At 43.3% G+C, this 144,179-nt stretch overlaps 1 protein-coding gene and 2 long non-coding RNA genes across 3 annotated transcripts in view; 1 reads left to right on the top strand and 2 right to left on the bottom strand.

The window, feature by feature from the left end:
- LOC123992676 overlaps positions 1 to 974 on the bottom strand; it is a 3,536-nt gene extending 2,562 nt beyond the window's left edge. The window contains exon 1 of the long non-coding RNA XR_006831289.1: positions 1 to 974. This exon is cut by the window's left edge and continues 1,562 nt beyond it. This is a non-coding gene — a long non-coding RNA (uncharacterized LOC123992676).
- A 28,413-nt stretch (positions 975 to 29,387) lies between these two features.
- On the top strand, positions 29,388 to 60,320 carry LOC123992674. The gene is made up of 3 exons (XR_006831288.1): positions 29,388 to 29,507; positions 59,896 to 60,062; positions 60,205 to 60,320. It is a non-coding gene; the product is annotated as an uncharacterized LOC123992674 (long non-coding RNA).
- Positions 60,321 to 66,457: 6,137 nt separating this feature from the next.
- Positions 66,458 to 116,216, bottom strand: LOC124001786 (C-Jun-amino-terminal kinase-interacting protein 2-like). The gene is made up of 13 exons (XM_046308864.1): positions 115,576 to 116,216; positions 90,879 to 90,984; positions 81,312 to 81,618; positions 81,014 to 81,115; positions 78,267 to 80,568; positions 77,817 to 78,025; positions 77,102 to 77,177; positions 76,094 to 76,266; positions 75,795 to 75,904; positions 75,553 to 75,675; positions 75,035 to 75,105; positions 74,824 to 74,922; positions 66,458 to 73,053 (listed from the first exon to the last, which is right to left on the bottom strand). Exons 1-13 carry the CDS (start codon positions 115,638 to 115,640, stop codon positions 72,981 to 72,983), a joined length of 3,816 nt encoding a protein of 1,271 aa, XP_046164820.1. The 5' UTR covers positions 115,641 to 116,216; the 3' UTR covers positions 66,458 to 72,980.
- Positions 116,217 to 144,179: the final 27,963 nt, after the last annotated feature.

Genomic DNA, 144,179 nt, shown 5'->3' with positions numbered 1-144,179 from the left:
ACCAACAAATAGAAGATTCAAAGCCTGCAGCCACTTGGTCCACGAGTTTATACTCATCTGGTACCCCTCTGGGAACCCCAATGGGATCAATATAGGTGGGATCCCCTGTCATCGGTCCCTCTGCGCGCTTGGGCCTGGACAACAGCCTGTCAGGACCTGGAGAGTTAATACGAGAAAGCAGGTCCTGGACGCCTATTGGGTAAACAGAGATTGGCAGCAAAAGGTTAACAAGCCCACAAACTCCAGTGGTGATCCAGGGGAGTTTGTCAAACAGCCCAGTCCCCCCACACCACCACCATACATCAGCTCTGGACACCGGTTGAAAAGAACTAGTAATAACATGAGTGTGAGTGCACCAATTGTCAGGGATTTGTCCCAAAGACCGTCCAACACCTGTCATGTTGATGCATGTGAAATTAGCCTTAGCCACCTTAGAGGGAAATGTGGGTTTCATAGCAATAGCGGAGACTACTGGATAAACCGTGTCCCATTGTGAGCAATTGGCGGGTGGGTTGTCTTTATTCATAAGAGGCAGTAGGCACTCATCAGTCAGTACTGCCGGCACTATGCGAAGCAGAGGCCTAGCTCCCATACACACCACACAGCTTTGCAAGGTTGTGTTGGCTGCTCGTTCAGTCAATAAGAGGTTTTCCCTTTTGTCATGTACCAGTCATACCTGGTGTATGAAAGAGCCGTCAGTCCCCTCCCATTCCTCTTGTCTCCCCATGTACCCAAGGTAGTGCAATGGTGGTGGTTGCATTCGTGGGTATACATAAGGTGGTGCTTCTAACCTTGTCTGGTGTGCATGGTGGGTCTGTAGGTGCAGTACTACGCTTGGGATGGGAGTGATTGTAGGGAGTGATGTCAGAGACGGTGTTAGGGATGAGCGTTGGGGTGAGTGTACGTGATGTTTTAGGGTGTGATAGATAATCTATTAACCATGTGAAAGTGCCAAGGGTTACTCCAAATATCAGTAGGAATATCACACATAAGGGGCCAGATATCCCCAGCCTCACCCAGGGAGGGAGAAATGTCCCTCTAACTGGGCGAGGTTCCTTTTTCAGGGGAGGCGGAGTTTGATGCCGCATCACCTGAGGAAGGAGTGTCTTCATTTGGAATCTAATTAAGGCCGCTCAAATCAGCTCTGATCTCTGTCAGTGTCCTGGAAGGGATTGGTGCTGGAGTGCAATGTGTGAGGTGGTGCCAAGGTGCGCCTGATTTACCTTTGACCTGGACTGAGTGTGAAGTAACCTCCTTCACTTCGTGCGGTCCAGTCCACCTGGGTTCCAGCCACTTTCTCTTGTGGACTTTAACCCTCACCCAGTCACCAACTTTTACCTTCAGTGGTGGCGTGTCTCCAGGCAGCTCCCCCTCTTGGACCTTGCGAACCTGGGTAGAGAGAGCTGCAGAGAGAACCGTCAGTTTTTTCACATAATCAGACATTACAATTTGTTGTACATCAAGAGCGGGCATATGACCTCCCTCCCTTGGTGGACCAGGCATGACTCTTCCAGTCATTATCTCATGAGGAGAGAGATGGGTGCCTGCTCCTGGTGAGGCTCTCATGGCCATCAACGCCAGGGGCAGGGCTTCAACCCATGTCAACTTCGAACCTGCACATGCTTTAGCTATCTTAGCTTTCAGCGTTTGGTTTGGCGTTCCACCAGACCTTGGGACCGGGGGGGTGGTACACAGAACCGAATCTGTGTGTTATGCCAAATCTTTCTTCCACCTGTCTTGGGTGTTTGTTAGTGAAATGTGAGCCATTTTCAGATCTGATTTGTCTTTAGATGCCATACCTGGGTATTAGTTTGGTTTGTAGCCACTTAACGACTGACCTAGCATCCCCCATCGCTGTTGGTATTGCTTCTACCCATTTGGAGAACCTATCTACCATAACCAGGAGATAGAGTTTACCTTTAGATACATTGTCGGGGCCCATGTCGGTGTAGTCTATACTAATGTGTCATGTTTTGTCTTATATTGTCTTGTCATTTTGCTTTTCCTTCTGTTCGTTTTCCCCCTGCTGGTCTTTTTAGGTTCGTTCCCTTTTTTCTCTCTCCCTCTCTCTCTCTCTTCTCTCTATCGTTCCGTTCCTGCTCCCAGCTGTTCCTATTCCCCTAATCAATCATTTAGTCTTCCCACACCTGTTCCCTATCTTTTCCCCTGATTAGAGTCCCTATTTCTCCCCTTGTTTTCCGTTTCTGTCCTGTCGGATCCTTGTATACTGTTCACCGTGCTGTGTCTTTGTATCGCCCTGTCGTGTCGTGTTTCCCTCAGATGCTGCGTGGTGAGCAGGTGTCTGAGTCTGCTACGGTCAAGTGCCTTCCCGAGGCAACCTGCAGTTCATTATCGAGTCTCCAGTCAGTTCTCGTGATTACGAGTGAAATTGTTTCTTATGCTTTATTTACCGCTCCGATTTGTCTAGGAGTATTGCTATTTCCTTAAACTGGATTAAAGACTCTGTTTTCGCCAAGTCGCTTTTGGGTCCTCATTCACCTGCATAACAGAAGGATCCGACCAAAGAATGGACCCAGCGACTACAGACGCTCGTAACACTGCCGTCGAGATCCAAGGAGCCATGCTCGGCAGACACGAGCAGGAATTGTCTGCTGCTCGTCATGCCATGGAGAACCTGGCCGCTCAGGTTTCCGACCTCTCTGGACAGTTCCAGAGTCTTCGTCTCGTGCCACCTGTTACTTCCTGGTCTGCCGAGCCTCCGGAACCTAGGGTTAATAACCCACCTTGCTACTCCGGGCAGCCCAAGGAGTGCCGCTCCTTTCTCACCCAGTGTGATATTGTGTTCTCTCTCAACCCAACACATACTCTAGAGAGAGAGCTCGGGTTGCTTACGTCATTTCACTCCTTACTGGCCGGGCTCGAGAGTGGGGCACAGCTATCTGGGAGGCAAGGGCTGATTGTTCAAACAATTACCAGAACTTTAAAGAGGAAATGATTCGGGTTTTTGACCGTTCAGTTTTTGGTAGGGAGGCTTCTAGGGCCCTGGCTTCCCTATGCCAAGGTGATCGATCCATAACGGATTACTCTATAGAGTTTCGCACTCTTGCTGCCTCTAGTGACTGGAACGAGCCGGCGCTGCTCGCTCGTTTTCTGGAGGGACTCCACGCAGTGGTTAAAGATGAGATTCTCTCCCGGGAGGTTCCTTCCAGTGTGGACTCTTTGATTGCTCTCGCCATCCGCATAGAACGACGGGTAGATCTTCGTCACCAAGCTCGTGGAAGAGAGCTCGTGTCAACGGTGTTTCCCTGCTCCGCATCGCAACCATCTCCCTCCTCTGGCTCAGAGACTGAGCCCATGCAGCTGGGAGGTATTCGCATCTCGACTAAGGAGAGGGAACGGAGGATCACCAACCGCCTGTGCCTCTATTGCGGATTTGATGGACATTTTGTCAATTCATGTCCAGTAAAAGCCAGAGCTCATCAGTAAGCGGAGGGCTACTGGTGAGCGCTACTACTCAGGTCTCTCCATCTAGATCCTGTACTACTATGTCGGTCCATCTACGCTGGACCGGTTCGGGTGCTACATGCAGTGCCTTGATAGACTCTGGGGCTGAGGGTTGTTTCATGGACGAAGCATGGGCTCGGAAACATGACATTCCTTTCAGACAGTTAGACAAGCCTACGCCCATGTTCGCCTTAGATGGTAGTCATCTTCCCAGTATCAGATTTGAGACACTACCTTTAACCCTCACAGTATCTGGTAACCACAGTGAGACTATTTCTTTTTTGATTTTTCGTTCACCTTTTACACCTGTTGTTTTGGGTCATCCCTGGCTAGTATGTCATAATCCTTCTATTAATTGGTCTAGTAATTCTATCCTATCCTGGAACGTTTCTTGTCATGTGAAGTGTTTAATGTCTGCCATCCCTCCCATTTCTTCTGTCCCCACTTCTCAGGAGGAACCTGGCGATTTGACAGGAGTGCCGGAGGAATATCATGATCTGCGCACGGTCTTCAGTCGGTCCCGAGCCAACTCCCTTCCTCCTCACCGGTCATATGATTGTAGTATTGATCTCCTTCCGGGGACCACTCCTCCTCGGGGTAGACTATACTCTCTGTCGGCTCCCGAACGTAAGGCTCTCGAGGATTATTTGTCTGTGTCTCTTGACGCCGGTACCATAGTGCCTTCTTCCTCTCCGGCCGGGGCGGGGTTTTTTTTTGTTAAGAAAAAGGACGGTACTCTACGCCCCTGCGTGGATTATCGAGGGCTGAATGACATAACGGTTAAGAATCGTTATCCGCTTCCCCTTATGTCATCAGCCTTCGAGATTCTGCAGGGAGCCAGGTGCTTTACTAAGTTGGACCTTCGTAACGCTTACCATCTCGTGCGCATCAGAGAGGGGGACGAGTGGAAAACGGCGTTTAACACTCCGTTAGGGCATTTTGAGTACCGGGTTCTGCCGTTTGGTCTCGCCAATGCGCCAGCTGTTTTTCAGGCATTAGTTAATGATGTTCTGAGAGACATGCTGAACATCTTTGTTTTTGTCTACCTTGACGATATCCTGATTTTTTCACCGTCACTCGAGATTCATGTTCAGCACGTTCGACGTGTTCTCCAGCGCCTTTTAGAGAATTGTCTCTACGTGAAGGCTGAGAAGTGCTCTTTTCATGTCTCCTCCGTTACTTTTCTCGGTTCCGTTATTTCCGCTGAAGGCATTCAGATGGATTCCGCTAAGGTCCAAGCTGTCAGTGAGTGGCCCGTTCCAAGGTCACGTGTCGAGTTGCAGCGCTTTCTAGGTTTCGCTAATTTCTATCGGCGTTTCATTCGTAATTTCGGTCAAGTTGCTGCCCCTCTCACAGCTCTTACTTCTGTCAAGACGTGTTTTAAGTGGTCCAGTTCCGCCCAGGGAGCTTTTGATCTTCTAAAAGAACGTTTTATGTCCGCTCCTATCCTCGTTACTCCTGACGTCACTAGACAATTCATTGTCGAGGTTGACGCTTCAGAGGTAGGCGTGGGAGCCATTCTATCCCAGCGCTTCCAGTCTGACGATAAGGTTCATCCTTGCGCTTATTTTTCTCATCGCCTGTCGCCATCTGAACGCAACTATGATGTGGGTAACCGCGAACTGCTCGCCATCCGCTTAGCCCTAGGCGAATGGCGACAGTGGTTGGAGGGGGGCGACCGTTCCTTTTGTCGTTTGGACAGACCATAAGAACCTTGAGTACATCCGTTCTGCCAAACGACTTAATGCTCGTCAAGCTCGTTGGGCGTTATTTTCGCTCGTTTCGAGTTTGTGATTTCTTACCGTCCGGGTAGCAAGAACACCAAGCCTGATGCCTTATCCCGTCTTTTTAGTTCTTCTGTGGCTTCTACTGATCCCGAGGGGATTCTTCCTTATGGGCGTGTTGTCGGGTTGACAGTCTGGGGAATTGAAAGACAGGTTAAGCAAGCACTCACGCACACTGCGTCGCCGCGCTTGTCCTAGTAACCTTCTTTTCGTTCCTGTTTCCACTCGTCTGGCTGTTCTTCAGTGGGCTCACTCTGCCAAGTTAGCTGGTCATCCCGGTGTTCGAGGCACTCTTGCTTCTATTCGCCAGCGCTTTTGGTGGCCGACTCAGGAGCGTGACACGCGCCGTTTCGTGGCTGCTTGTTCGGACTGCTCGCAGACTAAGTCAGGTAACTCTCCTCCTGCCGGTCGTCTCAGACCGCTCCCCATTCCTTCTCGACCATGGTCTCACATCGCCCTAGACTTCATTACCGGTCTGCCTTTGTCTGCGGGGAAGACTGTGATTCTTACGGTTGTCGATAGGTTCTCTAAGGCGGCACATTTCATTCCTCTCGCTAAACTTCCTTCCGCTAAGGAGACGGCACAAATCATCATCGAGAATGTGTTCAGAATTCATGGCCTCCCGTTAGACGCCGTTTCAGACAGAGGTCCGCAATTCACGTCACAGTTTTGGAGGGAGTTCTGTCGTTTGATTGGTGCGTCCGTCAGTCTCTCTTCCGGGTTTCATCCCCAGTCTAACGGTCAAGCAGAGAGGGCCAATCAGACGATTGGTCGCATACTACGCAGCCTTTCTTTCAGAAACCCTGCGTCTTGGGCAGAACAGCTCCCCTGGGCAGAATACGCTCACAACTCGCTTCCTTCGTCTGCTACCGGGTTATCTCCGTTTCAGAGTAGTCTGGGTTACCAGCCTCCTCTGTTCTCATCCCAGCTTGCCGAGTCCAGCGTTCCCTCCGCTCAAGCGTTTGTCCAACGTTGTGAGCGCACCTGGAGGAGGGTGAGGTCTGCACTTTGCCGTTACAGGGCACAGACTGTGAGAGCCGCCAATAAACGTAGGATTAAGAGTCCAAGGTATTGTTGCGGCCAGAGAGTGTGGCTTTCCACTCGCAACCTTCCTCTTACGACAGCTTCTCGTAAGTTGACTCCGCGGTTCATTGGTCCGTTCCGTGTCTCCCAGGTCGTCAATCCTGTCGCTGTGCGACTGCTTCTTCCGCGACATCTTCGTCGCGTCCATCCTGTCTTCCATGTCTCCTGTGTCAAGCCCTTTCTTCGCACCCCCGTTCGTCTTCCCTCCCCCCTCCCGTCCTTGTCGAGAGCGCACCTATTTACAAGGTACGTAGGATCATGGACATGCGTTCTCGGGGACGGGGTCACCAATACTTAGTGGATTGGGAGGGTTACGGTCCTGAGGAGAGGAGTTGGGTTCCGTCTCGGGACGTGCTGGACCGTTCACTGATTGATGATTTCCTCCGTTGCCGCCAGGATTCCTCCTCGAGTGCGCCAGGAGGCGCTCGGTGAGTGGGGGGTACTGTCATGTTTTGTCTTATATTGTCTTGTCATTTTGCTTTTCCTTCTGTTCGTTTTCCCCCTGCTGGTCTTTTAGGTTCGTTCCCTTTTTCTCTCTCCCTCTCTCTCTCTCTTCTCTCTATCGTTCCGTTCCTGCTCCCAGCTGTTCCTATTCCCCTAATCAATCATTTAGTCTTCCCACACCTGTTCCCTATCTTTTCCCCTGATTATAGTCCCTATTTCTCCCCTTGTTTTCCGTTTCTGTCCTGTCGGATCCTTGTATACTGTTCACCGTGCTGTGTCTTTGTATCGCCCTGTCGTGTCGTGTTTCCCTCAGATGCTGCGTGGTGAGCAGGTGTCTGAGTCTGCTACGGTCAAGTGCCTTCCCGAGGCAACCTGCAGTTCATTATCGAGTCTCCAGTCAGTTCTCGTGATTACGAGTGAAATTGTTTCTTATGCTTTATTTACCGCTCCGATTTGTCTAGGAGTATTGCTATTTCCTTAAACTGGATTAAAGACTCTGTTTTCGCCAAGTCGCTTTTGGGTCCTCATTCACCTGCATAACACTAATGTCCTGAAAACATGCATTAGGTACTGGGTATGAGCCCATTGGTGTTTGATATGGTTTCTTTGGGTTGTGGCTTCCACATATGTTGCATTCGTCACAGAATAAATCAGTCATTTCTTTCATGTGAGGGTGCCACCAGATGTGTGAGACCTTTTGAAGGGTCTTTAGTTTGCCTTCGTATGTGGGCCCATGTGCTTCTTGTAAAAGTTCTGGGTCCATCAGTGTGGACTGCTCCATGGGCATAGGCTGAGTCTGTATAGATATTCACAGTCTTTCCTTTTCCTCTGATGAGGGCCTGCATCAATCCGATGATTTCAGCTAATTGGGCAGATGCTGGTTGAGGGATGATGGCTGATTCAAGGGTGACGTGTGAGCCGTCTAGGAGTTGCTGCACCACCGCATAGGCTGCTATGTTTCCTTCTTCTCCTTTGTAGCAGCAGCCATCAGTGTACAGCCATTGGTCGGGATTGGTCAGTGGTTCATTCTTTTGCTACTGCAGCAACGTATCTGGAACATGTTGTCTGTCCTACCTCCATCAATACCTTTCTCTCCCGATCTTGTTTCTGGAAAAGAACGGATGAGGTGAATCCCTCATTTTCAGAAACATCCAAATGGAAATTGTTGTTGTAGTCAGGTGCAATCAGAGCTGCTGCCGCTGATAGATCTGTTTTCAGGAGTGCAATGGCTGTTGATGCTTCAGCCGTCCAGGCCAGGGGTGCATGGAGGTTCCTTGGTCGTAGGATGACCGGTGCTGCCACCCCCTCTGGGCCACACACAATGGTACAACACCTGATAGGTGGGGTCAGGTGCATCATGTCTTCGTCCCAGTCTTCAGTGTAGGGGCAGTCATCAGTGTCTCAGCTTGGGGAGTCTTATATGGGTGCAGAGTGTAGATTTGAGCTTTCAGTTGGTTGAACTTAAACTGGATGTGAGGGGTGGCAGGCCCTGTGGGTAGGCATTTTAGCCAGTACACTTCTTGGGTTTCACACAGCGTGGGCGTCGGCAGGAGTGGCATCATCATAATTCTTACTGGGCGTTCAGGTGTTGAAGAGGGAGGGTTGGTGAATACTTCCACTCCACTTTCAGTAAGATATATGGTGCACCCCATTTTGCATAAGAATTCCCATCCTAGTAGGTTGATCGGGCATTTTGGACAGTACAGGAACTGGTGTTTCAACTGAGATTTCTCCCAGGAGAATGTTAAAGGGATAGTGCGGCTTTGAGCCTCAGGTGATCCCGTGACCCCTACCACCGATATGGAATCAGATGACAGCATTTGAGGGAACTTGATAGCAGAATAGGTGCATCCTGTGTCTACCAGGAACTGATGGGGGACACCCTCAACTTCGCACATCATTGTTGGTTCAGTGTGCAGTTGAAAGTGTTGCCTCCCTTCTCCTGCCGTGGGTGGTGGGCATCTTCATGGCCAGGGCATGGCATTCCCTGCCATACCTTGGAACTGTGGTTGGTTGTAATCTTGATGTTCCTGCTGCATGTGGCTAGATCCTGGGTGGTTGTATGCTGGTGCTGACTGAGGTCCTGGGTGGTAGTAGTGAAGAGGAGGGGGTCCTCCTCTTCCTCTCCCTCTAACTGGTGCTCCTCCACATCCTCTTCCTCTCCATTGCTGTTGCTGTGAGGAGTGTGGTTTCAGGCAATATCTGGCATAGTGACCAGGAATTCCGCAGTTATAACACTGGTAGTTTCCCCCTCTGGGTGGTCCAGTGTAGGGGCCCCGTTGAGCCCATTGTGGCTGTTGCTGTTGCAGGATATACTGCTGTGGGGGAGGGTATTGGGGTGGTGGGGAGTTGCTCACACACAATCTGCTCTCCTGTTATTCCGAAGCTCATAGCCCCATTCAGCTGGCCCGCCTATACACTTAAAAGAGGGGCCTGTATTGCGGGCTGGGTCCCGGTGAGGAAAGGGTTACCATTGAATGGGTTGTGAGACGGGCCTCGTTGATTATGCCCCATTGAGTATGGTGGAGGTTGGGCCACCTCTATTGGTATTACTGGATATAGTGTGGGAGGAGCAGACACCATGTTGGTGTTGTCAGCTTGGGGAACTGTGGGTAAACTCTCGAGTGGAGTTTTGGTCTCTGCTGGTCCCACACACACATCATGTCCCGTTTGTTTTTTGGCAGCACCCTCCTACTCTCTCCTAGCGCCCATGTCCCTATTTTCAACTCTGCTTCGGTTGGTTCTCTCTCTTTGGTCCCTTCCTTTTTGAACAAATTAGTCTTGTTCCCCTCTGTTTCACTTGCTCTCGTCCCCTCTGTTTCACTTGCTCTTGCTTTCTCTTCTGCGTCCTCTAGCGCTTTCTGCATATCTTGGAGTTTCCCCCCTGTAGGGGGTCCCCTGCTAAAATAACCTGCTTGTGTCCATTTTAGCCTTATCTCCTTTCACACTTTCTTGACTTTCCCATACTGTTCTTTCCCTCCCGCTCTATCAATCATACTCTGATCTAAAAAATCACCGAATTTAAGTTTGGACGTGGTTGTTGCAGACATTTTATCACAAAATAATTAAGTAAACTACTAAGGTAATAATTAACGCGGTGTAGGCAAGATAACTAAGCAGTAATTATCTGAAAAAGGTCTTTATTCGGCTTCTGTCTGTTAGTCCGCCCTCTACTATGTCCTGTGTATATGTGTTTATTTCTATCTTTGTATACTTAGCCCGTCCTTGGTCGAGACCAGGGATGTATTCACGGTGCCGGCACAGACTTACCTCTTGTACCCCACCCTCGTATTCAAAGGTTATGTCGATGTGTGATGATAATTACGTGTGTGTGTTTAATGTTCAGTGAATTAGTTAAGTATTTTCTAGAAATGATTCGGCGATTTCCTTTTGGAACAATGTATCAGTGAAATTAGGCGATTCTATAACAAATAATTCCATCTCTGTAGGAAACATAGATATAAATTTGGAAAACCAAGAGTTGTTCAGCAAATTATTTAAATACTTTCTAAAAACAATTCAGCAATCACCTCTTGGGACAATACATGAGCAAATTCATGTGATTCTATCACAATTGTCAGAATAAGTTGATCTCCTGGGGAATACCAACAGCGGAAAGAGGGAAAAAAGAAACAGTCAATATTTCAGCGCGGCGGCTCGGTTAATTCACAGCTCGGCGACTGAACAGTATTTGGCTCGGCGGCCGTCAATATTACACTGTTTATGTATTCAGTGTATGGCAATCATGCCCCAACAAATGTTTTCTCTGAATTGGGCACAACAAAATCGCGGAACTTCAAAACTAGTTATATTATGCTATAATTAGATGTCCAATGGTCACATCATTCCCTATCCTGGTCTAGTGGAACGCCAAACTTTCATGTATATAATCGACTACACCTCTAGCGCAACCAATTAAACAAGTATTTAATTTATTCAATGTGGTCTTTTACATGCAGATTCACTCAATCTAATCCCACTTTCAACATAACCAATTAAACAGTATATCACTCATTTAACAGGATCTTTTACATTCAAATTCAATTAATTTATCTGTTGACTACACCTCTAACATAACCAATTAAACAGTATATCACTTATTTAACCGGATCTTTTACATGCAGATTCAGTCAATCTAACCACACCTCCACAAGACCTATTCGATAGTACACAACGTATCAATAGGACATTTTACATGCAGATTCGGTTCATTTATAAATTAACTACACCTCTTACAAGACCTATTCGATAGTACACAACTTATCAATAGGACATTTTACATGCAGATTCAGTTACCTGTTACTCCTACCCCCTACTTTTTTCGAACATTCTGTTAAAAATCGCGCAACATTTCAGCACCCTGCTGCTCATGCCATGAATATAGTATATGCATATGATTAGTGTGTGGATAGAAAACACTCAGACGTTTATAAAACTGGTTAAATCACGGCTGTGACTATAACAGAACGTGCGTTTCACCGAAAAGCGAAGGAAAATCTGATCACTGAAAATTGGAAAATATATCAATGCACCACTTGCATGTATTGTCTATGGGAAAGCAAATTACCTGGAGCTGAGATTGCAATTCCTACTGCTTCCACACGATGTCAACAGTCTTGTCATTTGCCTAGGCTTTGTTTCTTGGTCAAACGAAGAAGAGACAGCCCATTTCTTCAGGTCTCCGACCGGATATTTTGGTTGAGATTACCCGGACATTATTTCCAGACGTACCCCTATAGAATATACATCGCCTCGTGATCAATTTGATCGTTATTAACGTTTACTAATACCTAAAGTTGCATTACAAAAGTATTTCGAAGTGTTTTGTGAAAGTTTATCGTCAACTTTTTTAATTAAAAAAAAATGACGTTACGTTATAAGACGCTATTTTTTTCCGTTTATCACACAGTCTTCATAGATCGATATCTAGATTATATATGGACCGATTTAATCGAAAAAAAGACCCAATAGTGATTATGGGACATCTAGGAGTGCCAACAAAGAAGAAGGTCAAAGGTAATGAATGTTTTATATTTTATTTGTGTGGTTTGTGTAGCGCCGACTATGCTAATTATTTTGTTTACGTCCCCTGCGGGTCTTTTGGGGTGTTACATGCTATCAGATAATAGCTTCTCATGCTTTCGCCGAAAAGCATTTTAAAAATCTGACTTGTTGCCTGGATTCACAACGAGTGTAGCTTTAATTCAATACCCTGCATGTGTATTTTAATGAATGTTTGAGTTTTAACTAGTACTATTAGCATTTAGCGTAGCGCATTTGCATTTCCAGATGTCTAGATGGGACGCCTGCGTGTCAGGTAGGAGCAAGAGGTTAACCAGTCTCTATTATGCAAGATATCTTTTAACCATGCCTTAATTTCTTAAATGTAATTTAACAGCAATTCATACTCACTCAGTACTACTGATCAAAATTTGTCAATTGACTAAAATATAATATGCAGATTTTTGATTTAACAAGCTCTGCTTACCTTTTATGTCGAGCTCTGTGATCAGTTTCCTGAGGCAAGTTGAATGGCCGATGTCTCCTGGCGACAGGTCACTCTTCCGTCTGGTTTGCACCCAATGATTCGTCTCCCCTCACATCAACTTGTCATAGATCGAATTTAGATGTTTAAACCATCCTCTGCTACCAGGTTTTGTTGATGAATAACTATCAGAGAGGGAGACCAAAACACGGACGCTGGACAGAGTGGAGTCAAGTTGTAACAAAAGGCAGTTTATTAAAGTCAAAGATATCTAGCTAAGCGTGCACTGACCAATTAATTTAGCTCAGAGGGAGATAGCTGAAAAGGGTTCCTAAACAGAGTGTGCAATGGATTTTGTACATAGAATGACGTAGTTTGATTGTTTTAGTTCTATCTTCTGACTGGTTGGTGAAGGTTGGAGGCAGGTCCTGTCCGACCTTGTGCCGGTGCCTCATTGGTGCTCATTGAAGTCGTCCGATCCCGGCTCCTGCCCAGTTGAATGGGGTGTGGGGCGTGTGTGCGTTGAAATGTCTGTGTGTCTGTGTGTGTCCAGGAGTTGAGATAAGGGGAACTGGAACTGACAGTAGCGCAAGAAGGGGTTTGTGTGTCAAGGGATGTCAGTTGAATAGGGTGTGGGGTGTGTGTGTGTGTTCGTGCGCTGAAATGTATGTGCGTGTCAATGTGTGTGTCAAGAAGTGTGACGACCCTCCCACTCTGTCTGCCGTATTCTGTCTTTGTTCTTGTTTCCTTATTAGGATGCCGGTGGGCGGAGTTGAGAGGGTCGTCAGCTACATGGGAAACACCTGGGCCAGGTGTCTCCCAGGATAAATAGACCTCTTCCACATTCATGGAGGAGACTCTCTCCATGCAGACACCCGTTGTAGATTGTGTTGTGGTTCTTGGTGGCCGTTTGTTTGTTTGCTTTGGCACCTTTCATCACCCTGCATTATCACATTCATGCATGCAAAACACTCACTTACACTACTGATTACTGATTACACACACCATTGTATATTATACTTAGTTACTTCTTTAATAAATATAGATTTTGCTACTCCTTATCTCCACGTTGTCTCCCTTTGTTACGGGCTTTGAGCCGGTTCGTGACAAGTGGGGGCTCATCCAGGATCTTTGAACTATTGGTTTGGGAGACCGTGGAGGTACGTGTTTGGTTTGAATATGGTGTTTGAGTGTGATCGGCCCAGTATTGGTTGCCTTTGTTGTTTGGTTTGTGTGCTATGTTGGAGAGAGTATAATGGTTAGTTTCCAGGCCCTGCCTAGCCTGAACTCTTGTTCTACTTTCTGTTGGGACGTCAGTCTGAAGTGAGTAATCTGCTGTGTACCTCGGTGGGAGATTTGGGTAGGGTAGTGGAACTTGCTACCCGGAGCTATAGCCTTTTTCCCCTGATAGGTTTAGCGACGTGTTTCATTTTGGAATATGTTGGGCATGGTTAATGTTTGTTATTTTTGTGTGGTGTCTGTGGACTGAGCAGTTGTCTCGGGGGCACATCCGTGGCTTGGTGGAATTTGCCAGCATGCTGGGGAGTTCTATTTCCTTGCCAGCGGGCTACAGTGCGTAAATTCCCACCGCAAATCTGCACGAAGACTAGGGTTGAGTTATTGTAGGTTTTGGGGAAGCTCCATATCTCATCTCTCTTCTGTGGTGCTCAGGGTGATTGTCAATTCTCGGGTTGTGTTCTGGTGTGCTCAGCAGAAGGGAAAAGCGATATAAAAAAAAAAAAAAATTGTGTGATTATGGCGTCTTATGTAGATAAGTTCATTCGCTCTCCATCAGAGGAATTGTTAGATTTAGGTACTAAAGAACAGCTGTTGAAGGTCGCGGAACACTACAAGGTTGAGATTAGTGCTAAACGTCTAAAGAATTCTATTAGGTTGATATTGAAAGCCAATCTGATGGAGAGTGGTATTCTTGAAGTTACCACCGGGCCAGCCTCTGCTGAGGATTTGTTGTCTCCCATAACGTTACAATGGCCATTCCATCGGTTAGTCCTAGTTGCCTTCTTTTTGAACAGCAGAAAGAACTGCTTTTGTTACAGCTAGAGCATGATCGTGAGAAGCTAGAGCATGATCGTGAGAAGCTAGAGCATGATCGTGTGAAATATGAAAAGGAATTGGCATTTAAACAAGATATGGAGCGTGCTAAAATCAAGTTGCAACAAGAACGTATAGAGTTGGTTAGGGAAGGAAAGATCTCAGGGGAGAGTTTGTTTTGGGAAGGTGACCCAGATTTACCTAGGGGTAGTTCCGCTTTTGGTCATGCCCCAGAGACATTTGATATTGTTGGGAACTTGCGGTTATTGCCTCGGTTTAATGAAAGGGACCCCGAGACATTCTTTTCGTTGTTTGAGCGGGTTGCTGACAGGAGTTGGCCTGATTCTGACCGCACTTTAATGTTGCAGTGTGTGCTGACTGGTAAAGCGCAGGAAGCATATTCAGCTCTTAGTGTACACGACAGTGCCAGTTATGATAAAGTTAAAACAGCTGTGTTACAGATTTATGAATTGGTCCCTGAGGCTTACCGTCAACGATTTAGAACTTTAAAAAGGGACGATAACCAGACTCATGTTGAGTTTGCGCGACAGTTATCTTTACAGTTTAATCGCTGGTGTTCCGCCTCTGCAGTTGTGACTTTCCAAGGGCTGTGTGATCTGATTATGTTAGAGCAATTTAAGGACACAATTCCTGATCGTATTGCCACTTATATTAATGAACAGAAAGTAAAGAATGTTGCTGAAGCTGCGGTTTTGGCGGACGAGTATGTGTTGACTCACAAAAGTGTCTTTGCAAAACCCCGTATTCGGAAAGAGTGGGGGCATTCGGATAGATTTGGGCTTCGCTCACCGAGATACTTTGGTTCTCGGGCAGAGTTCTATTCAACTAGGGTTGAACCTGACTCCCATGGTAAGGCTGACTTTGGGCAGGAGTGTCACTACTGTCAAGGTTCAGGTCATTGGAAAAACGAATGTCCACTTCTCAGGTCAAAGGGTGCTTACGCTAAATCTAAGCCTGCTGCGTTAGCTGCACCTGTTCCACATCAGTTCATTCTTGACTCATTTCCTCAGGCCCAGGAGAATGTGAAAGTCCATATTGATCCAGACTATTTACCTTTCATTACAGAAGGTTTTGTGTCTATGTTAGGAAGTAAAGACCTAGTGCCAGTGAAGATCCTGAGAGACACAGGTGCCTCTGAATCATTTGTGTTGGAGTCTGTGTTACCCTTTTCTGCTGAGACTGATTCGGGGAATAGTGTTCTAATTAGGGGAATAGGTTTGAACACTCTGTCAGTTCCATTGCATAAACTGATGTTGGATTGTGGGCTGGTGAAGGGTGAAGTTGTTGTGGGGGTGCGTCCTTCGTTGCCTATTGAGGGTATCGACGTTATCCTTGGGAATAACTTGGCAGGTGAGCGTGTATGGCCAGTCGTGTTTCCATCTCTAGTGGTTTCCACTAAGCCGTCATTTGTTGGGATTCCTGATGAGAGTGTACAGAGTTTCCCAGAGGTGTTCTCTGCGTGTGCAGTGACACGTTCTATGAGCCGTGGCGAACTAGTCACTGCGCCGACTAATGATAATAATACAAAGTATGTCACTGTCTTCCCTGTTATCCCGTTATCTGTAACCCGCTCAGATCTAATCAATGCTCAACGGGATGACCCCACGTTGGAAGAGTTGCGTGATCAAATTGTGCCTATAGAACAGTTGGGAGATGTCGCCCATGGCTATTTTCTCCAAGAGGATGTCCTGATGAGAAAGTGGGTGTCTCATGATAGTGTTTTTCTGGGGGAGGCAATTAGTCAAGTTGTTGTACCAGTTAAGCTTCGTGAGTTGGTGTTGGAAACTTCTCACAGCGACGTTGCTGGACATATGGGGGTGAGGAAAACCTACAATCGCATATTAAGACATTTCTTTTGGCCTAGATTAAAGAGGATGTTTCTGATTTTATCAAAACTTGTCACACATGTCAATTAACTGGTAAGCCTAATCAAGTTATTAAACCAGTACCATTGTTTCCTATTCCTGTACTCAGCCAACCTTTTGAGTATCTGATTATTGACTGTGTGGGTCCTCTGCCTCGTTCTAAAAAGGGTAGCAGTTACCTGTTCACTGTGATGTGTCAGACCACTAGGTTTCCTGCTCCGGTGTTAAAAGCTTTGACTCAGTTTCTCTCATTGTTTGGAATCCCTAAGGTCATTCAGAGTGATCAAGGATCTAATTTTACCTCTAATCTGTTTGGTCAGGTTCTTCAACAGCTCCATATTAAACACAAGGTGTCTCGCGCCTATCACGCGCAAAGTCAAGGAGCACTGGAACGTTTCCATCAAACACTTAAGTCTTTGTTGAGAGCTTATTGTACTGAGATGGATAAGGATTGGGAGGAGTGCCTTGGTTACTGTTAGCACTAGGGAAGTTTCACAGGAGAGCACAGGTTTCAGTCCAAATGACCTTGTGTTTGGACATAGGGTGCGTGGACTTTTATCTGTTCTCCAGGATGACTGGAAGTCTCCCGTCCTCAGTCCCTGTGTTCGTATGTGTGTGATGGCTCCAGTGAAATGGCTGAATCATCTTCACAGGAGAGGATGAAGGGCATATTTGATCGCAAACTGAGCCTCGTCACTTTAGTCCAGGTGACCAGGTTCTTGCTCTGCTGCCAATTGTTGGTTCTCCTTTTCAAGCCAAATTTCAAGGTCCATATACAGTGGTGCGCCAGTACACTGAGCAAAATTATCTAGTTGCCACTCCAGAACGGAGGAAAGCACACCAGCTGTGCCATGTAAATCTGTTAAAACCCTATTATGCACGTTCCTCTGAGACTGAACAGTGGGATTCTACAGAGGACGGTAAACCTGTTCTTTTGGCTGATACCGTTGTTTCCTTGGGTTCTTGTCGTGCTAGACCTGTGCATGAGGAGGAAGATGTTCCTGGTCCTGACGATTGTGCAGGGTAGATTGAAAAATTCAGAAACACTGGATATTTTAGTCTTCTCACTCACCTACCTGTTGATGAGCGGAAAGAGATGGTTGGTCTGATTCAGAGATTTCCAGGTTTATTTTCTGATACACCTACACGTACAAACTTAATAGAACATGATATTGACATTGGAGGTGCTGACCCCATTCGTCAGCGGTTCTATAGAGTTTCTTCAGAGAAACTACGTTGTCTGGATGCTGAGGTCAAGTACATGCTGGAGAGTAAGATAGCAGAGCCTTCTTTCTCCAGTTGGGCTTCTCCCTGTATCTTGGTCAGTAAACCGGATGGAACAAACCGTTTTTGTACGGACTACCGTAAGGTAAACAGTGTCACAGAGCCAGATTCATTTCCTCTTCCTCGGACGGAGGCCTGTGTCAATTTGGGACGCGGAGGCCTGTGTCAATTTGGGACGCGGAGGCCGATGTCAATTTGGAACGCGATAGGGGGAACTGCGATAGGGGGAACTGGAACTGACAGTTGGCGCTTCAGGCTAGGCCATTTTCTGTTTTGACAGGGACGCATGTGATAGCTTCAGTCAGACAGATGAGTTTGGTATTCTACAGTTGCTTATGCGGTTAGAATCTGCTGAGGACAGAATGTGTTTGTGTTAATGCAGAAGTATGTTTTGAGCAATACCCACCCTAAGTCTCAGTCATGGGGTGTGTTTAATTATAGGGTTGCAGACCAACTCTGCTAGGCTATGAGTGATTAATATATTAGGGATATACTACAAAAGGCAAAATGTAGGAACTTCAGAATTGTCATTACCGCAAAATCGGACTAGCCCAGTGGTTCCCAAACTTGTATTTGTGGTTCCCAAACTTGTATTGTATTTGTCACATGTGCCGAATACAACCATGAAATGCTTACTGTCACAGATCCCCCTGGTACTGCTGCTCATTCTGTTCACCAGTTCCGGAGGTCAACGTCACCGGCCTTCTAGGCTTCATTGAACTGGAATCTTTATCATCAATCCCGGACTGTCTTCTCTGATTACGCACACCTAGTTCCCATTTCCCCTGATTAGTATGTTATATATGTGCCCCCTGTTCCCCAAAATCTAAATTACACCTGGGCTGGAATAATACATTATGGCTTTTCGCTTGCATTTCAAAGATGATGGTACAAAAATTACAAAAGTACTGCTGTTTTGTGTTACACTATTGTGTTATATTCTATACTTTCCTTTCACATTTCCACAAACTTCAAAGTGTTTCCTTAAAAATGGTACCAAGAATATGCTTATCCTTGCTTCATGGCCTGAGCTACAGGCAGTTCGATTTGGGTATGTCATTTTAGGCGAAAATTGAAAAAAACGGTCCGATCCTTGAGTGGAAAATATTCACTAAATAAACTAAAGTAAATAGTAACACAAGACAAGTACATAACAATAATGAGGCAATATAAAGGGGGGTACTGGTACCGAGTCAATGTGCGGGAGTACAGTTTAGTATAAGTCATTTGTACATGTCCTGTATACTACCTTTAAAAAATGTAAGAACACCTACTCATTCAAGGGATTTTGTTTGTTTGAAGTGAAGACATCAACACTATGAAAAATCAAATATGGAATCATGTAGTAACCAAAAAACTGTTAAACAACCTGGCTTCCTCCCTGTCAGCACTCACCTCGCCCAAGGCTCCATTCACGTGGTCTCCAGCTGCTGACCGGGTGTTCCAGGACCTCAAACAACGCTTCACAACAGCTTCCATCCTGGTTCATCCTGACCCATCTTGTCAGTTCGTGGTGGAGGCCGATGTTTCGGATGTTGGAGTGGGGGCTGTCCTGTCCCAGAATTCTGCCCTTGACTTGAAGCTACAACCCTGCGCCTTCTTCTCCCTTTGCCTCAACGCCACAGAAAGGAACTATGATGTAGGGAATCATGAGCTTCTCGCTGTGAAGATGGTTTTGGAGGAATGGAGGCACTGGCTGGAAGGAGGCGGAACATCCGTTCATCATGTGGACTGACCAGAAGAACCTGGAGTATCTACATAGCGCCTCAACTCCAAGCAAGCCAGATGGGTCCTGCTGTTCACACGGTTCAACTTCTCCCTCTCATACTGGCCTGGATTCAAGAATGTCAAGCCGGATGCATTGTCCCGCCGCTATAGCCCCACAACTACAACCCCAGAACCTGAGACCATCGGCGGCACACAGCTGGGGAATAGGGAAGTAGGTCCATGAGGCGCAACATTCCCAGCCGAACCCCGGAGGGGCCCTGATAACCAGATGTTCATTCCTGACGCCGTCCGCTCCTCGGTCCTGGAGTGGGCCCACTCCTCCAGGCTTGCCTGCCACCCGGGCGCCTGTCGGATGCTGGTCTTTGTGCGACAGTGCTTTTGGTGGCCTGCTATGGTCCCTGATGTGTCTGCATTTGTCGCCACTTAAACAGTGTGTGCACAGAACAAGACTCCTCGGCAAGATCCAGCTGGTCTCCTCCAACCTCTGCATGTCCCCCACCGTCTCTGGTCTCACATCTCCCTGGACTTTGTCATGGGTCTTCCACCGTCTGATGGCAACACCGCCATCCTGACCATAATGGATCGGTTTTCCAAAGTTGCCCACTTCATTCCTGTCCCCAAACTACCCTGTGCCAAATAGACGGCCCAGATCATGGTGCAGCATGTCTTCCGGCTCCATGGTCTGCCCGTGGACATGGTCCTCAGTTCTCATCCCAGTTCTGGAAGGCATTCTGCACCCTCATTGGTTCTTCTGCCAGCCTGTCCTCCGGGTTCTACCCCCAATCCAACGGCAAGTCGGAGCCAGCCAACCAGGACCTCAAAACTACTCTGCACTACCTGATCTCCACCAACCCCACCACCTGGAGCCAGCAGCTTGTGTGGGTCGAATACACCCGAAACACCCTTCCCTGCTCTGCCACGGGCCTATTTATTTATTTTTTCACCTTTATTTAACCAGGTAAGCCAGTTGAGAACAAGTTCTCATTTACAACTGCGACCTGGCCAAGATAAAGCAAAGCAGTGTGACACAAACAACACAGTTACACATGGAATAAACAAGCGTACAGTCAATAACACAATAGAAAAAAAGAAAGTCTATATACAGCATGTGCAAATGGCTTGAGGAGGTAAGGCAATATATAGGCCAGAGTAGCAAAGTAATTATAATTTAGCAAATGAACACTCGAGTGATATATGAGCAGATGGTGATGTGGAAGTAGAAATACTGGTGTGCAAAAGAGCAGAAAAGTATATAATAACAAAATGGGAATGAGGTAGGTACGTAGACTGAGTGGGCAATTTACAGATGGGCTATGTACAGCTGCAGTGATCGGTTAGATCTCAATTTGAGTGTTTCCTGGGGTATCAGCCTCCTCTCTTCCCTGAGCAGGAAGAGGTCAGCATACCTTCTACCCAGATGTTTGTCCACCACTGTCGTCGTACCTGGTGAAAAGCCCGGTTGGCCCTCCTCAAGACCACTTCCAGGTATCGACGACAAGCGGATTGCCATCGGACCCCGGCTCCCCGGTTTTGTCTAGCGCAGAAGGTATGGCTGTCCACTTGGGATTTTGCCCCTGCTGGTGGAGTCTTGCTAACTGTCCCCCTGTTTATAGGCCCTTTCCCCATAGCCAAGATCATTAGCCTTACTTCTGTCTGCCTTCTGTTGCCCTGTACCCTTTGTATTCATCCTACAGTACATTCCATGTGTCTAGATGAAAGCCTGTGTCTTACTGCCTTTTGTCTTCTATCCAGGCCCACCCCTCCCCCCGTGCCGTTGATGGCCATCCGGCGTACATGGTGAGACGCCTCCTGAGGGTTTCCAATACCTGGTTGACTGGGAGGGTTATGGCCCGGAGGAGAGGTGCTGGGTCCCCGCTAGAAACATCCTGAACTCAGCCCTAATTGCCGGCTTCCACCGTTTGCACCCCGGTCAACCATGCATGCTCCCAGGTAGGACACCAGGTGGTGCCCTTAGAGGGTTGTACTGTCACACCCTGATCTGTTTCACCTGTCTTTGTGATTGTCTTCACCTCCTCCAGGTGTCGCCAATCTTCCCCATTATCCCCTGTGTATTTATACCTGTGTTCTCTGTTTATCTGTTGCCAGTTCGTCTTGTTTGTCAATGTCAACCCCTCCCTACTTTCAGACTATGCTCAAACCCTACACCCCAACCCGACCGAGTACACCGTTCTGCCACCTCAGATCTCTTGGCGCTCCTACCCCTATGGGTGTGCAGTTCCCGCTCAGCCCAGTCAATGCTCTTCTCTGTTATGGCACCCCAATGGTGGAACCAGCTTCCCTCTGATAATAGGACAGCAGAATTCCTGTTCATCTTTACTAAACATCTGAAACCCTACCTTTTCAAATAGAATCTTACATTTTCCTCCTCCTCTCCTCGTGATGTGGATGCCAAGAAACGTAAAACTCGTCACTCTCTCAACTGTAATCCCGTTGATGTGGATCTGGGCATGTTCCCTCCTCTACTTCCTGAAGTGAACAATCAACTCCTTTGTTTTTCTGATGTTGTGGGAGAGGTTGTAATTACACCACAATGCCAGTTTGCTTAAATCCTCCCTATAGGCTGATTCATCATTGTTGGTTATCAGGCCAACAACCGGGGTGTCGTCAGCAAAGTTGATGATGGAGTTGATGTCCTGCAAAGCCATACAGTCATTAGTGAACTGGGAGTACAGCAGAGGGCTGAGGACACACCTCTGGGGGCTGTGTTAGAAGAGCTCAGTGTGGAAGAGGTGTTGTTGCCAATCCTCACAGCCTGAGGCTGGTCATCAGGAAGACCAAGATTCAGCTGCAGAGGGTGGTGTCCAAACCCAGGGCTCTAAGCTTGGTGTAGAGCTTGGAGGAAACAATAGTGTTGACTGCAGAATTGTTGTCAATAAACAGCATTCTAACATAGGTGTTTCTCTTGTCTGTGTTACAACCATGTGAATAGCGATGGAAATGGAATCTTCCGTGGATCTCCTGGAGTGGTAGGCAAATTAGAGTTGGGGGGCGGGTGCGTACCTGTGCGTCAGCCAGATTAATCTGCCAGCCAGATTAGTGGAGGCTTCCTGTCAGCAACAGGGGGGTTGTGCGTACCTGTGTGTCTGGTGTTTTGTTAAACTCTCTTTTATTGGAGTTAGTGTAAAATGGTGCCAGAAGAAATGGCAGCAGTTGTACGTACACCCAACCAATTGTGCTATTATGTGTTTTTTTTCACGTTATTTGTAACTTATTTTGAACATAATGTTGCTGCCACCATATCTTATGGCAAAACAATAGCTTCTGGATATCAGGACAGCGATCACTCACCTCGGAATAGACAAAGATTTTTTTCTTCAACAAGCAGGACCCACAGGACATACTCCGATCACCCTACAAGGCCAACATCCCAGTTATTGGCAAGTGGAAGAGACGCAGGTACAAAGGCCACCGAGCGGGGTGCCTCGTAAGGATCCGCAGAAGGTGAGTGGGAAAGCTGCCGTTACCGCTAATTTTACTCGCAAACATGCAAACATTGGACAATAAATTAGACGAGGTACGATCACGAATATCCCACCAATGGGACATCAAAAACTGTAACATCTTATGTTTCACAGAATCGTGGCTAAATGATGACATGGATATTCAGCTAGCAGGGTATACGCTGCACTGGCTAGATAGAACAGCACACTCCGGTAAGACAAGGGGGGGGTCTGTGCATATTTGTAAACAACAGCTGGTGCACGAAATCTAAGTAAGTCTCAAGATTTTGCTCACCTGAAGTAGAGTATCTTATGATAAACTGACCACACTATTTGCCAAGAGAGTTTCAGAGAGTTTTCATCTATACGTTTCGTGGCTGTTTATTTACCACCACAGGCGGATGCTGGCACTAAGAGCGCACTCTGTCAGCTGTATAAGGAAATAAGCAAATAGGAAACCTCTCACCCAGAGGCGGCGCTCATAGTGGCCGGAGACTTTAATGCAGGGAAATTGAAATCAGTTATACCTAATTTCTATCAACATGTGTGCAACCAGAGGAGAAAATAATTCTAGATTATTCCGCGTAAACACGTACAAAGCCCTCCCTTGCCCTCCATTTGGTAAATCTGACCACAATTCTATCCTCCTGATTCCTGCTTACAAGCAAAAATGAAAGCAGGAAGCACCAGTTACTCGGTCTATAAAAAAGTGGTCAGATGAAGCAGATGCTAAACTACAGGACTGTGTTGCTATCACAGACTGGAACATGTTCCGGAATTCTTCCGATGACATTGAGGAGTACACCACATCAGTTTTATCAATAAGTGCATCGAGGACGCCGTCCCCACAGTGACTGTACGTACATACCCCAACAGGAAGCCATGGATTACGGGCAACATTAACACTGAGCTAAATGGTAGAGCTGCAGCTTTCAAGGTGTGGGACTCTAACCCGGAAGCTTATAACAAATCCTGTTAGGTGGGGCGGCAGGGTAGCCTAGTGGTTAGAGCATTGGGCTCGTAACCGGAAGGTTGCAAGTTCAAATCCCCGAGCTGACAAGGTACAATTATGTCGTTCTGCCCCTGAACAGGCAGTTAACCCACTGTTCCTAGGCCGTCATTGAAAATAATAATTTGTTCCTAATTGACTTGCCTAGTTAAATAAAGGTAAAATACATTTAAAAAAAGATCTCCGACAAACCATCAAACAGGCAAAGCATCAATAAAGGGCTAAGATTGAATCGTAAAACACCTGCTCCGAAGCTCGTTTTATGTGGCAGGTCTTTCAAACTATTACAAACTACAAAGGGAAGCACAGCCGCGAGCTGCCCAGTGACACGAGCCTACCAGACGCGCTAAATAACTTCTATTCTCGCTTCTAAGCAAACAACACTGAGGTATGCATAAGGCATGCATAAGAGCATCAGATGTTCTGGACAACTGTGTGATCACACTCTTCGTAGCCGACGTGAGTAAGACCTTTAAACAGGTCAACATTCACAAGGCTACGGGGCCAGACGGATTAACAGTCGTGTGCTCCCGGCACGTGCTGACCGACTGGCAGGTGTTTCAAGCAGACCACCATAGTCCCTATGCCCAAGAACACTAAGGCAACCGGCCTAAATGAATACAGACCCGTAACACTCACGTTCCTAGCCATGAAGGGCTTTGAAAGGCTGGTCATGGCTCACAACACCATTATCTCAGAAACCCCAGACCTACTCCAATTTGCAGACCGCCCAAACAGATTCACAGATGATGCAATCTCTATTGCACGCCACACTGCCCTTTCCCACCTGGACAAAAGGAACACCTACATGAGAATGCTATTCGTTGACTACAGCTCAGCGTTCAATACCATAGTACTCTCAAAGCTCATCAATAAGCTAAAGATCCTGGGACTGAACACCTCCCTCTGCAACTGGATCCTGGACTTCCTGACGGGCCGCACCCAGGTGGTGAGGGTAGGTAGCAACACATCTGCAACACTGATCCTCAACACTGGAGGCCCTCAGGGGTGTGTGCTCAGTCCCCTCCTGTACTCCCTGTTCACCCAAGACTGTGTGGCCCGGCACGACTCCAACACCATCATTAAGTTTGAAGACGACACAACAGTGCTAGGCCTGATCACCGACAACGACTAGACAGCCTATAGAGAGGAGGTCAGAGACCTGGCTGGGTGGTGCCAGAATAACAACCTATCCCTCAACATAACCAAGACTAAGGAGATGATTGTGGATTACAGGAAAAGGAGGACAGAGCACGCCCCCATTCTCATCGACAGGGCTGTAGTGGAGCAGGTTGAGAGCATCACCAACAAATTAGAATGGTCCAAACACACCAAGACAGTCGTGAAGAGGGCACGACAAAGCCTATTCCCCCTCAGGAAACTAAAAAGATTTGGCATGGGTCCTCAGATCCTCAAAATGTTTTACAGCTGCAACATCGAGAGCATCCTGACTGGTTGCATCACTGTTCGGCCTCAAGGGGTAGTGCGTATGGCCCAGTACATCACTGGGGCAAAGCTGGCTGCCATCCAGGACCTCTACACCAGGCGGTGTCAGAGGAAGGCCCTAAAAATTGCCAAAGAACCCAGCCACCCCAGTCATAGACTGTTCGCATGGCAAGCGGTACTGGAGCACCAAGTCTCGGACCAAAAGGCTTCCCAACAGTTTTTACCCCCAAGCCATAAGACTCCTGAAGAGTTAATCAAATGGCTACCCAGACTATTTGCATGAAGTTCCCCCCCAACCCCTCTTTTACTCTGCTGCTACTCTCTTTTTATCATATATGCATAGTCACTTTAGCTCTACATTCATGTACATACTACCTCAATTAGCTCGACTAACCGGTGAACCCGCACATTGGTAACCCGGACTATCTGCATTGTGTTACACCACCCACCAACCCCTCTTTTACGCCACTGCTACTCTCTGTTTATCATATATGCATAGTCACTTTAAGCATACCTACATGTACATACTACCTCAATTAGCCCAACTAACCGGTGCCTGTGTGTAGCCTCAATACTGTTGTAGCCTCGCTACTGTACATAGCCTCGCTACTGTTATTTTTCACTGTATTTTTTACTGTTGTTTTTATTTCTTATCTATTGTTCACCTAATACTTTTATTTTACTTAAACATTGCACTGTTGGTTAGAGCTTGTAAATAAGCATTTCACTCTAAGTTCTACACCCGTTGTATTTGGCGCACGTGACAAATCAAATTTGATTTGAATTGATAATCCACAACAGTATTTGTAATAGACAATCTACAGATCATAACATTCTACGCTGAGCTATTCTTCTCACATCCCTTCTGCTATAGAAAGGACAGTGTGTCTCTGGGTATTTAGCAGTCAGCATGTCAAACCTCTCAATCTTCAAACTGATCTCATCCCAAATTGAGGCAAAAATTGCCATTTAACATATTAATGGCGGCTGAGGACAAACCTGGTGCAATCTACTGGCGGTCACCTCTGCTAAGAAGAGTAGATCCTCCTGGATCTTCATAGGAATACTTCTTCAAGTAGGATTCTCAACTTTCCCCCAGGTTTTGATACATCAGTGCTAGGAATTTTTGCACCTCGATTGTTTCAGCATGTAATATGTACCATTAAAGATCTAGAAAGATTAAGGAAAGGAGATGAGGGGAGGAAGTGCTTAATTTTTTATATAGATGTAGCCCATATTTAGACTATTGAGATTCACCCCATGGTGCCCAATTACCAGTCATGTCTGACTGAATGCCTTTGTCTGCTTGTGTTGTAGTCAATGGGACACCATCAACTTGCCTCTGTTTCCAAGGGACTGTATTGTGTTTGGGTGTCTAACAGAATCCCCCAGTCAATGAAACCCACTGTATTTCCAACACAATCTGTTTTACAAATTCACAACTTAATCCCTAGCCAAGTAGTTTACTATTTCGTTGACGACAAAGGCATAAATATGAGTTTCGCCTCCCTCCATTTCACCAGGGAACGAAAGGCTCAGTGTTATCAGCATGCTGCATGTAGATGTTAGCTACGTTTTCTTAAAGAAAAACACACCTCGTTCCTCAATCCTGCAAAGCTACAGCGGTGGATCTGATACCATGCCTACTTCTGTCAGCCCAGTGTGTGTGTGTGTGTGTGTGTGTGTGTGTGCGTGCGTGCGTGCGTGCGTGCGTGTCTGGTTATGCTGCTTTTTGATCTCCCCTTTATAAAGAAGTGACTGACAGTCTTACACCAGCAAGCATTAACAGTAAGGTTGTGTTATAAAGTAAAGACTACTCACCAGTACACAGAATCAGTCTTTAATGATGCACAATACTCAAAGCTGTGAAAGGAGGACAGACATCTTAAAACACACACACTGAGTCCTGTGCCACTTGGGACTCTGCTAAAATAATGAATACAGAATCTCTATGTAAACATTAATGAGAATATACTCACTTTGATCAGAGCCACTGTTGCTTCTGTGGCTTCTGTGTAAAGTGTAACAGAAGAAGGTCTGGCGTTGAAGCTGACGTAGCCTTGACATCACAATCCCCTGAAAATTGTGATGTACTCTAGTGTGGAGCTTTTTTCACATTCTAAAGCCAACCAACAACCCTACAAGACTTGATAACACCCAGATACTGAAATCCAGTGAAGATGACAGTTACTTCAACTCTCAGGGGATTGTGATGTCAAGGCTACGTCAGCTTCAACTAGCCTTCTTCTGCTACACTTTACACAGAAGCCACAGAAGCAACAGTGGCTCTGATCAAAGTCTTCTTGATGCATAGATGAACCAATGTTTAAGCCTTCTACAGGGTTCAGAATGTGGGAATACCATTTGGGAGGATGGTATCACATCCAAGCTCAGATTAATACACGTTAGATAGGTGCTATGACCCTCATCTTACAGTTGATGACAATCAGCTGCTGGGGCTGTTGTGGAGAGCAGGTCAGAGGAAGGTGGGTGTAACAGGTGGTCTCTCATATAGTAAGATTTAGTCAGCTGATGGCTCTGAGCAATACGCTTCTTGCTCTAGTGGCATGGTTATGTGTTGGTGCAGTACATACAACATCCTACACAGATATGGGGCAAATTGAGATTAAGCTAGATAGAGAGCACAGAGGGTCAGTGGAGAGAGAGAAAGAGAGCGAGAGAGGGGGAATAGCTTTTATTGAGCGTGACATAGAGAAATGGGATGCGGGGTTGTGGTTACTGGGGTGGTAATTGATTAGAGGATTCTGCTCCACTGGGAGGCAAGACATAGCCTGATATCTTGAACACTGACAGAGGGAGGGTTGGAGGGAGGACAGGGTCCAGGTCTATGCAGAGTCAGGGGTCTGGATGAGGCCCATCCCAGAAGGGTAATAGCTTGCCTGGCAGACTCACTGAGAGGTAGTTAATGAGACAGTTGGCATTGCTGTACTTTAGTTATTAATTCATTCGTAGTCCGCACACTTCCGCACAAAATCAGTTTCATCAGATTGAGCCAGCACTGGTGCTGTGATCAGGGAAGATGAGACGTTTCCTGTAGATATGAAGCAAAGGAATGGACACTTCTCATATCTGTTATCAATCACCATATTGATTGTCATCTAGCAAGGCAAAACTGAAGCAGGAGAAAGTCCATTGAATGTAGCGGCTATGCTAATATACCATGGGTTTCTACTTCTGATATTTCTAATCACATTTAGAAATTCAATTTTGATGAAGCAATGTCTTTTGGGAGAGAATCTTATGATTTAGTATGGTAACTTTTAGGCTCAAATCTATTTCTTAATACAATGGGCACTATTCCTATATTGTAGGGTCACAGCAGTAGAAAGTTTGAGACTCAGGCTTGTAGAGGACACCTAAAGAGACGTTCCACCTCACTAACCTTAATGAGCTTTGGTCTGAGCTCCTAGGCAGTAATGTTGTGCTACACAGAACAGCTCAGATCACACATTCTTAATCAATGACATTTATCCACACCACATTACCAATGGAGCAATGGGAGGGCATGAGAGAAATGCATTATTCAGCTAAATCTGATTTATCTCCGTTCATTAAGTCCTACCAAGTAGATCTTCACATTAACGTCTTCATAACACATTATAATGCATTAGGAGCTTAGCATTTAGGAGCTAAGTTCCTATAAACATCTACAGCCACAGTCATAGAGCATTTTGAGCAGGCTAGTTGTGTTATTCAAGACATTCGATTTCACTACCAAATTATGATTTTACAAACATACTCATTGATGTTATTGGACCATCATATCCATTGCCTCTAATCTGTATTGCCATTCCATCTCAGCCAGAGATAATCTAATAAACCTGATATACTGATGAATTACAGGTAATGAGTTTCCTCATTGCTGTCATCGAGCTATATCACAACACATTAATTGGAAATGGAAAAATACATTTCTGGACAATGTATTGCCTTGGCTACTGGTACTGTTCCTCTGACACATCCAATGCTACTTTGACAGTTTTAACTTCAGACACCCAGAGAGAGGGAAGCAATTTGCATAAATATGGGAATTGCCCAATGAGCTGTGGTTATACTCATGGATTGTAAGAAAGACAAAATAATAATTTATTCTGATTTTTTTTTACAGTCTTAACACTGAAATCTGATCACGGAAAGGGAAGAGAGATACGTAGTCAGTTGCACAACTGAATGCATTCCACTGAAATGTGTCTTACGCATATAACCCAGGTGTGTGTCTTCTGCATTTAACCCAATCCCTCAGAATCAGAGAGGTGCGGGGAGGTGGCTTAATCATTGAGATCAGAGCAGGTCTCATATGGAAGTGGATCTACAGTGTCTGCACTGGAAATCTAATGGAACTCACTGAATGAAACTATGGTAAGATTTGGCTTCCACATTTAGGATCACTTCCTGGTATTTTGTATTACATCACAGATAGCTCACTCTAGTCTTGTCTTGGCAAAGAAAAGTCAAATTATCTAAACTCTGTAGAGTATATGAATTGCTCTGGTTTATCTCATCTCCAAATGATAATATAGCATGCTAACGTGACACAATGTACAATAGCTCAATGTACAATAGCAATAACTCAGTGTACAATAGTTCAATGTACAATAGCTCAATGTACAATAGCTCAATGTACAATAGCTCAATGTACAATAGCAATAACTCAGTGTACAATAGTTCAATGTACAATAGCTATAGCTCAAAGTACAATAGCTCAATGTACAATAGCAATAGCTCAAAGTACAATAGCTCAATGTACAATATCTCAATGTACAATAGCAATAGCTCAATGTACAATAGCTCAATGTACAATAGCAATAGCTCGATGTACAATAGCAATAGCTCAATGTACAATAGCTCAATGTAAAATAGCTCAATGTACAATAGCTCAATGTACAATAGCAATAGTTCAATGTACAATAGCTCAATGTACAATAGCTCAATGTACAATAGCAATAGCTCAATGTACAATAGCTCAATGTACAATAGGTCAATGTACAATAGGCCAATATACAATAGGTCAATGTACAATAGCTCAATGTACAATAGGTCAATGTACAATAGGTCAATGTACAATAGGTCAATGTACAATAGCTCAATGTACAATAGGTCAATGTACAATAGCTCAATGTACAATAGCTCAATGTACAATAGCTCAATGTACAATAGCTCAATGTACAATAGCTCAATGTACAATAGGGCAATGTACAATAGGTCAATGTACAATAGCTCAATGTACAATAGCTCAATGTACAATAGGTCAATGTACAATAGGTCAATGTACAATAGGTCAATGTACAATAGCTCAATGTACAATAGGTCAATGTACAATAGGTCAATGTACAATAGCTCAGTGTACAATAGCTCAATGTACAATAGGTCAATGTACAATAGCTCAATGTACAATAGGTCAATGTACAATAGGTCAATGTACAATAGCTCAATGTACAATAGGGCAATGTACAATAGGTCAATGTACAATAGCTCAATGTACAATAGGTCAATGTACAATAGGTCAATGTACAATAGGTCAATGTACAATAGCTCAATGTACAATAGGTCAATGTACAATAGGTCAATGTACAATAGGTCAATGTACAATAGCTCAATGTACAATAGGTCAATGTACAATAGGTCAATGTACAATAGGTCAATGTACAATAGGTCAATGTACAATAGCATAGAACATATATAGTGGCAATAAAAAGTATGTGAACCCTTTGGAAATACCTGTATTTCTGCATAAATTTGTCAGAAATTTGATCTAATCTTCATCTAGGTCACAACAATAGACAAACACAGTCTCCTTAAACTAATAACAGACAAACAATTTTATGTTTTCATGTCTTTATTGACACACCGTGTAAACATTCTCAGTGCAGGGTGGCACTGTGATAGACTGCATCCAATTTGCTGAGTAGAGCATTGGAGGCTATTTTGTAAATGACATTGCCGAAGTCAAGGATCGGTAGGATAGTCAGTTTTATGAGGTTACGTTTGGCAGCATTAGAAAAAGAGGCTTTGTTGTGAAATAGGACGGCAATTCTAGATGTAACTTTGGATTGGAGATGCTTAATGTGAGACTGGAAGGAGAGTTTACAGTATAACCAGACACCTAGGTATTTATAGTTGTACACATATTCTAAGTCAGAAAGGGCGGGTGTGGGCAGCAATCTTTTGAAGAGCATGCATTTTTTTTTACTAGCATTTAAGAGCAGTTGGAGTCGACGGAAGGAGTGTTGTTTAGCATTGAAGCTCGTTTGGAGGTTTGTTAAAACAATGTCCAAAGAAAAATAGTGACACAAATAGTGTTGTCTGCACAGAAGTGGATCAAAGAATCACCCGCAGCAAGAGTGACATCATTGATATATACAGAGAAAAGAGTCGGCCCGAGAATTGAACCCTGTGGCACCCCCATAGAGACTGCCAGAGGTCCAGACAACAGGCCCTCCGATTTGACACACTGAACTCTATCTGAGAAGTAGTTAGTGAACCAGGCGAGGCAGTCATTAGAGAAACCAAGGCTGTTGAGTCTGCAGATAAGAATGTGGTGAATGACAGAGTCGAAAGCCTTGGCCAGGTTGATGAAGACAGCTGCATAGTACTGTCTTTTATCGATGGCAGTTATGATATCGTTTAGGACCTTGAGTGTGGCTGAGGTGCAACCGTGACCAGCTCGGAAACCAGATTGCATATCGGTGAAGTTATGGTGGGATTAGAAATGGTCGGTGATCTGTTTGTTCACTTGGCTTTCGAAGACTTTAGAAAGACAGGGCAAGATGGATATAGGTCTGTAACAGTTTGGGTCTAGAGTGTCTCCCCCTTTGAAGTGGGGGGAAGACCAAGGCCACTTTCCAATCTTTAGGAATCTCAGAGGTTGAACAGACTAGTAATAGGGGTTGCAACAATGGTGGTGGATAATTTTAGGAAGAGAGGGTCCAGATTGTCTAGCCCAGCTGATTTGTAGTGATCCAGATTTTGCATCTCTTTCAGAACATCAGCTGTCTGGATTTGGGTGGAGGAGAAGCGGGGGGGGGGCCTTGGGCCAGTTTCTGTGGGGGGGTGCAGAGCTGTTGGCCGGGGTTGGGGTAGCCAGGTGGAAAGCATGGCCAGCCGTAGAGAAATGTTTATTGAAATTCTCAATTATCGTGTATTTATCAGTGGTGACAATGTTTCCTAGTCTCAGTGCTGTGGGCAGCTGGGAGGGGGTACTCTTATTCTCCGTGGACTTTACAGTGTCCCAAATCCTTTTGGAATTAGTGCTGCAGGATGCAAATTTCTGTTTGAAAAAGCTAGTCTTTGCTTTCCTAACTGACTGTGTGTATTGGTTCCTGACTTCCCTGAAAAGTTGCATATCGAGGGGTGCTAGTGAAGTACGCCACAGAGTGTTTTTCTGCTGGTCAAGCGCAGTCAAGTCTGAAGTGAACCAAGGGCTATATCTGTTCTTTGTTCTACATTTTCTGAAAGGGGCATGCTTATTTAAGATGGTGAGGAAAGCACTTTTGAAGAACAACCAGACTTCCTCTACTGACGTAATTGAGGTCAATATCCTTCCAGGATACCAGGATAGGTTGATTAGAAAGGCCTGCTCGCAGAAGTGTTTTAGGGAGCGTTTGACAGTGATGAGGGGTAGTCGTTTGACAGCGGACCCATAACGGACACAGGCAGAGGCAGTGATCGCTGAGATCCTGTTTGAAAACAGCAGAGGTGTATTTAGAGGGCAAGTTGTTTAGGATGATAACTATGAGAGTGCCCATATTTACAGATTTGGGGTTGTACCTGGTAGGTTCCTTGATCATTTGTGTGAGATTGAGGGCATCTAGCATAGATTGTAGGACCACCGGGGTGCTTAAGCAATTTAGGTCACATAAATGTAGGTCACCTAAAGATAGCTTCACATTCTCCTGCAAAATGTCTTGATAAACTTGGGAATTAATTTTTCCGTTGGTGATAGCAAGCTGTTCCGACCCTGATGTAGAAAAGCAGCACCAAACCATGATGCTCCCGCCACTATCCTTTACAGTGGAGATGAGGTTTTGATGTTGGTGTGCTGTGCTTTTTTCTCTCCACACATACTCTAGTGTTGTGTGTTCCTTCCATTAACTCAACTGTAGTTTCATTTGTGCACAGAACTCTTTTCCAGTAGTGCTGTGGAACATCCAGGTGCACTTTTGCAAACTTCGGAACGTGGAGCAATGGATTTTTTGGACAGCAGTGGGTTCTTCCGCGGTGTCCTCCCATGAACACCATTCTTGTTTAGTGTTTTACGTATCATAGACTCGTCAACAGAGATGTTAGCATGTTCCAGAGATTTCTGTAAGTCTTTAGCTGACACTCTAGGATTCTTCTTAACCTCAATGAGCATTCTGCTTTGTGGTCTTGCAGGACTTTGCAGGATGGCCACTCCTAGGGAGAGTAGCAACAGTGTTGAACTTTCTCCATTTATAGACAATTTGTCTTACCATGGACTGATGAACGTCAAGGCTTTTAGAGATACTTTTGTAACCCTTTCCAGCTTTATGCAAGTCAACAATTCTTAATCTTAGGTCTTCTGAGATCTCTTTTGTTTGAGGCATGGTTCACATCAGTCAATGCTTCTTGTGAATAGCAAACTCAAATTTTGTGAGTGTTTTTTATAGGGAAATGCAGCTCTAACCTTCATCTCCAAACTCGTCTCATTGATTGGACTCCTGACTCCAATTAGCTTTTGAAAAAGTCATTAGCCCAGGGGTTCACATACTTTTTTCCCACCCTACACTGTGAATGTTTAAATGATGTATTCAATATAGACAAGAGAAATACAATCATTGGTGTGTTATTAGTTTAAGCACACTATGTTTGTCTATTGTTGTGACTTAGATTAAGACTTCGATGAAGATCAGATCAAATTTTATGACCAATTTATGCAAAAAATCCAAGTAATTCCAAAGGGTTCATTTACTTTTTCTTGCCACTGTACATACTTGTTCTTTTTTTGGGGTAACACTTTTTTTGGATACTCCGTAGATCATCTACTGATGGACCTTCAACTAACTATGTACTAACCCTAACCCTTATCCTGACCCTTACCCTACCACTAGCCCCAAATCTAACTTTAACCCTTACTCTAAACCTAACCCTAACTGTAACCTTAGCAAGCAGCTGCTTATCAACAGATAGTTTGTTGATAGTATTACCATCTGTAGAGCATCTACAGATGGACTATCCAGACTATCCAAATAAAGTGTGACCTACAAATCAAACACATTGTTGCTTCTCAAAATGCAGTGCAACACTCGTCTTGTTAGTGCAGTATAACCAACGTTATATTGATTGAATGTACCGTATGTACATTGACCATGTGATATTACAGTAATGAAGCATGTTAAGCTTGTTAAGATTGGTTAAATGTATTAATGAGTATAATAGGTGATATAAGCATTAATGTAGTTAAGGGAAGTTGTATTATCTATCCTGAGTGATTCTGCAGGGAAATGTTTGAGTTATGTCCACTGAACAATTTACAGGGATGTTTAAGTACGCATCTACTCTGCTTATTATTCCAGTGTGTATGGAGTAAAAAATACAACCAAAGGTGTGATTACATGACACAATATCTTGTGTAAGTTAATGTAGTTGTGATATGTGAGGCCATGATCAGTTTACTTGCACAGGCACACACACAGGCACACACAAACAGTTTAGCCAACTTAACAGCTGGATGCCATGTGGCAGCCTCTGACTCGTCCATTCATCTATTCTTCTTACATACTATCCTCTGGACAAGATCCATATTTGTCACTAGAGATCTCTGGGGTTGTGGGTAGCATCCATCGCTGTGGGTGAGGCAGGGTAAGACAGTGGAGACAGGGGAGAGTCCAGTAAAAAGGAGAAATCACATTTTGAGAGAGACGTTTTGTTCAGGTAATAACAGATTGCTGGGTTAGATTGGTGAGTGGACAGGACAGAGGCTGTGTGGGCAACAGAGTGGTTTATAAGATTACTTGGCAGGGGCTGGACCTCTCCCACCCTTCATTGCTTCTCTCTCAAACACACACACATACACACATGCATGCATGCATGTACACACACACTAGGGACGGTGAGGTTTTATAAGATTACAGGGAAGAGCTGGACTCGGGGGGGGGGGGGGTCATAATTATGTATGGGGGAATAAGGGGACATGGGGGGGTTTGTGGAGAGACGGAAGGAAGAGACTGGCGGAGCGTACATGTGTGTACAATATATGAATAATATCACCACTATTACTGCAGTGAATAATAGATTAATCTAATGTTCTGACAAAAAGCAACTCCTGAATCCTGCTGTAAGTACACAAAGTGGGACTGGGAGATGTGCCTCAGCCAAAGTCTGTGAGTAAATACAGCAAAACACTGTGTCGCCCTATTATGAAGGATTACTTTTGGCTTTCATCATGATTTCCTTACAGTTGAGCTGTGGATTGCATTTGCTTTTGTCAGGCTGTTTGGGACAAGGTTTGAATCCTACCCAACTTGCCCAGTGGTGAGTAGGCCTACATGCTGTTCGAAGGATATTAATGTGACATACAGTAACTACTATAGCAGGCTAAAACCCTTGTCTGTGCATAGGTGAAGTTAGAAGGTAGTGGTGATCCTGTCTTTTGCGGGTAACTTTACTAAAATAGTTTGACTATGCATTGACAATGCACCATTACATTTACATTTACATTTAAGTCATTTAGCAGACGCTCTTATCCAGAGCGACTTACAAATTGGTGCATTCACCGTATGACATCCAGTGGAACAGTCACTTTACAATAGTGCATCTAAATCTTAAAGGGGGGGGATACTTATCCTATCCTAGGTATTCCTTAAAGAGGTGGGGTTTCAGGTGTCTCCGGAAGGTGGTGATTGACTCCGCTGTCCTGGCGTCGTGAGGGAGTTTGTTCCACCATTGGGGGGCCAGAGCAGCGAACAGTTTTGACTGGGCTGAGCGGGAGCTGTACTTCCTCAGTGGTAGGGAGGCGAGCAGGCCAGAGGTGGATGAACGCAGTGCCCTTGTTTGGGTGTAGGGCCTGATCAGAGCCTGGAGGTACTGAGGTGCCGTTCCCCTCACAGCTCCGTAGGCAAGCACCATGGTCTTGTAGCGGATGCAAGCTTCAACTGGAAGCCAGTGGAGAGAACGGAGGAGCGGGGTGACATGAGAGAACTTGGGAAGGTTGAACACCAGACGGGCTGCGGCGTTCTGGATGAGTTGAAGGGGTTTAATGGCACAGGCAGGGAGCCCAGCCAACAGCGAGTTGCAGTAATCCAGACGGGAGATGACAAGTGCCTGGATTAGGACCTGCGCCGCTTCCTGTGTGAGGCAGGGTCGTACTCTGCGGATGTTGTAGAGCATGAACCTACAGGAACGGGCCACCGCCTTGATGTTGGTTGAGAACGATAGGGTGTTGTCCAGGATCACACCAAGGTTCTTAGCGCTCTGGGAGGAGGACACAATGGAGTTGTCAACCGTGATGGCGAGATCATGGAACGGGCAGTCCTTCCCCGGGAGGAAGAGCAGCTCCGTCTTGCCGAGGTTCAGCTTGAGGTGGTGATCCGTCATCCACACTGATATGTCTGCCAGACATGCAGAGATGCGATTCGCCACCTGGTCATCAGAAGGGGGAAAGGAGAAGATTAGTTGTGTGTCGTCTGCATAGCAATGATAGGAGAGACCATGTGAGGTTATGACAGAGCCAAGTGACTTGGTGTATAGCGAGAATAGGAGAGGGCCTAGAACAGAGCCCTGGGGGACACCAGTGGTGAGAGCGCGTGGTGAGGAGACAGATTCTCGCCACGCCACCTGGTAGGAGCGACCTGTCAGGTAGGACGCAATCCAAGCGTGGGCCGCGCCGGAGATGCCCAACTCGGAGAGGGTGGAGAGGAGGATCTGATGGTTCACAGTATCGAAGGCAGCCGATAGATCTAGAAGGATGAGAGCAGAGGAGAGAGAGTTAGCTTTAGCAGTGCGGAGCGCCTCCATGATACAGAGGAGAGCAGTCTCAGTTGAATGACTAGTCTTGAAACCTGACTGATTTGGATCAAGAAGGTCATTCAGAGAGAGATAGCGGGAGAGCTGGCCAAGGACGGCACGCTCACTCTCGCTCTCTTGAAGACGGAAGGGACGTAGCCAGCGGTCAGTGATGAGTTGATGAGCGAGGTGAGGTAAGGGAGAAGGTCTCCGGAAATGGTCTGGAGAAGAGGGGAGGGGATAGGGTCAAGCGGGCAGGTTGTTGGGCGGCCGGCCGTCACAAGACGCGAGATTTCATCTGGAAAGAGAGGGGAGAAAGAGGTCAGAGCACAGGGTAGGGCAGTGTGAGCAGAACCAGCGGTGTCGTTTGACTTAGCAAACGAGGATCGGATGTCGTCGACCTTCTTTTCAAAATGGTTGACGAAGTTGTCTGCAGAGAGGGAGGAGGGGGGGGGGCAGGAGGATTCAGGAGGGAGGAGAAGGTGGCAAAGAGCTTCCTAGGGTTAGAGGCAGATGCTTGGAATTTAGCGTGGTAGAAAGTGGCTTTAGCAGCAGAGACAGAGGAGGAAAATGTAGAGAGGAGGGAGTGAAAGGATGCCAGGTCCGCAGGGAGGCGAGTTTTCCTCCATTTCCGCTCGGCTGCCCGGAGCCCTGTTCTGTGAGCTCGCAATGAGTCATCGAGCCACGGAGCGGGAGGGAGGACCGAGCCGGCCTGGAGGATAGGGGACATAGAGAGTCAAAGGATGCAGAGAGGGAGGAGAGGAGGGTTGAGGAGGCAGAATCAGGAGATAGGTTGGAGAAGGTTTGAGCGGAGGGAAGAGATGATAGGATGGAAGAGGAGAGAGTAGCGGGGGAGAGAGAGCGAAGGTTGGGACGGCGCGATACCATCCGAGTAGGGGCAGTGTGGGAGGTGTTGGATGAGAGCGAGAGGGAAAAGGATACAAGGTAGTGGTCGGAGACTTGGAGGGGAGTTGCAATGAGGTTAGTGGAAGAACAGCATCTAGTAAAGATGAGGTCGAGCGTATTGCCTGCCTTGTGAGTAGGGGGGGAAGGTGAGAGGGTGAGGTCAAAAGAGGAGAGGAGTGGAAAGAAGGAGGCAGAGAGGAATGAGTCAAAGGTAGACGAGGGGAGGTTAAAGTCGCCCAGAACTGTGAGAGGTGAGCCGTCCTCAGGAAAGGAGCTTATCAAGGCATCAAGCTCATTGATGAACTCTCCGAGGGAACCTGGAGGGCGATAAATGATAAGGATGTTAAGCTTGAAAGGGCTGGTAACTGTGACAGCATAGAATTCAAAGGAGGCGATAGACAGATGGGTAAGGGGAGAAAGAGAGAATGACCACTTGGGAGAGATGAGGATCCCGGTGCCACCACCCCGCTGACCAGAAGCTCTCGCGTGTGCGAGAACACGTGGGCGGACGAAGAGAGAGCAGTAGGAGTAGCAGTGTTGTCTGTGGTGATCCATGTTTCCGTTAGTGCCAAGAAGTTGAGGGACTGGAGGGAGGCATAGGCTGAGATGAACTCTGCCTTGTTGACCGCAGATCGGCAATTCCAGAGGCTACCGGAGACCTGGAACTCCACGTGGGTCGTGCGCGCTGGGACCACCAGATTAGGGTGGCCGCGGCCACGCGGTGTGGAGCGTTTGTATGGTCTGTGCAGAGAGGAGAGAACAGGGATAAACAGACACATAGTTAACAGGCTACAGAAGGAGATTGGAATGACAAGTGGACTACACGTCTCGAATGTTCAGAAAGTTAAGCTACGTAGCAAGAATCTTATTGACTAAAATTATTAAAATGATACAGTACTGCTGAAGTAGGCTAGCTGGCAGTGGGTGCGTTGTTGACACTACACTAATCAAGTCGTTCCGTTGAGTGTAATAGTTTCTACAGTGCTGCTATTCAGGGGCTAGCTGGCTAGCTAGTAGTGTTGTTTACGTTACGTTGCGTTAAAAGAACGACAATAGCTGGCTAGCTAACCTAGAAAATCGCTCTAGACTACACAATTATCTTTGATACAAAGACGGCTATGTAGCTAGCTATGTAGCTAGCTACGATCAAACAAATCAAACCGTTGTACTGTAATGAAATGAAATAAAAATGTGATACTACCTGTGAATGCGACCAGGTTGTTGAGTTCTATTCAGAAGACGTTGGCTAGCGTTGGCTAGCTGTTGGCTAGCTAGCAGAGTCTCCTACGTTAAGGACGACAAATAGCTGGCTAGCTAACCTCGGTAAATTAAGATAACTCTAAGACTACACACTCTAAACCTAAACAACACAATTATCTTGGAACGAAGATACGAAGACAGCAAAGACAGCTATGTAGCTAGCTAACACTACACTGATCAAGTCGTTCAGTTGAGTGTAATAGTTTTCCCAGTGCAGCTAATCAGTGGACGTTAGCTAGCTGGCTAGTGAAGACTACGTTAGGACGGCGAAATACGATAATTACGCAATTATCTTTGATACAAAGACGGCTATGTAGCTAGCTGAGAAGAAATTGCTAAGATTAGACAAATCAAACCGTTGTTTGATTTGCATTGACTATATGGTGCATTGACTATGCACCATATAACTGGTAAAACACAAACCAATGAGAATATTGTGATGTCTGAGAGAGAAATGTCAGCAGCTCCAGTACAGTAACAGCAAGAGTAAAGTATGTGAGCTAAGCACCACTACAAAGGTGCAAGTTACCCAAAAGAGGCTTTAAACATTTAGGAGTTCTCCAGCTCATGTTTCACTAAAAGCGATTGTTAGATTTCGATACATAATTCTATTCCGTGTTTGAGCAACGCCAGGCAGTTACCAAGGCAATGGATTACTGCCACTATATTAGCCATTACAGTTATAAAATGGTGTGTACTGCTGTATGTACTTTATAAAAGGACAATTCATTTGATCAGATATACAGTTGAAGTCAGAAGTTTACATACACCTTAGCCAAATACATTTAAACTCAGTTTTTCATCATTCCTTACATTTAATCCTGGTAACAATTCCCTGTTTTAGGTAAGTTAGGATCACCACATTATTGTAAGAATGTGGAATGTCAGAATAGTAGTAGAGAGAATGATTTATTTCAGCTTTTATTTCTTTCATCACATTCCCAGTGGGTCAGAAGTTTACATACACCCAATTAGTATTGTCACGTTCGTTATAATGATTGGACGAAAGCTCAGCGTGATCTGGGTTGCACATCTTTTTATTTCTAAGTGAAACTCACAGAAAAACAAAACAATAAATCTCAACAGACCGTGAAGCTAACAATAGTGCCAACAGGCAACTATCCATAGTCAAGATCCCACAAAACACAAAGGGGAAATGGCTGCCTAAATATGATCCCCAATCAGAGACAATGATAAACAGCTGCCTCTGATTGGGAACCATACCTGGCCAACATAGATGTATAAATCACCTAGATAACCCACCCTAGTCACCCCCGACCTAACCAACAGAGAAAAAAAGCTCTCTATGGTCAGGGCGTGACAAGTATTTGGTAGCATTGCCTTTAAATTGTTTGTCTTGGTCAAACATTTCGGGTAGCCTTCCACAAGCTTCCCACAATAAATTGGGTGAATTTTGGCCCATTCCTCCTGACAGAGCTGGTGTAACTGAGTCAGGTTTGTAGGCCTCCTTGCTCGCACACGCTTTTTCAGTTCTGCCCACAAATTTTCTATAGGATTGAGGTCAAGGCTTTCTGATGGCCAATCCAATACCTTGACTCTTTTGTCCTTAAGCCATTGTGGAAGTATGCTTGGGGTCATTGTCCATTTGGAAGACCCATTTGTGACCAAGTTTTAACTTCCTGACTGATGTCTTGAGATGTTGCTTCAATATTTCCACATAATTTTACATCCTCATGATGTCATGAAGTGCATCAGTCCCTCCTGCAGCAAAGCACACCCACAACATGATGCTGCCACCCCAGTACTTCATGGTTGGGATGGTGTTCTTCGGCTTTCAAAACCCCCCCTTTTCCTCCAAACATAATGATGGTCATTATGGCCAAACAGTTCTATCAGACCAAAGGACATTTCTCCAGAAAGTATGATATTTAATGGCTGTGTGGTCACATGGTGCCTTTACTTACGTACTATTGTTTGTACAGATGAACGTGGTACCTTCAGGTGTTTGAAATTTGCTCCCAAGGATAAACCTGATTTGTGGAGGTCTACAACTCTTTTCTGAGGTCTTGGCTGATTTCTTTTGATTTTTCCCATGATGTCAAGCAAAGAGGCACTGAGTTTGAAAGTAGACCTTGAAATACCTCCACATGTACACCTCCAATTATCTCAAATGATGTCAAGTAGCCTATCAGAAGCTTCTAAAGCCATGACAACATTTTCTGGAATTTTCCAAGCTGTTTAAAGGCACAGTCAACTTAGTGTATGTAAACTTCTGACCCACTGGAATTGTGATACTGTGAAATAATCTGTCTGGAAACAATTGTTGGAAAAATTACTTGTGTCATGAACAAACTAGATGTCCTAACCTACTTGCCAAAACTATAGATTGTTCACAAGAAATCTGTGGAGTGGTTGAAAAATATGTTTTAATGACTCCAATCTATGTGTTGGTAAACTTCCGACTTCAACTGTATACACATGTATTAGGTTTGAATGTAAGGTCCAAATACAGACTGTGTCGAAGTAACAATGTTTTTTTACAGAAACAGAGGCAGGCAAAAGACAGGTCAAGGTAGGCAGGGGTTGATCATCTAGAGTAGTGGGGCAAAGGTACAGGATGGCAGGCAGGCTCAGGGTCAGATCAGCCAAAGGTTGGTAATCCAGAGTAGTGGGGCAAAGGTACAGGATGGCAGGCAGGCTCAGGGTCAGATCAGCCAAAGGTTGGTAATCCAGAGTAGTGGGGCAAAGGTACAGGACGTCAGGCAGGCTCAGCGTCAGGGCGGGCAGAAAAGGTCAAAACCGGGTAAAACAGAAAACAGGAGCAATAGGCACGACAGGATGGGGAAGATAGGCGACACCTGGAGGGGGGTGGAGACAAATACAAAGACAGGGGAAACAGATCAGGGTGTGACACCCATGTAGGGATTTTTTTAGGGTCCCCACATCCAATCAAATTACCGCTCACAAATAGTCTTGCATGTGAACTTCACTGACAATTTTTGCTAACAGTAATCTGATTGGACAGGACAATGTTTGATAACAGTAATTTCATTGGACAGTTCAGGACAATGTTTGCTAACAGTAATCTGACTGGACCCTTTTATTTGGTTGAAGTAGAATCTTAAAGGCTGTATTTATGAGCAACATATTTAATCATAGAATTACATAAAATAAGGATCTCTATTGATTTTTTTAGGAGTGGTGCTGGAGCAGTCAGGTCCATGGACAGCACCTGTCATGTCCATTTCAAGCAGTGGTGCTGAAAGGAAAGCAGAAATGATAATCAGTGTGATATGGCTTGCTAGGCATAGCACTCTGGTTTGATCAGCTGGCGCCATCTACTGCCCACTTGAGAAACAGTCTGTAACTAGCTCAGTCGCACCCCTGTTCCTCCAGTACTGCATATCTGTATATGTATGTATTATATACAGACAGCTATTATCAGCTCTGTCCTATACACTGACTGAGGACTTGGTAGCACTGGGATGACATGAGAATAAGAGCACTGGCACTGTAATGTATAATAAAAAAACACAACTTCTTCTGCAGTCCCACAGTGAGAAAGAGAGAGAGTGAGAGTGTGAGAGGAGGGACTATACTGACTGTCTTGGATACACTGGGACATGCCAATATTCTCGGACAACATGAAAATATCCTTTCTGGGGCAGGGGTTCCCGCTAGCGGAACAACATTCCAATGAAAAGGCAGCACGCTAAATTCAAATATATTTTTTAGAAATATCTAACTTTCACACATTAACAAGTACAATACAGCAAATGAAAGAAAAGCATCTTGTTAATCTACCCATTGTGTCCGATTTCAAAAATACATTACAGCTAAAGCACAACATATGATTATGTTATGTCAGAATCAAGTCACAAAAACACACAAAGCCATTTTCCAGCCAAAGATAGGAGTCACAAAAAGCAGAAATATAGATCAAATTAATCATTAACCTTTGATGATCTTCATCAGATGACACTCATAGGACATCATGTTGTAACGGCGTTCTTCATTTGGAGAAAGAGAGTCGGACCGAAATGCAGCGTGGTTGTTACTCATGACTTTAATGAAAAAAGTGACACATGAAATAACTATACAAATACAAAAACAACAAACGGAAAGTGAAACCTAATTACAGCCTATCTGGTGAAACTACACAGAGACAGGAACAATCACCCACGAAATACACAGTGAAACCCAGGCTACCTAAATACGGTTCCCCATCAGAGACAACAAGAATCACCTGACTCTGATTGAGAACCGCCTCAGGCAGCCAAGCCTATACTAGACACACCCCTAATCAACCACAATCCCAATGCCTACAAAAAAAACAATAAGACAACACAATAACCCCATGTCACACCCTGGACTGAACAAATAATTAAAGAAAACACAAAATACTAAGACCAAGGCGTGACAGAACCCCCCCCCCCTTGGGTGCGGACTCCCGGACGCACCTCAAAACCATAGGGAGGGTCCGGGTGGGCGTCTGTCCATGGTGGCAGTTCCGGCTCGGGACTGAGGGGCAGCCCGGAACTGAGGGGAAGCCCAGTACTGAGAGAAAGCCCAGTACTGAGAGGAAGCCCAGTACTGAGAGGAAGCCCAGTACTGAGATGAAGCTCAGGCAGGTAGTAGGCTCCGGTAGATCCTGGCTGGCTGGCGGATCTGGAAGATTCTGGTTGACTGGCAGATCTGGAAGAGACTGGTTGACTGGCAGATCTGGAAGAGACTGGTTGACTGGCAGATCTGGAAGAGACTTGTTGACTGGCAGATCTGGAAGAGACTGGTTGACTGGCAGATCTGGAAGAGACTGGTTGACTGGCAGATCTGGAAGAATCTGGTTGACTGGCAGATCTAGAAGATCATGGCTGACTGGCGGATCTAGCTGCTCTATGCAGACTGACAGCTCCTTACAGACTGACAGCTCTGGCTGCTCCATGCAGGCTGACAGCTCCTTGCAGACTGACAGCTCCTTGCAGACTGGCAGCTCTTTGCAGACTGACAGCTCTTTGCAGACTGACAGCTCTGGCAGCTTCATGCAGACTGACAGCTCTGGCTGCTTCGAACAGACTGACAGCTTTGACTGCTCCATGCAGGCTGACAGCTCTGACTGCTTCATACAGACTGACAGCTCCCTGCAGACTGGCAGCTCCTTGCAGACTGACAGCTCCTTGCAGACTGACAGCTCCTTGCAGACTGACAGCTCCTTGCAGACTGGCAGCTCTTTGCAGACTGACAGCTCTGGCTGCGTCATGCAGACTGACAGCTCTGGCTGCTTCATGCAGACTGACAGCTCAGGCTGCTCCGAACAGGCAGGAGGCTCCGGCAGCGCTGTAGAGGACGAAGGCTCTGATAGCGCTGAACAGGCGGGAGACTCCGACAGCGCAGGAGGGAAGGAAGACTCTGATAGCGCTGAACAGACAGGAGACTCCGGTAGCGCAGGAGAGGAGAAAAGCTCCGACAGCGCTGGAGAGGCGGGAAACTCCGACAGCACAGGAGAGGCGAGGCGCACTGTAGGCCTGAACCGCATCAGGCAGCCAAGCCTATACTAGACACACCCCTAATCAACCACAATCCCAATGCCTACAAAAAACCCAATAAGACAATACAATAACCCCATGTCACACCCTGGCCTGAAGAAATAATTAAAGAAACCACAAAATACTAAGACCAAGGCGTGACACATGTTACACAATACATGTATGTTTTGTTCGATAATGTGCATATTTATATCCAAAAATCTCAGTTTACATTGGCGCGTTACGTGCAGTAATGTTTTGATTCCAAAACATCTGGTGATTTTGCAGAAATACTCATAATAAACATTAATAAAAGATGCAAGTGTTAATCACAGAATTTAGATAGACCGCTGTGTCAGATTTTGTTTTTAATTTACGGAAAAAGCATAATCTGAGAACGGTGCTCAGAACCCAAAACAGCCAGAGGAATATCTGCCATTTTGGCGTCAACAGAAGCTAGAAAAAACACTATAAATATTCACTTACCTTTGATGATCTTCATCAGAAGGACCTTCCAGGAATCCCAGTTCGACAATAAATAACTGATTTGTTCCATAAAGTTCCATAAAGCCATTCATTTAGCCACTTGTTCTTAGCGTGTTCAGCCCAGTAATCCATCTTCATGAGGCGCGAGCACTTCCTCCAGACAAAAACTAGAAAAGTTCCATTACACTCCTTAGAAACAAGTCAAATGATGTATGCAATCCATTTTTATGATGTTTTAATCATAAATCATCAATAAGGTTCCAACCGGAGAATTTAATTGTCTGAAGAAAAGCATTGGAACGAGAGCAAACTCTGTCGGGAGCGCGCTTCATGAGACCGAGGCTCTCTGCCAGACCACTCACTCAAAGAGCTATGAGCCCCTCCTTTATAGTAGAATCCTCAAACCAGTTTCTAAAGACGGTGGAAGCCCTAGGAAGTGCATCCTCATTCATATCTCACTGGGATTTCAAAAGGCACTGTTTTGAAAATCGATTTCTCACTTCCTGTTTGGATTCTTTCTCGGGTTTTTGCCTGCCATATGAGTTCTGTTATACTCACAGACATCATTCAAAGAGTTTTAGAAACTTCCGAGTGTTTTCTATCCAATACTATTAATATGCATATATTAGCATCTGGGACAGAGTAGGAGACAGTTCAGTCTAGGCACGCTATTCATCCAAAAGTAAAAATGCTGCCCCCTATTCCAAAAAGAATATACTTGGACAACATGATAATATACTAGGCAGAGTAGGACAGCACCGTGCAGGATAGAATAGATTAGAGTGGATCCAGAGAACCCTAGCTTATTATCTAGTGGCGAATTTAGCATGCAAATCTTGGTGGGGAAAAAAATGTATAAACTGGGATGCATGCCAGCAAAGCCACTACACAACACAACACTAAACAATACATAAATTTCCCTATAACGGTGAAAAACGGTTCCCACAAACTGTTAGGGCCTACTTAAAGCTGTCCCAACAACAGTCCCAACATCTTACCACTGCTCCACCTGGTAGTCAGTTTGGCAGTGAAACAGTTCATTCAGACTCATTTACTTCCGTTTAAAAAAACATAGCTGATATTGCTGACTTGCTTAAACAAATGTGGCTTTTAATGACAATTGAGATGTAGAAACTATGGCATAAGGGGATGACAAGTGGATAAGAGGCCACCCATAATTTTGATTAAGAGCGAGCTAGGATGGACGTAGTCAATATAACTATTTGTTTAGCACTTTTGAAATGTACAGCGACATAATTCCGAACAGGGGCCGTTCTTAGTGTTCTCCCTGTACACCAAGTCAGACCAATATGATAAATAAAGGGGGCATATAAGCAGACAATGAAAGCTCTTACAATAGTCAATGATTACATTTCTCTAAAACAGGTTATAGGCCACATGTGCACAACCAGGTCAGAACAGTAGACAAAATTAAGAGTGGTAATTAGATCAAATTATTAGGGCACATGGGCTATCTTACTACACAACATACACTTAGTATTACTTTCTTAGCTACAGTATACATATATCCTAGGCATATTACATAATTTATGCAGCAATACATTCATGATGCATGATGATGACCACTAGTTAAGATTTTGAAAGTATGATGTTGACATGATCAGTCCAATCAAAGCTACAGTACACATAGCGTGATTTGACATAATTTTATCTGTGGCTAATGACCTTGAGCCTTCTTAGATGGGTACTTATAATGTAACTCTATGGCGGCACCCAAGGGGCTAGAATTTTTTACGTCTACGCTAAAACTTGGCGGTGAGGTAGTGTCCTCATGAATGACAGAACACTGAGCCAATCACAGCGCAACGCTTCGTATTTTCTGCTGGCTTGCCCCACCACCACAGAAAGCACTGAGCTAGGCTGAAACATCTGCATTTTGAAGCTGCCTTACTCAAGATAACTAAAAAAAGACCATGTTTGTACGCGGCATTATTAACTCAATGATGTATATATTTTGTATATTGTTTGATATATTAATGCCAAAATAACATGCAAAACAGGCAAGCCCCCCAAAAATGTGGGGCTCAAAACAGGTGGGGCACTGCCACTGTTAGTATCACTCCTGTAACAACCACAAAACATATACTGCAGTCCCAGTGAGTGAGATTGAAGGTGAGAGTGAGAGATGGAGAGACAAAGTGAGAAAAAGGGGGTAGAAGAATGTTGCCCTGCAGGTATGAACAGCAGTCTAGATCATCTTTCTCCGTCCCTCTCTCATCTCATTCCTCTCTGCTGTGTCCTGAGGGAGTTTTGGATGGCGCGATTCATTTTATAGTGGTTCTGGGAGTGTTATGGTGTGTGCTACACCTCTGCAGCTCCCTTTCCCCCTCCCCTTCTTACCTCTCTCCCTGTAATTCCATAAGAAAAGATGCTGTCTGACGGCAGCATGCCCCCCTCTTTTCAGGTATGTGCGCATGTGTGTAGGTAGGCACTGTGCAGGTTCTGATAACAGGTTGGTCTGGCTTCATCCCCTGAGCCCTAGGAGTCTCTAAACCTCACTACACAGACACAAAGAAAGAGAAAGATAGAGCAAGCGAGAGAGAGGGGGGGTGAGAGGAAAGGGGTAACTCAACACAGGTGATCCATAATGCAACAGGCTTCTCTAGCCTCCAGCGCAGCAGTGTGAAAGGTAGTCTTCCTTTCATCTCCCTTTCCACTGTCTTAATCCTTCCCCTCTTCTTTTATCAGACCCTTCCCATATATTCCACATTATTATAGTACTTAACATTACAGGCATGCAAAATCTTCCCACTTACCTCTGTCCATCCATACCCTTAAAATCATAAGAATCCATCAGGACTGGCTAGTGGACTAGAGGTGGAAGTGAAGTACCAGAGGACAAAGAGAGCGAGAGAAGACAAGAGAGAGAGAAAGGAGGCAAGAGAGCAGTGGGTAAAATGACACAGAGGGGCATGGAGGAGCCCAATTCTCTGCCTCTCTATCGCCCTCTCTCCTGAGCCAGAGTAAGCTCATGCATTGCAAGCACACACAGAGTGATCTGAATGTAGGCCAATCCTGCAGAGAAAAGTGAAAGTGAATGGTAAATCAAAACAATCTATCAGCTGGTGCCACGGCAACGAGTCCCCAAGTCACAACACTAGTGCTTGGCAGCAGGCACGCTAACTGACAACGACACACACACACATTCTCTAATTAAGACATGGTGTAGGCTACACAAAGGTGGAACTCCTGCATAATTGAAAAGGACCAGTTAAAGAAAGACATTCTTTGAATTTTTCAGCAGCAGCCCACTTCACTTTAATATCCTTCCAATTTAGCATATTTCTTACATTTCCAGCACTGTCCTGAGACTGCTGAGTGTAGAAGCTGTGCCTGCAGGATATATTACAGCCAGGATACATTAGAATAGAATACCTTTATTCTCTGCTTAGTCTCTGACTTTTTTTAATAATAAAAAAGATCTTCAGTCAACCTGTTACTATAGGGAAGTAATCCAGAGCGACAGATGGTGTACGCTCTCACACACACACACAAACACACACACACAAACATGCTTCAAATGCAGGTAGTACACTCCCTCCCTCTCCACACCAGTGAAGCGTGGACCTGAAATAATAGATAAATAAATAACTACCAAGCCGGTGGGTGCTGAGGCTCAGGCTAGTCTTTACTTTAGAAAATCAACTCTGACGTTCTCTTCTCTCAGCCGGTGACTCGCAGGCCACTGCATCAGCAATCTATTTCTCTTCCAGTTTAGTTCATTGACTTGGTGTCAGGTCGAATCAACGCAGAGTGTGCGCAAGGGCGCTGCAGAGGACAATGGTTTGGCTATACCTAACGACACTATAATGCTACTTTTCTCCTAGAGAACTATAGACGGGTTAGCTGAAATCACAAAAACGATGTGCATGCTTCAATTGGTGCAGAAGGCCATATGTTGATATGATTCTGGTGGCCAGATAGCCTGCAAAAATAGTTGTTTCTATTAACTTGTCCAGTCATTTTTTGTCAAAATTTCAAAAGTTAAATTGCCTGGGTGAGTTTCCATTGAGTCGATGAAAACAGCTGGACATAATGATGTCACACACCTTTTTTGCAAAACCCTCAAATAAATTGCAGTGATAGAAGTGTTTCCATTACCAATTTAGGAAAGTTGCATATTAATACATTTGCGACAGCCTGTATGCCCTCCCACCTACAGTACAGTGCATTCAGAAAGTATGCAGACGCCTTCCCTTTTTCCACATTTAGTTACAGCCTTATTCTACAATGGATTCAATAAATAAATAAATCATCATCAACTCAATATCCCATAATGACAAAGTGAAAACAGGTGTTTAGAAATGTATGCAAATTTATTAGAATAAGCCCTTTGGTTGAGACTCGAAATTGAGCTCAGGTGCATCCTGTTTCCATTGATCATGCTTGAGATGTTTCTACAACTTGATTGGAGTCCACCTGTGGTAAATTCAATTGATTGTACATGATTTGGAAAGGCACACACCTGTCTACATAAGGTCCCACAGTTAACAGTGCATGTCAGAGCAAAAATCAAACCATGAGGTCGAACGAATTGTCCGTAGAGCTCCGAGACAGGATTGTGTTGAGGCACAAATATGGGGAAGGGTATCAAAATAATTCTGCAGCATTGAAGATCCCCAAGAACACAGTGGCAACCATCATTCTTAAATGGAAGAAGATTGGAACCACCAAGACTCTTCCTACAGCTGGCCGCCCGGCAAAACAGAGCAATCAGGGGAGAAGGGCCTTGATCAGGGACGTGACCAAGAACCCGATGATCACTCTGACAGAGTTCCAGAGTTCCTCTCTGGAGATGGGAGAACCTTCCAGAAGGACAACCATCTCTGCAGCACTCCACCAATCAGGCCTTTATGGTAGAGTAGCCAGACAGAAGCCACTCCTTAGTAAAAGGCACATGTCAGCCCACATGGAGTTTGCCAAAAGGCACTTAAAGGACTCTCAGCCCATGAGTAACAAGATTCTCTGGTCTGATGAAACCAAGATGGAACTCTTTGGCCTGCATGCCAAGCGTCACGTCTGAAGGAAACCTGGCACCACCGTTACAGTGAAAAGCATGGCGGTGGCAGCATCATGCAGTGGGGATGTTTTTCAGCGGCAAGGACTGGGAGACTAGTCAGGATGGAGGGAAAGATAAACGTAGCAAAGTGCAGTGAGATTCTTGATGAAAACATGCTCCAGATCACTCAGAACCTCAGACTAAGGTGAAGGTTCACCGTCCAACAGGACAACAACCCTAACCACATAGCCAATGCAGGAGTGGCTTCAGGTAGCCCAGCCAGAGCCCGGACTTGAACCCGATCTAACATCTCTGGAGGAACTTGAAAATTGCTGTGCAACAACGCTACCCATCCAACCTGACAGAGCTTGAGAGGATCTGCAGAGAAGAATGTGAGAAACTTCCCAAATATGGGTGTGCCATTCTTGTAGCATCATACCCAAGAAGACTCAAGGCTGTAATCTCTGCCAAAGGTGCTTCGACAAAGTACTGAGTAAAGGGTCTGAATACTTATGTAAATGTGATATTTCTGTTTTTTATTTGTAATACATTTGCAAAATTTTCAAAAATCTGTTTTTGCTTTGTCGTTATGGGTTATTTTATGTAGATTGATGAGGATAAAAAAATGATGTAATCAATTTTAGAATAAGGCTCTAATGTAACAAAATGTGGAAAAAGTCAAGGGGTCTGAAAACTTTCCGAATACACTGTATAGTGTACTTAGGGTACAAAATCAAAGGGGCAGTATCCTACATTGGGTGTACACTAATCAATTATAGCATTATTAAATCTGCAGTCATTCTTTTGCCATTTATTCTGTTATCAATAATATTTACAAGTTAATAGTATCTTCTGATTACAATTATGTCTCATCATTTAACTAAATGCTATCTATTAGCTTCCAAAATATAAGTACAGTTGAAGTCAGAAGTTTACATACACCTTAGCCAAATACATTTTAACTCAGTTTTTCACAATTCCTGACATTTAATCCTAGTAAAAATTCCCTGTCTTAGGTCAGATAGGATCACCACTGTATTTTAAGAATGTGAAATAGTAGAGAGAATGATATATTTCAGCTTTTATTTCTTTCATCATATTCCCATTGGGTCAGAAGTTTACATACATACACTAGTATTTGGTAGCACTGCCTTTAAATTGTTGAACTTGCGTGAAACGTTTTGGGTAGCCTTCCACAAGCTTCCCACAATAAATTAGGTGAATTTTGTCCCATTCCTCCTGACAGAGCTGGTGTAACTGAATGAGGTTTGTAGGCCTCTTTGTTCACACATGCTTTTTCAGTTCTGCCCACAAACTGAAACTGAGTCTAAATGTATTTGGCTAAGGTATATGTAAACTTCCGACTTCAACTGTAGGTATATCTAGCTGTCCGATAACACATTCTGATGGAATGGCTTGTCCTGCAGACTAAACCCAAAATGCATTGAGTGAATATTTGAAAAAGGTCCTGGTTCCTTTCTAAACATAGCAATGTGAATGCAAAGAGGACTCAGTCCACAAAATAGGCGAAGTGAACTGGCAAAAGAGTCGAGTCGTCATTCAAAGGCAACGACCATGTGAATACAATGAGAACAGTTATTTAGCTTTTTTTTACTCCAGAGAAAACACCCTTAATGTCAAACATAACTTCTCAGAAAGTAGTTACCATGTTCTCAGAATGTAAGATATTAATATTTTAGACATGTTTCATGGGACATTGCAAGAACATTACTGTGTCCAAGAACATTTAAAATATAGGACATTCTGTCATTGTCCCCTGGAGGTTTATGACCAGTTCACAGTCCTTACTCATCACTGGAACTTTCCTATGAACACGTTAGGTAATGACCTAAAGAGACCCCTAAGGGAACGTTCTCTAAAGTTGTGGGAACATTTGTTGTTAGCTGGGGTAAAGCTAAAACTTAAAATTTGGCTCCACACTCCAGCATTTTGGTTTTGAGAAATTAATGGTAATAATGTATTGTGTCATTTTGGTAAAATATGTTTGTTAACACTTCTACATTAATGTGGATGCTACCATGATTACAGATAATCATGAATGAATCTTGATTAATGATGATTGAGAAAGTTACAGATGCACAAAGATCATACCCCCAAAACATGCTAATCTCCCACCATTATCAATATAGGTGAGGTTAGCATTTTTGGGGGGATACGATATTTATGCCTCTAACTTTATCTTTATCTACATAGCTATAATATTTTTTGTTATGCTATTATTGAAAGAGTTGTGGCAATGCCAGACCAATCCAATTAAAACCAATGGAGCTGGTTGGCAGACATATGTGATTAAATCTTTGTTTATACTTATAGGCCTATGTAAAATTTGGTGCACTCATTATCAAGGGGAATTTTCATGTAAAAAGCCCAATGAGCATTAAAATGCAAACTTCATAGGAGAACATCAAATTTGGTGTCCAATGAAAGATAAGCCTTTTTTTAAAATTAAGGCATATTCATAGACCTTTTTTCAGCCCCTTTCCATCCTAAAAAGTAGGAATAAGCACAGGCTTTGATTTCAAGTCAAACAGGTGGAAAGGGGTGTCTTAGAAAACATCTGGATGAAAAAGTCTTAAAAGGTATTAGAAATACACCCATCTAGTATCGGGCCGGACCCTCTTGGCCTCCAGAACAGCCTGAATTCATCAGGGCATGGATTCTACACGGTGTTGGTCAACTGGTATCAAGGGACTGTAGATGTGCCAGGAAAACATTCCACACATCATTATTCCACCCCCACCAACCTGTACCGTTGACACCAGGCAGGATGGGGCCATGGACTCATGCTGCTTACACCATATCCATGATGCAACAGGAACCGGGACTCATTGGACCAGGCTATGATTTTTCACTCCTCAATTGTCCAGTGTTCGTGACCACGTGCCCACTAGAACCGCTTCTTCTTGTTTTTAGCTGACAGGAATGGAACCTGTGTGGTCGTCTGCTGCAATAGCCTAGGACGGATGAGTTGTGCGCTCCGAGATGACGTTCTGCACACCACTGTTGTACTGTGCTGTTATTTGTCTTGTCATGACTGTCCTGTGAGGATCAAAATGGGTAGATCAGACTGATGGGGGGTTGACAAAAACAAGGCCTCTCTCTCTCTCTTACAGAGAGGAGAGGGGATGCTGCTGGATGGGTACCTTCACACCCTGCTATAATTCTTTGGAGGGGGAACTTTCTCTCTCAACCCTTTAGTATTGGTATTGGAATGTATTTTGTCTAGAGAGACTATTGCCAGTCCAAAAACACAAATGTTAAAAAAGTGAAATTTGGAACAATATTTCTAACATCTGAATATGGGAAATTGTCAGTTGGGAGATGTGGAAAACGAATGTCCGTTGTGACATCTTTAGAAATGGTATAGAAATGGTATAACAAAAATACTGAAACTGTTTATGTCAAGTTTCCATCCAAAACGTTGTCTATGAGATACTAACAATTATGAAACTATTTTTGTTAAGATAGGATTGTTATTTTAGTTTTATAATAAGATAATTGTTTCTGAGAATAGCTTGCTCAGTAACTAGCCACACCCCAAATGAGGTCAGAGCTTGTCATCGTGATGGAACTGCCCTTTTCAACCAGAGTGCTTAAAAGGACTGGGAAAGAATTAACATGTCATTCCAGAAAATGTGAGATCATAGTCCACACATTGAAATGGTTAGAAACTCTGAAACTCTCAACCTCAACACTGGATGGGTAGATAACTTCACTGAACAGACAAGGAAATGTGGAGCGTTAGCTACATGTAGGAAATGGTTGAAACAGCACGAGGTGAAGAAGATAAACTCACCAGACTATACCCGAACATGAACAGGCTGCAGCTGTCTGTGTAAAAGAGGTTCAAGAAGGTTTGGTTTCAACAGAGATAGATGGCAAACGACGGCATTCAAACATGTAAATACATTAATAACCTCTTGCGACGAGCAATCCCGTATCCGGGATCGTAATTATAGCCTCAAGCTCATTAGCATAACACAACGTTAACTATTCTTGAAAATCGCAAATGAAATGAAATAAATATATTGGCTCACAAGCTTAGCCTTTTGTCAACAACACTGTCATCTCAGATTTTCAAATATGCTTTTCAACCATAGCTACACAAGCATTTGTTTAAGAGTATTGATAGCTAGCATAGCATTAAGCCTAGCATTCAGCAGGCAACATTTTCACAAAAACAAGAAAAGCATTCAAATAAAATAATTCACCTTTGAAGAACCTCGGATGTTTTCAATGAGGAGACTCTCAGTTAGATAGCAAATGTTCAGTTTTTCCAAAAATATTATTTGTGTAGGAGAAATCGCTCCGTTTTGTTCATCACATTTGGCTAAGAAATAAAAATGAATATTCAGTCATTACAACGCCAAACTTTTTTCCAAATTAACTCCATAATATTGACAGAAACATGGCAAACGTTGTCTAGAATCAATCCTCGAGGTGTTTTTCACATATCTATTCGATGATAAAACATTCGTGGAAGTTTGGTTTCTCTTCTGAACCACATGGAAAAATGCATGCAGCTGGAGATTACGCAATAATTTCGGAGGACACCAAGCGGACACCTGGTAAATGTAGTCTCTGTGTCTTCCGGGTTGGAGCGAGCGGTCGCATCCGCATTTCGCTCCGCAGGTAGTATAACTTTTTCATTACATTTCATTACATTTCATTATAGCACAACGGTTTGTTTTGTCTAATCTTAGCAATTTCTTCTTAGCTAGCTACATAGCCGTCTTTGTATCAAAAATAATTGCGTAATTATCGTATTTCGCCGTCCTAACGTAGTCTTCACTAGCCAGCTAGCTAACGTCCACCGATTAGCTGCACTGTAGAACTATTACACTCAACTGAACGACTTGATTAGTGTTGTGTTAGCTAGCTAAATAGCTGTCTTTGCTGTCTTCGTATCCAAGATAATTGTGTAGTTTAGAGTGTGTAGTCTTAGAGTGATTATCTTAATTTACCGAGGTTAGCTAGCCAGCTATTTGTCGTCCTTAACGTAGGAGACTCTGCTAGCTAGCCAACAGCTAGCCAACAGCTAGCCAAAAGCTAGCCGACAGCTAGCCGACAGCTAGCCAACGTCTACCGAATAGGACTCACAACCCGGTCGCATTCACAGGTAGTATCACATTTTCATTTCATTTCATTTCAGTACAACGGTTTGATTTGTTTGATCGTAGCTAGCTACATAGCTAGCTACATAGCCGTCTTTGTATCAAAGATAATTGTGTAGTCTAGAGCGATTTTCTAGGTTAGCTAGCCAGCTATTGTCGTTCTTTTAACGCAACGTAACGTAAACAACACTGCTAGCTAGCCAGCTAGCCCCCGAATAGCAGCACTGTCGAAACTATTACACTCAATGGAACGACTTGATTAGTGTAGTGTCAACAACGCACCCACTGCCAGCTAGCCTACTTCAGCAGTACTGTATCATTTTAATCATTTTAGTCAATAAGATTCTTGCTACGTAAGCTTAACTTTCTGAACATTCGAGACGTGTAGTCCACTTGTCATTCCAATCTCCTTTGCATTAGCGTAGCCTCTTCTGTAGCCTGTCAACTATGTGTCTGTCTATCCCTGTTCTCTCCTCTCTGCACAGACCATACAAACGCTCCACACCGCGTGGCCGCGGCCACCCTAATCTGGTGGTCCCAGCGAGCACGACCCACGTGGAATTCCAGGTCTCCGGTAGCCTCTGGAACTGCCGATCTGCGGCCAACAAGGCAGAGTTCATCTCAGCCTATGCCTCCCTCCAGTCCCTCGACTTCTTGGCACTGACGGAAACATGGATCACCACAGACAAGACTGCTACTCCTACTGCTCTCTCTTCGTCCGCCCACGTGTTCTCGCACACCCCGAGAGCTTCTGGTCAGCGGGGTGGTGGCGCCGGGATCCTCATCTCTCCCAAGTGGTCATTCTCTCTTTCTCCCCTTACCCATCTGTCTATCACCTCCTTTGAATTCTATGCTGTCACAGTTACCAGCCCTTTCAAGCTTAACATCCTTATCATTTATCGCCCTCCAGGTTCCCTCTGAGAGTTCATCAATGAGCTTGATGCCTTGATAAGCTCCTTTCCTGAGGACGGCTCACCTCTCACAGTTCTGGGCGACTTTAACCTCCCCACGTCTACCTTTGACTCATTCCTCTCTGCCTCCTTCTTTCCACTCCTCTCCTCTTTTGACCTCACCCTCTCACCTTCCCCCCCTACTCACAAGGCAGGCAATACGCTCGACCTCATCTTTACTAGATGCTGTTCTTCCACTAACCTCATTGCAACTCCCCTCCAAGTCTCCGACCACTACCTTGTATCCTTTTCCCTCTCGCTCTCATCCAACACCTCCCACACTGCCCCTACTCGGATGGTATCGCGCCGTCCCAACCTTCGCTCTCTCTCCCCCGCTACTCTCTCCTCTTCCATCCTATCATCTCTTCCCTCCGCTCAAACCTTCTCCAACCTATCTCCTGAATCTGCCTCCTCAACCCTCCTCTCCTCCCTCTCTGCATCCTTTGACTCTCTATGTCCCCTATCCTCCAGGCCGGCTCGGTCCTCCCCTCCCGCTCCGTGGCTCGATGACTCATTGCGAGCTCACAGAACAGGGCTCCGGGCAGCCGAGCGGAAATGGAGGAAGACTCGCCTCTTTGCGGACCTGGCATCCTTTCACTCCCTCCTCTCTACATTTTCCTCCTCTGTCTCTGCTGCTAAAGCCACTTTCTACCACTCTAAATTCCAAGCATCTGCCTCTAACCCTAGGAAGCTCTTTGCCACCTTCTCCTCCCTCCTGAATCCTCCTCCCCCTCCCCCCTCCTCCCTCTCTGCAGATGACTTCGTCAACCATTTTGAAAAGAAGGTCGACGACATCCGATCCTCGTTTGCTAAGTCAAACGACACCGCTGGTTCTGCTCACACTGCCCTACCCTGTGCTCTGACCTCTTTCTCCCCTCTCTCTCCAGATGAAATCTCGCGTCTTGTGACAGCCGGCCGCCCAACAACCTGCCCGCTTGACCCTATCCGGAGACCTTCTCCCTTACCTCACCTCGCTCATCAACTCATCCCTGACCGCTGGCTACGTCCCTTCCGTCTTCAAGAGAGCGAGAGTTGCACCCCTTCTGAAGAAACCTACACTCGATCCCTCCGATGTCAACAATTACAGACCAGTATCCCTTCTTTCTTTTCTCTCCAAAACTCTTGAACGTGCCGTCCTTGGCCAGCTCTCCCGCTATCTCTCTCTGAATGACCTTCTTGATCCAAATCAGTCAGGTTTCAAGACTAGTCATTCAACTGAGACTGCTCTCCTCTGTATCAAGGAGGCGCTCCGCACTGCTAAAGCTAACTCTCTCTCCTCTGCTCTCATCCTTCTAGATCTATCGGCTGCCTTCGATACTGTGAACCATCAGATCCTCCTCTCCACCCTCTCAGAGTTGGGCATCTCCGGCGCGGCCCACGCTTGGATTGCGTCCTACCTGACAGGTCGCTCCTACCAGGTGGCGTGGCGAGAATCTGTCTCCTCACCACGCGCTCTCACCACTGGTGTCCCCCAGGGCTATGTTCTAGGCCCTCTCCTATTCTCGCTATACACCAAGTCACTTGGCTCTGTCATAACCTCACATGGTCTCTCCTATCATTGCTATGCAGACGACACACAACTAATCTTCTCCTTTCACCCTTCTGATGACCAGGTGGCGAATCGCATCTCTGCATGTCTGGCAGACATATCAGTGTGGATGACGGATCACCACCTCAAGCTGAACCTCGGCAAGACGGAGCTGCTCTTCCTCCCGGGGAAGGACTGCCCGTTCCATGATCTCGCCATCACGGTTGACAACTCCATTGTGTCCTCCTCCCAAAGCGCTAAGAACCTTGGCGTGATCCTGGACAACACCCTGTCGTTCTCAACCAACATCAAGGCGGTGGCCCGTTCCTGTAGGTTCATGCTCTACAACATCCGCAGAGTACGACCCTGCCTCACACAGGAAGCGGCGCAGGTCCTAATCCAGGCACTTGTCATCTCCCGTCTGGATTACTGCAAATCGCTGTTGGCTGGGATCCCTGCCTGTGCCATTAAACCCCTTCAACTCATCCAGAACGCCGCAGCCCGTCTGGTGTTCAACCTTCCCAAGTTCTCTCACGTCACCCCGCTCCTCCGCTCTCTCCACTGGCTTCCAGTTGAAGCTCGCATCCGCTACAGGACCATGGTGCTTGCCTACGGAGCTGTGAGGGGAACGGCACCTCAGTACCTCCAGGCTCTGATCAGGCCCTACACCCAAACAAGGGCACTGCGTTCATCCACCTCTGGCCTGCTCGCCTCCCTACCACTGAGGAAGTACAGCTCCCGCTCAGCCCAGTCAAAACTGTTCGCTGCTCTGGCCCCCCAATGGTGGAACAAACTCCCTCACGACGCCAGGACAGCGGAGTCAATCACCACCTTCCGGAGACACCTGAAAACCCACCTCTTTAAGGAATACCTAGGATAGGATAAGTATTCCCTCTCACCCCCCCCCTTTAAGATTTAGATGCACTATTGTAAAGTGACTGTTCCACTGGATGTCATAAGGTGAATGCACCAATTTGTAAGTCGCTCTGGATAAGAGCGTCTGCTAAATGACTTGAATGTAAATGTTAAATGTCAATCTTCCAATGATATGCCTACAAATACGTCACAATGCTGCAGACACATTGGGGAAACGACAGAAAGTGTAGGCTCATTCCTTGCGCATTCACACCCATATAAGGAGACATTGGAACACAGCGCCTCCAAAATCTGGGGCATTTCCTGTTTGAAATTTCATCTTGGTTTTGCCTGTAGCATCAGTTCTTTGGCACTTGCAGTTTTGGAAACGTCAGAGTGTTTTCTTTCCAAAGCTGTCAATTATATGCATAGTCGAGCATCTTTTCGTGACAAAATATCTTGTTTAAAACGGGAACGTTTTTCATCCAAAAAATGTAATAGCGTCCCCTAATGCATAACTGGTTAATTGCTTCCAAAACGGGCAGCGGTTGGTGTACAAGGTATATGATTAACTTCTTGCGACTTTCAAACCCGGATCCGGGAGCGTAATCATAGCCTCAAGACAATATTTTGACAGCTTTGGAAACTTTAGAGTGTTTTCTATCCTAATCTGTCAATTATATTTATATTTTAGCATTTGGTCCTGAGAAATAGGCCGTTTACTTTGGGAATGTTATTTTTGTATCAGGGTAAATCTATTGGAATTCAATCTCTTTTTGACAGCACCCCTTTTGATTTGAACAAAACCTCACATACTGTACATATTTTCCCATTGTAGAAGTGCTCAGAAAGTGACTTTTTGGACCTGAATAGCAAGACATTTAAGAGATAAAGGTGCTCAAAGTTAACCTATTTAGCATACCCCACTATACCATGAGACATCAATCTTCCTCAATGGAAAAGATAAACGGTTGAGTTTGATTTAAAAGCTTATAAACAGGGTTGTCAAACTATTTAATAATTTCTTTATAAAAAAATGTTTTATTACAAATATATAATTTTGTTTAAATCAAAAGGAATACTGTCAAAGGGTGATCAAAATAAAATGTTTTTACCCATCAATGTTTTAAATAAATACAATTATGGTTGACTTTTCTCATTAGGGCATCTTTGCTGAGAGGGCGTTACCATCCCACTGATGCACAATGATGTCATCAAGCAGTAGCCTGACTTCTTGGATCTCGAGAGGGCTTACAGCAACTTCGTCACAGACTTCATCACCCAGTCTGCCAGGATGAAACAACGCTTCTTCCTCTACTACCCCTCCCATGTAAGCATCTCTTCTTTCTCCACTACCTCTCCCATGTGAGAAGCTAACAATCACTTAAAGTTCAAAGGTTCTGTGTGTACCTCCAACAATTTTCCAGGTGAACAGACTCTGTCTTTCCCCCTCTTTCCTGTCATCCCTCCAGCACACCCACTACCCCCATTATGCAGGCCTAGCAGCGTTAGGGTGGTCTCATAGGGGTCCTTTTGGTGATGCTCTACTGGAGTTTGACTCTACATTAGGGAACCTGCTGTCAGCTCCGGAACAGACTGGAGTCCTCACCAACACTCATACTGTTCACTGCTGATAACGGGTAGGAGCTATGTCACTGTGTGTGAGATGGTGTGTCAGTGTAGTTTACTAGTAGCGTGTACAGATATTATGTAATAGTTTAGTGTCATACCATGTGTGTTCCTGGGTTTACTACTGGTTATAAAACAAATGTGAAAGGACTAAGAGCCTTTCACATTTTACGTTTGGTGAACCTCGCTTTCCTCATCCAGGCCTGAGTTGATGTGTATGTCCACCCCCCCCCCCCCCTCACATTTAAACTAGATTTGGAACTTCATTTAATTTGAACTACTTTTTCCAGGAGTCACCTATGAGACATTATTCACACTCAAGAGTTTAGCTCAATGCCATTTGGGCTGAAGAAGAGAAGATGAGTACATTGCATAATGTGTTCTTAAACCAGGCATAGTCATTGTGTGTCTCTGTTCGACTTAATTGGTGGCTCGTGGCAATAATTTTTGTTGTTGTTTTCCTCAATCAGCTGAATGCGCCACTTAGTTTATAGAACTGTGGTTACGTGAGTAACCTTATTAGCGGCTTGGACAAACAGAGCGGTAAAAGCAGTTTCTAGCGCTTCTTGAAATAGTTTTCTTCCTACAAATTTGGTTATAGATTTTGAATGGTTGGAGCTATTACCTGTTTCCACCTACAACACAAGCTGTGTAGGACTCATTAGAAGGGAGAGAGTGATGAATCTGCACAGAATAACTACAAACGATCATACTTACAAGATTGTTTGATGATTATCTGTGATGTTTTCCTAAACTTTCCAATATCTTCCTGAGGGAGGCCATGATGTTCTACCCTACAGACCCCAGTGAGAAGTATAGCCTGTTCGCTCTCAGGCTGGGCAAATACAAAGCCCACTTCTACACATGTGGTAAGTGTGTGTATGTGTGTTTGTGCATGCACGTCTGTGTGAGAGAGAGTCACACTTCAGAATAGGGTACTCCAATGTTCCTGTTTGTGTTCCTGTGCTCTTTTGTAATTAGCCTTTTAAAAACAGGAAATGTCTAAACAGTAAGGCAAAAGGGCCAGCTAGATGCTGAAATGGAACCTGGCCTAAATCTAAAATCTCTGTTTCTGACCCACCTTCCCTGGTTATCTGTCTCCCATGTGCAGGCCACAGTGAGATCACCCCAGACCAGGACTGTCACATCTCCTTCCTGAAGCCCCATGATCCTCCCTTGCTGTTTGACCTGGTCTGACCCCAGTGAGACCTACCCCCTGTCCCTCCTGGGACACTCTGACTTGCAGGCCCTGCTGCAGAGGATAGGGATGGTCAAGGACCAGTTCGAAGCCTCCACAGAGCTTGAGGAGAGCCAGATCAGGAAAATCTAGAGCCCTGCCGCTCCCTGCACTGCATCCCCAAACCTTTCTGCTGACAGTGTGGCTGATGCACCCTCAAACCTACAGCGCTAATTGTACTATACCTTTTGTAAGACTAGTTCTAGTACCTCTACTACTGTGGATGAAGTAGCCCCAAAATGAATCTCTGAAATTGTGGACAGACGGTTCTTTAAGCCATTTGAGAAACTACTGTATGTGGGAAGGAGCACTTAGAACTGGTACATCCAGTTCCACGAGTGTCTTATCTACACATTCTAATTCTATGGATGATGGCACCATCATGTGGACAAACCCTGCAATTCAGTGACAACAACACCTAAAGACTACTGTATTGGCTAGTTTCAGGAAATACAGACCAAAAATACATTGTGTGTATTCTTTTTAAATACAGGATTGTATTAATACACTTTTATAGTGAGAGTGAATGTAACCTCTTACACCCAGAGAGGAGTGGTAGCCAAATTTAAACCTCTCTCTACTAACTAGACCCACATGAAAAATACTACAGTTTACTATAGAATACTGCAGTACTTACTATATAATTCTATAGTAAATGATAGTATACTGTAGGATAATATACTACACACTATAGTATCTCTCAATCTTGTGTAGTATTTACTATAGAATGTTGTAGAATATTATAGTAAATACTGCAGTATTTACATTCCCCTCCCCCATAAGTGAGAAACCTACATGCCAGGTAAAGACCATATATTGTGATCCCTACAGGTTATATAAGAGAGCACAACCTCCACATATCTCAAAGATGATAAAACAAAAACACTACTATAAGTACTACACTAATGTCTGCAAAAACACTACAGTAAATACTATAGTATTGTACAATTCACAAAAACACTATAGTAAACACTATAGTATAGTAGTCTGCAAAAACAGTACAGTAAATAATGCAGTAAAGTACAGTCCGCAAAAACACTACATGAATTACTATAGTATATACTACAGTTCTTTTACTACAGTATTTAATACTGAAGTTAACTGTCAATACTACAGTATACTAAAGGAAATACTACAGTATTCACTAAAGTCCACAAAACACTGCAGTGAATACTACAGTAAAGTCTGTGAAAACACTACAGTGAATACTAGTATTAATGCTATTTAAGTATACTATAATACTTTTTCATGAGGAACAGCTTCATGTAAACAAATTGTACAGTCAGAGAGTGAATGGAAAATCTAAGGAAATTGATTTTTCAGAATTCCGCAGCAGCTCGTAAGGTGTGCTGCAGTATGAAGCTAATTTTACAGGAAGAACCACTGTATGTTATTGTGTGTTTGTATGCATGTGTCTGTGCCTCTGTCTGTGTTGCTTCACAGTCCCCACGGTTCCATAAGGTGTATTTATATCTGTTTTATAAATCAAATTTTACTGCTTGCATGAGTTACTTGATGTGGAATAGAGTTCCATGTAGTTATGGCTCTATGTAGTACTGTGCGCCTCCCTTAGTCTGTTCTGGACTTGGGGACGGTGAAGAGACCTCTGGTGGCATGTCTTGTGGGGTATGCATGGGTGTCCGGGCTGTGTGCCAGTAGTTCAAACAGACAGCTCGGTGCTAGGGTCAGTCTGTTATATCTGGAGTATTTCTCCTGTCTTATCCGGTGTCCTGTGTGAATTTAAGTGTGCTCTCTCTAATTCTCTCTTTTTATTTTTCTCTCTCTCTCTCTCTTTCTTTCTCTCGGAGGACCTGAGCCCTAAGACCATGCCTCAAGACTACCTGGCCTGATGACTCCTTGCTGTCCCCAGTCCATCTGGTCGTGCTGCTGCTCCTGTTTCAACTGTTCTACCTGCAGCTATGGAACCCTGACCCGTTCACCTGAAGTGCTACCTTGTCCCAGGCCTGCTGTTTTCAACTCTCCAGAGACAGCAAGAGCGGTAGAGATACTCTGAATGATCGGCTATAAAAAGCCAACTGACATTTACTCCTTGAGGTGCTGACCTGTGGCACCCTCTAGAACCACTGTGATTATTATTATTTGACCCTGCTGGTCATTTATGAACATTTGGATATCTTGGCCATGTTCTGATATAATCTCCACCCGGCACAGCCAGTAGAGGGCTGGCCACCCCTCATAGACTGGATCCCCTCTAGGTTTCTTCCTAGGTTCCAGCCACACCTCCACCTTTGGCATTCCTGTATTTTCTGTAGATATTATAAACATGGATTGCTACCACTGTATCATCAAAGGTATTATCTAAGTGAGTTTCAGAGATTGTCAGAATATGAATGTCATCTGTTACTAGCAAATTATTGATTTCATGAACCTTGTTTCTTAAGCTAAATATGCTAATGTGGGCTATTTTAACACTTTTCTGGGATGCTTGTATGTTTTTTTTGCTTTACAGGGAAGCTTAGCAGAGGTAGACATGCTCAGGTTGTTTATGTTAGTGCAGGATGAGCTGCAGTGGACTTCTTTCCTGGGCACACCACCTCAGTGCTAACAGCATAACTCTGGTTCATAGTCATATGATTACTGCACACAATAGCTGTGGGATCAGCAGAGGCATTCAGGGCAGTAAGAGGGACATAAATTAGGTTACTTACATAGTGTCTTCCAGCGCCCCTGGGATAATGTACATTTGCTGAAGTATTATGACAACTCAGCAACACAATGGTAGGGATTAAATGAGCTGGGATTGGGTCATTGATAAGTCATTGTCTCAACGCAGCCTTATAATGTTGTGAAAGGATCCAGGAACCCAAATAACTGTCAATAAATGTTACACCCACAGAGCTGCAAGTCTCGTAGACAGTTATGGAGGGATAAAAGTCTGCTGAACACTCCAAAGCCACGATATATGGAGGGCAGCGGGCCAGATATTATGGGGTGCTTGTTGGTGTCAAGTAATGACCCAATCAGTTCTTTAAAATCAATCTTCAGCTGTTCTGAGCTGCCCTTCATAATGTCATTCGACCCCACATGAACCATGACAGTATCAGCCCCTGGTGACTGACTACCCCAGGAAAACACAGTCTTTGCCCCCGGTACAGATATATGCCTCACCATCGAACTCCTTATGACAATAGCCGGAATGATCCAGACTCTGCCGTGTCTTGAAGCTGATTACGAGGCCAGAACTCAAATGAGAACAGGACTCCTGAGACGCCGGCTGCCTGTAGGCCACAACAGCCAAACGGACAGAGCTCTGATCCAGAGAGCACAGCCCAATGGAGGGGGACCATGGTGGTCCAGGCTGTGCCCAGGCAGTTGATTGACTAGGACAGGGAGAGGTAGCTGGAGGGACATCCACAGTCATGGAGGGAACACCCAAGTACCCGGCAGAAAACAGCTGGTACAGGGGCTCAAAGCTATTTTGAAAGTATTCAGTCCAGACGCGGGAAGAAGGCAGGCGTGCCGAGAACAAATCTTCTCCTTCTTTCTGGTTCCAACACGCATCCATTTACGCTCACCTGGAGTCGAACAACGAGAAGACATTTTCTGGTTCAAGCTAGTAGAGGGGTGCAGTGGCAGAAATTGATCAGAGTCGAGGAAGGTCCCATTATCATCCTCTCAAATGTTTTGATCCTGCTAGCTCTCATGGAATCCTTATTCAGTTCAAGGTGCTTGGTCAAATTTGTAATTTCTTCATGAAGAGTAATAATCCTTTCTTTAGCTGCATCAAGTTCAAAACATTTTTCACAAATGAAGGTATCCATTGGCCCTTTCCCCGTGACAAATCCAAACATCTTGTAGATCAAACACTTACTAGCATGGCAGTCCCCAGCAGATCCAAAGGAGTTTTCACTGCTGAACGTTGACACTCCAAGGGAACAAACATTTCCTGGTGCCGCCGGGAACTTAGATGCTCCCTCCATGGCCACGGATGCCCCAACCAGCCCCCCCCCCCCCACACACACACACACAACCGTGTTGTAATCTGTCTCTTGTTGAATGTGGAGAGCGAGAGAGAAGCGCAGGGAGATGGGTGATGACTGGGTCGGTTGTCATTGGCAGCTCGTTCCTTGCTACACACCGCACCGGCCCGGCTGCGTGTTAATGTTTGGTGTAGCCTCTCAGAGCTGTGTTGGGCAAGTCCCCAGTGTCTGTAGTCGAGTGGGATACAAAACATACAATTACAGCATGTACTGGCCAACAACTGGAGTCACACTCACACACTGGAAATAAAGACTTTCCTTAAGTAGTTCTATAGAGAGTGTTGTATGAGTTGAGCTCTTGGTAGCCTGGCTCAGTTATTGGTATCCAGGTACTAAAGTTTCCAGGGGTAAAAAGTTGAATGAGAAAAGTTGAGCGAGGAAAAAACTAAGAAGTTGGTAATTGTGTTAAATGCAGAGTTTTGATTAAATGGTTATTAAAAGTACAACAACGACAAACAGCACAGCAGAACGACAACGCGGATGTGTGACGTTTTTCAGGAAAGCAGTCACGTGTGCTGTACGATGGGGTTTTCTTGTCAGGTCATGTTTCTACTTGCACGAATGCGCACACACACAAACAGAAAAAATATTGTAACTTGGACCTAAATCATGCATTAATGTTGACATTTCAATTACAGTGGCATATTTAAGCAATAAGACCCGAGGGTGTGTGGTATATAGTATATAGTATGGCCAAGCTGTAAGACAATCAGCATTCAGAGCTCAAACCAACCAGTTTATTACTGGGGTTGGGATTTTACTCTATAAATGCACTTTAGACAGATGATTCATAGACATTGTGATCCAGCAGCACAGTCACACAACCACAAGAAAGAGACAGTCAGATGCATCCTGACATCAAGCATATAGTTTATTCATAAGATCAAACCCATGACAAGGCAGTGTTTTTCTTTGTTTTTATTTTACATTTTGACAAGTCCCCCTAATGATACAAGATAGATGAATGTGTTTTTGTCACATACTGATGCTCTAGTTATACAGTGAATAATATTGTTTATGGATTATTTTTAAAGTAGATTAACTGGATGTCTGAGCTGCTATACATGACTAGGGGATACTTGGTGGTTGGTTGGTGTACTTTAGCTATCAGGGAAGTTCAAAGGACTTCAATTAAGCTGTTACAAGACAGAAAAAATACACAAAACAAACTGGTACAGTTAAGAGATGGCACACATCTGGAGCTCAAAGCCATGGGCTACATTGACAAGATGCGATAGGTTACCGTCAGAGGTGTTGGACTCGAGTCACACGACTTACTCAATTAACAAATTTGATGACTCAGCCTGATAGAAAATAGAATCCCTTGATTATCTGACCAGGTTTTGGAACATTTTGTCTCCGTGGAGAGCCAGAGACAGTATCGCACTTGCAAAAAACAACAACATATTGGCTAGTGAAAAGCACACATGGACCTATGATTGGACCAACAAAGTCACCCAACACTGGGTGAGCTAAAATAGTGAGAAGGTTTTAGAGAGTTGAAACTGAATGGGCAAAATATATATATATTTTTATACATATTTTCATAGAATATATATAGCCTACCATTTGTATTGTATATTTATACAATTGCTTATTCGATCTGGTCATTAACATAGGCCTACGGCATTGAACAATTATTTTTAAAACATATCATCTGTGCTTCAGAACCAAAAAGCTGCGGGTCTTGACTGTTGACCAATGTCCAGTCATCAGCATTGGTGCGCAAAGGCGGTCGCACACATCCAAATAGTGACCAAAAAGCACTCGTTTAATTTTCTCCGATTTTGCCTGGTAACAACAGAGTAGCCTGCCTACATTAATGTGATCCATATGGAGTACCGTTTAGCAATGGTGATTTCATTTATCATTTTCAAATTTCAGATATGGCTTAGTTTGGGTGGGTTATAATTATACAGCTCAGTGGTAACATCACACTACCTTCAATACTTATGGGATGAAGATGTAGCATATTCTGGCGAATTGCTTATTTGTGAGGAAGAAAAAGACAGGTCATGCTTTCCATCCGATCCCGCAGCCTCTGCTGCATACAGGTGGGCCATTTAATCCTGCTAGCTCTGGACTCCAGCGAAGTGACAATGACCACGTTTACATGCGCACAGTAGTCCGGATAGGAGCTCATATCCCGCTTAAAATCTTATTCGGCTAAATTGTTTACATGCACCTCTGATATCCCGCTCACGAGTACACGTGAATAAACAGAATATTCCTCATTTAAATTAATATGGGCTAAATGGGATGGTAACTGAAATATGGACACGGACTGTAGGCATATTACCTCTCACATGTAGCGGGGTGAGTATAATTTGTGGAACCTTCCAACTTTGTAAATAACAAGGTTTCCAACAAACAACGCATTCAAAGTTCTATAGTGGCAGAATAAGATACCGGGTAGGTTGTTGGCAGTTTGGTTAAGTTTTTCACTCACCACGTTTATTCAGAAGAATGTCTATCCTTGATCTGGTAGCCAATGGACAAACATGAAGAATAATCTATGTGGTGAGTTGATGCCTATTTAGCTACTAGATAGCTAGGTGAATTGATCATGCTACTTTGTATGCGTTGTTTGTTGGCATGCTTGTACTTCACGAAGTTTTGGAACAGATTCATGTTGGAAGTGGAACGTTCCACAAATTATACCCACAACATATAGCATAATAAAATATTAACTCCTTCAGAATTACGCATTTATTGCAGTAAAATTATACAACAAATGTTCATTTCGTCATGGGAACAGGAATGGATAAATATTATTGATTTATTTCAGCATCTCGAGAAAATACAAATGCCAGGGTAATGTGTCATCTTTGACACTGTAATGCAAGCAGACATATGCACCCAAGCCAAACTGAAGTCTTATCAGAAATGTGTTTAATTGTTTTCTCAGCTTTTCTTTTCCTTAAAACCAATCAAACTGATTACATTTTGCACAGGACCAATCTTTCCACTGTTTTGGAGTTTTTGCATTTTCTTTCAGGTCCCTAAACAAAAGACAACTTTACCGGTATTTACTAGATTACTAATGCATTCATTCTATCAATGTAAGACATTATTCTGGTGAGCACTACTTTATTTAGTCTTCTGGGGCAACAATTTATGACAGGCCTACATGCAGCTTCTCTTCTATCTAACCATAGTTGACAAACAATTGGCCTACCAAATGTCAGAAGTTATAAGCAGAAAGTTGTCTAAATTAGTGGCGAATGTAGCTAGTCGGCTATACGGTCCAGTATGGAGTAGCGGCAAAATAAATTATTATGGATTTACGGTGGATTGAATTTGACAGGTAGCCCACCCTTTGAAGTGATTTGACAATCTGACGAAAACGTCATCGCAGAACCCCATGGACTTCACAACACAACATATGTGCAACTGAGCCTGCGCAGACAGCGAAAAACAACAGTAACAGGGTATACGTTGTTTACATCCCGTCTAAAATCAGCATATCCCAGGCATTTTATCTGCGTTTCTCATAACCGGGACAAAAGCTTTTTTGGGGTTATAGTAATTGGGATATGATGTTTATATGCACCATCTCAAAAACAGAATACTTGAGTATCCTGAATAATAACGGGATATTGGTGTGCATGTAAACGTGGTCACTGTGACATGATATTCCTAGTTGATATCGACAGCTAACATGAATGACTTTCAGCTCAAAATGCAGGTGTAAAAGGGTTGACTTATGTTTATTTGTGTATCTTTCGTTTGGAAAATGCATCACCGTTTTTTGGCCGTAATGATAGGCTAAATTTGAGCAGCGATTGTGCGCACCTTTGCGTGGGGGTCTCGAACTTTGAACCATTCCTTTTTGGGGGTTGCGGGTCAAACAGTTAGAAAACCACTGAGCTGGCAAACAGAGTGCTGATTTGCTGAACAGCTATATGATCGTGTGCAGCGCAAACGTCAAATTGTAGGGACATAGGATTGTCATAAATGAATATACATCTCTTTTTTGTTTGTTGCTGATGATCAAGAATATGAACCGTTTACTTTACAAGCTCATCAGCAATGGGGCATCAAGCAACAATTTCTAGCATAGGCCTACTGGTGTTTTGGTATGTCAAAATTGCTTGAAATGTATAATTTATTTATAAGACTTGCATTTGGAATTTGGTCAAATAAATTATTACATAATCAAAATGTGATGTTGACAAAATAATGAAAAGGGCTGTCTGGTAGCCTAAAGAAAATGGACAAAGATTTGTAGTTAAACAAGCCTTTGCCTGTATATTTTATATTTTTTTACTTGATTTGAGACACACACAAAAACTTGCGACTCGACTCGCTCTTAGAATGCAAGACTAGGACTTGACTCAAGACTCAACCCGTTCTACTTGGGACTTGATTTGAACCTTGTGACTTGAGATTTGCAGTGACTCGAATAATAGTGACTTGGTCCCACCTCTAGTTCCCGTGTGAAAGCAGACTCTGAAAGCTATTTTAATTGGTTAATCTTTACTACTCTGCTCTATCAGCGGATTGGCCAGCACTTGAGTGGGTGTGGCATTGGATATCAGCAAGGTGACACTGTTACGTGTGTCCCCTAATGACAATGTCACAGATTTGCCTAAAAGCAGTGCTGCTGAAGCCTGTCTGTGGGGTGAATGTCTGAGTTAGCAAGAACTTAGTGGTTCACAAAACATAGTGGTTTGATGTAGAGACAGTGACGTGTATGGAAACGCAACACGCTCAAATTAAAACAAATAATAAAAGGAAATGTACAATGTTCTCTCTTTCCATTGTGGTTTTCATGGTTCTTTTTTGAATATGTCTCCTTTTATTTGACATATTCCATTTCAATAACATCCTTAACGTAAAGGACACAGCACTATCTTGTTGACTCTCTATAGTATTTACAGGATCTAACCGACAGCAATGCACATTTAGATTATACCCTCTCCCCTCCTACTGACACCACTCTCACAAATAATAAACTGGTCACCATGGAGGTCCCAACAATGCTCTCCTCTACAAGATCTTCTTCTTGCCGTTTGATACTTGAAGAATAAAAGCAGTAGACGAGCATCCCTCGTCTTCTACACTCAACCTGATATTGGGGATTGCAGTATGACACCTGTTTCAATTTATTCTGTGTTGGCCACCTCTCTACTCCCTTCATCTGTTTAGATGTTATACTGTAGGCTACAGTATGCTATGTGAACTGGAAAAGACAACTGTAGAAAGTCAAATGTCCTATTATAAGTACGCAAACGATGTACTGTATATTACCTATGATAAGAGTGAAATCAAGGAGTACATGTGGAAAGGTCAACTTCTCAGGACATTCATCAGGCAGAATATGAGCCATTAGACATTGTAAAATCAACTTCTAAAACTGTTGGTCGGACCAAAGCAAGCCTATTATAGCCAAGAAACTACCGGTCTTTCAATGGTGGCACTTCAATATCAAACCTTTTTCTAACTTAAAGGGGAACTCCTCTCAAAAACTATCTTTTTGTATTTTTCCATAAATTATTAGCATTTTTCATCATCATGATGGTGGCCGGTGACATCTTGAAAGTCTTATATCTTGAAAACTTAAATGCTTAAACTGTATATCCTCATTTTGACTTGATCCACCTCAAAGAGAAGGTAGAATGACACAGAAGGCACCACTACTTTCTTAGTCAGCATTATCGATGTCATGACTTTACTTTCCTTGTCGCCTTATGGACAGTCAACCAAGGCCAATCTGGCCTTATTCTCAGTGGACTCAACTCAAACAGGGACGGACACCCACCTGTACAACAGTGCTTCCTGTGAGGGAGTAGTGTTGAACAGTCAGAACCGTGGGATTATGGCTTCTCCTGAAGAGGACCTTCAACTGTCCTCAACCTGATATTCAGACTGATTATCTCTGTACATGTACATTAGGACACTTCACAGTTGGACCAGATGGAAAGGAATATAACATTGGATTGTTTCTGTAATACTGTATTTGCATCATTAGAAGTCCAGAAGCTGAATGATTCTCCTTTTAAATGATTTTAAAAAATCTTTCTCTCTGTTCCCAAAGCACTGACAGTTATCACCCCGTTTCCATAGCAACCTCTTCCTACCACTGCTGTGTTTGGAGATTTCATCAGAGGAGCTGTTGTCCAATGACAGATGACTACTGAGACAGTTATGGACCATGGTGGACTGGGCTTACTATCAGGTCAACATCATCAACATAAGTCAGAACCCTTTCAATGTCAAAATGACCAACATGATGAAGAGCCTCCATTGCAAAACTGAGGCTTCATTCCATTTTAGCTCCTAGTCCCTTCCCCTAGCTCCTGCTCAGTGTTCACACCCACAGATGTGAAAGGATCTGGATAGGTGTAATAAATATGATGGCAACTCCATTTAGCTCAATTGAAGGGCTAACTGTGGCCATCACCACGTCGCTTACACCTGCTCGGTCCGTTCAGATCTGACGCCAGTACATTTTCAAACTATCAATAAAAAAAATGGTGGACTTCAAAGCTGGGGAAGGAACTAGAGAAGAGAACTGGAACCAGGCATAAGCCACATAACACAACCAGTGAAAGGATCTCTGAAATAGGTCCAAGTCCCACTAATTGTTCCTGACCCACCATTTGGTAAACACTGGGCTAAAACATCATCCCTCTCTTCCTTTCTATTTCTTTATTTTTCCTTTCTTCACTTCCTCTTGTTTGATTATTGGTTGTGGATGCTAATTTCATAGTTTGTATGAGTCATCTGTATTTCTCTACTGCCTATACATAGGTGTTCCTAATGTGTATATTTACAGATCACACTTTCTTGTACACGATACAGGCGTTAGCTCGGACCAATCACATCAATGTACTCTCTCTCTTCTTCTATCTTTGAACAAAAACATTTACACCAAACCTCACCTGACCAAATAATATGCTTCATTGTCCTCTTGATTTTTGCGCTATTTGTGTGTCCTAATTTTCTGTGTGTGATTGTGTGTGCATTACCCTCCTAGCCATGCATTGGAACATGTGAAATAGCAGTAGTAGGAATTTCATTGTTGTTATTGTTTTTTAAACCGAGGAGGATACATAATATCTCAAATACGGTACCAAGACTTATTCCTAGAACCGTATCATAGAAAAAGAAACAGGCAATCCATCTAGAAGATGGAAAATAAACGTATAAACAAATGAATCAATAAATAAGTCAATAAATGAATAACACACGTCGCATACTGTAGAACGGAAATTAACATTCCAGTTTTAGAGGGATACTGTATATATGGGGTATTTTACAATGGAAAGAAGAGCCACCAGTACCCCCTGGTGGTGAGATTGATGAACCTACACAAGCAGCAGCAGGAAGAGGACATCATGGTTGTCATGGCAACACTTCCTACTTCCTGCCTGCTTTACTCCAGGTAGATGTCTTCGGTGGGGCAAGCGTACTCCAGGTGCTCCTGGTAATACTCCTGGAAAGCCCGTCTAGAGAGCAAGACAGAGAACAGAGGCCTTAGCTTAACAAACAGATGTCTACAATCAAAATCACCCTGCAATAATGTCTCAGCCAGACTCACATCATGGTTCTAGCCCAAGATGAGCATCAGCTTAGTAAACATTTACCCATACCATTAATTAATGTCTGAAGCCTTTCTGTCCACTAACCCTGACTCCCCAGCCCATACTGTCCTGCTCTGCCCTCTGCTTTGCTGTGTCGACCTTGAACCATGGCCATCTTTAATAATTCAAACCCAATTTGCCTGATTCAGACAAGACAGGAACTACAGACATTATAAACCCCAGCGCACACACACACACACTCTCTGTCTCTGTCTCTGGCTGAGAGAATGACTCAATACTTTGTAATGACTTTTCTTCTCCTCTCCAGCATGCCAGCTGAACTAAAGAGCTTGATACTATAGGTATAGTAGTCTATGGTTTCCAACATTCTTATTCAGACCACAGTATGTCATATAAGCAGTAATGACCGAGATTGGGAGATAAAGCATTGTTAGGCTCAACCCTAATACACACCCCCAACCCCCCCCTCCTAGCCCTGCCTCTCTGTTTTGCACTATCCCGCAAGCCACATCGAGTCAGAGGGGTCTTCCAATTCAACTCTGAATGAAGGGTAGTGCCTTTTCAGTATTCTAGTTGGTCCTCCACACTAAGTAAATTGACATGCAGACTTCCTTTTGCGTAGTTGTCAAAACTCCCAAAACTGCAACCCAAGGGTCTAAAGTTGCTTCAAGAAGATGGCTGGCAAAATACTAGGATGGAAACACATGTAAGTAATCCTAACTTTAAAAAAACAAATTACGCAAAAAATGTACAGTTCAGAGGAATGTGTTCGTTAATGTATACTGAACACAAACATACAATGCAACATGCAACAATTTCAATGATTTTCCTGAGTTACAGTTCATTTAAGGAAATCAGTCCATTTAAATAAATTCATTAAACCCTAATCTATGGACTTTACATGACTGGTCCAGCCAATAAGAATGAGTTTTTCCCCACAAAAGGGCTTTATCACAGAGAGAAATACTCAGTTTCATCAGCTGATAGTCACAGGTGAAGAAGCCGGAAGTGGAGGTCCTGGGCTGGGGTGGTTACACATGGTCTGCGGTTGTGAAGCCGGTTGGGAGTACTGCCAAATTCTCGAAAACAATGTTGGAGGTGGCTTATGGTAGAAAATGAACATTCAATTCCCTGACAAAAGCTCGTAGACATTCCTGCAGTCAGCATGCCAATTGCACGTGACAAAACTGCACGTTTTAGAGTGGCTTTTTATTGTCCCCAGCACAAAGTGCACCTGTGTAATGACCATGCTGTTTAATCAGCTTCTTAATATGCCACAGCTATCAGGTGGATGGATTATCTTGGGAAAGGAGAAATGCTCATAAACAGGGATATAAACACATTTGTGCACATAATATGAGAAATATACGCTTTTGTGCATATGTGATCATTTATTTCCGCTCATGAAAGATGGGACACACAGTTAACATGTTGCGTTTATATTTTTGTTCAGTATAGACAAACATGATTATGCATATTTTTGGGTCATCACTACGGGGGTACAGCCAATGCCTTACTGCAACTTCAATAAAACAAACAGTGCTGTGGAGAGGCTCTACATGCCTAGGTTTACAAGCACAGCTTAAAGGGGATTGAGAATCATACTCCAAAGTGTGTCCTATAGCAGAGATGGGTGTGTGAAAGGGAGACTCTGAAGTACTGTGTGTGACTCACCCAACACTCTCGGCCACACGCCGCATTGACTCCTGGGAGACAAAGACGTGGCAGGCGAACCTGTTCAGCATGGGGTGTTTAGTGATGAAGCCAAAGTAGCTGAGGAGTGAGAGAGGGGGTTAAGTATAAACAAATCAAGTTGAATGTTCTACCTTTATTCTTTGGTGTTTTATTGTCTAATGAAATGTATCCTCAACATGAACTTTCATACCAATTGTTTTTGGGGTGGCATCCACAGAAAGAGATGTTCTTCATCTGGAAGAAGTGACTACATCTGTCAAACTGGAGAGAGAAAGGGAGGGGGTGAGATAAATGCTCATATTATGTCGTAGTTTCAGCATCCTTTTGATTGCACTACAGTCGCTTAAGAGTCTCTGCCAAAAACATATGTCCCTGTTACGTCCCCAGTTTCTATGTTGTGATTTGTTATGTGTGTGTTTCAGGATGGCTTCCTGAAATCCCCCAAGCAGCTGATTGGTCGACTCCATGGCTAATTTACTTTTTTTGCTTTGGTTTTCCCCATATTACCGTGTGAAGGAATAAATTCCTATTAAACGGTAAAATCTCTGCCTTTTGTCATCCTTACTCGCACCTACAGTCCCATACCTCCTTCACTTCACGGGGAGTTGAGTTGTAGCAGGGAGTTGCGTTCCCTCTTCATAGAGGCGTGCGTAACAGTCTCAGTTTACACGTCTCTTACCCTCACTTACACCTCCCCATATCTCTCACCTCATCCAAAGTGTCATATTCGTCCTCCAGGCTCATCACCAGTTTAACCCCTTGTAAACTAATCTCCAGCTCACACAGAGAGGGGGGTCTCACATGGACCGTCCGCTTCCGTGCTATCGCAATCTGACAAAGAGAGAGTTCGATACAGATCAACTTTGTTAATTGAACACTGTTTCAGACTATTGAGCACTAGCATTGACCTGTTAGTTTACCCAACCCAGAGTGGTGCATTTCCTGTTTACCTTCTGCATGGCGGCACAGAGGATACCATTGCCTTGGTGATAGGGCACCTCCACAGAACCCAGGAACTGAACGCTGAAACTGTCCATCCAGGCTGGGTTCCTCTTCACTCCTACCGGAAGTACACACACAGGAGGTGACATCAGACTGGAGGCATTTATGTACCGTCTATTTTATCTTATTAACATCCAGGTTATGTGTGTCTCCAGTGATGACATACTCTGTATAGAAAGGGAACTTTCCAGTAAAACTGTGCTCCTACCAGACATGAACGTAACATTTATGTCTCTCTATCACTCACCCATTATCTCCTTGAACTGCCCTATGACCTCATGGGCATAGAAGGCAGGGAATATCCCCATCTCTCCCGTCCGCATGTTGTAGCCTCTGTACCAGTAGTCATCCTCCTCCTCCTCGACATACAGAGGGTCGTCCACATCCAGCTCCAACTCATCAACATGTCTAGGGATAAACCTGTAGGAGGCAGGAGACAGAGGGTATAGATACACACACATTACTTGGTTTTAGTGAGGAGGAAGCAGCATCTGTCTGGGTATCAGGTGACTCCCCGAGGAGAGGCTGTTAGCTGAAGAAACAGCAGAGACACATTTAGGGATAGAGGGAGGAGGGGAGAGAAGAGGGAGGGTGGTAGGAAGGGGTGAAAGGGAAGGGGGAGGGGAAGTGCTGAATGATTTAGGTTTATAAAGGTTAGGGAGAGAGGAATGATTCAGTTACTGAGGAAAGGGGAAACAGTGTGCACACACACACACACACACACACACACACACACACACACACACACACACACACACACACACACACACACACACACACACACACACACACACACACACACACACACACACACACACACACACACACACACACACACACACACACACACACAGTGAGGCCCAGGTGGTGGCAGGCTGGTGTGTGTATAGCTGTTCCCCCTGCAATTTCACTAGGGCCATGACACCTGCCCCCCTGTCTCTCTCTCCTTTCCTCTCTTCCTCCCCCCCATCTCTTCTTCCCTCCCTCTCTCCAGACCACTGGTGATTTCACCAGAGTCACGTCTCCTACTGCACACAACCATCCTTTATCCCATATCACCTACAATCCATAGTGCATGTGTGGGATTAAGAACAAAGAGTCAAACAGATAAGAGATTATAACATACTCTTGAAATGATAACGTTACAATAATTACAGTTTTTTCTCTGATCATGATTTCAGATTGCTTGTTGTGTTGCTCTCTGTTTATATAACACGGTATGTCTGTCAATGATGTTGTGAATGCTATGACTCACCTGTATACAGCCCTGTGTGTCTGGTCCCTCTCCTCTCCGTTGATGGCACAGGAGAACAGCCCAAATGACTCTGTACCTGCACAGGTAAACACAAACATGTTGGGAGGGACATTAATATAACCCATAGGACCTCTCTGAATAACATCTAAATGAATTATAACTGCATCGGTCATCATAACTCATTATGATGAAATTCTTCTTCTTTCCATTTGTAATAGATCCTTAATTATGTAGACGATCCTTCAGTGATCTTTTATCATGCTACAGCTTGGGAGAGCTAACATGAACACTCTGGACTCAGTAAATGAGACATATTCAGTTGGGATCTAACTTGGTACAGGCCTGAACATGAATGAATACAACAACCACGTCTCAGTCACTAGTAAGCAGTCATGGGTGGTACTGATAACTCAAAAATGTACTCAAAAGGCATACGTGAAATATGCAAATACGCCTTAACACAGCGTACAAAAAAAAAAAACCCAAAATAAAACCTCGAAGAGCCATAAACTTATTTTTGTAGAACCTTTTATGATAGTTCCTTTTGGAATCAAAAATGGTTTTTTGGCGCTCTTGATTTTGAGATGGGTCTTCAAAGAACCATCCCATTTAAAGTTTGTTCAAAGAACCTAAAATGGTTTCCCCTATAGCATCACTCTGAATAACCTTATTTGGTTCCAACTGGAACCTGTATCTTTAAGTGTAGGATACTTACTAGAGGATCGTGAGGTGCTGTTGACAAATACGTTGAGGAACTTCTTGGAGAAGTGCATGTCAGCCTCAGGTGAGGAGTCTTCTGACGAGCTGAGGAGTTCTGGCCGCACCCCTCCGTTCCCCCGGAAGTACCCCACCTCCCCCATCCCCAGAGGGTCATCGTCACACAGTGTAGACAGCTCACTGTCATCACTCAGCACAGATGTACATCTGGGAAGGGCACGGTTCACACAGGTTAGTCATAATAGCTTAATAGAAGAAGACAATATAAAAGCATCCATAATGCCCTATAAAGTTGACTCCTGATAAATCAGCTTGGGACTGTTGTGACAGCACTGACTAAACAGGAGTAATTAAACAACTTGATGTAAATGACTTTTAAATTGCCAATAGAATGAAATTCAACTAAACCCTTCCACAACAAAGATGGGCCCTTTCTCCATGTAAGTACCTCCTGAGGCTGACCAGCTCCAGTGTAGTGTTCTCATCCACCACCAGAGTGTACTTCATGGAGTCGTATGCCAGACCGTCGTCATCCGGCTGGGACCGCAGAGGGAGGTCTCTCTCACACAGGGTGCGTTCCTGCTCCAATAGGGTGAGGTCCCGGACACTCTCGTCGATGGGAGGAGAGCTATCCAGGTACTGGTGGCTGCCATCGTAGGATGACTGCTTCCTCAGGCAGCTCAGGAATGGGGAGGAGTCTCCCTCTTCCTCATCATTGTCAGTGGAGTAGGTGAGGCTGAAGCATCGGTTGGTCTGGGCCGTGGGGATATCCAGGGTCATGCTGTGTTTGACAGTGTTGATGCATTCCAGGGAGGCCGTAGAGTGTCCGTTGGGCTTGGCCTCTGTCTCGCGGCCCTCGTCCTTGTCAATCGCCACGCTCTCACTCAGAATAGGAGAGTCCAGCTCCTCCGTACCCTCCAGCATCATCAGGTCGTTATCGGGCTCCACAGTATCGTCATCTTCTTCATCCTGCCTCTTGGTGTTTTTGCCTGATTTAGGGCTGGTGATTTCTTTCTCAGAGTCCTGAGTGTGATTGTTGTTTGTGGTTACCCTGTTGCCATAACGCTCCACGATCACCGGTCTGATGGTGTCAGCTGTGGGATTGCTCTTGTACAGACAGGGGCCAAATCTATCGTTGACTTTCCCTGTATTCCATTTGGGCAGCTCTGCACTCTTCTCCATCTTCTCGCTCTCCTTCCACTCCTTCCTCAGACCCTTCCCTTTTTTATCCTTCGATTCCTTCGTCCCAGATTTCAGCATTCTTTCACCCGCAGCGTCGGTGAACGTGACTGGCTCGATGTCTGAGGAGGGTGAGATGGTGTCCGAGACGGACACTGACCTCTTGAAACAGTCCTCGGGACAGCTAATTGGATAAGACCCCTCCAAGATCATCTTGTTCACCAGGTTGTTAAGCAACCAGGGTGAGTCTGAATTCTCGCTCAGCTCGTCCTCGCTCTCCGACTCTGACTCTCCCTCACTGTTACCGTCATAGTCGTCCTCGTGAGTGGGTACGAGTCTGGGTCCCACTGGCAGGTAGAATGAGTGTTTGAAGCTCTCCAGGCTGTGGTCGGGTTCTATCTGGAGTACCATCTGTTTGGACCTTCTGTCCTCCTCACAGCGTGGGGGTGGGGGCAGGGCCTCATCTGGGTCAGCCTGGTGCTCATAAGGTAATTCATCATAATCATCTACACTCTGTAGGCCCATCAGAGCCTGGCCGTCATCATAGGGCTCTGGGGGCAGGATGGGGGAGTCAGCAGGGGGCGGGATGGCTAGGCTGGGGGAGGGTAGTGGTGAAGGTGAGGGTAAGGGTGAGCCCACTTTGATGGGGTCTGGGTGGCCAAGGAGGAGTGATACCTTCATTCCCACAATGCTGCTGTCCTGTTCTAACTCGTTGTCAGGGCCCAGTTCCTGGTCGGAGGTGGGTGAACTGGCCTCTTCGATAGAGTTGGTGAGGTGGGAGGAGCGTCCACTACTACTGTCATCACTGGTCATGTCCAGCTCTGTCTCTGAGATGGAGGAGATCATATTGGAGACCAGGGGTCCTCCGCAGGCAAACGCTGCCTCCAGCTCCCCCTCAATGTCTGATTCTGACCCGGGAGAGCTCAGGTCATGCTCTTGGTCTGAGGTGGCGTAGCACCGCTTGGCATTCATGTCAGCGATGCCAGGGTCCGAGGACGGAGATGTGGAGTCATTGGCCGCCTCATTGGCTGTAGCTGGAAGCTCGCTCTGGTCAGTGTTTCTGGATTGGTCGAGAAAATCAGAGCGGCTTGATGGCATATAGCTGGAGAAAAAAGCCAGCTCACAGGGCTCGATGGAGGGGAACTCAACGTAGACTGAGCTCTGGTTCTGCTTACACGCCATGTCATAGGTCTCCTTACACATGAACTCTACGTCAAAATCTTTCTCCAGCTCCTCACCTGACAGAGGGGTGTCAGCTCCGTCATTCCCCCCAATGGGAGCAGTGGAGGACAGGCATCGGCTGGTCCCGTCTGGGTCGTTTTCCAGTTCCCGGTCCAGGCCTGACTCAGTAGTGACCGTGTAGGTGTCGGTGGGACGTCGCTGGGTGGACATGCAGGACCGTGAACGTTTGTGGTTGTGGTCAGCGTTGTTGAGGTCGTGGTCGACCTCGGTGTCAGAGCACTGGGAGTGGTCATCCAGGGATGGAACTCTGGAGGTCAGAGTTGAAGGGTCGGCTGAGGAGTTAATGACGTCGTCAGAGCCCAGGTGAGACTTGTGTTGACCAAAGGAGCCTGTTGGAGAGGGAGAGGAGATCGAACAGAACAAGTAGAGATAAAATGAAGAGAGATGATAGAGGTTGAGGAAGATGAGAATGCAGAGAAGAAAATAGAGATTAGAATGGATCATGAGAACATGATTGCAATAGCCACTTTAAACCAGAAGTCACCAGAGTAGGGATGGCAGTGATGGGAGCAATAGATAAACATACCTATCTAAACTATGCTCTGTGTTGGGCCCAAACACACAATAACAAATTAATTCTCACCAATTGGACTTGGAATGTTTGGTGTCAAAATGGAGCCCATTCTTTAGAATCCCAAACTATGTTTGCCAAAGTCTATATCTATAGCTCTGGCCAGTGAGGACAGGACGACTACACTTTTACAACACGTCACTAGATGTTTATGGGGGATGACTTCTGGAGGGCGGCCATTTTTTGTGTGGGGGGGGGGGTACCTTTGCTCTGGGATGCTGGGGCCTGGGGGGCTGTTTGGGAAGGGCACTGGCCTGTCACGTGGCTCCCATCTTCCAGGCATGAGTGGGTTGGAGACAGACGGCCTGCACGCAAAGGACAACAGCTTACAGTAACATTTAAAAACACAGCATAATTAGACAAGACTAGGTAGATCAATTATCATACAAACATTTGTAAAAAACCTTTTCCTTAGAAAGCTAGGGTATTTGAGAGGAAATAAGCTGCTAGGTGTTGGTAGTGGTTTATTATTGGTAAGTAATAAGACAGCACAGTATTCACCTTGTGAGGTGGGCTTACGTAGAGAGTGCTGCCAGCTGCCCTTCTTTGGAGAAAGACTGCTGTTGTTGTTCAATGAGTCCTGAGAGAGAGAGAGAGTGGTGGTGAGGTTAAGGGTGGTGGGCCGGCTCTTCAGAGTGCCCAGGGTAGGGGAAGGAGGAAGGGAAGCGGAGGGGGAGGGTGGAGCATCAGGGTCCACCTCCTCTTCATCCTCCTCATCCTCGTCATCGATCATCTCAAACTCCTGGAAGTCGTCCTGGAAGGAGCAGACCGGGTGGTGAATATCGCTCTTCTCCAGAATCAGACAGTCCTGAGAGAGAGAGAGAGAGAGAGAGGATATGAAGGGAGGGAGAGAGAGAATGAGTGACTGGTGGTATGGCAGAGATTGCTTTAACAATATTTTAACACTGTGAGAGGCTGAAATGCAATGCTGTCAGCAAATACTCAAATGCTAGTATGAACAAAAGGAACAACCCCAGAGTCACCTTCCTGGGCTCATATACAATAGTTTTCAGAGAGCTGTGGGACAGTTAAACCCAGAGTCAGCCTACAAGAAGAATATAACACTGCAGTATCCCATCAGCACACAAACACACATCAAAGCACTGCGGTAGGCTGGGGCTCAGGTGACTTGTCCACTTTGCTCCAAAGTCTAGAAGGGGGAGAGAAAGAGACAGAGAGAAAAGGAGAGAGAGGGGTGGATTGATGATGCCTCAGGTTTTAGCTGTTTTATAGTAAAATTCCATTTAAATTAGATTCAGTTGTGTGTGTGTGTGTGTGTGTGTGTGTGTGTGTGTGTGTGTGTGTGTGTGTGTGTGTGTGTGTGTGTGTGTGTGTGTGTGTGTGTGTGTGTGTGTGTGTGTGTGTGTGTGTGTGTGTGTGTGTGATTTTGTCCAGGCTAAAAGCACTCAGCACATCTTTGTACTGTATATCTTTGTACATGCAAAAGGTATGCGGAAATAGTCACTGTACCATTAAGTATTTGTTTTTACCTTTTATTTAACTAGGCAAGTCAGGTCTGGCCAAACCTAGACAACACTGGGCCTATTGTGTGCCGCCCTATGGGACTCCCAATCACAGCCAGTTGTGATACAGCCTGGAATCAAACCGGGGTGTCTGTAGTGACACCTCAAGCTCTGAGATGCAGTGGCTTAGACCGCTGCGCCACCCGGGAGCCCTAATCACAGTCTCCAAGTGAAAAGTTGGTGGCAATAATTGTAGATGATATCTTTATTTATTGTCTTAGTCGCTACAATGTGAATAGACACGTTGTTACATCACTCACTACAATCAACACAACACTATATTGCTTTTGACAGGGAGAACACTGGATTGAATATATTCTAGCTATCCACTTTGCATTTGAACAGCACAGCACTTTCCTCATCGGTCTCTCTTTCCCTCCTCTCTCTCAGCATCAAAGCCCACCTTCTTGTCCCCTTCACACAGGACTGCTAACGCCTGCTAAACCTTAACACCAGAGAAACTAAAATCAACCGTCAATCTAGAACCCAAGGGAAATCTAGAAGATACACATACAGCACAGTTTCTCAGAGAAAGTCAAATGACAAAGCCTACTGTACAAGAAACATGGATCGATTGCTTTTTATTAGTATTTTAAAAAATGTTGCGTGTGATCACATTTGTAGATCATCTATTAATCTTAAAAGTCATACTGATAGTGTTGTGTATTGGTAGTGTATTAATGATATTGTAATGTACTCATAACAGTGTTACTCCATAGTGGACATTTAAACATTGACATAATTTATCTACAGTTAAACATCACCAAATCAATAAGAATGTAATGACTACATTCTGCTCCTTGGTGGCAGTGGTGATAGTGGACAGCTATAAATATATGAGTGTGTGTGTTTGTGGATCAATCCCCAGTTCTCAGGTACCCAAGGACATCCCACCATGTTGGTCCAGACAGAGCTGACATTCCCTCCCTTCTACAGGCCAGGCAGCCAGCCTGGCGGAAGCACAACCCTTCTGCTGACTGAATTAGTTTCCCCTCTCTCCCTGTCTCAACGATAGGAGCCAGCTCCATTATATCCAGAGGAATTAAATTGATAGGAGGGAGAAAATGTTGCTGTACTGTTTGTTAATGTGACATTTGTCTGTGTTTGTATCACATTATTGGTTCATTACATTCTACTTGTATATACATCCAACAACAGGAGACCAAACTCACATACTCCTAATACATCTATGTTAATCCAAAAACAGATAGTGTTATTAATCAATCACTAAATGGTATTGATAAACCAGGACCATCAATATTAATCTAATGGCTCCTCTCCATGCCCTAATTATACAATGCAGTCGGAAAGTGTTCAGACCCCTTGCCTTTTTCCACATTTTGTTACGCTACAGCCTTATTCTAAAATGGATGGGAACAAATGGAAATAGCTTATTTACATAACTATTCACACCCTTTGCTATGAGACTCGAAATTGAGCTCAGGTGCATCTTGTTTCCATATCATCCTTGATGTTTTTAAAACATGTGGTGAATTCAATTGATTGGACATGATCTGGAAAGGCACACATAAGGTCCCATAGTTGACAGTGCATGTCTGAGCAAAAACCAAGCCATGAGGTTGAAGGAATTGTCTGTAGGGCTCTGAGACAGGATTGTGTCGAGGCACAGATCTGGGGAAAGATACAAAAAACATTTCTGCAGCATTAAAGGTCCCCAAGAACACAGTGGCCTCCATCATTCTTAAATGGAAGAAGTTAGGAACCACCAACACTCTTCCTAGAGCTGGCCGCCTGGCCAAACTGAGCATGAACTGGGAGACTATTCAAGATCGAGGGAAAGATGAACGGAGCAAAGTACAGAGAGATCCTTGATAAACCTGTCCAGAGCACTCAGGACCTCAGCCTGTGGTGAAGGTTCACCTTCCAACAAGACAACGACCCTAAGCACACAGCCAAGACAATGCAGGGGTGGCTTGGGGACAAGTCTCTGAATGTCCTTGAGTGGCCCAGCCAGAGTCAGGACTTGAACCCAATTGAACATCTGTGGAGAGACCTGAAAATAGCTGTCCAGTGATGCTCCTCATCCAACCTGAAAGAGCTTGAGAGGATCTGCAGAGAAGAATGGGGAAACTCCCCAAATACAGTTGTGCCAAGCTTGTAGCGTCATACCCAAGAAGACTTGAGGCTGTAATCATTGCCAAAGGTGCTTCAACAAAGTACTGAGTAAATTATCTGAATGTCACACCCTGATCAGTTTCCCCTGTCCTCGCTATTGTCTCCACCCCCTCCAGGTGTTGCTTGTTTTCTCCAGTGCATTTATTCCTGTGTTTCCTGTCTCTCTGTGCCAGTGTATTTATCCCTGTGTATCCTGTCTGTCTGTGCCAGTTCGTCTTGTATGTTTCCAAGTCAACCAGCTGTTTTCCCGATCTCTGGCTTTTTGCATTCTCCTTTTTCTAGTCCTCCCGGTTTTGACCCTTGCCTGTTTCCGGACTTTGTACCTGCCTGCCTGACCATTCTGCCTGCCTTGACCACGAGCCTGTCTGTCACTCTGTACCTCCTGGACTCTGAACCGGTTTTGACCTTTTTGCCTGTCCATGACCATTCTCTTGCCTACCCCTTTGGATTAATAAACATTGTAAGACTCCAACCATCTGCCACCTGTGTCTGCATTTGGGTCTCGCCTTGTGTCTTGATACTGAACCCTTATGTAAATGTAATATTTAAGTTTTTATTTTTTATAACTCCGCAAAAAAAATCTAAACCTGTTTTCGTTACAGTTTGATACTGGATTACAGAAAATTACTGGCAGCACATTAGCCAGTTAATTACTGTAGATTTACAGGAAAAAATATGGTATGGTACTGTATTCTGTGGGGAACAGCATTGTCACTAATGGGTGCACCAAAAATAGCCTCTTACAAAGCACGCCTCAAAATATGGTAATGAGACATTTTGCCACCCACAACATTTTCCTACAATGCTGCATAATTTATAGTATGCTTCTGTAAATATACGCAAAACAGGTAAGTTATTTACTTTAAAATTGTATTGTAAAATTAGAGAAGTGTAGCAGAATGACATTGAGCCCAATAATGTATTGCTCTTTAGTACTGTAATATATAATTACAGTAGCTAACTTCGTTTTTCTGTAAATTTACAGCAATTTGTTACAGTGCCGGTAAAGGAGAGAGCTAAAAGAGTATGAGACACACAGACCCACAGGCCCCATTTGTCTACTACCCGTTTGCTATAGCATATTATGAATAATATATATGTGCAGGGGCATTAATCACTGTTAGAGAGAGAGCAAGAGAGAGAGAAAGAGAGGATGGAGGTAGAGGGGGAGACTCACTTCACCTGATAGCTCAGTGATTTATACCGGAGTCTGACTCAAGGGACTGAGTATCCCGTCTGCTCCCAAAATACTGACAGCCCTCTCTCATTCTTCCTCTCACTCTCTCTTTCATTCATTCATTTTGTATTTCTCTTATAATTTCTCTCTGGTTCTTCTCCCAAAGATCGATAGATACCAACAGGAAAATAAGGCATTTGCTTCCACCCAACCAGGCTTTCACTGAGATTCATTCACATGGCAAACAGAGAATGGAAGACAACTCATGCTCATTTATAGCTCATCTCTTGAGCTCGTCTGTAGCTCATATCTAACTCCCAGACAAGTCACGAGACTGAAGGGAAAAGTGCAGAAACAGTCAGAGTCAGGAGTTAACCTCCCTTTTCTCTTCACTGAAGCATTATGGGAAATATAGGCCAGTGTTCTCTCCTCTCCATCTGCATAGGAATGACAGTGAGAACATGTGGGAGGACCAAAGTCAGTAAAAATCATCATCATGATATTCAGAATGTCAACATTAGGAATAACAGAATTGGAATTGCTTCTTTGTGCGTAATGGGGAAATTAACCATTCCTAGGTTGATTATTTATGTGTGTACAGTAACAGTCAAAAGTTTACCTCTACATGTACTCATTACAAGGTTTTTCTTTATTTTTACAATTTTCTACACTGTAGGATAATAGTGAATACATCAACACTATGAAATAACGCATGGAATCATGTATGGGGGCTGTGCTTTGGCAAAGTGGATGGGGTTATATCCTTCCTGTTTGGCCCTGTCCGGGGGTGTCCTCGGATGGGGCCACAGTGTCTCCTGTCCCCTCCTGTCTCAGCCTCCAGTATTTATGCTGCAGTAGTTTGTGTCGGGGGCTAGGGTCAGTTTGTTATATCTGGAGTACTTCTCCTGTCCTATTCGGTGTCCTGTGTGAATCTAAGTGTGCGTTCTCTAATTCTCTCCTTCTTTATTTCTCTCTCTTGGAGGACCTGAGCCCTAGGACCATGCCCCAGGACTACCTGACATGATGACTCCTTGTTGTCCCCAGTCCACCTGGCCATGCTGCTGCTCCAGTTTCAACTGTTCTGCCTTACTATTATTCGACCATGCTGGTCATTTATGAACATTTAAACATCTTGGCCATGTTCTGTTATAATCTCCACCCGGCACAGCCAGAAGAGGACTGGCCACCCCACATATGCTCTCTCTAATTCTCTCTTTCTTTCTCTCTCGGAGGACCTGAGCCCTAGGACCGTGCCCCAGGACTACCTGACATGATGACTCCTTGCTGTCCCCGGTCCACCTGACTGTGCTGCTGCTCCAGTTTCAACTGTTCTGCCTTGTTATTATTCAACCATGCTGGTCATTTATGAAAATTTGAACATCTTGGCCATGTTCTGTTATAATCTCCACCCGGCACAGCCAGAAGAGGACTGGCCACCCCACATAGCCTGGTTCCTCTCTAGGTTTCTTCCTGGGTTTTGGCCTTTCTAGGGAGTTTTTCCTAGCCACCGTGCTTCTATATATATGTATATATATATATATATATATATATATATATATATATATATATATATATATATATATATATATGCCATTTAGCAGACGCTTTTATCCAAAGCGACTTACAGTCATGTGTGCATACATTCTACGTATGGGTGGTCCCGGGGATCGAACCCACTACTCTGGCGTTACAAGTGCCATGCTCTACCAACTGAGCTACAGTTGGTAGAGCATTGCTTGCTGTTTGGGGTTTTAGGCTGGATTTCTGTACAGCACTTTGAGATATCAGCTGATGTACGAAGGGCTATATAAATACATTTGATTTGATGTAGTAACCAAAAAAAGTTTAAACCAATCAAAATATAGCCAACCTTTGCCTTGATGACAGCTTTGCACACTCTTGGTATTCTCTCAACCAGCTTCACCTGGAATGCTTTTCCAACAGTCTTGAATGAATTCCCACAAATGCTGAGCACTTGGCTGCTTTTTCTTCACTCTGCAGTCCAACGCAATTGGGTAGAGGTTGGGTGATTGTGGAGGCCATATGATGCAGCACTCCATCAGTCTCCTTCATGGTCAAATAGCCCTTACACAGCCGGGAGGTGTGTTGGGTCATTGCCTTGTTGAAAAACAAATGATAGTCCCACTAAGCAGAAACCAGATGGGATGGCGTATCGCTGCAGAATGCTGTGGTAGCCATTCTGGTTAAGTGTGCCTTGAATTATAAATAAATCACTGACAGTGTCACCGGAAATGCACCCCCACACCTCCTCCATTTTTAATGGTGAGAACCACACAATGCAAAGATCATCCATCTGTTCACCTACTCTGCGTCTCACATAGACACAGCGGTTGGAACCAAAAATCTCAAATTTGGACTCATGTTTCTTGGCCCAAGTAACTCTTCTGCTTATTTGTGTCCTTTATTAATGGTTTCTTTGCAGCAATTTGACCATGAAGGCCTGATTTTGACCATGAAGGCCTGATTCACAGAGTCTCCTCTGAACAATGTTGAGATGTGTCTGTTACTTAAACTCTGTGAAGCATTTATTTGGGCTGCAATTTCTGAAGCTGGAAACTCTAATGGACTTATCCTCTGCAGCAGAGGTAACTCTAGGTTTTCCTTTCCTGTGGCGGTCCTCACGAGAGCCAGTTTTATGATAGCACTTGATGGTTTTTGCGACTGCAATTGAAGAAACTTTCAAAGTCCTTGAAGTTTTCCAGATTAGGTCAGTCAGTCTTAAATTAATGATGGGACTGTTTCTCTTTGCTTATTTGAGCTGTTCTTGCCATATTGTGGACTTGGTCTTTTACAAAAAAGGGCTATCTTCTGTATACCCCCCTACCTTGTCACAACACACCTGATTGGCTAAAAAAAAAAAAAATCCACAAATTAACTGGCATTCCAGGTGACTATCTCATGATCCTGATGGACATAATGCCAACAGTGCAAAGCTTTCAACAAGGCAAAGGGTGGCTACTTTGAAGAATCTGAAATATATTTTGATTTAACACTTTTTTGGTTACTAGATGATTCCATATGTGTTACTTCATAGTTTTTATGTCTTCACTACTATTCTACAATGTAGAGAATAGTCTAAATAAAGTAAACATTTATAAAAACCCTGTAATGAGTAGGTGTGTCCAAACTATTGACTGGTACTGTGTGTGTGTGTGTGTGTGTCGCAGTTTACTACAGTCCAACCAAGTCAAAAAACTTAATTACACGCATGAAAACATCTGTTTTCCTCCTTCTCAAAGCATTCTGGGTCATCTTCAAAAATACATTAGTAACTGCAGCAGTTTACACCAATAGTATGGAGGGAGACCTGGGCTTTGGTTGTAAAAACATTATCACGTTTTAAACATTTAAATCTTCTCTCCAAGAAATGCCCTTTCTGGTATATTAAAAAATCCAATGATTGAAGACTAATATCTCTGCTCCGGGAAATAATCAGTTTAAGTCAGTTTATGATGGTGTGTGTGCGTGTAACTCAAAGGGAGCCAAGCCTAATCTGGAAAGGGGTATGCAGATTAGGAAGTGAACAATGAATGGTTATTAATCAGATATGGGGATAAGGGAGAGGGATAATCCTACTTTTCTGATTGGTTGTCAGCCTTGAAGATCAAAGAAAGTGCTAAAAGATGACCTCTACAAAATTATTGCAGTGCTTTATCACACACACATACAGCACACATACAAATACAGGCACATGTATAAACAAACAGAAACCATTTAACTGTGTGATAGAGGCTTAATGGGCTGATGACAAACACCCAATCAAATACATAAAACAAACACACATGCACACACACACACACACCACTCTCCAACTCTGTTCTTAATCCAGAGTGTCAGTCTGAAGTCAGCAGGATTAGTTCCTTTGGGGCTGGGTGACCTGGTGGGGGTGGGTTTGATGATGTAACATAACAAAGAGTGACACTGTCTCTGGCATACACTCACACATCTGTGGACTGAGCAGTCAGGGCCTGTTTGTTCCATTGGGTGATCTGCGTTTGAAATATGACATCTCAGATTGCAAGGATAAAAGTGTTTCCCTTAACTTGCTTTCTGAGGTTGTAGGCCCGGGTCGTCTCTACACACTGACAAATTGCTTTGTAGAAAGAACTTTGCATGTGACTGAAAAAATATAACTCAATTGCCCAGTTTTTTTGTTGTTGTGGGATTAATGAGGCAGAAGCAAAAACATGTCTATTATGGGGAAGAGGAGGAATTGAGGTAAAAAGAAGGGGGTTGAAGGTAGGATCTCTCTGAACAGAGCTCTGCAAAGCAGCTAATGAAGGAATGAGCAGTCATGGGAGAGGGGTGAGAGAGAGGGAGGGAGGAGAGAAGGTGTAAAGGAATGATGCGGGAGGACTGTCTCTGCATAGCAGCAAACTGCACTGGGTTATTCACCCTTTTCTGCAGCTATGGCTCAAAGCCCCATAAAACATTCACATCCCTCAGGAGAGAGTGAGGGGGGAGGGAGAGTGAAAATGGGGAGAGGGATGGAGAGGGAATGAGAGAAAGGGGTGACAGATAAATAATTAAAGAGAGAAACAGAGATAGAGAGAGAGAGGAAGCAGACCCAGTGCTTCTCCAAGTAGTACAGGTCTGTGGATTATCTCCAGAGCTCGGTCACTAAGAGGGGATTTGAGTTGCACAGTACCATTCATATTCTACTCTGATGCTGGAACTGATGTTGATAGGATGGAAATGATAGGGCAGGACTGAGCTTAGTATAAGGTCACTAATGTAATGAGCTCTGGTAACACAGGTATTAACAGCAAGTTACCGCTTCTATAAGAGATGAGCCGAGTACACACAAATTGGCAGTTATCACCTCCAATGGCTATACCGGGGGAGTCAATCACTCTCTCCCTCTCTCATATTCAATCTCTCTGTCACCCACAGCAATTGTCAATCAAAGCCCTGAGCACCATGTGTTGGCAGAGACACACACAGCCACACAAAGAAACCCAAACAGACTGACAGCCAAGGTGCTTTGCTTCAAATTTGTAGGAAGACCTTTGTTTTCTATCTGTACTATAGGAGGAGCTTTTAGGTTACACAACAGTAGTTTGAAGCCGTCTGCAAGCTAATCTATTTATTGAGGAGAGCAGAATAGCCCCCAGAAAAGTTATTAATTACAGACATGCTGTTTCACTACATTACATTGGTGTATGTATGTGCCTGTGTGTTTGTGTATGTGTGTGCTTGCATGCGTTCCACCTTCTCGTATGGATCAGAGTCGTAGTTGAGTCCTATTCCACAGTCATCTGTGATTTCAGACAGATCCTCATCATCAAACTCCTCCAGACTGATGTCATGGGAAGGCCTGGAAGAACGGGAGGGAGAACGTTAATATTTACACATAGTACACACACACACAAACATTTGTGATTTCACCTCCAGTCCTCATGTACCTGACCACCACCCTTCCGGAGGTGAGCAGCTCTCTGAGTGATGTCCACACAGAGTGCTCCGACCCTGGGGACGACTGCTCTGAGATATGGCCCATCACTATTTAGTTCTGTGCCTCACTCACCAGACACAAGAACCCACACATCCTCCATATTTTGCCTTGCTCTCTAAGCAGACATAGGAGTTCAGCCATAATCCCCCCCACCCCCAGTTTGCAGACAACAGTTCATGAGCTCATCATCTTGTTTTCTATAAACCATCTGTATAACTGTGGTCCATTAGTTACAACAGAAGCTCAGCTATCTACTCCATTAGTAAGATACTTTTGTAAGGCTCAGAAGTAAATGCTGCAATGCAGGTTTTCTAGTGAGGACAGGACATTCCAGACAGGGCTTAGTACAGATGTATATAGAACTACTGTGAAGCAGTGTCAGCAAAAACATCAAAAAAGGTGGAAACTTAAAACTAGATCATTGTCTAACTGGGCAAAATTGCATACTGTAATAGTGCTAAATCAGAAATCATGGCTAGATCATAAACACACACACAGAGCTCCTGACCAGCAACAGCCTACAATGTGATACAGGGAAATTATTTGGGATGTTATTCAATATGAATTGCTGTCTGAAAATAAACTATTTAGGCCTTTGTGAACTCTCCTTACTGTAATGAAAAAAGCAACTACAGGACTGTTGTCGCTGATATCACTGTGTGTACAAACTATCTCCAATTATGTTAACATTAGACATCTAGGCTGAGTTGCAATGAAAAAGCCATAGCTCAGACTGGCCAATAAAAAGAAAAGATTAAAATGGGCAAAAGAACACAGACACTGGACAGAGGAACTGAGCATCCCGGAGTCGCGTCTTTATTGTTGACGTTGAGACTTGTGTTTTGCGCATACTATTTAATGAAGCTGCCAGTTGAGGACTTGTGAGGCGTCTGTTTCTCAAACTAGACAGACACTAATGTACTTGTCCTCTTGCTCAGTTGTGCACTGGGGCCTCCCACTCCTCTTTCTATTCTGGTTAAAGCCAGATTTCCCTGTTCTGTGAAGGGAGTAGTACACAGTGTTGTACGAGATCTTCAGTTTCTTGGAAAATTCTCACATGGAATAGCCTTCATTTCTCAGAACAAGAATAGACTGAGGAGTTTCAGAAGAAAGTTTTGTTTCTGGCCATTTTGAGCCTGTAATCAAACCCAGAAATGCTGATGCTTCAGACACTCAACTAGTCTAAAGAAGGACAGTTTTATTGGTTCTTTAAATCAGAACAACTGTTTTCAGCTGTGCTAACATAATTGAAAAAGGGTTTTCTAATGATCAATTAGCCTTTTAAAATTATAAACTTGGATTAGCTAACACAGCGTGCCATTGGAACACAAGGAGTGATCGTTGCTGATAATGGGCCTCTGTACACCTATGTGATATTCCATAAAAATAAACAAAAATCTGACGTTTCCAGCTACAATAGTAATTTACATCATTAACAATGTCTACACTGTATTTCTGATCAATTTGATATTATTTTAATGGATGAAAAAGTGTTTTTCTTTCAAAGGCAAGGACATTTCTAAGTGACCCCAAACTTTTTAACAGTAGTGTAGGTCCTGGATGTCAGGAAGATTGGCCCCAGTGATGTACTGGGATGTACGCACCACCCTCTGTAGTGCCTTACGCTCAAATTCAGTTTGAGCGTAAGTTTTCATACCAGGAGGTGATGCAATCAGTCAGGATCCTCGATGGTGCAGTTGTATAACTGAGGATCTGGGGACCCATGCCAAATCTTTTCAGTCTCCTGAAGGCAGAAATGTGTTGTTGTGCCCTCTTCACAACTGTCTTGGTGTGTTTGGACCATGTTAGTTAGATGGTGATGTGTACACCAAGGAACCTGAAACTCTCGACCCGCTCCACTTCAGTCCCGTCGATGTTAATGGGTGCCTGTTTGGCCAACCTTTTCCTGTAGTCCATGATCAGCTCCTTTGTCTTGCTCACATTGAGGGAGAGGTTGTTGTCTGACCTCCTCCCTATAGGGTGTCTCATCGTTGTAGGTGATCACGCCTGCCACTGTTGTGTCGTCAGCAAACTTAATAATGGTGTTGGAGTCATAGTTTTCAAGCCCTGCCACATCCGACGAACGTCAGAGCCAGTGTAGTAAAATTCAATCTTAGTCCTGTATTGAAGCTTTGCCTATTTGATGGTTTGTGTAAATGCATAGCGGGATTTCTTATAAGCGTCCGGATTAGTGTTTCGCTCCTTGAAAGCAGCTCTAGTCTTTAGCTCGGTGTGGTTGTTGCCTGTAACCCATAGCTTCTGGTTGGGATATGTACATACGGTCTAGAGGTAGACCGATTAATCGGCTGGACGATTAATTAGGTCCAATTTCATAACAATCGGTAATCTGCCTTTTCTGGACACCGATTATGGCCGATTACATTGCAATCCATGAGGAAACTGCATGGCAGGCTGACCACCTGTTACGCGATTGCAGCGTCAAAAGGACCGTGTGGCGGCAATGAGCCAAGATAAGTTTATCTAGCAACTTATCTTGTAAACAAATCCATCTTCACATAACCACCAGTTAACTACAGTACACATGGTTCATATTACTACTTTAACTAGCTTGTCCTGAGTTGCATATAATCAATCTTGCCTGTTAAATGTATCAAATCACAGCCTACTTCAACTTTGCCAAATGGTTGATGATTTATCAAAAGCGCCTTGACGAAAAAGCACATTCGTTGCACAAATGTACCTAACTATAAACATCAATGGCTTTATTAAAATCAATACACAGCAGTATATTTTTATACCTGCATATTTAGTTAAGATGCATGTTAGCAGGCAATATTAACTAGGGAAATTGTGTCACTTCTCTTGCGTTCAATGCAAGCAGTCAGGGTAAATGCAACAGTTTGGGCCGCCTGGCTCATTGCAAACTGTATTTCTTCCTAACAGAGACCGTAATTAATTTGCCGAAATTTTACATAACATTGAAGGTTGTGCAATGTAACAGCAATATCTAGACTTAGGGTTGCCACTTTCGAAAAAATACGGAATGGTTCTGTATTTCACTGAAAGAATAAACATTTTGTTTTCAAAATTATAGTTTCTGGATTTGACCATATTAATCACCAAAGGCTTGTATTTCTGTGTGTTCATTATAATTAAGTCCATGATTTGATAGAGCAGTCTGACTGAGCGGTGGTAGGCAGCAGCAGTCTCATATGCATTCATGCAAACAGCACTTTCCTGCGTTTTTCCAGCAGCTCTTAGCAATGCTTGAGGCACAGCGCTGTTTATGACTGCAAGCCTATACTAAAGTGCCTATAAGAACATCCGATAGTCAAAGGTATATGAAATACAAATGGTAGAGAGAGAAATAGTCGACGCGTCATAATTCATATAATAACTACAACCTAAAACTTCTTAACTGGGAATATTGAACCATCAGCATTCATATGTTCTGAGCAAGGAACTTAAACGTTAGCTTTTTTTTTTTTACATGGCACATATTGCATCTTTACTTTCTTCTCCAACACTGTGATTTTGCATTATTTCAACCAAATTGAACATGTTTCATTATTTATTTGAGACCAAATAGATGTTATGTATTATATAGAGTTAAAAAAAATAAGGGTTCATTGTTCATTCAGTATTTTTGTAATTGTCATTATTACAAATACATAAAATTGTAAATAATTGGCCGATTAATCGGTATCTGCTTTTTTTTGGTCCTCCATTAATCAGTATCGGCGGTGAAAAAAAAATCATAATCGGTCAAACTCTAGTACGGTCACTGTGGGGACAACGTCGTCAATGCACTTATTAATGAAGCCAGTGACAGAGGTCAAATCAAATCAAACTTTATTGGACACATACACATGATTAGTAGATGTTATTTCAGGTGTAGCGTAATGCTTGTGCTTCTAGCTACACCAGTGCAGTTATATCTAACAAGTAAAATCTAACAAATTACACAACATTATACCCAACACTCACATCTATGCGGAAATAAATTAAGACTATATACATAAAGTTGAAGTTGGAAATGTGTGGCAAAATCCTGCATGGAGCCTTCAACGTGCGCTGCCACTTTAAGAGCACATCAGCAGTAAGGAAGGAGGAAATAAAGACAGTTTGTTCAGCTCTTTGGGGAGGAGCACTTGGTTGGCGCGACAGTTTGATTGTGTGTGCTATGCTGCAGAAGTTTGGTTTATTTTCAGCGTGTGTAGTTTATAAAGTATTTAACTCAATCATCGGTGTGACAGTTCTAGGTCGTGGTTGTTATCGTTTGAGACCATGCCGGTTATGGATCGCATGGATTAGCAACAACATTGTTGCGATGCTTTGACATACAAACCATCGAACGGTCAGACAGTATACCGGCAAGCCTGAAGACCACAGCTAAGATCTCTCTTCTCCTCTTTCTCTCTCTTCCCGCTATTGTTCCAGTGCTTTACCCTGCAAGACTTTCTATTTTTCAAATGCACTTCCCATTGAAGTTCATTAGAGCTGGACTATTATTGACCTGCCAGAAGTACTAATAACTAATAACATGTGGCCGAGAAGATTGTGGACATCTTTAAGGCCTTTGTGTCTATGAACACCCCCCCCACATTCATACTCTCTGCACTCCTCCACTGGAAGATAATACATATTATTGCAAATCCTCTGTTGATGACTGGGTTCTTTCTTGTATGAAGTTGCTGTTCAATTGCTCTGCCATTTATTATTATTATTATTATTATTATTATATGAGGTATTCTGGGTGGGGTTTCCCCTGTGCTGTGATGTGAGTTTTATAGGGTGTGAATTATCTTTTCTCGCCACTGGCTATCTGGTAAACAGGCTACACTCTAGGCAGTCTCTTCTGCTGATGTGTGTGGGTCTGGTAGTGGTACTCTATTCTACTCTTTTCCTTTCGGCATGGTTAATACCTGCCTGGCGCCCAAAAAAATCTCTGTACCCCTCTCTAATAAATAACGCTACAGAATTGGCGCCCAAAACAGGGACTTGAAGAGAAACACCCATGACACCATCCACACTATGTTGAATCAGGTCTTTTGTTGGAACCCCATACTGTGTCAATATGGACACACCTGATGGTAATCATGTTCGGGATTCTTTCATTGTAAAAGGACTCGATGGACTAATGGAGTTGGATAGCACTGACCCTAAACCCCAGGCTTCCGGCTCACCTATAACATCTCCACCATTACCCTCCTCTCAACCTCTTCCTGTTACCCTGTCCAGAAAGACTTGGAGAGGTGTATCTGTGATCACTGGACACACAACCAATCATAGTTTGACAATGCAGGAGAAGGCCATTCGCAAACTCTGTGATTGTGTGGAAGCTCAGACAGATGTGCAGCGGAGGTTGGATTACCTTCCCTGTCAAATGGAGGAAAACCAAATTGTTCAGAGAGAAATATTTACAAGATTCTCTGAAGCAGGATATTCAAGGAAAACTGCACCGGTTCAAAACACAAATGGAAACTAACCATCAAGTCACAATCTTTCTTGAGGAGGAACAAAAACAGAGAGCAGAGGAGTCAGCCTCTGTTGTGAAGGGAGCGTGTTCTTATCTGAAGGAAGTTATGGAGGACATGAATGACTCTCTCACAGGGGAACTACGATTTTTGATTGAACAGACTCAAAAAGGACACCGTTAATGAGATGGAAAAAGCACAGAAGGCTACAGACCTTTAAATGGAATCGTTGCACCAGTAGGTAATGCAGTGCTTTTCCCTTCTAGACAAATCTTCTGCACCTCCCTCCGGTTTTACCTCTGCCACTGGCTTGGCCAGTAAGGGAATAGGAACAGGCAGCACTACAAAAAACCCTCTGAAGATACTGTTAAACAGAACTCCCGCTGCCATTGTCATGCCTCCTCTAGAGTACTCCCTCCCTATCAAACTACTTATCCCCACTTTTGGCAGCCCAGAAGATGATGTTGATCCACTGTTTTTCTTATCTAAGTGTAATGATTGTCTTTCTATCCGGCCCCTTACTGACTTGGAGGATCTTGCCACCCTCCACAGTGTTCTCCATGGTACAGCTGGTGGGAGAAAGCCTGTGAACACGTGTCAAACTGGGAGGAGTTTCAAAAAATATTCCTCTCAGCCTTCCTCTCAGAGGACTATGGGGATGAACTGGCGGAACGTGTTCGTAACAGAGTCCAGGGTGAAGCAGAGCCAATACGGGACTTTGCCTTCTCCTATCGAGTTATATGTAGGAGATGAGATGGAAGGCTGACATTACTGAGCAGGAGATGGTCAAACTCCTTAAGAACATGTTTCCCCACCTTGCTAGTCGACTTCGAGAACGTGTGCAGAATGTGGATGATTTGGTGGGTCTGGGGACTCAGTTTGAGCAGGACTGGAAGCACCACTTCCAAACTAAAAACCCTGTTCCCTCATCCCAGTATACCCATAACTCTCCTGGGGCTAAACAGTCTCAGATATTTGTACCCAAGATCCAGGACAAAAGTCCAGTTATGTGTTGGAGGTGTAAAGTCCAACATCCTCCAGATTCTTGCCCGCTCTATGTCCGGCGTCAGGATTCAGGAAAAGGTCAGAAAGGACAGAAGACTGAACATCTACAAAGGCTTGGTGACTTGCATACAATTGGGTCAGCTTTAATGCCCACCATGAAGTATTTAGACAGCACAACTAGCGGTCTTATTCCTATTCCGCAACCTTCCAAAGGTTGATGGAGACTGTCCTGGGAGACCCGAGGGGTAGAACTTGTCTTGTGTATCTGGATGACATCATAATCTACTCCTCCTCTGTCGCGGATCATCTGCAAGACATACAGTCAGTCTTCGACAGACTAAAGGCTGCAGGTTTGACCTTGAAGTGTCGTTTCTGTCTGCCAGAACTCAAGTTCCTTGATCATGTGGTTAATGCTGAAGGTATCCATGCAGATCCAGCCAAAGTTGCAGCCGTGCAGGAATTCCCAATTCCCACATCCCTCAAGGCTGTTAAGCAGTTTCTGGGTATGGCTGGATGGTCCCACAGGTTTGTGCCTGACTTCTCAAAGGTCGCCGAACCCCTCAACCACCTTAAGAAGAAAGGTGTGAATTTCCAATGGACCCCTGCATGCCAAAGTGCATTTGAAGCACTCAACAACAGTCGTATTACTAATCCAGTGATTGGACATCCTAACCTCAATGCTCATTTCATTGTGTACACGGATACAAGTCAAACAGGACTTGGAGCAGTCTTGGCTCAACAAACAGGACTTGGAACAGAATAAGTTCTTGCTTATGCAAGTCACATCCTTAATTCAGCCGAGAGGAATTATTCAACGACTGAAAGGGAGTGCCTCGCTGTGAAGAAATGGAGCTACTACTTGGAGGCGAAGATCTTCACCGTTGTCACAGACCATGCTGCCCTGCAGTGGGTTCTGGCATCAGGCAAGACAAACAGCCGTCTTATTTGCTGGGCTATCAGACTGCAGAAGTTTGACTTCATCATCGAGTATCGCAAAGGAAAACTGAACGTTGTACCAGATGCCCTTTCTCGGATTACAGAGACTGCCAATGTTTGTCCTCCCTTGTGCAGTACTTATACTACCGCTAAATGTCTGGATGATTCCTTTCCTCTGGATGACGAGAGTGTATGGAGAGCGCAGCAGAAGGATGCTGCCACCATGGCGTTCCACAAGAGTCTGTAGGAAGAAGACTCCAAGAGTCGCTTCAATGATAAGTATAGCATAATTCAGGATAAAGTGTATTGAAAAACTCCAAGAGGAGATGAAATACACAGCACCCATTATCGCGTCTTCATTCCCTCTACATTGAGTGACCAGATAATCCAAGTTTATCATGCTAATCCCATGAGTTGCCATCTTTGAGTTTAAGACTTATCGAAGACTACAAGAGGTAGTTTACTGGCCAGGCATGTGGGTTGATAAACGGAAGTTTGTACAGCAGTGTGAAGTCTGCCAGAAAAACAAACCAGACATTGGCAGACTTGCTGGAAAAATGCAGCAGACCGAGGTGAATCATCCAAATGAAATGTTGGGAATTGACCTCATGGGACCTTTTCCTCCCAGCTGGGGGACACGGAATGAATTTTTATTGGTGGTAGTGAACTACTACACACACTGGGTGGAGTTGATGCCCTCCGCAAAGCTACTGCATCAGCCATTGCTCTAATTCTGCGAAGGGAGGTCTTTACCAGATTCGGAATTCCAGACCAAATCCTCTCTGACCGAGGTCCGCAGTTCATATCAGGAATATACAAAGAGCTCTGTACCTACTGGGGTATAATTGCCAAGCTGACCACAGCCTACCATCTTCAGACAAACATTACCGAGAGGGTAAACCGAACCCTGAAGGGGATGATTGCTTCATTCGTGGGGGATCAGCACACAAGGTGGTATCAGCATCTTCCGGAATTTCGCTTTGCACTGAACTCTGCTGTGCAGGAGACTTCTGGGGTCACTCCCGCCGAACTCCACCTGGGAAGACCACTAAAAGGTCGGATGGACAGAGTCTTGCAAAGTTCCAATGTTTCACCTGACTGCCCAGCGTTTGAAGGCGTCCAACACCACCACACCTTGCTAGCCAGGGTGGAAGCCAGGAAAACCAAAGCCAAACAACGACAGCTGAGAAACTGACAAACATAGACGACACATGCGTTTTCCACCCCAGTCTCATGTCTGGGTACGTTCACATCATATGTCAAAGGCATCTAAGATGTTCACTGCCAAGCTAGCTTCGAGATAGAATAGTCCATACAGTGTAGTGCAGCAGTTGGGACCAGTGAACTACTTGGTCTGTTTGGAGGACACTGGGGAAGATGTCAGGACAGTGCATGTTGTTGACCTAAAGCCCTGCTACCCTACGGCAGAAGAGCTGGAATGCAGGCAAAACGTCTGGTTGCAGGGTAAAGCACTGGAACAATAGTGGGAAGAGAGAGGGAAAGAGGAGAAGAGATCTTAGCTGTGGTCTTCAGGCTTGCCGGTGTACTGTCTGACCGTTCGAAGGTTTGTTGGTCAAAGCTTTACAATAATGTTGCTACTAATCCATGTGATCATAACCTCTTCGTGGAGGACTCTAATGATAAGGATTTCCTTGGTTCTGAGTAGCAGGAACATGAACCTGTCAAAGCCTGCATACACTCTATCTACAGGCTTTGTTTTTTCATGGGAGGAGGAGTGTGGCAAAATCCTGCACGGAGCCTTCACCGTGCGCTGCCACGTTAAGAGCACATCAGCAGTAAGGAAGGAGGAAATAAAGACAGTTTGTTCAGCTCTTTGGGGAGGAGCACTTGGTTGGCGCGACAGTTTGATTGTGTGTGCTATGCTGCAGAAGTTTGGTTTATTTTCAGCATGTGTAGTTTATAAAGTATTTAACTCAATCATCGGTGTGACAGTTGTAGGTCGTGGTTGTTATTGTTTGGGACCGCGCCGGTTATGGATCGCATGGATTAGTAGCAACATTATTGCGAAGCTTTGACCAACAAACCATTGAACGGTCAGACAGCCTGAAGACCACAGCTAAGATCTCTCTTCTTCCCACTATTGTTCCAGTGCTTTACCCTGCAAGACTTTCTATTTTTCAAATGCATTTCCCATTGAAGTTCATTAGAGCTGGACTATTATTGCCCTGCCAGAAGTATTTGGGTGTATTGTTATTTGAACTGTATTGCGGTGGGGTGTACTAATAACATGTGGCCGAGAAGATTGTGGACATCTTTAAGGCCTTTGTGTCTATGAACACCCCCCCACATTCATACTCTCTGCACTCCTCCACTGGACGTTAATACATATTATTGCAAATCCTCTGTTGATGACTGGGTTCTTTCTTGTACGAAGTTTCTGTTCAATTGCTCTGCCATTTATTATTATTATATGAGGTAGTCTTGGTTGGATTACCCCTGTGCTGTGATGTGGGTTTTATAGGGTGTGTATTCCCTTTTCTCTACACTGGCTATCTGGTAAACCTGCTACACTCTAGGCAGTGTCTTCTGCTGATGTGTGTGGGTCTGGTAGTGGTACTCTCTCTATTCTACCCTTTTCCTTTCGGCATGGTTAATACCTGCCTGGTGCCCGAAAAAAATATTTCTTTACCCCTCTCAAATAAATACAGCTACAAGTTTACATGTTTTAATGACTCCAACCTAAGTGTATTTCAAACCCCTTCACAAATGTCTTGTTATCAAACTATAGTTTTGGTCGGTTAGGACATCTACTTTGTGCATGACAAAAGTAATTCTTCCAATTGTTTACAGACAGATTATTTCACTTATAATTCACAGTATCACAATTCCAGTGGGTCAGAAGTTTACATACACTAAGTTGACTGTGCCTTTCAACAGCTTGGAAAATTCCAGAAAATGATGTCATGGCTGTAGAAGCTTCTGATGAGCGAATTGACATCATTTGAGTCAATTGGAGGTGTACCTGTGAATGTATTTCAAGGCCTACCTTCAAACTCAGTGCCTCTTTGCTTGACATCATGGCAAAATCAAAGGAAATCAACCAATCGACCTCCACAAGTCTGGTTCATTCTTGGGAGCAATTTCCAAATGCCTGAAGGTACCACGTTCATCTGTACAAACAATAGTACGCACGTATAAACACCATGGGACCACGCAGCCATCATAGCGCTCAGGAAGGAGACACGTTCTGTCTCCTAGAGATGAATGTACTTTGGTACAAAAAATGCAAATCAATACCAGAACAGCAGCAAAGGACCTTGTGAAGATGCTGGAGGAGACAGGTACAAAACTATCTATATCCACAGTAAAACAAGTCCAATAAATCGACATAACCTGAAAGGCCGCTCAGCAAGGAAGAAGTCACTGCTCCAAACCGCCATAAAAAAAGTCAGACTACAGTTTGCAACTGCACATGGGGACGAAGATTGTACTATTTGGAGAAATGTCCTCTGGTCTGATGAAATAAAAATAGAACTGTTCGGCCAAAATGACTATTGTTATGTTTGGAGGGAAAGGGGTGGCGGAGCTAGAAAAACAAGCATTTCACTCCACCTGAAATAACATCTACTAATCATGTGTATATGTTCAATAAATTTTGATTTGATCTCAGTCACTGGCTTCATCAATAAGTGCATTGACGACATTGTCCCCACAGTGACCGTACTAGAAGTTGACTGATTATGATTTTCTTCAACGCCGATACTGATTATTGGAGGACCAAAAAAAGCAAATACCGATTAAATAGGCCAATTTATATAAATTACAAATATATGTTTGTAATAATGACAATTACAACAATACTGAATGAACAATGATATTTTAACTTAATATAATAGATAAGTAAAATCTATTCATTCTCAAATAAATAATGATACATGTTCAATTTGGTTTAAATAATGCAAAGCTGAAGAACACCATCCCAACCGTGAAGCACGGTGTGGCAGCATCATGTTGTGGGGTGCTTTGCTGCAGGAGGGATTGGTTCACTTCACAAAATTGATGGCATCATGGGGTGGGAATTTTTTTGATGTTGCTTCAATATATTCACATCAGTCAGGAAGTTAAAGCTTGGTCGCAATTGAGTCTTCCAAATGGACAAAGAGCCCAAGCATACTTCCAAAGTTGTGGCAACATGGCTTAAGGACAGCCAAGTCAAGGTATTGGAGTGGCCATCACAAACCCTTACCTCAATACCATAGAAAATGTGTGGGCAGAACTGAAAAAGCGTGTGCAAGCAAGGCCTACAAACCTAAGTTACACAAGCTCTGTCAGGAGGAATGGGCCAAAATTAACCCAACTTATTGTGGGAAGCTTGTGGAAGGCTACATGAAACATTTGACCCAAGTTAAACAATTTAAAGGCAATGCTACCAAATACTAATTGAGTGTATATAAACTTCTGACGCACTGGGACTGTGAAATAAGAAATAAAAGCTCAAATTAATTATTCTCTCTACTATTATTCTGACATTTCACATTGTTAAAATAAAGTGGTGATCCTACAACAGGGAATTTTTACCAGGATTAAATGTCCAGAAATTGTGAAACTGAGTTTAAATGTATTTGGCTAAGGTGTAGGTAAACTTCTGACTTCAACCGTATGGACGAGCGATGTCAGAGCAGAACAGACTGACCGTAGAATAGTATAGAATACAGTATATAGACATATGAGATGAGTAATGCCAGATCTGTAAATATTATTAAAGCGACTAGTGTTTAATTCCTTAAAGTGGCCAGTGATTTCTAGTCTATGCCTATATTGTGTTAGTGAAGGCTGTTTAACAGTCTGCTGGCCTTAAGATAGAGACTGAAAAACAGCTTCTCAGTCCCAGCTTTGATGTAGCTGTACTGACAGCGGGGTGAACAGGCAGTGGCTCAGGGTGGTTGATGTCCTTGTTGATCTTTTTGGCCTTCCTGTCACATTGGGTGCTGTAGGTGCCCTGAAGGGCGGGCAGTTTGCCCCCGGTAAGGTGTTGGGCAGACCGCACCACCCTTTGGAGAGCCTTAAATTGTACACCCAAGGTTGGCTACTGCCCCTTTAAAAGCTGGAACAGATTTTGTACCCTATTGTTGTGATTCTCAAAGCGACGCGGGCAGTGTGGTCAGCATGTTGCGTTTTTACGATATATTGATTTTGACTTTGTAGCTGTGGTAACTAGTGACAACAGCAAAGTAACCAAACAGGTTGACCACAACGCCTATGTTGCGTGCATGAGCATTGCAAAATGAATGTACACATACAGGTAATTGAATTGTTGCATTGACATTGCTCGCGAGGCATAGCCAGGTGCTAATGTAGAACTTGGTTCGATTTGTGACACTTGACGCAATGCAAGTCCCGTCTCTCCCATCTCCTCATTGGTTTTTAGGAGCATATACCCACGTAGGTGTTTGAAAGATGAACTGAGGTCCACACTCCAGTCCAGTTGGTTGTGGTAAAATACCATAAAGTTGAGTTGCCAACCACCATATAAAGTCCAAAGAAGCCTGAAGGAGGAGAAATTACTAGAAATGAGAACTCAGTTGACCATTTTATCTGTGGAATAATTGTCCGAGTAGAGGACCTTGTGCATTTCAGGTAAAATAACAACCCAATGTTTATATCACAGGACAAATTAGCAAGCAACAGCAAGATAGCTAGCTAAATTGCCATGTTTAATGCTTTCGACCGGTCCCAAATTAATATAGTTTCAGAGTTGGTTTTGATATTTAAACCTGTGTGTCCTGATTGAGTCTGATGTAGGTAGACAAAAATCAACATCCGGGGATGGCGCACCCGGACACACGCACTCTCGCTCCCGGTCTAGTCAGAATGTTAGACTACACTCACTGAGCATCATTCACAGGTGATATTGTCACCCATCAGACTAATCTAAATTTAACAGAGTCTTTACATACACTAAATAATGTGTGAAATTAGTTTTGATTTAGAATGGGCCATTATTATGCTCCTGTTGGAAGAGGGGCAGGGGAAATGAGTCATGTATGCACTTAAATAGCGAATGGCGGACGCCATTCCCACAGTTCATTTTCATGCCAGTCAGGTAAGCAGGCTACTCCGATTGTAAAGCAAAGCAATGTGCTTAGTATTAGGATTGTTGAGAAATACATTTAGCGTATAGAAAGCTGATTGTATCCTCTTTTTAAGAGAGGCCATCAAAACTCTGTTCTCACGCAATTGCATAGCCTATAGTAAATTTTGCGCAACATGAGCTCATGAAGTGTTTGATTAGATTTTCGAATGGATGTGTATTGATGTCAGAGTGATTAGAGGATTAAAGAGCGCAGACTACCAGGCCAGTGGTGATGCCATTAGTGACTACCAGGCCATTTGATAGCCTACTATTGTCCATCAGCGGCATCAGAGCACAGTTTTGGAGAAGCCTAGTTACCATGACTAAACAATCACATGGAATTTGACTGCGGTCATGACTCATCAACGCAGATGTGGCAGTAACACGGCCACTGTAACAGCCCAAGGCGTGGCATGTGTGTTGCAGTCTACACTCTTAGAAAAAAAGGAGCCATCTAGAACCTAAATGGGTTCTTCGGCTGTCCCCATAGGAGAACCCTTTGAAGAACCCTTTCGGGTTTCAGGCAAAACCCCTTTAGGTTCCAGGTAGAACGCTTGGAACCAAAAAGGGTTATCCTATGGGGACAACTAAAGAACCCTTTCGTACCCCTTTTTTCTAAGTGTGTAGCTAGCTCTCAATTCTGGGAGGTGAATCTAGCGCTGCCAGGTCTCTGAGGAGTCCAACTCCACTCATGATTCCAGAACTCCACTCAGGAGGAGCAGCCTTAGAATAGAATGAACAATAGAATTAGTCCTGTGTATTCTTCTAAATTCTAATCATCAAAAGGGGGGGTGGCTCCTTTCAGCTCCACTCCCACTTTCTTTCTGTAAGAGATTCCTGGTGATGTAGATGACTAATGACTCATCCCACTGGGCAAAAACTGGTTGAATCAATACATGTCAGCGTAATTTGTCAACCTTATGTGACGTGGAATCTTTTTTTTTTAAATACATTGGATTTGAAAAAGTAATTATAAAATTCATCAACTGTTGTTTTAAGGGTGAAATTTCAACAAAATATGTTTGAATTTTTTACCTATGAAAAACAGATGTCATATCCACAATCAGAAAAAAAACATTAGGCTAGACAGCACCCCCTACTGGAGAATTGATTTACAGCTACCATTTGGCCTTCCATCCAGCGTTTTAACCAATCCCAGTCTAGCATAGCTATGAAATTTGACAGACTATTACCAATGAGCTATAATGAGAATGATTGTTGAGAGATCTCCACTTAAACTAAGTAGATTCACTGTTGCTATTGAAGTCATTCCAAAGGGTAGGTTTAACAGATCAAATGAAATGTGACCATACTTTATCACTCATATTATCAACGATGCTATTTCAGCCTATATACATTTGCAAAGTCATCAACCGCTATTGTTTCAATTCAACATAAAATAGACTATACAATAAGGCCTAAGGTTTCAAGCTCTGGTTGATATAAAATGTCATGATTTTGAATTGTGTTTGGTTGTCAACACAACCAAATATCAACATTTGAAGGAGATGGAACTATCCAAGCAGAAGATACATCTGTACCACTGACTGAGTCTAGCTTTAATGGCACTTTGTCTACAAATTAATAATTGATATGTTGGATTCAAATCTCCATCTCAACCAAAATTTTTAATTAAGGAATAGGTATAAATCAAATCAACCTTTATTTAAAGTGCATTTCAAGTTTGATTTTATTTAGTTCTATTCTTTAACTTAGATTTTTGGTTGAGATGGAGACAAACATATGATGAATCCAACATATAATTTATTACATTTGTAGACAGACTGGAATTAAAGCCAGCCAGTAAGTGGCACAGATGGAACTATCCAAGTAGAAGATAAATATCCTTCAAATGTTGATATTTGGTTGCATTGAAACACAAATCAATATCACTTTTGAAATATAATATATAGCCTGCAGGGGGAAAAAAAGTGTTGGGAAAAAAAGAAGGGAAGCGCTAAGGTACACAATAGTAGGTGTTGGTAGACAGAAGGTACACTTTGATAAAAGGTGTAAATCGGTCATCAAAAAGAAAGGACCAAGGCACTTCTCATAATTAATCAAAATGCCTTCATTTGTATGGCATGTTCAATGGAAACAAAGTATTAAAATTGACAGTTTGTCTGCATGGCCTTCGTCAGGGAGTACAAAATAATAAATAGACTATTAACTTGTCAACAAGTTAACAAATTATATGTTGGATTCACGTCTCCCAACAAGTTTAAGAATAGGATTAAGCCAGTGGCTCAGATTGAACTATCCAACAGTAGGTGTATCTACTTTAAAATGTTGATATTTGGTTGTATTGTCAACCAAACAATATTACTTGCGTAATACAGCAAAAAGCCTCAAGTTAAGGCTCTTACAAATTAATGTAACATTCATCCATAAAAATGAGTAACACATCCATGGCCACATTTTGCAGGTTACTGTATACTTTTATTCTTATGTAAACATATTGGAAGAAATACTGATACCAACGGGCTGGTACCAACAGACTCGGAGACCATTTCTATTTACAAGCCATCAGACTGCTGTACACTTGAACTGGACTGACCACCTGCTAGGATTCTCTGCACCTTAGCACACATGCATATGCATACACCCACACACATCACAACTGCTGCTACCAGAATCGTATTATATTGCTCAGTTTATACACTGTCCCCATCCCTCAATACACAAGTAAATATTGGACTATATAAAAAGAAAAAGTGTGCAGGTTCAAGGTAGCATGCTTAGGTCGTCACAGGTCTGTGGAGCGCTTCGCAATTGCTGTAATAATCTGTGCAGAACCACGAACGGAATTGATCACTTGCATCATGTACTTTTAATATAATCTCAACTGCAATCCAGGTCATTTGGTTCTACTATTAGATGAAGCATAGCGATAACACATTAATCTGTTGTTTGAATGAACAAATTATCTGATATTGTATTTCATTTGAACTTTGCCGTGCTTTCACATGGTTGAAAGCGCATTGATAGACATTTTGGTGACAACAAAAATCCGACATTGCTTTTCCAATGGAATTTAGTTGTGCTTTTAAATGGTTGAAAGAATAGTGATAACACATTGGAAATTCAATTCATGTTTGGCTGACTTTGAGTGGGCGAGTGCCTTCAGAAAGTATTCACACCCCTTGACCTTTTCTTGTATCACAGGCTGAATTTAAAACCAATTAAATGAAGATTTTTTTGACACTGACCTACACACATTACCCCATAATGTCAAAGTGTAATTATGTTTTGTGAAAAAATTAGAAATACAATATCTAAAGCTAAAATGTCTTGAGTCAATAAGTATTCAACCCTTTTGTTAAATAAATTCAGGAGTAAAAAAATGCATAACAAGTCACATAATAAGTTTCATGGACTCACTGTGTGCAATAAGTGTTTAACATGATTTTTGAATGACTACCTCATCTCTGTACCCCACACATACAGATAATTGTAAGGTCTCGCAGCCGAGCAGTGAATTTCAAACAGATTCAACCACAAAGACCAGGGAGGTTTTTCTAATGCCTCGCAAAGAACGGAACATATTGGTGGATGAAATAAAAAAAATAAAAAGACTGAATATCCCTTTGAGCATGGTGTAGTTATTTATTACACACTTTGGATGGTGTATTAATACACCCTGATACAAGCGTCCTTCCTAACTCGGTTGCCGGAGAGAAAGGAAACTCAAGGATTTTACAATTAAGAAAATGTTGACTTCAAAACAGTAACAGAGTTTAATTGCTGTGATGAGAAAACAGAGGATGGATCAACAACATTGTAGTTACTTCACAACCTAATTGTAAAAAGAAGGAAGCCTGTACAGAATAAAAAATATTCCAAACAGGCATCCTGTTTGCAACAAGGCACTAAAGTAATAGAGGTCGACCGACTATGATTTTTCAATACCGATATTGGAGGACCAAAAGAAGCCGATACCAATTAATCATACCTTTTTATTTATATATATAATAATGACATTTACAACAATGAATGAACACTTATTTTAACTTAATCTAATACATACATTAAATTGATTTAGTCTCAAATAAATAATGAAACATGTTCAATTTGGTTTAAATAATGCAAAATCACAGTGTTGGAGAAGAAAGCAAAAGTGCAATATATGCCATGCAAAAAAGCTAACATTTAAAGTTCCTTGCTCAGAACATGAGAACATATGAAAGCTGGTGGTTCCTTTTTACATGAGTCTTCAATATTCACAGTTAAGAAGTTTCTGGTTGTAGGAATTGTAGGACTATTTCTCTCTCTACCATTTGTATTTCATATACATTTGACTATTGGATGTTCTTATAGGCACTTTAGTATTGCCAGCCTAATCTCAGGGAGTGAATAGGCTTGAAGTCATAAACAGCACTGTGCTTCAAGCATTGAAAAAAAAATGTTTACCTTTATTTAACTAGGCAAGTCAGTTAAGAACAAATTCTTATTTTCAATGACTGCCTCAACTGCCTGTTCAGGGGCAGAACAACAGATTTGTACTTTGTCAGCTCGGGGGTTTGAACTTGCAACCTTCCGGCTACTAGTCCAATGCTCTAACCACTAGGCTACCCTGCCGCATTGCTAAGAGCTGCTGGCAAACGTAGGAAAGTGCTGTTTGAATGAATGCTTACGAGCCTGCTGCTGCCTACCACCACTCAGTCAGACTGCTCTATCAAATTATAGACTTAATTATAATATAATAAACACACAGAAATACGAGCCTTACGTCATTAAAATGGTCAAATCCAGAAATTATCATTTCGAAAACACATTTATTATTTCAGTGAAATACAGAACCATTCTGTATTTAAATCAAACGGGTGGCATCAATACGTCTAAATATTGCTGTTACATTGCACAACCTTCAATGTTATGTCATAATTATTTTAAATTCTCGTGAATTAATTACGGTCTTTGTGGTTAGGAAGAAATGGTCTTCACACAGTTCGCAACGAGCCAGGCGGCCCAAACTGCTGCATGTACCCTGACTCCGCTTGCACAGAATGCAAGAGAAGTGACACAAATTCCCTAGTTAATATATTTCCTGCTAACATGAATTAAAGTAAATATGCAGGTTTAAAAATATATAGTTGTGTATTGATTTTAAGAAAGGCATTGATGTTTGATTTTAAGAAAGGCATTGGTGTTTATGGTTAGGTACATTGATACAACGACAGTTTTTTTGCGAATGCGCTTGTTAAATCATCACTCGTATGGAGAAGTAGGCTGTGATTCGATGATAAATTAACAGGCACCACATTGATCATTTGCAACACATGACAAACTAGTTAAACTAGTAATATCAATCATGTGTACTTAACTAGTGATTATGTTACGATTGATTTTTTTATATAAGATAAGTTTAATGCTAGCTAGCAACTTACCTTGGCTCCTTGCGGCACTCACGTAACAGGTGGTCAGTCTGCCACACAGTCTCATGACGTGCAACGTAATCGGCGTACAAAAATGCTGATTATCAATTGTTATAAAAAACTGAAATTGGCCATGCCGAGTAATCAGTCGACCTCTAAAAGTAATACTGCAAAAAATACATTTTCGTCCTGCATACAAAGTGTTATGTTTAGGGCAAGTCCAATACAACACATGACTGAGTACCACCCTCCATATTTACAAGCATAGTGGTGGCTGCATCATGTTATGGGTATGCTTGTAATCATAAAGTCTTTTAGGATTTAAAAAAAAACAGAATCGAGCTAAGCACAGGCTCAATCATAGAGGAAAACCTGGTTCAGTCTGCTTTCCACCAGACACTGGGAGATGAATTCACCTTTCAGCAGGACAATAACCTAAAACACAAAGCCAAATCTACACTGGAGTTGCTCACCAAGAAGACAATGAATGTTCCTGTGTGGCCGAGTTTCAGCTTTGACTTAAATCTACTTGAAACTCTATCGCAAGATCCGAAAATGGTTGTTTAGCAATGATCAACAACCAATTTGACCGAGCTTGAAGAATTTGAAAAGAATAATGGGCAAATGTTGCAAAATCCAGGTGTGGAAAGCTTTTAGAGAATTGCCCAGAAAGACTCACAGCTATAATCACTGCCAAAGGTGTATCTACAAAGTATTGATTCAGGGGTGTGAATACTTATCTAAATTAGATATTTAATTATTTATTAGCAAACAAAAAAACATGTTTTCACTATGTCATTATGGGGTATTGTGTGTAGATTGGTGAGGCACTTTTTCAACAATTTTGAATTCAGGCTGTAACACAAAACAATGTGGAGTAAGTCAAGGGGTATGAATACTTTCTGAAAGCAATGTATCTCATTGATCAACATCTCAACCAATTATCCACATTGAAATGGTGTGCCCAGTGGGATAGGACCACACCCCCCCCCCCCATTTAAGAATAAAAATCAAAGATAATGTTGGAATACATGAAGTGACATGAGCAACATTAACAAAAGTAAGGCTTTATGGATGTTATAGAGGAACCATATGTTTCAGCAGAGTTTATGCACAAAATGAATCCATGAAAATAATACCTACATGTGTCTAATATTAGATCCATTACTGAATCTGCTCCTTCATGGGTTTTGAAACAGAATAGTATCATAATCTGTAACATTTCTGTTCATATCATCACCTACAGTCATAATTTATAATGTTTTTCCAATTGAAGAGAAATGTATGTGGCAACAGCCTAGCAGTGGATTATAGAGGTGAATGCTGAATCTTAAAGAATGCATCAAATCTAAAAAATGCCTGACAGAGAACGCACATGTAGATCTATACTGCGTTAAACTAAGCTTAAACTGTGCTGCTTCAAAGTATGTGAACCACTTGTGAAATTACAGATTTATTTTAGTTTCTACCATGAAATCTTAATTTAATCAGAACCAGTCTTTTTGATCTGACATAACAGGTTTATATTTACCAATACCATATGTTGGTGTACAGGAAATCATGTGTGTAGTAGAAAAACAACATTAAAAAGGAATTGGTGCAGGTGCAAAAATAAGTGAACCCCGGGTTGCATTGATAAAACCAAGTAGGTAAGTAGAATCCAGTGGGGAAATAATTTGGTACCAAATTAACCAATCAAAGGAGAGATAGTTAGGAAAGTGTTTGAGCGGGACTAAGAAACCTGAGCTGTGTTCAAATACCCATACTAACATACTGTATGCTACAAAGATCGTACTTTTTGGAGAAATGTCCTCTGGTCTGATATAAACACAGAGGTCGACCGATGTATGATTTTTCAACGCCGATACCGATTATTGGGAGGCCCAAAAAAGCCGATACCGATTAATCGGACAATTTATTTATTTTATTTTTACAATTACAACAATACTGAATTAACATTATTTTAACTTAATATAATACATCAATAAATTCAATTTAGCCTCAAGTAGATAATGAGACATGTTCAATTTGGTTTAAATTATGCAAAAACAAAGTGTTTGAGAAGTAAAAGTGCAATATGTGCTATGTAAGAAAGCTAACGTTTCAGTTCCTTGCTCAGAACATGAGAACATATGAAAGCTGGTAGTTCCTTTTAACATGAGTAAGAAGTTTTAGGTTGTAGTTATTATAGGACTATTTCCCTCTATACCATTTGTATTTCATTAACCTTTGACTATTTGATGTTCTTATAGGCACTTTAGTATTGCCAGTGTAACAGTATAGCTTCACTCCCTCTCCTCGCTCCTCCCTGGGCTCAAACCAGCAACACAACGATCACAGCCACCACATTGAAGCAGCGTTACTCATGCAGAGCAAGGGAAACAACCACTCCAAGGCTCAGAGCGAGTGAAGTTTGAAACGCTATTAGCGCGTGCTAACTAGCCAGCCATTTCACTTCGGTTACACCAGCCTCATCTCGGGAGTTGATAGGTTTGAAGTCATAAACAGCGCAATGCTTGACGCACAACGAAGAGCTGCTGGCAAAACGCACGAAAGTGCTGTTTGAATGCCTACCACCGCTCAGTCAGATTATATGCAACACAGGATAAATAATAAATTATATCTAGTAATATCATCAACCATGTGTAGTCAACTAGTGATTATGATTGGTTGTTTTTTATAAGATAAGTTTAATGCTAGCTAGCAACTTACCTTGGCTTACTGCATTTGCGTAACAGGCAGTCTCCTTGTGGAGTGCAACATGAGAGAGGCAGGTCGTTATTGCGTTGGACTAGTTAACTGTAAGGCTGCAAGATTGGATGCCCCGAGCTGACAAGGTGAAAATCTGTCTTTCTTCCCCTGAACGAGGCAGTTAACCTTGGCGTTCCTAGGCCGTCATTGAAAATAAGAATGTGTTCTTAACTGACTTACCTAGTTTTTAAAAAAATGTGCGCAGAACTGACAAAACGTATGCGAGCAAGGAAGCCTACAAACCTGACTCAGTTACACCAGCGCTGTCAGGAGTAATGGGCCAAAATTCACCCAAGTTATTGTGGGAAAATTGTGGAAGCCTACCTGAAACGTTTGACACAAGTTAAACAATTTAAAGACAATGCTACCAAATACCAATTGAGTGTATGTAAACTTCTGACCCACTGGGAAAGTGATGAAAGAAATTTTAAAAATAATTCTCTACTATTATTCTGACATTTCACATTCTTAAAATAAAGTGGTGATCCTAACTGACCTAAGATGGGGAATTTTTACTAGTATTAAATGTCAGGAACTGACAGTTTAAATGTATTTGTCTAAGGTGTATGTAAACATGCGACTTCAACTGTAGTTAATATACTGCCTGGCAAGTTTAATGTATTAGTAGCCAACTAACGTTAGGTAACTAGCTAACATACCGGTACATACTGCTGTAATGCTATGCGGTTCATAAGGATAGCGTAGCTAACAAATATTCAGCCAACAATGTGTAACGTGACTTATTTGAAAGGCATTAATTGATTAAATGTTTCAACATTTTCTAAACATTTGTCATAATTAGTTAAAGCAAGAATTTGTATCCGCTCGACGGACTTCCCATGCATATTTTCCGCCATTTTCTTCAAATCTGAAAAGTTATGCCACGCCCAATTGCATTATGGTCCCTAAAATCATAGAAATAGTGTCCACTGCATGTATAATTTGTATTTTGGCTAATTTAGTATGTCATCTGGGAACTTTTGGTATACTAACTATATCCAGACTAAGACCAATAAGCATACTATATACAAAATGTATGTCACAAATAGTATGGTTAGTATGAGTATTCGAACACAGCTCTGGTCAGTTTGGTGTATGCAAAGCACACCATGCCGAGAGGAAAGGAGATCCCAGAGGACATCAGGATGAGGGTTATGAGAGCACATCGGTCTGGGGAAGGCTATAAAATCATCTCAAAAAAGGTTTGAGCTCAGTCCACTGTGAGGCTAATAATTTACAAATGGAGAGCATTTAACATGTCAGCAACTCAGTCTAGAAGTGGACTCCCTTCCAAATTATCCCCAAGAGTCACAAGAACAATAATAAATCAGGTAAAAGCCAACCCAAACATATAATTTACAGATTTGCAGACCTCCCTTGCTGCATCTCAGGTAACTGTGCATTCTTCAACAAGAAAAACACTGAATTACAATGGGAGGGTTGTTAGAAAGAAGCCTCTGCTGTCAAAAAAGAACCAAACTGGTCGTCTTAACTGCCAGAGTCCAATTGACCTTTTTGGTGGCGAAAACACTGCCTATCACCAAAATAACCTTATCCCAACAGTCACGCATTGTGGTGGGAATGTCAAGATCTGGGGCTGCTTTTCCTCCTCTGGACTTGGATGATCCACATCATTAAGGGAACCATTAATTGAGGTATACCAGGAGATTGTTGAACAGAACATCAAGCCATCAGCTGGGACGAAAATTAGTCTTCCTACAAGGCAATGAGTCAAAGCATTCAAGGAAATCTACCAAAGAATGGCTCAGGAGAAAGACGATTTGTGTTTTGGATTGGCCAAGTCAAAGTCCTGACCTAAATCCAATCGAGATGCTGTGGCAGGACCTGAAGTGTGCAGTTCATGCCAGATATCCCTCAAACCTCACTCACTTGGCTGAGCTCTGTAAGGACTGGGCAAAAATTCCTCAAAACAGATGTCAGGGACTGATTACTGGCTATAGGAGACATTTACTCCAAGTTATCACTGCTAATGGAGGTGCCACAAGCTATTGACTGAAGGGGTTCACATATTTTTGCACACATCAAATCTGAATCTGTTAAATAAACCACTTTTGTTAAATAAACAAATGAAAATATATATTTTTGGTTTCTGTCATTTACTTGGAATGTTTTGGGGTTGAGGTTTAGATAAGGATTGTATATGCTTATTTTAATATGTTATAGCAAAATAATGACCAGCCCTGTAGGGTTCACGTGTTTTCAAGCAGCACCCCACCACCCCAAACCATTGAACACAGACCTGAAGTGTTAAACTATCCAGTCAACAATAGGTGGATACACGTTTTGTGGCTTTGATATTAAAGGAAAGGGTAATCTTATAGCCTATTGTAACTGAGCTCACAGCACCCATTTCGGGCTGTTTGTCTCAACAGGGCGTGGGCCTCATTCCCTCCGCCTCTGAGGTAATTGAATCTGAGCTAGAGAATGCGCCAGCCAGGCAGGCAAACGACATGACCGCCAAAAATCTATATATTGTCCTCTCTGTGAACATTCCTCCTCTCTCCCCTTTGCACTTAAAGGCAGTTATGTGTTGTGTATAGCTCAAGGGTATTTTCTAAACGAACTCGCATCAAGCGAGAGACAAAAACATAAGCAACCAACACAGCATCAGCTACGCGCTGCACGTAGTGATACACCTATATAACGACGTAGAGCAGCATCATCAGCATTCAATAGTCCTTTATGTCTCATGTTGATAATAATACAATGCGGTAATATCAACAAAACTGGCAAACATACTAACGGTTTACCCCATCCTCGCACATCCGCCTGTATCACCTCCTCCCTTCAGTATTGAGCGCTCGAAACCCCGTCTGCGGGTTTGAGGTCTTACCTGCAGCCTGGAGGAGAGAGGGAGTGGAAGGTGGAGAGTGAGAACATCTCATCCCTGTCCGCCATCTTCCTCCAGAAACGACTCGAAGTGACTGCAGATAAACACTGAGGGAGCGCAGTCCATTCACAACCGCGGAGCGCGACAGACGGACGCAATACGGACAACGCGGTTTCTCTCTCTTTCCCTCCCTCTATCCTACTCCCACGCTGTTAAAGATGCTCCTGGCCTCGACCTAGCCAAATCAGATACACGTACTCAACATCACCATCAAATCTGACTTGAGCTGCTATCCACTCTACGACCCGGAAATGGCAGCGAACAGAGAAAAATAACAATGCGGTAATAACAAAAACAAATCGTATCTGCCCCCGATGCGGCCAGCCCAGCCAGCCAGCTTGTCACACACACGCAGACTGCTTGTCAAATATATGCTGTTGTGATGTTGCCTGTGAAACAAAGCAGCGGTGCAGAGAGGGGAGGTTTGGGGGGTGATAAGTGCCAGAATTAAGCCTCGTGAAGCTACTGATACGTCTTACCAAGTCACCTAATGTCTTCGTCGCGCCATAAAACACCACCATGAATTAACATGGATGTCAATGGAGCCAATTTATTTTCTACAGCATCAAACTGCCAACGCGTTAACGACACAGACACATGACATAGTGTTCACATCCGGTGCCAGTTGAACTGCTTAAAAACGTCTACATGTGTTAAGGGTTAGTGTTAGTTTACGTGTCTGTTTAGTTTATTATTAATGATCTCACCATGAACACCTTACAAACATGTACATGATTTTGTAAAAAATATTTTAATTGCCAGATTAATCCATTTCATTTGTTGATTTAGCTAAAGTAGGCATATCACATTGTTACAAAAATTATTAGGCTAGTTGATATCGCAGCCAGCCACCATTACTGTGTAGATGATGCCTATTTCTCACATCAATATAGACAAGGGCTTCTTTGTTGGAGGTAGCCCAATTAAAAAATAAGAGGTAGCCTTGGTCTCTAGTGGTGAATTCAACTCCAACTTCCGACTTCAGTGCGTTCAAGACAACTGGAAACTTTAAATAAAACAAGCTCAGACTGGGATGATTTTTTGGGGGAACAGTCATTCAACTCAGAATTCCAATTCAGAAACTCTGGCATTCTTTCTTTGCCCTGAAAATTGCTGATGACATGATTTTACCTTGTTTTTTACCCAGAGTTCCCAGTTTACCAGTTTAACAGACACAATCAGTCACCATGCAGTGCTTAGGCTATACATTTCTGTGGAGATGTCTTATGGTTAAAAGAAGGACTTGAATTGAGGGGCTAATTGAGGATATAGGCCTAACCCCTGTTATGGAGTCAGGCTAAAAGCATATGCTACCTATTGTTTGCATATCCCCAGAAAAAAATAATGGACCAGAAAATATAAAGCGATCTAGGCTACCACAATTATTAACTCCACAATTATTTCCACATAGTCTACAAGCCTATCAAAGGTCTTGCTCAGCCTCAACATCACAGGAAAATGTGGTTGGTTTATTAAATGCTCCGCAATGTCGAATATTAGTGGTAGGTTATGCTTACCGCAAAAGACCAAACATCTAGAATCGGTATGGGTCAATGCATAAACCAAACAGTTTAACAGATAACAACTTTTTATTCAGGAGAATCGCATTGAATCAGGCTATTTCATCTCAAGACAGTCATGAAGTTAAAGCTTGATCGCAAATGGGTCTTCCAAATGGACAATGACCCCAAGCATATTTCCAAAGTTGTGGCAAAATGGCTTAATTAAGGACAACAAAGGCAAGGTATTGGAGTGGCCATCATAAAGCACTGACCTCAATCCTATAGAAAATGTGTGGGCAGAACTGAAAAAGCGTGTGTGAGTAATGAGGCCTACAAACCTGACTCAGTTACACCAGCTCTGTCAGGAGGAATGGTCCAAAATTCACCCAACTTATTGTGGGAAGCTTGTGGAAAGCTACCTGAAACATTTGACCCAAATTAAACAATTTAAGGGCAATGCTACCAAATACTAATTGAGTGTATGTTAACTTTTGACCCACTGGGAATGTGATGAAAGTAATAAAAGCTGAAATAAATCATTCTTCACATTCTTAAAATAAAGTGGTGATACTACCTGACCTAAAACAGGACATTTTTACTAGGATTAAATGTCAGAAATTGTGAAAAACTGCATTTAAATGTAGTTGGCTAAGGTGGATGTAAACTTCCGACTTCAACTGTAAGTAAAAATACAGTTATTGAATTATTTAATTTAAATGTTTTATTAGACATACAATAATGTTGATGGCAGACATAAAAGAAAGGAGACATGTCTATAATTTCTTATGTCAGTGGGGTTGGTAAGGGATGGAAAAGATAGAGGTGAGTTGTGAGAGAAACTCTAGGATGTTGTCATGACCACTGGAGTTATACACCTTAGCAGTACCTACCTGGAAGCAGCGGTTACTTAAAACTTTTCAGGGTTAGTGGGCAGTATTCGGAAATTCGGATGAATGGCGTGCCCAAAGTAAACTGCCTGTTATTCAGCCCCAGAAGCTAGGATATGCATATAATTGGTAGTATGGTAGTATTGGATAGGAAACACTGAAGTTTCAAAAACGGTTAAAATAATGTATGTGGGTATAACATAACTGATATGGCTGACGAAAACCCGAGGAGAATCCATCCAGAATATTTTTGTTTTTGAGGTCACCACCCGTTGAAATGGCTGTCTATGGGAAAATCAAAGGAATACCTCCCAGATTGCAGTTCCTAGGGCTTCCACTAGATGTCAACAGTCTTTAGAAAGAGTTTCAGGCTTGTTTTTTGAAAAATTAGCTAGAATTTGTAGTATTTCTAAGTGGCTCTCATTTTGACTATAGTATTGTGGCACGCGTGAATGAGGGCGTACACTTCATTATTTATCTCCGGTAATGAACATACTATTCTCCATCTGAATTTTTATCGTTTATTTACATATTAGGGTACCTGAGGATTGATTAGCAATGTTGTTTGACTTGTTTAGATGAAGTTTATTGGTAACTTTTGGGATTCCTTTGTATGCATTTTGAATGAGGGAAACAGGTGGATTACTGAATCAAGCATGCCAACTAAACTGACATTTTGGAGATATAAAGAAGGACTTTATCGAAAAAAAACTACCATTTGTTATGTAGCTGGGACCCTTGGAATTGCAAACAGAGGAAGATCTTTAAAGGTAAGTGATTTATTCTTTCACTATTTCTAACTTTCGTGACACTTCTGCTTGTTTGGAAAATGTTTTTAATGCTTCTGTATGCGGGGCACTCTCCTCAGATAATCGCATGGTAAGCTTTCGCCATAAAGCCTTTTTGAAATCTGACAAAGTGGCTGGATTAACAAGAAGTTACGCTTTTAAACAATGTAAGACACTTGTATTGCGAATTTTGTGTTTTGAATTTCGCGCTCTGCAATTTCACCGGATGTAGCACCCTACCTATCCCAAAGAGGTTTTAACTTGACCCATTGGTTAAGATTGATTACTTGGAGAAACCCGTGGGCCAGTAATGGTACTGCTGACAGCATGGCAATGCCACCCACCATGAGGAGGCAAATGCAAATAGTTATCATCTGAATATTTTATATTCACCTAAACGGATGGTGACCCCAGCTAGGAGCGAAAGAGCAGTTTCCCAGATCTCGCCTTCCTTTCGCCCTTCTTCCAAGCCAAGTCATTCGCCCGGTTGTCGAAGCACTTGGTCCACTTGATTCTCCTCCGGTGGCTCTCCTTCTGTTTCTCTTGCGCCTTGTCTGTTATGCTGGTGAATGAGGACCCAAAAGCGACTTAACAGAAACAGAGTCTTTATTCCAGTCTTAAACAAAAACGATAATCCTGGATATTATCTTAGGTAAATACAAAACAGGAAAACTGAAATCCTCTCGTCAGTAGAGAGGAACGACTGGAGACGCGACCACAGACTGCAGGTCGCTTCGGGAAGGCACAGGCCGTAGCTGACATAGACACCTGCTCACACGCAGCATCTGAAGAAGGCAAAAACACGACAGGGCGGAACAAGGACACAGAACAGCAAACATCAAACAAGGATCCGACAAGGACAGAAGCGGAAAACAGAGGGAGAAATAGGGACTCTAATCAGAGAGCAAAATAGGGGACAGGTGTGAAAGAGTAAATGAGGTAGTTAGGAGAATGAGGAACAGCTGGGAGCAGGAACGGAACGATAGAGAGAGAGAGCGAGAGAGGGAGAGAGGGAGGGGGAGAGAGAGGGATAGAAAGAGGGAAAGAACCTAATAAGACCAGCAGAGGGAAACGAATAGAAGGGAAGCACAGGGACAAGACATGATAATCAATGACAAAACATGACAGTGTCCATGTCTCACCTTGATTGTTAATAGAAATAAATGCAATTATATTTCATATTATTACAAATACATCTCTTACATATCTCTAGAGGACCAGATAATAAATTAACAGCGGACAATCATTTTTACCAGGTCGAAACACTCCACATCCTTCTCAGCCCTTGCCTGAAGGTGGTCCTTGAAGGCATTCTGATCTGGTTCGACAACTTCCACCACAACAGATGGAGTTTCAGTGATCTCAAAGTACATTAAATAAAAATAGCAATAGACAAAGACTAAGTATATTACAACTTTTTTATACAACAGTATATGCCATATGTTTTTACACAATTGCATTGTTTACCTCAGTGAACAGCTGCGGCTCCCATCCGTACAGCAGGCGATAGGGTAAGTACTCTGGAGGCCTGGACGATGCTGTTGTGTGCAAAGATAATTACCTTCAGATTGTCCTCCCACCATTCCTGGTACCAGTTTAGAGACTTGCCCATGGCAGTCTCGTTTGCTCGTTCATCCAAACCTAAACTCACCAGACATCTACACATTCACATTATATATAAACTCACTGTACTATGAGTGTCAATTTTTTTTAACTATAAATTACTGGAGGCCTATGTGAAAGTATGCTATAACCATGAGCCGCTGCCGACGGTTCCCGGTCCGGAGCCTCCGGCGACAATCGGCGGTCCGGTTCCTCTGGTGATGATCTGCGGCCCGGTTCCTCCAGTGAAGGTCCATGCACCAGGACCGCCACCAAAGCGGAGGGATCTGCGGGCGGAGGGGGTCTACGTCCCGCACCGGAGCAGCCGCCGTGAAGGGATGTCCACCTGGACCCTCCCCTTTAGAGTCAGGTTTTGCGGCCAGAGTCTGCACCTTTGGGGGGGGGTACTGTCACGCCCTGGCCATAAAGAGGCTTTTATTCTCTATTTTGGTTAGGCCAGGGTGTGACTAGGGTGGGAATTCTTTATTTCTTTGTTTTCTATTTCTTTGTTTTTGGCCGAGTGTGGTTCCCAATCAGAGGCAGCTGTCTAACTTTGTCTCTGATTGGGAATCATACTTAGGCAGCCTTTTTCCCACCTCTGTTTTGTGGGTAGTTAGCTTCTGTTTAGTGTCAGCACCTGACAGAACTGTTTTGTTGTTTTTCACTTTTATTTTGTTCGAATGTTTTTGAGTAATAAAATATCATGAACACTTACCACACTGTGCTTTGTTCTGATCTTCATTCTGACGAGAGCCGTGACAAACATATCAAGGCAGCAACACATGACAACACAGCATGGTAGCAACACAACATAACAACAACATGGTGAGGTGATGGAAGATTCCATCAAGCAGCTGAGGGACAATTTATCCTTCAGATTTGAAGACTGCAGCATGCCCAAGGATATCATTGCCTTTGTACCTGATCCTCTCACAGTCCTCCCAGGTGGAGAATACTCCTCCCTTGCTAAGAAAACTATACCCTCGCTGGATGTGGCCACAATTCAAACTGCTGAATTCCAGACATCGAGCCAAATCAGGGATGCGCTCAGGAGTGTCGAGTCCCCGTGTTTATTGCGGGTGGCATGCTCAGAGGAATAAAGCACAGCAAAGAAACTTGCATTTTATGTGCTTACAATGCGAGTCCTCATTTTCCTATATGTATGCAATGTAGACTCACGACAGGAAGCGGCTTTCACATAAGTCAATTGAGGACTGCCTGCAAATCAAAATCACATCTATCCATCAAACCCGACATCCCCAAGATTGTGTCCGAGGGGAAATCCACATTTTCTCATTGAATAAGTAACTTAGTGGCCTTTATGACTGTATTTAGTCAATTCTAATATTATTGTGAGAGGTTATCCAGGGATATTGATATGTTCTGTTTGTTCTGTCGTTACAAGAGCAGGCTATCCTGACACAGACAGACTTTTTTTTTAAATAATTGTTTTATGTAGGAATCTACATTTTTGACCAGTTGCAATTGTAAGTAGGCCTAAGAAGTAAATATCCTACTTCTAAGAGGCTGTTAAGGTTGTTAAGCCTCATAGCCTCAGCCATTTAAGTTATTTTATATAGGTCTAGGCTCTGAAGAAATAGACTCCAATTAAGCCCTCTTGATGTTTTGTAATGTCAAATTAAAATGAAGATTATCGCTGAAATGAATTGCTCGACTGGTGTAGGTTTTCTCCATCTGTTGGTTTTTGGACAAGGACATCCCGGCTGGCCAAACCGTCCCCTAACCCGGATGACGCTGGGCTAACTGTGCGTTGCCTCATAGGTCTCCCGGTCGCGGCTGGCACAGGTTTCAAACCAGCATCTGTAGCAATGCAGAGAATGCATTTGACTGTTAGGGCTTTCAGGAGGAATGGAGAATTGCATGTCAATTCATAAACCATGTGCCATTGAATCTCTTCCCAACTATTTTGCAATCTATATGGCTCTCCATCAATAATAAAATGTAGAGGATTGGGGTGAGGTGACGAGTCCTGGATAGGTGTGACTTTCAGGTTAAAATAGGCTATAACTATACAGCAGATCGCCGATTGTCCTCAATTTGATTATGCTGTAACAACATACTGTATCACCATGACCATGATTTCTATTCATTTAAGTGAGCAGACTAGGGCTTTCAGGAGGAATGGAAAATCTACTGGAGAATTTTTTTTTTGAAATACTCGTAGACTTGGAGATTTTGGTCATGGACAGTGCTATTGGCAAACACCATCAGATGCCTGTGTTACGCCGAACGCGAAAGCTAAGGAAAATTAACAGTTACAGTAGGTGACAATACTGTAAAGTAGGCCTAATAAAGCTAAAAATAATGCTTAAATAAATCGACTGCTGGTCTTTACTGTATGCTGCTCATTTTTTACGTTGTATTCCATTTCCAGCAGGACAATTCAAGCCATCGACTCACTGATGAATGAAGATGATGAGCAATCGGCAAATACCATCTGTAATCTGCTGGCGTCACGGCACATCAACATTGCTCTAATCACAGTCAAGATAGTTGAAGAAATTGGCATGGACTAATGGGAAGTCTCAGTAAGAGATATTATATATATAAATATATAAATTCTGAGAACAATAACCATGCATGTGTGTTTTCTTGTTTTGTACTGTTCTGTAGTTTCGACCCAATGATTAGTCTGACAAACAAAGAAATGTGTGTCCTGCAGGCCCAGGCATGGATCAAACCTGGTGAAACGTCTTGACGTCATCTTCACAGACTACGGTAATCAACCGTGGCCCTTGAGCAATTTGCTCAAAATTGCTACAGAAAAAAAGGAAGAAGTTCAAGCAAGCCAAGTCTCAAGCATCTGCTCAAACTCCATGTATGGGGGGCAATTTCTCGCCAGGGACCAGGCCGAAGTTTAATTGTTGACAGTAAGTTTGGCTATACAAAGCAAAAGGTACATAAAATATTGTAGCCTACACCTCAGGGACTGCCATTTGTTCCACAATAATTTACTGTTGCCTCCTTTTTCAGGGATCATGGCTCGAGATTTCTTTGAGGAAGAAATCATCATCTTTACTGAAGACTCATCTCTTCAGTGGGTCATATGATTGAGTGTAGTCTGGCCCAGGAGTGTGAAGGTGAACGGAAAGGCTCTGGAGCAACGAACCGCCCTTGCTGTCTCTGCCTAGCCGGTTCCCCTCTCTCCACTGGGATTCTCTGCCTCTAACCCTATTTCAGGGGCTGAGTCACTGGCTTACTGGTGTTCTTCCATGCCGTCCCTAGGAGGGGTGCGTCACTTGAGTGGGTTGAGTCACTGATGTGATCTTTCTGTCCGGGTTGGCGCCCCCCCTTGGGTTGTGCCGTGGCGGAGATCTTTGTGGGCTATACTCGACCTTGTCTCAGGATGGTAAGTTGGTGGTTGAAGATATCCCTCTAGTGGTGTGGGGGCTGTGCTTTGGCAAAGTGGTGGGGTTATATCCTGCCTGTTTGGCCCTGTCCGGGGGTATCATCGGATGGGGCCAGAGGGTCTCCTTACCCCTCCTGTCTCAGCCTCCAGTATTTATGTTGCAGTAGTTTATGTGTCGGGGGGCTAGGGTCAGTTTGTTATATCTGGAGTACTTCTCCTGTCTTATCCGTTGTCCTGTGTGAATTGAAGTTCTCTCTTTCTCTCTTTCTTTCTCTCTCTTGGAGGACCTGAGCCCTAGGACCATGCCTCAGGACTACCTGGCATGAGGACTCCTTGCTGTCCCCAGTCCACCTGGCCGTATTGCTTCTCCAGTTTCAACTGTTCTGCCTGCGGCTATGGAACCCTGACCTGTTCACCAGAAGTGCTACCTGTCCCAGACCTGCTGTTTTCAACTCTCTAGAGACAGCAGGTGCGGTAGAGATACTCTTAATGATCGGCTATGAAAAGACAGCTGGCATTTACTCCTGAGGTGCTGACTTGCTGCACCCTCAACAACTACTGTGATTATTATTTGACCATGCTGGTCATTTATGAACATTTGAACATCTTGGCCATGTTCTGTTATAAACTCCACCCGGCACAGCCAGAAGAGGACTGGCCAACCCTCATAGCCTGGTTCCTCTCTAGGTTTCTTCCTAGGTTTTGGCCTTTCTAGGGAGTTTTTCCTAGCCACCGTGCTTCTACACCTGCATTGCTTGCTGTTTGGGGTTTTAGGCTGGGTTTCTGTACAGCACTTTGAGATATCAGCTATATAAATCAATTTGATTTGATTTGATCAAGATATATGCTGGACCCTGTGTCAGAGGTGTTTCTGGGACCACATAGTTTCCTTCAAAGTAGGATTATAGCAAAATGTTGTTATGTTTAGGCCTATTTACATGTATATTTCTGGTATTGTACTGTTAGGCTAAATGTAGTTTTTTGCAGACTGACCGAAAACACACCCCCGTCCTGGTTTGCATTGCAAATGAGGGAATAAACTGGATCAAATACATTGATCATCTCATAAAGGTTTTGGAGCTGGGTGGAAGTGCAACTAAAATGTAGTTTAAATAGACGTCTGCATTTTTTGTATTTTTTCTCTATTTTATGAACGAAAGTATAAAGTTGTTGATGAAGAAATAATGTACTGCTGTTTTGAGTTAGAAATGTAACACTTTAGAATACTTAAGCATTGAATACATTGCAAGTTGGGGGGTGTTCACACCTACACTATCCGGGCTATAAAGAGTCTATTGTCCTGCTAATAGGGCTACACCTGCTACAGTACACTTGTGAAAAACAAGTATTTGAAAACCTGTTTTCAAAATGCCTCCAGCTGTTCATCACTACTGTAAATAAAAACGCAGCATCTTGTTTAAGTTCTTTATTGTAACCACAAATCACAAATCATTTGTATCTACCTTTCCAATTACATTTAGAGTTTGGGATTTACAAATGTGCTCTTTTCCTGTCATTTTTTGTTAAATTCAGTTCGCTTTTAAATGTATCTTCTCACTGACGCCTTTAGTGAGAGGTCTAATGCTTTAATAATTAATCATTTCTGCCCTCCGAATTCATAGCTAAGGGGAATTTTTCATGCCATTATTAGTTACATTGTTTTAGTTTGAACGTGCAGACAGGCACTAAGAACAGCTGGAACGTTTCCCTAGCCATTATTAATGCAATGCCTTTTAAAGTGTTGCTCTGTGCTACCAAGTGGGTCCTCCTCCTCCATTCCCAATGGGCTAGGTCCGTCTTCTGTGTAATGGGGCCTGTCCCATGCCCCCTGCCCTCACACCTTGAACCTCATGCGCCCACAGATATCTCAGCAGATAAAGCTAGAGAACTGCAAGGCAATCCCATTCTGCGCCACTTGGGAGCCCTGACCGATATGACCAATATATATTGTCCTGCAAATAGCCCATCCGAGAAACGTTGATTCAAAAATTCACAGCCTGCTACGCTTGAAAAACAGGGTTGATAATATATCTGTGAGAATATCTAAGTGGCTTTTAAATAATTCTAAATTAATTAATAATAATAATAATTGCTTTGTTTAAAAAATAACAATATTTTGGAGAGGACAGATAACAAAGAGTGAGCGAGAAAAAGGGCATTCTTGAACATGGGGTGAGACATTGTTACTAATTTGTAAGTAAAGCCAGCTTGATATTTAGAATGACTTATTTCTGTTTTTAGAGGGAGAGAAACCAAAAGCCTACCATCATCTCATGGGTCTCCCGGATGGCACTGTTATTGAACCGGTATCTGGAGCAACGGAGTTTGCACTGCAATGCAGTGTCTTAGACTGCTGCGCCACTCAGGCACTGTACAATGTGACTGGTTGGGAGTAGGTTACAGTACTACCGTAAGAGCAAAATAATCCTAACATTTCCACAACTTAATTGTAGTCTAAGTTTCTCTTAGAATAAAAACCTTAGTGTAAGAACTGTTTTAATAAGTAATACTGAAGTCACAATTACAGTGCCTTGCAAAAGTATTCATCCCCCTTGGCGTCTATCCTATTTTGTTGCATTACAACCTGTAATTTAAATGGATTTTTAATTGGATTTCATGTAATGGACATACACAAAATCGTCAAAATTGGTAAAGTGAAATGAAAAAAATAACATGTTTCAAAAAAATAAAAACACCCCCATTGCTATGAAGCTCCTAAATAAGATCTGGTGTAACCAATTAGCTTCAGAAGTCACATAATAACCTGAATAAAGTGCACCTGTGTGCATTCTAAGTGTCACATGATATATCACATGATCTCAGTATATATATTTGCCAGAAGCATACCACCCTGCATACCACTGCTGACTTGCTTCTGAAGCGAAGCAGGGTTGGTCCTGGTCAGTCCCTGGATGGGAGACAAGATGCTGCTGGAAGTGGTGTTTGAAGGCCAAAAGGAAGGCCAAAAGGAGGCACTCTTTCTTCTGGTCTAAAAAAATATTGGGGACACTGCCCTGTGTAGGTTGCCGTCTTTCGGATGGGATGTTAACCTCTCTGCGCACCGAACCCGTTAGCGGGATTAAATTCAACAACATACGGTGATCGCTACATAAATAGTCATATTAAACATTCATGAAAATACAAGAGTCTCACATGTTTCGAAAGCCTAGAATCTTGCTAATCCAACTGCGCTGTCAGATTTAAAAAATAATTTACTGTGAAATAATAGTCTTCCAGTGATTTGAGACTGGGACAGAGGTTAACCTTCCAGCAGGACAATGACCCTAAGCATACTGCTAAAGCAAAACTCAAGTGGTTTAATGGGGAAACATTTAAATGGAATGGCCTAGTCAAAGCCCAGACCTCAATCCAATTGAAAATCTGTGGTTTGACTTGAAATTCATTTCTTCATTTAAACCAGGGTATTTAGTGGCCTGTAGTTTGTAAATCTAAAAACTTTCCCTTTGGTTTCCCATGGCAACCCTGCCTCCCTACAAGCTATGGGTATTGTTACGGATACAGGTATCCTGTGTGTGTGTATGTATCCTGTGTTCTTTTCTCTCCTTCTCCCCTCACAGGTGAAAATCATCACTCCCCAATCAGTCACCAATCAATCATCAATCAGAAGACACGCCTCCTCCTGTTTCCTACCCAATCACAGTTCCTTTCCCTTGGTTTAAAATACCTGTCAGTTGTTTGCTCTAGAGCTCAATCTCTCTGTAAATGCCATATGTCTGGAGAGCGTGCTGGTTCACCCGCTCCTACTATGTCTCTCTATCGCTCTTTATGTATTGAGCAGCATCTTTTGTTTGAGCACCTCCATATCACTTTGTCCTCACCTGTGAGTATTGTTTTGGTTATGGTGTTTGTGTTTGCTTGCTGGTGGGAAAAGGTGGAACCAAGACAAGTCGCCCATGGGCATACACTACCTGTAGGTAAACTTTTAAAAACACTAGTTAGAACTGGGTGGACCACCCACTGTATTTTGGTTGGTTAGTTAGCTGTTGTTGAAATAGGCTAGTCTAGCTTGGGGGTGTTTTGGATACTTATTGATTCTTTCCTTTGGTCCAGCTCAGCCCCTAGACTGTTGGTCCAAAAGGGATTCGTAACATAAGTGGGGGCTCATCTGGGATCTGTCACTACTGACACCCATGCCGCTCGTGCAACTTGTTGTAGTGGTATAGGACATTCAACACTGAACTGATGTAGCATTAGTGTTTGCTATTTTGTTGGCTCTTGTGTGGTAGTTCAAAATGGCTACATTTGATTTGAAATCCTTTTTGGATAACCCTTCATGGGAGGTTTGTGATAAATGTCGTAGAGTTGATTTACAGACCTCGGCTGACTATTATTCAGTATCGATTCCACAGAATGTAGTTAAGGCGGAGGTTAAACAGCTAGTGTTAAATGTTTTGTTGGAAGAGCAGGTGCTACCTCTACCTGAGCCTACTACCCCTGTAGCGGATGTTGCTGCTCCTGTAAGCCCGTCCAGTGTCTGAGGGCGAGGCTAAAACACCAGCCACCTTGTCCCGTTTTGATCCACTCTCCCCACTGTCAAACAGTGATGCCAGGAGGGATGTCCGCTTAACAGTTCCAGCTGGAGGCAGAAGAGAGCCCAAATTAGGCGAGATTCTCCAGTTGGAGATGTGTACAATTGAGGCAGAAAAAGAACGAGAACAGCGGCAGATGGAAATGTGTAAAATTGAGGCAGACAGAGAACAAAGGCAGTTGGAGTTCAAAATGCGCCAGATGGAACTGGAGGCAGAGACAGCAAGGCTAGCCTTCGTTCCTACTGTGCCAGTTAGTGAACCGTCCTCACCAGCTGTGTCCTCAAACCCGTTTGACATTAGTAGGCAGAATGCCTTAGTACCTTTTTTCAGAGTCTGAGGTTGACTCCTATTTTTATGTATTTGAGCGTATAGCCGTAGCATTGAAATGGCCTGAAGAGGTATGGTGCCTATTGCTTCAGTGTAAATTAACTGGGAAAGCCCAAGAGGTTTTGTCAGTGCTACCTCTGGAGGACAGTTTGAATTATGAAGTGGTCAAAGCTACTGTTCTTCGCGCCTATGAGCTTGTGCCTGAGGCATACCGACAGAGATTTAGGTCTCATAGAAAGTCTTCTAGTAAGACTTATGTGGAATTGCTAGAGACAAGGGAAATCTGTTTGATAAATGGCATGCTGCCAGTAAGGTAACTGATTTCAACTCTCTCCGGGAGTTAATCTTGTTGGAAGAGTTTAAAAATTGTTTACCCGAACGCATTGTAGTTTACCTAAAGGAAACAAAGTATCCTCCCTGACAGAAGCGTCTGTTGGCAGACGAGTTTGTGTTGATGCACAAGAGTGTGTTTTCGGCTCATACTGAGAGTAAAGCCACTGAGTTGCCTACCTTTAGCCCTAGTTGGCCAGGAGTATATCAAGCATGGCAGAAGAATGAGTGTCCCTGTTTCTATTGTCATAAAGTGGAACATGTGATTAATGATTGCTTCCTGCTTAAACGCAAACAAGGGATGCCTCTTCGTGCCAAGCCACCAATAGGTGTTGGTCTAATTCGTACGGTTGTGAGGTCTGCAACGAAACAGGTGCCTCAGGGTAACTGCAGTTTGAAAGTCTGTCCCCAACCACAGTTATGAACCGTTCATTTTCGAGGGGTTTGTGTCCCTAACGAATGACGAAGCGTCTCAGCGTCAGGTTAAAATCCTTAGAGATACTGGTGCGGTGCAGTCGTTTATATTGTTTGACGTGTTGCCCTTATCCGACGATACCTACTGTGGCTCCAATACAGGGTATTGAAATGGGTTTTGTCCCAGTGACATTGCACTTTGTGAAAGTACACTGAGTTAATCAGTGGAATATTCAGAGCGGGGGTATGTCCTATGTTGCCAGTGAAAGGTGTGACCTATATAATGGGTAACGATATTGCCGGAGGAAAGGTAGTACCCGTATTGGATAAAAGTGACCACTCTCTCCAATGAGCTGGCACAGAGTTTTCCATATGTGTTCCCGACTTGTGCTGTCACTCGTGCTCAGGCACGACAAGAGGGTGATGAGATAGATTTGTCGAACACTGTTCTGTTCAAAGAGGTTGATAAAGAGGCTCGGTTGTGTGCTACCTCTGGGAAGCTGATAACCACTGACAAACAACCCAGGAAAGAATTGAAGAATGTTGCTGATGCAATACAGTTATCAGTCACTCGTGAGCAGCTGACTGCTATCGAAAAGGTTGTCAGCAAACTTGCTAAATGTTTTTCTAGTGTTGTCTCATTGGAAGAAGTAAAGAAAAAGAACGTGGCTTACTTCATTGATGGTAATCTCCTCATGCGTAAATGGAAATCCCATGTTGACGCGGGTGGATATTAGAATGCTGTTTACCAAATAGTGATTCCTACAGCCTTTTGACAAAATGTGTTATCCCTTGCTCATGATCACCAGTGGTCTGGTCATTTAGGAATCACAAAGACTTATGATCAGATCCTTCAACATTTCATTTGGCCAGGTTTAAAACAAGATGTGGCTCAGTTATGTAGTACATGACACACCTGGTCAGATAACAGGAAAACCAAATCAGGTTATTCCTCCCACTCTTTGTCCAATACCTGTTATAGGAGAACCATTCGAACATGTGGTGGTTTGTGTTGGACCGTTACCGAAGACGACAAAATCGGGTTACCAGTTTTTGTTAACGATTGTGTATGGCTACAAGATACCCCGAGGCCATTCCTCTGAGAAGGATTACAGCTCCGATAGTGTGTAAATCTTTAATTAAATTCATAACGACATTCGGGTTACCTAAGGTGGTACAAAGTGATCAAGGTACCAATTTCCTATCCAAGCTCTTCAAGCAGGTGTTAAAATCCTTGTCAATTACACATCGTGTGGCAAGCGCATATCACCCAGAGTCTCAGGGTGCGCTTGAAAGATGGCATCAGACACTGAAGTCTATGCTACATAAATATTGTTTGGAATCTGAGAAAGATTGGGATGAGGGAGTTCCTCAAGTTTTGTTTGCTGCTCGTGAAACTACAAGAGTCCCTAGGTTACAGCCCGGCTGAACTCGTGTTTGGTCACACAGTGAGAGGACCAATGAAAGTTCTTAACCTTTTCAGTCGACCCTCTACTTTTTCGAACATTCTGTTAAAAATTGCGCAACATTTCAGCGCCCTGCTACTCATGCCAGGAATATAGTATATGCATATGATTAGTATGTGTGGATAGAAAACACTCAGACGTTTATAAAACTGGTTAAATCACGGCTGTGACTTTAACAGAACGTGCGTTTCATTGAAAAGTGCAGGAAAATCTGATCACTGAAAGTGGAAAAATATATCTATCCGCCGCTTCAACCCATTGTTATGGGCGAAAGACATTAAATAGGGCTGAGGTTGCAGTACCTACAGCTTCCACACGATGTCAACAGTCTTGTCATTTGCCAATTGTTTGTTTCTTGGTCAAACGAACAAGAGACAGGCTTTTTCTTCAGGACTCCGACCGGATATTTTGGTTGAGAAATACACGGACAGTATTTCAAGACGGACCCCTATAGAAAACACTTTGTCTCGTGATTAATTTGATCGCTTATTAACGTTTACTAATACCTAAAGTTGCATTACAAAAGTATTTCGAAGTGTTTTGTGAAAGTTTATCGTCGACTTTTTGAATTTTAAAAAATGACGTTACGTTATGAAACGCTATTTTTTTCCGTTTATCACAGTCTTCATAGATCGATATCTAGGCTATATATGGACCGATTTAATCGAAAAAAAGACCCAATAGTGATTATGGGACATCTAGGAGTGCCAACAAAGATGGTCAAAGGTAATGAATGTTTTATATTTTATTTGTGCGGTTTGTGTAGCGCCGACTGCTAATTATTTTGTTTACGTCCCCTGCGGGTCTTTTGGTGTTACATGCTATCAGATAATAGCTTCTCATGCTTTCGCCGAAAAGCATTTTAAAAATCTGACTTGTTGCCTGGATTCACAACGAGTGTAGCTTTAATTCAATACCCTGCATGTGTATTTTAATGAACGTTTGAGTTTTAACTAGTACTATTAGCATTTAGCGTAGTGCATTTGCATTTCCAGAGCTCTAGATGGGACGCCTGCGTGCCAGGTAGGAGCAAGAAGTTAAATAACAGTTCTTGTCCCAAGAGTTATGTACAGGAGATGAATGTGTTGGACTACGTTAGTCGCTTTCGTGAGCGCCTACACCAAGCTTGTGCTCTCGCAAAGGAAGCTCTGTCTTCCTCAAAGAGGAGCATGAAAAGACACTATGATAAAGAGGCTGTTTCTCGTCCACTACAGCCAGGTGACCAAGTACTGGTGTTATTGCCTGTTCCAGGATCTTCACTGTCAGCTCGTTTCTCAGGTCCTTATTTAATTGAAGAGAAAATAAGTGAAACTATGTGCTTCAAACTCCTGATAGACAACGCCAATCTCTTGTGTGTCACATTAACCTGTTGAAAGCATACCACACCCGATTGTTACAGGAATTAAATTGCTCTGTTTTAATACCCAATTAGAATTAGACTCTGTCAATTCATAAGGATTTGTAAGACCCTTATTCTATAATGGACAGAGCCCAGTCTTAAAGTCAATCAGCAGAGTTTATTCACGAGAGTACTGAACACGATACAGGTTACCACAGGTTATAAACCAAAACTGTTTCTTAGGCCTACATCAGAATCATAACTCTTCTTATCAGGATTGTAATGAAAATCTTCATTAAAAAAAAAAAGTATAATATTGAAACTGGATACAACCTAACCTCCCTGAACATCAAAAATGGTCTCCTCAAACATAAATTCCCCGCAAATGAAGGATCCAGATTCGTCCACTTGTTCTGTAGACATGCATTCAGCACTTCACGGGTCAGAACCTGGAATCCGCTGGTACCTCACCATCTATTGTCATCAATTTCTCCAGAGTCCTGGAAATAAGGCCTCGTACACAGGGAATTAGACAACGGCCCCATAAAACTAAAACAGTCACACAGGTGAATGTAGCCCATAATACAGTGATCATAATATTTTTCCACTTTCCAAACATACTATCAAACCAATTAGTCAGAGAAGTATCCACCCCAGAGTTTTCTGCCAAACCGTGAGCCAGGTTGGTCAAACCAGCTGAGTCTTCGGGCACTGATTCGTCCGGAGCTGTGTTATTTGGTATGTAAGCACAAACTTGGTCCCGATAATCACGCATACTTCTCCCTTTTCAGCCAATAACATATCTAATGCAATTCTATTCTGCCAAGCCATCAGGCCGGTTGCTTCAGTCTGTTCTGCAAAACCTTTAATAGCATCTCTGGTATAATTGTTAAATCGCTGTTGATTATAATAAATATAATTAATCCAGTCCACGTTCTTATTGAGTAGACCACCTGGAAATGCTTAACTCTAATCCTGCTAGGATTCTGATCTCTTGCTTTGAACTCATCTGGCACCCCCCGTGTAACACCAATGTTATCAATGTATACTTTGTCATCAAAAGACCCAGATGGAGTAGTTATTTTCTCCCGTTTGGCTACAACTTCATGTCTTGGTGTTGAATGAGTGTGAAATGCATTCCCAAATGTACAAGGGAGCATAATCCTGTCCAATCTGCCAGTAAAACCTCACCCTGACATCATTTCCCAAGAGTACTGTACCGGGCCAAATGGTAATAATCTCCTCCGGTCACTGTAAAGGGAGGAACTTGTGGATATAAATTGTGCAAGTCGATGCAACTGTCATTATCTGGCATTCCTGCTTTCGTGAACAGCTTTACCATACTGGCCTAACCTCTACCCGGAACCGTACTAGGGTGTCGACCAAGAACTGGTCATATCCATCATACCAAAACCCTAGATCCTCCTTCATAACTATTTAAAGGGTTAGATGTATCTTTATGGAATACATCCCTCTCTCCGGATTACAATCAAAAACTCTCACCTTCACTATACTCCACCTCCTTCCATACTGGGTGAGTGGATTCATATAGCCCTCTCTCTCCAAATGAGCTATGACCTGTGTCCACGATCAATATGGGGACCTACACCGATATATGCCATAATGGCTCAGAGTCCTAGACTGCCATGTATTTTTTCAGACTCCATTTGGTCTAGATAAAACTCCATTGAGAGATCCTTCCCAACCTCTACTCTAACTTCCTGTCTACCCAGATCTAGGGATCTCTTATGCTTGTTTTGGAACAAAATCCTCATCGTCTAAACCATGGGTCAAATTACCACTCCCCGCATACTCAAGTAGGACGTGCTGTATCAGGAATATGGCACCCACAATAAGACTGCTCAGACTAACAGCTTCCATGTGAAGCCCCACGCTCTCCCCGAGAACACATCACTAGCAAGAGCCAGACACACCTTCACTTCTATGAATAAAAACAGGGGTGATGGGACAGGAAAGATTTACTTCAATCGAGAGATGGCCCCTGGAATTCTGTTAATTCCAGTTCTCCTCTCGAACACTGTTTATTGTTCGCAGTTTCATTGTCTTACCCTCCCGCCGTGTGATGTGAATCCAGGTAGCTCTTTCAGCTAGCTGTCACCGGGAGTCCTTGGTATGGTCCCCCCAACAAGCCCCGGGGACTGGATTGAGTGACTTCACCTGTAATGCATAAAATCCTGGACATACAGGTTTGGTTAACAAACAGTTTCTAATATGTTTTTTATTTTTATTATTAGTTTATTATCGAATAGGCCACTAACTTACCCACCCCCCTTTTGATACCTGGCTCTGCCCAGGTAACAACCTTATATACCCTAAATAATGACTTAGGTAGGAGTAGTAAATGATCCTTATTTTCTGACATTATCATGCATGTCCAATTCTCCCTTGGGCATCCATTCTTCTCAATCCTGTATCAATTTTCTGTCAAGTGTCTTATCTAGTTTAAGAAGTATCTGTGCTATTTATTTATGTTCTTAAATATATATTTACTGATTTAAACAGTAATTCCTTTCTCTCCTATCTCTCAAAATGCCACTAAGAGTCACACTGTTTGACTATCAAAAATCATTGATTTTTAAAAGAAAACGTGTCTATAAGTGGCAATCTCTAAAGTCCTTACATTTCCTTAATCAATCTATCTTAATCCTTATAATAATCCTAAATCATCACAGATAACAAATCAAATGTATATCTCAAAGTGCTGTACAGAAACCCAGCCTAAAACCCCAAACAGCAAGCAATGCAGGTGTAGAAGCACGGTGGCTAGGAAAAACTCCCTAGAAAGGCCAAAACCTAGGAAGAAACCTAGAGAGGAACCAGGCTATGTGGGGTGGCCAGTCCTCTTCTGGCTGTGCCGGGTGGAGATTATAACAGAACATGGCCAAGATGTTCAAATGTTCATAAATTATCAGCATGGTCGAATAATAAGGCAGAACAGTTGAAACTGGAGCAGCAGCACAGCCAGGTGGACTGGGGACAGCACGGAGTCATCATGTCAGGTAGTCCTGGGGCATGGTCCTAGGGCTCAGGTCCTCCGAGAGAGAGAAAGGGAGAAGGAGAGAATTAGAGAACGCACACTTAGATTCACACAGGACACCGAATAGGACAGAAGTACTCCAGATATGACAAACTGACCCTAGCCCCCCGACACAAACTACTGCAGCATAAATACTGGAGGCTGAGACAGGAGGGGTCAGGAGACACTGTGGCCCCATCCGAGGACACCCCGGACAGGGCCAAACAGGAAGGATATAACCCCACCCACTTTGCCAAAGCACAGCCCCCACACCACTAGAGGGATATCTTCAACCACCAACTTACCATCCTGAGACAGGGTGGAGTATAGTCCACAAAGATCTCCGCCACGGCACAACGATGAGGGAGCGCCAACCCAGACAGGATGACCACATCAGTGAATCAACCCACTGAAGTGAAGCACCCCTCCTCGGGACGGCATGAGAGAGCCCCAGTGACTCAGCCCCTGTAATGGGGTTCGAGGCAGAGAATCCCAGTGGAAAGAGGGGAACCGGCCAGGCAGAGACAGCAAGGGCAGTTCGTTGCTCCAGAGCCTTTCCGTTCACCTTCACATTCCTGGGCCAGACTACACTCAATCATATGACCCACTGAAGAGATGAGTCTTCAGTAAAGACCTAAAGGTTGAGACAGGGTCTGCGTCTCTCACATGGATAGGCAGACCATTCCATAAACATTTAGCTCTATAGGAGAAAGCCCTGCCTCCAGCTGTTTGCTTAGAATATCTAGGGACAATTAGGAGGCCTGCGTCTTGTGACCGTAGCGTACGTGTAGGTATGTACGGCAGGACCAAATCAGAGAGATGGGTAGGAGCAAGCCCATGTAATGCTTTGTAGGTTAGCAGTAAAACCTTGAAATCAGCCCTTGCCTTGACAGGAAGCCAGTGGATGGAGGCTAGCACTGGAGTAATATGATCAAATTTTTGGTTCTAGTCAGGATTCTAGCAGCCGTATTTAGCACTAACTGAAGTTTATTTAGTGCTTTATCTGGGTAGCTGTTAAGTAGAGCATTGCAGTAGTCTAACATAGAAGTTACAAAAGCATGGATTAATTTTTCTGCATCATTTTTGGGCAGACAGTTTCGGATTTTTGCAATGTTACGTAGATGGAAAAAAGTTGTCCTTGAAACAGTCTTGATATGTTCGTCAAAAAAGATCAGGGTCCAGAGTAACGCCGAGGTCCTTCAGTTATTTGAGATGACTGTACAACCATTAAGATTAATTAGATCTGCATACAGCGTTTAGATCTGTATACAGCGAGATAAGATAACATACCATGTTGAGGGAAAGACGGATTACCTATAGATTAGACATATTCTTTTCCAGGCAATTAGTGATAGCAGGAAATACACAAGCCGAAATGCAAATGTCGGCTTGCACAGGAAAAATTGTATGGTTGAAATGTACTTAATATAAATATATACTTTGCACCTTATGACTTTCATTAGCCCGCAGGCGTCATGCAGACGTTAGTAAGGCATTGGTATGATGACATGTTAGTTACACACAGATGTCACGTACACGTTAGTAAGGCATTTGTATCATGTCATGTCAGCCGTTCAATGGTAGGCGAGAGCCACAAGGTGATACGATTGCCTTGGCTTAATTCTGGCACATATCACCCCCCATAGGAAGGCTTGACGGGATAGACAGCAGACATAGTGTTTGTGAATGGCCCGTAATTCAGTGGCCCGTAACTCGGGTCTGTCCTGCAGGTGGGCTTTTCTGCAGTGCAGGAACCCCTCTTTGATGTAAAATGAACTTCACAACACGTTCTAAACTGTTCTGGTGACAAAAACTTTGTTGCCCGGTCTCAAAATTATCCACATGGCTGGCTGCTTTACTACAACCCGACAGGACCAGAAAGATTCTCCATTATTTCATTTTTCTAAGAACCCCAAAAACTGAGGCAGTGAGAGCATATTCAAGTAACTGAATATATTTGAGAAAATAAAAATAAAAATGTAAACTCTGTATTGTTAGCTACATAGCGACCAGGTTTGGTGAGTAACAGATTACATGTAACTGGTTAAACTGTAGGCCAATCTGTAATCCGTTAAATTACTAGAAAACATATTGCAATCAGATTATAGATACTTTTGAAAAACAAGATGTTTACTTCAAGGATTACGTTTAAAATCAGCATTGAAAAAAGATGAAAGTTGTTCCACTCTGATACAGTATATGTGTTTGATGGATCGCGGGAAAAGAGCAGGAATAGGCTTTTGTAGGCCACAGTCCAAGCTATCTCTTCCAATGGTAAAACTGGTGTTAGCATCCAAAGATTATACATCCAATTTGAATAAATGCTTGGAAGTAAGGACTACAGCAGTGGTGTAGCTTATGGATAATGGGTAGCCTAGCGGTTAAGAGCGTTGGACCAGTAATCAAAGGGTCACTGTTTTGAATCCCCGAGCCCACTTGGCAAAAAAACCTGTTGAGGTGCCATTGTGCAAGACACATAAACCAAATTCCTCTGGATAAGAGTGTCTACTTAAAATTATATGGAGATCACTTATTATTGATATCTACATCAATAGCGGTGCGTGGGTAAAATTACTGAGGAAGCCAAGCCAGTAAAAGAAGCCATATTACAACCTATGTTGTGATAATTGCGTTTGCTTTATAACCCATTTATAACTCTACTGTGATATACAAGACCATGACAACAAAATTACAGTCACAGTGGTGGAAAAAATGTAACTACACATGTTTGTTTCATCACAAAAATGGAAAGCAACATCTGTCCAGTGAAGTCCACAAAGCAAAGTTAGCATACAAATAGTTATATAACAGTCAAGCAAGTTCGTGTTTTTGGCAGTTTACTAAACTACTCATTTAGAACCACAGAGTTACCGCAAGTCAGCACAAAGACAACAGGAGCACTGCCTCTGCTATTCCATCACCACCTTAAACATTTAAACATCATAAAATCAACCAGACTATATATTCTTAGTTTAATGCACTGAAAACAAACTTAAAGATACCAAAAACAATCTAGTCCAATCAATGTTGGACATCCACGTGATATTTAGCATGGTACTGATATCTGTGTGTGTACGCTCGCAAGTAAAATAAAAAATGTTGACTCAACCTATTTGTAGACATGGTATTTGTAGACTTGTTGAATGGCAATGACATCCTCCTCTCTTTTATGTTGGCAAAATGGTCTATTGCTCTGTCATACAGTACACTTTCAGTTTTTGTTGTCATAGGCTACCAACTAAAATACTTGATAGCAGAACTTCCTCGCATGGGTAGCAATGAACCAGCTAAGTTAGCTAGCTAACAAGTTAATGTGAGCCTACTAGGCTACATCTAGGCTAGACATCGAAGTTCAATTGTCTTATGCCAGTGGCACAACATTAATTTATAGTACAGAGAAATAATTTGAATCCAGTCCAAATCCCCATCTCCATCCATGGCTTAGAAAAGAGCTGAATTTACAAGCTAGCTACTGCGCGACATTAACACAAGCAGACCCGAAACAAACACATTTTTCTGAAAGTGGAAGTGATTTCATTGGTCTGAAGCCAAATCCAAACTGGCCTCCCTTGGGGTTGTTTTGCTGCTACAGGATCACCCACAGTTGAGCTCAGTTTATTTTATAATGTTTGTATCAAGGGAGGCCAAATGCTTGCAGGCATCACTCAAACGCGATGGTGGCAACATGTTAACAGCTTCTGGTCTGCTTGTGCATCAGATACATGGGCTACACATAGCCTACTGAGACCAAGGGACTCTGTTTTGCTCGCTCGTATGATTTCTCCGTTGAGATTCAGCCACTTGCGAATTGACGGGAAATTATGAAAACACAGAGATTATTATAATAATAATCATCATTTAAATTGATTTATTGGTCAAATATTTGGGGAAGCCTGGCTTCCCTTGACATCCACAAATACACGCCATTGATCTACAAAGCACATTGATGTAAATTACTGCTCTCTCATTTAGCTATTGCACTGTATGGATTGTGGTTGTTGTGGAAGGCTCTTCAAAAATGTATGTGTATTTTAATTAATAACAGATGTCAAATATCAAAATGGGCTCTTGGGCCAAAAGAAAATGGGAACCCATGTTTTAGTCACTCAAAAGGCTATTTTACATGGGAATCAGAATGACTGTTCAGGACATTTGACATTGTATTATATACATTACATATTTCTTTCAACTTTATTTTGAGGGCCTACACTCTCATAGTTTAAAATAACACTAATGTTGGTGTTTAATAATCAGAGCTAAACCAAAACTACACCCATCTTTATATCTCCCACATGTTCTATTGCAGATTGATTTTTAAGAATTGTTCAATTACTAAGTTTTTGCATGTAAATTGATTTATTCATTAATGTTATGCTTCTCAAATATAAATGAGTCTGTACATTTTCTAAAATAATCCAAGGTGTTACTTGGATTTATTGCACACATTACTGAAATGGTTGTTCCAGTATCGATGCTGGTATATTTCAGTCTTCCCAAGCCTGGCTGTCATTCTTAATGCTAGTTGCAGGCGTTTTTTTGTTTTGTTTTGTTTTTTTTTAAACTCAGAAGTTTCAATACCCCTACTCTGACTGGATTCCAATAGAAATGTAACATAACTAAGCAAGCCAGCATAATGTGACCGGTTTTGTTTATAACCTAAAATGTTGGGTTGTTCTGGGTACCCAAACATGGGTTAACTTAACAATCAGTTGGCTTTTTATTCACTTTCATTCCAGGTTGTCCAAGCAGCTGTTTTTTTTTATTGTAATAACTTATTTTCAGGAGGAATGGTTTATTAGGGGCATAGCTTTTAGATAGTTATTTTTGGCCACCCGTAAGACTAAATGTCATACCTTTTCATTATGTTACGTTTGTACACTGCAATGTTAAATATTTCATTAATATTATTGTACATTATATATTGTAATACTAGGAGTTACAGGTATAATGTAAAAAATAATTATATAATCCCAAAATGATAGATCTCACAAAAAAAGCAATAATAAATGTATATGAATACTAAGTATTGATCCTTATGATCATATTATAGAGTTATATATTTTTTATAATACATTTAGTATGTAAAGGAAAACAAACAAACGTAAGCACCTATGATCTTCAATGCATTTGGGAGCAATTGAGATACATTGTCTAGATGTAGTAAAATAGTGTCTGTCTATAATGAGATTAAATGGTCAGTACATTTGAGGTAATTTGGTGTTATTTCCTTCGATTTATTAAATTCCTGGGCCAGAGATCAATGGATAATAAATATTGCAAAGGAGAACTGATTGCCTTGTCTACTGCTTCTAGTTCTTTTTTCTGCATTGAGATATCAAAACAGCCCCAGGAGCTGTTTCTAATTATGTCACAACCTGATCTGTTTCACCTGTCCTTGTGCTTGTCTCAAACCCCTTCAGGTGTCGCTTATTATCCCCGGTATATTTATCCCTGTGTTCCCTGTCTCTCTATGCCAGTTTGTCTTGATCAAGTCAACCAGCGTTTTTGTGTTTCAGCTCCTGCTTTTCCCAGTCTCTCTTTCCTTGCACTCCTGACTCTGAGCCCGCCTGTCTGACCACTCTGCCTGCCCAAACCTTGAGCCTGCCTATCGCTTGGTACTGTTTGGACTCTGACTTGGTTTATGAATTGTCGCCTGTACCCGACCTACCTTTTGCCTACCCCTTTTACTATAATAAATATCAGAGCTCAACCATCTGCCTCCTGGGTCTGCATTTGGGTCTTGCCTTGTGTCTGTATAGATGCATTTTGATATGTTTATCCTTGGATAACCTGTTTTTAACAATCCTGCTTTGTTCCGTGTGGACCAATTTGGTTAAGTAAGTCTCGCGACAGGAGATTACATTTTGGAAAACAGTTTAATATCTATGTATGTTTATCAAAAATAGGGGAAGACACACAAAGTTATTGCTGTAGTCACATCGCTCCCAAATGAACCTTTGCATACAGCTGTGTTAATAATTTTGAGCAATAGTGGCTGTAATTGATTAAAACATTTTGAATAGACCTCAGGGGCAATACCATCCCATCCAGGTGATTTGCCTTTGTTCATGCTATTCAAAGCTCTTGAGTTCATTGAGAGGGATTTGGGTTCTTAACCTCTTCAACCTATGGGGGCGCTATGTCATTATTGGATAAAAAGACGTGCCCGTTTTAAGCGCAATATTTTGTCACGAAAAGATGCTCGACTATGCATGGAATTGACAGCCTTGGAAGGACAAAACTCTGACGTTTCCAAAACTGCAAATAATTATCTATGGGTGCCCGAGAACTAATGCTACAGGCGAAACCAAGATGAAGTTTCATACAGGAAACGCCCCAGATTCTGAAGGCGCTGTGTTCCAATGTCTCCTTATATGGCTGTCAATGCGTCAGGAATGAGCCTGTCCTTTGTGTCCTTTCTCCAAGGTGTCTGCAGCATTGTGACGTGTTTGTAGGCATATCATTGGAAGATTGACCATAAGAGACTACATTTACCTGGTGTCCCGCCCGGTGTCCTGTGTCGAAATTATTGCGTTTACATTTATGTTTTATATTTATTGCACATTTATAAAAGAGACTAGATGGCTAGTATAATCAACACAGGGGACCCTCAAGGGTGTGTGCTCAACAAAACTAAGGAGATGATTGTGGACTTCAGGAAACAGCAGAGGGAACACCCCCCTATCCACATAGATGAGAGTAAGTTTTAAGTTCCTCGGCGTACACAGACTGAATTGGTCCACCCACACAGACAGCATTGTGAAGAAGGCGCAGCAGCACCTCTTCAACCTCAGGAGGCTGAAGAAATTTGGCTCGTCACCAAAAGCACTCACAAACTTCTACAGATGCACAATCAAGAGGATCCTGTCGGGCTGTATCACCGCCTGGTACGGCAACTGCTCCGCCCACAACCGTAAGGCTCTCCAGAGGGTAGTGAGGTCTGCACAACGCATCACCAGAGACAAACTACCTGCCCTCCAGGACACCTACACCACCCGATGTCACAGGAAGGCCATAAAGATCATCAAGGACAACAACCACCCGAGCCACTGCCTGTTCACCCCGTTATCATCAAGAAGGCGAGGTCAGTACAGGTGCATCAAAGCTGGGACCGAGAGACTGAAAAACAGCTTCTATCTATAATAATAATAATATATGCCCATTTAGCAGACGCTTTTATCCAAAGCGACTTACAGTCATGTGTGCATACATTCTACGTATGGGTGGTCCCGGGGATCGAACCCACTACCCTGGCGTTACAAGCGTTACAAGCGCCATGCTCTACCAACTGAGCTACACAAGGCCATCAGACTGTTAAACAGCCACCACTAACATTGAGTGGCTGCTGCCAACACACTGACTCAATTCCAGCTATTTTAATAATGGGAATTGATGGGAATTGGTGTCAAATATATCACTAGCCACTTTAAACAATGCTACTTAATATGTTTACATACCCTACATTATTCATCTCATATGTATACGTATATACTGTACTCTATATCATCTACTGCATCCTTATGTAATACATGTATCACTAGCCACTTTAAACTATGCCACTTTGTTTACATACCCTACATTACTCATCTAATATGTATATACTGTACTCGATACCATCTACTGCATCTTGCCTATGCCGCTCTGTACCATCACTCATTCATATATCTTTATGTACATATTCTTTATTCTTTATCCCTTTACACTGGTGTGTATAAGGTAGGAGTTTTGGAATTGTTGGTTATTACTGCATTGTCGAAAACTAGAAGTACAAGCATTTCGCTACACTCGCATTAACATCTGCTAACCATGTGTATGTGACAAAAAAAAATTGATTCGATTTTTTTTTTTTTGCTCAGTCCCCTCCTGTACTCCTTGTTCACTGACTGCATGGCCAGGCACGATTTCAGCACCATCAAGTTTGCTGATGACACAAGGTGTAGGCCTGATCACCAACAGCCTACAGGGCTGTCTCAGACCTGGCCTAGTAGTGCCAGGACAACAATCTCTCCCTCAACTTGATCAAGACAAAGGAGGAGATTGTGGACTACAGGAAAAGGAGAACGGAGCACGTCCCCATTCTTATCGACGGGGCTGCAGTGGAGCAGGTTGAGAGCTTCAAGTTCCTTGCTGTCCACATCACCAACAAACTATCATGGTCCAAAAACACAAAGACAGTCGTGAAGAGGGCATGACAAAGCCTATTCCCCCTCAGGAGACTGAAAAGATTTGGAATGGGTCCTCAGATCCTCAAAAGTTTCTACAGCTGCACCATCGAGAATATCCTGATGGGTTGTATCACTGCCTGGTATGGCAATTGCTCGGCCTCTGACCGCAATGCACTACAGAGGGTAGTGCATATGGCCCAGTACATCACTGGGGCCAAGCTTCCTGCCATCCAGGCGGTGTCAGAGGAAGGCCGAAAAATTGTCAGACTCCAGCCACCCTAGTCATGGACTGTTCTCTCTGCTACCACACAGCAACTGGTACCGGAGCGCCAAGTCTAGTTCCAAAGGGCTTCCTAACAGCTTTTACCACCAAGCCATAAGACTCCTGAACAGGTAATCAAAGGGCTACCCAGACCCCTCTTTTACGTGGCTGCTACTCTCTGTTTTTTATCTATACATAGTCACTTTAACTCTGCCTACATGTACATATTAACTCAACTACCTCGACTAACCGGTGCCCCCACACTTTGACTCTGTACCGGTACGACTTGTATATAGCCTCGCTATTGTTATTTTACTGCTGCTGTTTAACTATTTGTTACTTTTATTTTCTATTTTTTTCTTAACTTCAAAGTTAAGGTTGGTTAAGGGCTTGTAAGTAAGCATTTCACTGTTGTATTAGGCACATTCGGCACATGTGACAAATACAATTAGATTTGATATAGCAGTCTTTGGCTAAAATACTGCTAGCGGGACATGGTACCTCAAAG

Source organism: Oncorhynchus gorbuscha, linkage group LG02 (genome assembly GCF_021184085.1).
Source record: "Oncorhynchus gorbuscha isolate QuinsamMale2020 ecotype Even-year linkage group LG02, OgorEven_v1.0, whole genome shotgun sequence".
NCBI lineage: Eukaryota > Metazoa > Chordata > Actinopteri > Salmoniformes > Salmonidae > Oncorhynchus > Oncorhynchus gorbuscha.
This window is presented reverse-complemented; position numbering and strand designations above follow the sequence as displayed.

What these genes read in the sequence shown, in the direction of transcription:
- LOC124001786 (XM_046308864.1), bottom strand. Translation starts at nt 115,640, where the DNA reads ATGGCGGACAGGGATGAGATGTTCTCACTCTCCACCTTCCACTCCCTC. An exon ending in TCTGTGCCGCCATGCAGAAG is followed by an intron (nt 75,676 to 75,794) that starts GTAAACAGGAAA and finishes TCTCTTTGTCAG; the next exon opens with ATTGCGATAGCACGGAAGCG. An exon ending in AATATGACACTTTGGATGAG is followed by an intron (nt 75,106 to 75,552) that starts GTGAGAGATATG and finishes TTCTCTCTCCAG; the next exon opens with TTTGACAGATGTAGTCACTT.